This window comes from Bufo gargarizans, chromosome 2 (assembly GCF_014858855.1).
Source record: "Bufo gargarizans isolate SCDJY-AF-19 chromosome 2, ASM1485885v1, whole genome shotgun sequence".
NCBI lineage: Eukaryota > Metazoa > Chordata > Amphibia > Anura > Bufonidae > Bufo > Bufo gargarizans.
Genome location: NC_058081.1, coordinates 365,631,104 through 365,775,282, shown reverse-complemented (window position 1 = coordinate 365,775,282; position 144,179 = coordinate 365,631,104). Strand labels below are relative to the sequence as shown.

At 43.9% G+C, this 144,179-nt stretch overlaps 1 long non-coding RNA gene and 1 other non-coding gene across 2 annotated transcripts; one reads left to right on the top strand and one right to left on the bottom strand.

Moving 5' to 3' along the window:
• Positions 1-31,848: 31,848 nt before the first annotated feature.
• Positions 31,849-143,774, top strand: LOC122926154. Its single transcript, XR_006387652.1, has 3 exons — positions 31,849-32,140; positions 136,075-136,195; positions 143,461-143,774. It is a non-coding gene; the product is annotated as an uncharacterized LOC122926154 (long non-coding RNA).
• Positions 36,617-36,726, bottom strand: LOC122929812. Its single transcript, XR_006388030.1, has one exon. It is a non-coding gene; the product is annotated as a U6 spliceosomal RNA (small nuclear RNA).
• Positions 143,775-144,179: the final 405 nt, after the last annotated feature.

Genomic DNA, 144,179 nt, shown 5'->3' with positions numbered 1-144,179 from the left:
ATCGCCCAAAAACTGGAAAAACTATGGCTCTTAGACTATGGAGACACTAAAACATTTTTTTTTGTTTTCAAAATGAAACCATTGTGTAAAACTTACATAAATAAATAAAAAGTATACATATTAGGTATCACTGCGTCCGTGACAACCTGCTCTATAAAATTACCACATGATCTAACCTGTCAGATGAATGTTGTAAATAACAACAACAAAAAAACGGTGCCAAAAAAGCAATTTCTTATTACCTTGCCTCACAAAAAGTGTAATATAGAGCAACCAAAAATCATATGTACCCTAAACTAGTACCAACAAAATTGCCACCTTATCCCGTAGTTTCTAAAATGGGGTCACTTTTTTGAGTTTCTACTCTAGGGGTGCATCAGGGGGGCTTCAAATAGGCAAAATCTGCCTTCCAAAAACCGTATGGCATTCCTTTCCTTCTGCGCCCTGCCGTGTGCCCGTACAGCAGTTTACGACCACATATGGGGTGTTTCTGTAAACTACAGAATCAGGGCCATAAATAATGAGTTTTGTTTGGCTGTTAACCCTTGCTTTGTAACTGGAAAAAAAATATTAAAATAGAAAATCTACCAAAAAAGTGAAATTTTGAAATTGTATCTCTATTTTCCATTAAATCTTGTGCAACACCTAAAGGGTTAACAAAGTTTGTAAAATCAGTTTTGAATACCTTGAGGGGTGTAGTTTCTTAGATGGGGTCACTTTTATGGAGTTTCTACTCTAGGGGTGCATCAGGGGGGCTTCAAATGGGACATTGTGTAAAAAAAAAACAGTCCAGCAAAATCTGCCTTCCAAAAACCGTATGACATTCCTTTCCTTCTGCACCCTGCCATGTGCCCGTACAGAAGTTTACGACCACATATGGGGTGTTTCTGTAAACTACAGAATCAGGGCCATAAATAATGAGTTTTGTTTGCCTGTTAACTCTTGCTTTGTAACTGGAAAAAAAATATTAAAATGGAAAATCTGCCAAAAAAGTGAAATTATGAAATTGTATCTCTATTTTCCATTAAATCTTGTGCAACACCTAAAGGGTTAACAAAGTTTGTAAAATCAGTTTTGAATACCTTGAGGGGTGTAGGTTCTTAGATGGGGTCACTTTTATGGAGTTTCTACTCTAGGGGTGCATCAGGGGGGCTTCAAATGGGACATGGTTTAAATAAACCGCCCTTGAGGTGTGTAGTTTATAGAATGGGGTCATTTTTGGGTGGTTTCTATTATGTAAGCCTTGCAAAGTGACTTCAGACCTGTAGTGGTCCCTAAAAATTGGAATATGGGGTTAAATACTGCAATTATATACTTGGTTGAAAAAAACACACATTTTTGGCAAAATAATACATTTGCGGCCTTTTCTACATTTCTGACAGTCTGGTTTCATAAATTACCAATTTTGGGCAAGATAATACATTTGTGGCCTTTGTTGCATTTGTGACAGTGAAATACAAGCTTTAAATACTGCAATTATATACTGGGTTCAAAAAAACACAAATTTTTTGCAAGACCCTACATCTGGGGCCTTTGTTGCATTTGTCACGGTGAAATACGAGCTGTAAATACTGCAATTATATAATTGTTTGAATAAATCACCCATTTTGGGCAAAATAATACATTTGCGGCCTTTGCTGCATTTCTGACAGTCCAATACAAGCGTTAGATACTGCTGTTATATTCTGGTTTAAAAAAAACACACCCATTTTGGGCAAGATAATACATTTGAGGCCTTTGTTGCATTTGTGACAGTGAAATACAAGCTTTAAAAACTGCAATTATATACTGGGTTGAAAAAAACACCCATTTTTTGCAAGACCCTACCTATGGGGTCTTTGTTGCATTTGTCACAGTAAAATACAAGCTTTAAATACTTCAATTATATTTTGGTTTAAAAAAACACCCATTTTGGGCAAGTTAATACCTTTGTTGCAAGACACCCATTTTGTGCAAGACACTAGATTTGGGGCCTTTGCTTCATTTGTCACAGTCAAATACAGCAGTTACATTGTTGATTGACAAATTAAAAAAAATTGGACCGTGAAGTAATTGTATAAAATTTGCCTGTCACACTATTGTGTGACCTCAAGAAATTGTTAATCTTTATGACACTGGCACTGCCTTACCCTCAGTGAACTTAATTGTTGACTATTGGCATTTACATTGTCGTCTAACATAAACCATCTGTTAGTTTGGTAGGTGAACGCTAAGAATAAGGAGACGTGGCCCTGGTCGTGGTACTGCTGGTGGAGCTCCTGTTGCAGGGAGAGGATGTGGTCAATCTGTGCCAGCTACACACACAAGTGAAACACTTTCCTTAGGTGCGAGAAGGCGACAGAACCTTCAACGTTATTTGATAGGGCCGAATGCGGCTCTACGAATGGTGAGGCCAGAACAAATTCAGGCGATAGTAGATTGGGTGGCTGACAGTGCCTCCAGTTCCTTCACATTGTCTACCACGCAGTCTCCTGCTGAAAAATCAGAGTTGGCACCTGCAGCACATGTCCATCAGTCCTTCACCTCACACTCTTCTGGTTTTTGATGACTCTGCTAGCAGGGTTTTCCAGGGCCATCTACATAGCCCTGGCCTTAGAAGTGGAAGAGATTGAGTGCACCGATGCCCAACCACTTATGTTTCAGGATTAGTACATGGCAGAACCACTGCAGAACGTCTCGGATGATGATGAAACACAGGTGCCAACTGCTGTGGCTTTCTGCAGTGTGCAGACTGACAAGGAGGGCAGGGGTGAAGACTGGGTGGAAGATGATGTGGAGGACTATAAGGTCCTTGACCCCACATGAAATCAAGGTCATGCGAGTGACTGTGTAGTTCGGAGGAGGAGGCAGTGGTTGCACAGAGCCACCAGAAGAGGGAGTAGGGTGCAAAAGCGGAGCGGTCGTCCCCTAGACAGTACTCCTGCTACTGCCCACCGCAGCAAGGGACCGAGCACACCAAAGCCAGCTCCAAGGAGTTCCCTGACGTGGCAGTTCTTCAGACAATGTGCTGACGACAAGACAAGAGTAGTTTGCACGCTGTGCAATCAGAGCCTGAAGCGAGACATAAACGTTCTCATCTGAGCACAACCTGCATGACCAGGCATCTAAGTGCAAAGCACAAGCTGCAGTGGAGTAGACACCTCAAAAACAAAGAAAGGTCTCTGGCTCCTCCTGCTTCCTCTTCTGCTGCAGTCTCGGCCTCTTCATCCACCTCTGTATTGACAGTGGCACCTGCCACCCTGCAAACAGAGGATCTGCCAGCAATGCCACTACCTGGGTCACCAAGCATCTCCACAATGTCCCATGGAAGCGTTCAACTCTCTATCTCCCAAACACCGGAGGAAGTACCCCCCTACCCACCCACGATCCCTGGCCCTGAATGCCAGCATTTCAAAATTACTGGCCTTCAAAATCCTTATGGCGGTGGCTGTCCCACAGTACGTCGTGCCCAGCTGCCACTACTTTTCCAGGCAAGCCATCCCTTCCCTGCACAACCAAGTGGGGGACAAAATCAGGTGTGCACTTTGCATGGCCATCTGTGGCAAGGTGCACCTAACTACAGATACGTGGACCAGTAAGCACGGTCAGGGACGTTATATCTCCCTAACAGCACACTGGGTAAATGCAGTGGCCTGAGGCGGATAGCAGTTTGACGCATGTCCTTCCACCACCAAGGATTGCAGGGCGCTTCTCTTTGCCTCCTGTTGCTTCCTCCTCCTACTCCACTTTCTCATCCTCTACCGCCTCCTCAGGCAGTTTTAAAACATATCTGTTTAGGGCAGGGTTCCCCAACTCCAGTCCTTAGGGCCCACTTGCCGGTCAGGATTTAGGAGTATCCCACAGAATGAATACCTGTGGTAAATCCTGATAGTGCCCAATACTAAGGAAATCCTGAAAACATGACCACTGGAGTTGAGGACCACTGGTTTAGGGGACAAACCCCACACCGCGCAGGAGCTGTGGATGGGCATGGAACAACAGACCGATGAGTGGTTGGTGCCAGTGAGCCTCGTGCCCGGCCTGGTGGTGTGCGATAATGGGCGAAATCTCATAGCAGCTCTGGGACTAGCCAGTTTGTTGCACATTTCTTGCCTGGTGCATGTGCTGAATTTGATGGTGCAGAAATTCCTTAAAAATTACGCCAATAAGTCAAAGCTGCTGCAGAAAGTGCGGGTCGTATGTGCGTGCTTTCGGCATTCTTACCCTGCTGCTGCTCGCCTTTCAGCACTGCAGCGTAACTTCGGCCTTCCCGCTCACCACCTCATATGCGCCGTGCTCACAAGGTGGAACTTCACCTTGCACATGCTGACCAGATTGTGCGAGCAGCAGCAGGCGATAGTGGAGTTTCAGCTGCAGCACACACGGGCAAGTCGCTCTGCGGAACAGCACCACTTCACCACCAATGACTGGGCCTCTATCCAAGACCTGTGTGCCTTGTTGCGCTGTTTCGAGTACTCCACCAACATGGCCAGTGCCAATGATGCCGTTCTCAGCGTTACTATCCCACTTCTATGCCTCCTTGAAAAAGCGCTTCGGGCGATGATGGAAGAGGATGTGGCACAGGAGGAGGAGGAGGAAGATGGATCATTTACAAGGGTTTCAGGCCAGTCATTCACAAGTGGCTCCGAGGGTGGGTCCCTGCACCCACATACGCCAGGTACACAATTGTCCAGCTAGGGCACAGTTCTGGAGGATGACAAGGTGGAGGAGAAGATGGAGAAGGAGGAACTGTGTTCACAGCAGGGTGGCACCCAAAACCAGCTCATGGCCATCACTGGTGCGTGGCTTGGAGAGATACAGAGGACACAGACGATACACCTCCCACAGAGGACAGCTTGTCGTTGCCTCTGGGCAGCCTGTCACACTGATGAGAAATTACATGCTGCAGTGTCTCTTCAATGACCGCTGAGTTGGCCACATTCTAAATTGTGCTGATTACTGGGTGGCCACACTGCTGGATCCCCATTACAAGGACAACGTACCATCCTTAATTCCGTCACTGGAGCGTGATCGTAAGATGCACGAGTACAAGCGCAGACACGCAGCTGGTGGCATTCCCACCTGGCAGCGGGGGCACAGTCAAAGCACAAGCAAAGGCAGAGGAGGAGGAAGAGGTCACCAACGCAGCTGGGGCACTGCCAGCACCTCAGAAGGCAGGCTTAGCATGGCCGAAATGTGGAAAAGCTTTGTCAGCACGCCACAACAAGCACCACCAGCTGATATGGAACGTCTTAGCAGGAGGCAGCATTTCAGCAACATGGTGGAGCAGTATGTGTGCACACGCCTAAACGTACTAAATGATGGGTCTGCCCCCTTCAACTTCTGGGTCTCCAAATTGGGCACATGGCCTGATCTTGCCATTTACACCTTGGAGGTGCTGGCCTGCCCGTAAGCCAGTGTATTGTCTGAACGTGTGTTTAGCACAGAAGGGGGCGTTATCACAGGCAGGTGCAGCCGCCTGTCCACAGCCAATGGGGACAAGCTCACGTTCATTAAAATTAACCAGTCATGGATCCCACAATTAAAACCTAAAGCCAGTGTTGGCTACTTTCTCATCCTCCACCACCGCTTCCACTTACACCGCTATGTCCACTGCCTCCTCAACCTCCTAATCCAAATGGACGTCCACCTCATAGATCAAGATTATTATTTAGAATTTTTACGTATTTTGTTTTATTTTAAGTAATTTCACTAATTTGTCTGATACATTGTTGGGTTACATATCCCAAATTCTTGGCTGTGATATACCCCTGCTCTTCCTAGTAGACAGGGAAATACATTTCACTAATTTGTCTGTTACATTGTCAGGTGAAATTTACCAATTTTTGGCTGTGATATACCCCTGCTCTACCTAGTGGACAGGGAAATATATTTCACTAATTTGTTACATTGTCGGGTAAAAAATTTCCAAATTTTTGGCTGTGATATACCCCCGCTCTACCTAGTAGACAGGGAAATACATTTCACTAATTTGTCTGGTACATTGTCAGGTGAAATTCACCAATTTTTGGCTGTGATATACCCCTGCTCTACCTAGTAGACAGGGAAATACATTTCACTAATTTGTCTGGTACATTGTTTGGTGAAGTTCACCAATTTTGGGCTGTGATATAGCCCTGCTCTACCTAGTGGACAGGGAAATAAATTTCACTAATTTGTCTGTTACATTGTCGGATGAAATTCCCAAATTTTTGGCTGTGATATACCCTTGCTCTAACTAGTAGATAGGTAAATACATTTCACTAATTTGTCTGTTACATAGTTGGGTGACATTCACCAATTTTTGGCTGTGATATACCCCTGCTCTACCTAGTGGACAAGGAAATATATTTCACTAATTTGTCTGTTACATTGTTGGGTGACAAATGTTCATCTTTTGCGCTAGAAAGTACATTTGCGATCTACACTGCATTTAGGACAGTACGAATGGTGAGGCCAGAACAAGTACAGACTATAGTAGATTAGGGGGCTGACAGTGCCTCCAGTTCCTTCAAATTGTCTCCTACCCAGCCCCCTGCTGAAAGATCAGAGTTGGCACCTACAGCCCATGGCCATCTGTCTTTCAACTCACCCCCTTGCAAATCAGGCAAGCAGTCTGAGCTCCAAGTCATGCAACAGTGTTATGCTTTTTGATGACTCTGACATAGCCCTGTACCACAAGTGGAAGAGATTGAGTGCACTGATGCCCAACCATTTAAGTTTCAGGATGAGGACATTGATGGCATCCAAATGGAAGAAGGCATGATATTAGCAAGCTTGGATGTAGAGGCGCTTTACAGCTCTATACCCCATGAGAAGGGATGTGAGGCAGTGGCTGTCACCTTACAGGAACGCGGTACCCATTGTCGACCCCATAACATATTTGTGCTCCAATTATGGCAAGCACCCGACAGCATAGGGAGGGTGATTAGAGACTGGGGGTCCTCCCCTACCCCTTGTGCCCCCAGATGTGTAAGGGTCAGGGCGAATATGGGAGTATGGACAGGTTGGAGGTTATGGTGTGGAAGGGGTTAAGTCTGAAACCTTTCCTGGGTTTCATCAGAGGAAGGGGCGGTTCTGGGGAGTTATATATATGCCTGTTCTTCCCCCTCTACTTCCTCTTGGCGGTGGATGAGCTGGTTGAGGTACCCTCTTTGCCACCACCATGTCCGTGGGAGATGTTGCCCTGAGGGAATACCTCCTGGCGCATGTTCAAGAGGAAGGAGAGGGATGGCTGCGTGGTTTCCTGGGCAGCTTGCATTCCCCTCTGCCTTCCTCCACTCCTGCCCCTTTGCCTGCTGCCGTTTCTGAGCTCCCGGCTGCTGCTGGGAGCTCTGGGAGTTATGTGGGGGATCGGCGGTCCGCTCGGCGTTCCCGCCCCCCGGCGCGTCTTGGCCATAGCCCCCCGTTGCCTGTTACCTCTGGCCGCGGTCGGTCCCTGGGTCCTTCCCTGGTGCAGCTCCCTGCTCGCTCCGTGCGTGGATCTCGGCCGGGCCGCTCCTGTGGGCGGGTTGAGGGGCGGGCGCAGCGCGGCGCTGTGGCCCCTCCCCTTCCTGTGGCGCCCGGAAGTGATGTTCCGGCCGGCAGTGAGCGGGCTGTGTGCGGGGGTATGGGTGCCAGAGAGAGTGCCCTTGTGGAGGATTCGCCTCCTACACCTCCTCCATCCCAGTCGTCCCCCCCCCCTGTTAATGAGGGGATGGCTGTTGCGTCGGCGGCTCCTGTAGCTGGGGAGCCGGCCGGCGTGCATGTTCATGATGTGATGGGGGCTCCTGGTGGTATGTCCACTACCCACCCCCCCCTCCTCCTCCCTTGTCACCAGTTCCCGCGGCAGTCAGGCAGAGGAGGCGCAGGGAGGTCTCTGTCTCTCCCTCTTCCTCAGTGGAGGGTAGCAGGGGTGAGCGCCATTATCGCAGGCGTCCGTCCCGGCGCCGTTCTAGGGCCCACGGGAGTCATAGGCGCTCCAGATCCTCCAGATGGCGCTCCCCCTCATCATCAGAGTGGTCATCGGGTGCATCTGAGGAGTCTGGCAGAGTTTCTCGGAGTCGGCGAGGGAGGCCGGTGCCTAGTTGTGCTTCCAGGGCTCCGAGCCTGGTTCATCCGGTGGTCCAGGTTCCTGCGGCGCCGGTGGTGACGTCTTCGCCGGCGGTTCCTCCTGCTCCTGTTGGTGAGTTCCAGTTTGCGGGTGCATGGGGGGAGAGTGGGTCTGTAGCGGGGATGGAGTCACTTATGCGGGCATTGTTGGACAAGTTGCAGGATTCCCCTGGCCCAGTCGCCCCTTTGGCTTCCTCCACGGTGTCCGCAGGGGTTCACAAGGAGTCCTTTTTCTGTGGGGTTAGTCCTTTGGGTTCGCATGTTGAGGAGGCGGTTAGGGAGAAAATTTGGGCCAACCTGTATGTGGACATTTGGTCCCTTATCTCGGTGGACCAGCACACGGTGGATAAGGAGCGCCGGGTCCCGGATAGGCTGTATGAGCGTCGGCCGAGGGTGGCTAAGACGATAGGTAATTGTTTGCCATCTTTTGCAGTTTTGGGGTGTATCATGGGTCAGCGGCACCCCGAACGGTGTTCCGAGTTGTTTATTTATGTGGACACGGTTTACAGTGCCTACAAATCCCATGGGGGCAGCGCGTGGTGGCGGTATGATGAGGAGTTCAGGAGGCGCTTGGCGCTTAGGCCGGAAGTGGGTTGGGGAGTCAAGGCTACGGATGTTTGGTTGCGGCTCATGTTGTCTCAGAAACAACACCCCTTTCCGAGCGCGGCCGCCGGTGCTGGAACAGCCCAGGTTCATGCAGCGGTGGCCGTCCGACGCCCTGGAGCCTGCTGGCCGTTTAATGAGGGTAGCTGCAAGTACGCGGGGTTATGCAGATTTAAGCATGAATGCTCAGTGTGTGGAGGCCCCCATGCAGGTATCAGATGCCCGGGACAGGCGGCCAGGTTCCCCAAGTTGCCCGCCCAGAGTGATGGCAAGGACCCCGGTGAGCATGGTCGCGATGGCCCCGTGGCTCGACAGGTACCCCGATAAGCATGCGGCTTCCCAGATTCATTCAGGGTTTTCGGTTGGTTTCTTTATCCCGTTTGTTCTTAGCCGGTCTCCTGTTTTTAGTGATAATTTGAAGTCGGCCCGGGAGCACCCGGAAGTGCTGAGGGAGAAGTTGAGTAAGGAAGTGGAGCTTGGTAGGATTATGGGCCCTTTTCCTTCCATTCCATTTCCTAACCTTAGAGTCTCGCCATGGGGTGTTGTCCCGAAGAAGGAGGCAGGGAAGTTTTGTTTGATTCACCATTTGTCTCACCCTAAGGGCTCCTCTGTGAACGATGCGATTCTTCAGGAAGAGGCATTGGTTTCTTATGTTTCTTTTGATAAGGCGGTCTCGTTGGTGAGGGAGGCAGGTAGAGGGGCTTTGTTAGCTAAATCTGATATTGAATCGGCTTTCCGGCTCCTTCCGGTTCATCCGGATTGTTTTCATCTGTTGGGAGGTTTTTGGGAGGATCGGTTTTATTATGACACCTGTTTGCCTATGGGATGCTCCATTTCGTGTCACTATTTTGAGTTGTTCAGTTCTTTCCTGGAGTGGGTTGTGTGAGTTGAGTCGGGCATGTCATCGGTGATACATTATTTGGATGACTTCCTGTTTGTTTCCCCTTGCGGGGGGTATGGCTGCAGGTATTTGTTGTCTGTGTTTTTGGCGCGGATGGCGCAGTTTGGAGTTCCTATCTCGGCTGAGAAGACTGAGGGCCCGGTCACTTGTTTGTCCTTTTTGGGGATTGAGATTGATACAGTCGCTATGGTTTTTCGGTTGCCGGGGGACAAGTTGGGTAGGTTGTTGGAGCTGATTGCGGGTTTTCTTGCCGTTAAGAAGGTGACGTTGAAACAACTTCAGTCTCTGTTGGGGTTGTTGTGTTTCACGTGCCGGGTTATGCCCATGGGCCGCGTTTTTTCCGCCGGTTGTCGTTGGCGACTAGAGGTGTGACTTCGCCGGGCCATCGTATTCGGTTGACCAAGTCCCTTAAGGCGGATTTGGGTGTTTGGCGATCCTTCCTAGGCAGTTATAATGGTCATACTTGTTATATTTCTAAGGAGATTGTGAGTTCGGAGCTGTCATTGTGGTCGGATGCGGCAGGGTCTTGTGGTTTTGGTACCATATTGGGCAATGAATGGTGCTCTTCTCCTTGGCCGGAGTCGTGGCGGGAGTCCGCTTATTGCAGGAATTTGACGTTACTGGAGCTTTTTCCTATTGTGGTTGCTGTGGAGATTTGGGGGGTCAGGTTGTCCAATAAGCATGTGTGTTTTTGGTCGGATAATCTGGGGGTGGTTCAAGTTATTAATCGTTTGTCCTCCTCTTCTCTTCCAGTGTTGTCTTTGTTGCGTCACTTGGTTTTGCGCTGCCTGGAGCATGACATCTATTTCCGGGCCCGTCATGTTCCGGGGGTGGATAACAGGGTTGCTGATGCTCTCTCGATTTCATTGGCAGGTCTTTCGGGAGCTCCATCCGGGAGCGGACAACTGTGGCAAGGAGTGCCCTCCGTTCCTGCGGCGGCTGGTGGACGATTAATGTCACTTGTTAGCTCCTCTGTTTCTCCGGCTACGTGGCAATCACATGGTAAGGCCTGGGCTGAGTGGTTGGCAATGGTGGGGGCGAGGGATGTGTGTACGCGTGATGATCTCCGACTGGAGGTCACGGTGGAATGGCTGCTTCATTTGCACGGTTTGGGTGTGTCTGCTCCTGTTGCCCTTCGTCGTTTGTCTGGCGTGGCTTTCTTTTTTAAGTTATGTGGTTGGGTGGATGTGACGAAACACTTCGTGGTTCGTCAGGCTATGTGTGGTTGGCGTAGGGAGTATGTGGCGCGGGATACAAGGCATCCGGTGTCGTTTTCTTTGCTGTGCAGGCTTATTGGCAGTTGCGCTTGCGTTTGTAAGTCGGCGTATGAGGGGTCCTTGTTTTCTGCCAGTTTCAGTGTTGCCTTCTTTGCTGCCCTGCGGGTGGGCGAATTGTTTGCTCCATCGCTTGCGAAGGCGGGTGGTTTGTTGGTACAGGACGTAGTCTTGGCGAATGACTCCCTGCGTATCAGGGTTCGTCGGTCGAAGACGGATCAGTATGGGTATGGGGCGTGGATCCCTCTTCTTCCGGTTCCGGGTCCCGCTTGCCCGGTTAGTTTGGTGGCGGGATTCAGGGACAGGAGGCGTGAGGGTTCTAGTTTCTTTTCTCACGAGGACGGTTCTCCGGTTACTAAATTTCAGTTTACGGCGGTTTTTAGGCGGTGCCTTGTGGCTGTTGGGGCCGATCCGACGGAGTTTGGGACTCATTCGTTTCGCACTGGCGCAGCTACGGAGGCAGCGAGAGCGGGTTTGCCGGAGGCTGAAGTTAGGCGGATTGGTCGCTGGCGTTCTGCATGCTTTGCTCGCTATGTTCGTCCGGAATTACTGCTTTGAAGTTTCATGGATGTACATAACTGATGGGCGTGCTGGTACTTGGGTGCTGGCGCAGGGAGTGTGTGTTATTATTCGTGTTACGGGTCATGATTGTTTGTGTGGATGGTATGTCCTAACAGCGTTTGTCTTTTCAGGTGCCGAGCGTCCGACTGTTTGGATAGTTGGACATTCCTACATATTCTGGGCTGCATAGCGGGCTGAAGGACGGCCTGGCGGGCGCAATCTTGGATTCAGGAATATTGATGTCTTGTGGAGGGGTGTCCGGGGTCTGCGGTGGTCGCAGTTGCTTACGGAGGTGGAGGAGATTGGTACTCGTTCGGTAGGCCCGGTAATCTTGGTGATTCACGCCGATGGTAACGACCTGTGCCACTTGAGAGTGGCGGAGTTGTTAACGCTTATGCGTTCGGATGTGGAGCGTTTTCCGTCATTCTTTAGGGAGATGGTGTTAGTGTTAGAGATCGTTCCGAGGGTAGTTTGGCACGGGGCACGGGATGGTGAGGCCTTGGAAAAGGGCAGGCGGACGGTGAATGCTCGGATCTGCCGGTTTGTGCGTTCTAGGGGTTCAATAGTGGTTCGGCACAGGCAGCTTGAGGGTGACAACCGGGCGTTGATGAGGCCGGATGGCGTTCATCTTAATGATATAGGGCTAGATATATTCCTGTCGGGCATCCAGGATGGCATTGAACAGGCCTTGTTTTTGCTAGGTGGTGGTCGGAGCCCCGTGTAGGCACGAGTCTCCTCCGTGGCGGTATATAATTCAGTTGGAAGTGGTTATGGCACATGGCAGACTTGCTCGCTGGGAGGCCAGCGGCCGGCATACTGCGCCATTGACAGTTATGTTGTTATGGTTAAATAAAGAAAGCTGTGGCCGATCATCACCCAGCATTAAAAGGAATACGTTTGTCAGTCTCTTATTTAAAGGTTGATGGTTTTAGGAGGCCTGACTGTGTGCCCTTCCCCCATGGGGGTTAATCCCTAGATACCTACAGTCTTAATGTTTATTTTGGAACACAACCCCTTCCTCTTTTAGAATAAGTATTACCATCAAATTAAAGGCGTGGCCATGGGAAGCCCATTTGCCCCTTACTTTGCCAATATATATCTGGGCAGATGGGAATGGGAAATTGTCACCGGAGAAGCATTAAGAGAGGACGTATCGTCAATTGTATTGTAGATATGATACATTGACGATGTGTTTATCCTCTGGAAGGGGGACTTTGAGTCCTTTGTGTCTTTTGTGGGAAAATTGAATGCAAATGAATGGGGTCTTTTGTTCACATGGGAGATTTACCCATCTATCATTACATTTCTTGATTTACCCATCTATGAAAGAGAGGATGGCATATTGGGTACATGTCTTTTTAGGAAGAAGACCGCCATGAACAGCCTGTTAGGCTGGAAGAGCTATCATCCGCCAGCCCTGAAACGTGGTATCCCTAAGGGCCAATACCTGCGGTTGAGGCGTAACTGCTCGACCATAAGAGATTTTAAGACAGTGGCGGGAGACTTGCAGCAGAGGTTTAAAATGTCGAAGGTACCCTGATAGGGTGTTGAATCAAGCATGCCAGCATGCCCTGAGCTGTGAAAGAGCCTCGCTAAAAATTCCACGTCAAAGAAGTTCCACATTAGAACGAATTCGGATCATCGGTAACTTTTACAAATCACATAAACTGGTGAGGGGAATACTATCTAACTTCTGGGGCATTTCACGTTCTGATCCGGATGTGGGGCATTTGGTTGGGGAGAGTCCAACAATCACTTACAGTCGGGGATGTAACATCAGGGACTGTCTGGTACATAGTTTCCACCAACCATTACCACAAATTTCTCACTGGTTGCAGAACCCTCTAGAAGGTACATTCAGATGTGGTAAATGCATTGCCTGTGATTCAATCGATAAGGGCAGCATTTTCACCAGTACGTCTACGGGGCTCTCCTATCACATTAGGACATTTATCAACTGTAGGAAAACCGGATTGGTATACCTTGGCACTTGCTCGTGTGGCGTTCAATATGTGGGAAAAACTCTGAGATAGTTTAGGCGACGTATTAGTGAGCATCTGGAGGACATACACAGTTAGGCGGATACCCCAATAGTGCGCCATATGATGGCAATGCATAAGGATAATACAGCGAGACGGCAATTTCAGGGCGTAAAGGTGATCAGACCATCTCCGAGAGGTGGGGACATGGACAAACGCCTGTTGCAGAAAAAGACGCAATGGACCTTTCGCCTGAATACAGTGCGACCAAATGGTCTGAATGATCACATATCCTATAGCTGTTTTCTTTGATATGGATGATTCAATAACAAATGGGGGAGTTGAGAGATAAGTGAGTGGTGTGATTAGGCACTCTATGTGTCGGAAACTACTTGAAGAGAGTCTTGCATCATATATCTGAAACCTTTGCTGATCCCCTTCAGTAATTGAGGATGGGACAATATGATAGCAAGGGGATTATGTTGCTGTTCCCTTGTGCTTTATCGATAATAGGCTCGGACCTGATATCTTCTTCTTGTAGTCATTAGTGTCCACTGTGACACTAAGTTACCTTTGTAACATAATTCTGTCACCGACAGCCTCATTCAGGTTATGAATGATGAGATGAGAGAGGTGATCAGTTTGGTTACATGAGCTAATGACTAGTGATATAACTGTGTGGTTTACAACTATGATCTTTCCAGGTTATGACAAATCTGGTCACCTGCTTCTATCAGCCATAATATCCCCCTTATGTAGTAAACCTTATTACTTCTCAGTATATTTTCTGGCATAATTTATATTCTGGGATAATACCACCTTCAATATAGATCCGCCGTTTTGTTTCCTAGAATAGACGAGATCATTCTCGATGCGGCTGTCCAGTGTGAGTGATTGCTGACTTCTGCCCCGGGGAGTGGCTTAGGTTGAGTGCTCCTACCTCCGGAGCTGAGCCAGCAGATTGGCCAAGCCTGCGCTAATGGGCGGAGTGTAGCGATACAAATTAGTGGGTTTTGGTGACCGCCTTATGGCTGCACTAGTGCACTTTAACCCCTACAAAGGGATTTGGACTTTGATGCAGGGAATGTACGAGGCTGCTACATCTTAGAATACTCTCTGTGTCATTGGCTGCTGACCCACAGGGGTTAAAAGACACCAGAGCAGCAAAAGAGCACCAAAGATACAGAATAAACTTGTAGGCAGTAGTTGCGCAAGGTCAGAACAGGTAGAGTACGTGCGAATCTGTGAAACAGTCTGAGGTCAGGGCAGTATCAGTACATTAATCAGGCCTAGTCATGCAGCAGATGGTAAAAATCAAGGAGTCAGGCAGTGATCAGTACATGGGAAGACAGGTAGAAATAGCAAACCTTTGCAGGATCCAGCAAGCTAGTAAACCTAATGCTTGTCTGCCCTATGGAAAGGTGCCTTAAGTACCGCAAAGTGGCCAGCCATAGGCTAGAAAAGATTACAGTGTGCATGCACTGTCTTTTAAGAACTGGTGAGGGCACACCCTACAGACTGAATGGAATGGCCTTGCTGGTATGTGCAGGCTAAGGCTTGCAGCAGAAGATGAGACATGTTATTCCAGGGTGTGGGCCCACTGCTGGAGGGCAGAGGAGGACCAGGGGGTCTAGACTGCCAGAAGGGAAGCAGAGGCAGCAGCAGTGTGAGTAATGTGGCCCCTGTGCCCTCCCTTGATAGAATAGCGGCAGGCACAGAGCACTGCTATAACAGTTGATTTTTATAGCAAGAATCAGGCAGCAAATTTATAGGAGAGTACCTTCAAACAGATGTTTCTGGAGGGCTGCCAGACTTCCCCCCCAATGTAACCTATATATCCGTTTAGCATATCTCTTCATGCATCAGTTTTATCAGGATAGATTAAGTGTTCTTTCAGGTCTAGGGGAAATCTTTGAGGGTAGAATCAGCAGCTGGCACCTCAGAGGGAACAAACTTGAACAGGAAGCAGAATCTGCAGATGTCCGTATACAATGTAAAAAGGAGAATTGCTAGTAAATTCAGCTGTGTGGTTTCAGCTCATAGACAATTCAAATAATTTTATGGGCTGCCCAGCAGAGATGAGTGAGTTGATTGTACACAAATTGAATTTGTTATGAATTCCTCCAAAACTTTGGTTTCTGGGAAATCCAAAGTTTTCTGAATTATTTTCACATGAATCGCTTCAATTGGTCTTAAATTGCATTATCACGTGTCCTCATCCTGGAAAGCTTGCCCATAATGCCTTGCATTCAGTCTCAGTAATTCATGAAGGGCAACAGCTATGATGCCATTCAATGTAGTCATGGCAGTGGATGTGGAACCACTCTGTTAACTAATAAGTTTAACTTTAGGCTAAACATAAGGACGATATCCTGGCAGCTCCCCGGTATTCACCCTTTAACTCATTTACAAGAATATGGATTTCACTGCAGGGAATGATAAGACCATTACCTCCTGGAATAGTCCCAGTGTGGTTAATAGCTGAATCACGGTGGTCAAAGACACCGGTGTAAGGCTCCGAACAGGCAAGACAGATAGTAACAGGCCGAGATCAGGGAAGGTACAGTTCATGCAAATCTGTTATACAGGTCCAAGGTCAGGGCTGGCAGCAGAGGGGCAAAATAGTAAACAGGTAAAGATTGGCACACTGGGAGACAACAAGAAATAGCACACCTTTGCAATGAACTTATAAAGCTGGGAGCCTAATTGCTCACAGAAGGAAATGAAGTCAGCAGCACATAGTTATAGCAGAATCTGAGTAGCTTTTAGAAGCAGCAAGGAGAGGAGTGGTAGTGAAGACAAAATGGGAGTAGTAGTTGTTCAATGAGTAATGTTCCCAAATGAAATAGTGGAGCAGTGACGGACATGGGCTGCCAACGTAACATATGTGTCATATGCATTATATAGGATCTGCATGTGCTTTCTGGGCTTATTCATTGAAGGGATAAATGTCTGTTAGATAAAGGAAAGAGATCTTTAAACATGGAATACATTTAGTTTAGTGTTAGTTTAGTGTCAGAGAGGCTCTTTGCACAGTGAGGACAACGGTTAGATCTATTATTTCACAGAGAGATAGGTTGTGCAATTGTGCAGAAGTTAAAGCTATACTACTCAATTTATTATTAAAATGCCTGTCCAAATTATAAAACATGACTACCTTCTTCCAGAAACAGCACCACACCTGTCCATGGAATGTGCTTGGTATTGCAGCTTATCTCCACTGAAGTAAAAGGGACTGAACTGCAAAACTACACACAACTTGTGGACAGAAGTGACACCAAATCTTCATCACATAATTCACAATTTACCCATCTTTCTGTCTGCCTATCCATCATGTACCATATTGTACTGCTGTTGCTACTGCAGCTGAGGCTACAAATACTACCCCTGCTGCTACTACTACCCCAACAGAGCACCACATCTCCTATCATGTCCATCATGCTCATAATTGTGCTGCTGTTACAACTACTACACAGCTGTTGATCTGTTGCATTGTCCATCATTTTAAATGCGTACTGCTGCTGCTAGGACCCCTACCCTGCGCAGTGTAAGAAACCTCAAATTGTTTCCAAAAAGGAATACATTTTTTGTAATGAAAAAAGCCAATGCTTTCTTTTCCAGGACCATATGTATTATTTTTTTTTCAAGTAACACCAAATCGTTTTCTACTCCCCAAAAATACATCATTTATACTTTTTGGACTTCTAATTAAAAACGATAAGCCATTGCTTCTTCCCTTACCATAGTGTGTATATAAAAACCTGCCACCAGAAAGTGATGATTTTTGGCCCTTTTTTTATTTAAAAAAACCTAAAAGTTCCGACATTGACATGTTTTTTTTAAAATAGATTGTTACCACCTGCAACCATGTGTTTATCAATAGCTAGAGTAACTCACAAAAGTGAGTACACCCCTCACATTTTTGTTAATATTTTGTTATATATTTTCATGTGACAACACTGGAGATATGACACCTTGAGACAATGTAAAGTACTCAGTGTACAGCTTGTTCAGATTGTGCCCAAAGTGTCAATATTTTGTGTGGCCTCCAATAATTTCCAGCACTGCCTTAACTCTTTTGGGCATGGAGTTCACTAGAGCTTCACAGGTTACCACTGAAGTCCTCTTCCACCTCTCCATGATGACATCACGGTCCAGAGCTGGTGGATGTTAGAGACATTGTGCTCCTCCACCTTCCGTTTGAGTATGGCCCACAGATGTCCAATAGGATTTAGGTCTGGAGACATGCTTGGCCAGTCCAGCACCTTTACCCTCAGTTACTTTAGCAAGGCAGTAGTTGTCTTGTAAGTGTGTTTGGGGTCGTTATAATTAGTGAAGAGCGCCATTATTATAATACAATATTTGTTTTTGCAATATTTTGTGAATTTTTCACAAAATATTCGCAATAAATTCGCAATTTCGAATTCGTGATCTCGTCATTATTTTTCGCGATTGTGCAAATTGTCACTAATGATGCGCATATTTTTTGTGCAATACATGCAACTTCACATTTTATCAGGTCTGAGTAGATATTACTGCCAGGGACGGTTTTATACAAAATGTGGCCCTGGTTAAAATTAAAATTGGGGCCCCAAATTCTGTAGTACTGTACCAATGTCATATTCAGTCAATTGAGAAAAATATAAAATGGAACACAGAAATAACTAAATCATACAGTCACTACAAATGTGAAGAGGTAAAAGGACCACTATAGCTTCAGGTTCAACAACAAATATAGGGGTCATTTGTTAAACAGAAATACACCTAAATCAGGTGTATTTCTGGCGTTGATTGCGGCGCTAAGGTCTTTTGTGCTGCAATCTATGACTTTTCCATGCTCACACCAGGTCTTTTTTTTTGTTTTGAGGGAAGGGAGTGAATGGAATTTTTGTATATCTTTTATATTTAAAATTTTTTTTTTTACATTCAGTCTATGGAACAATTTATTCATTTATTAAGACCGGTGTTTTAGACGCCGGTCTTAACCACTATAGCTGGCATTGGATCCGCCAGATGTCCCATTTTCTGTTTTAGACCATTTTCTACGCCTAAAACAGGCATAGAAAATGATAAATGAGAAGTGCCTGATGGCCAGTCCCCTTCCCTGTCTACACCCTCTACAATCTGTGTGATAATATAGGCATATTGCTGGATAGTAAATGACCCCCTATGCCCTTATGGAGCCCTGCCACAGGGCTTGATAGGAACCTCAATTTGACAAGCCTTGTATTCTTCAGAAGCAGTAAGGCTGCCATAGCAACCAAATGGTTCCTGCGATCATGTTGTGAGGGACCCATTTGGTCACCAGGAGTGCAGTGCTCCTGGTAATTAGATGCTTAGATGCTGTGGTCACAATTGGCCAGAGCAACTGGGGTGAAAGTCAGTGAACGGTATATATAATTGAATAACAATTGGCCCCTGTCCCATATTGCTGCACTTTTTACCGATAAGTCCCTCCTGCCCTAAGTTATAAGTGGTCACTGCTGATTGGGTTCTTATTTGTGGTCCTCAACTTGTGACAGTGCCTGACCTGGAGCTGCAGGGCTGGTCGGGTGTGTAGTTTAGCTGGCACTAGCCTCTACCTCTTATACTGTCAGCTCAGTCCTACATACAGGATGTGGAGGCCGAGCCAGTCATGTGGTGCACAAGTCCTGCATGCATCGCCTCTGCTCCACCTCCTTGCTTCTCTGACAGAGCGTTGAGTCTGAGCTGTGATCTGCCAGGACTTGAGCAAGGCACAGGCTCCGTACTCTGCACTCTGCCACCGCCCCACTCGCAGACTGTAACTTTGTCCTGCTCAGCTGCGCCCTGCGTGTTGTCTTCCACATCTGATGGCCGGGCTTCAGTTGACTGGCAAAGTTGTGTGGCGGATGGTGGCTGTGTGGAGTGAACATGGGGCCTTATTTAGGCATAGGGGTCCTGGGCATTTGCCCAGTTTGCCCCCCACCTAACGCCGGCCCTGATCACAGCACTATGTCTGTAACATGTATGTATGGACAGCAGAGAAACAGTAATTCCTATCACACTACCTATCAGCTACACTATATCACTATCTAACCTACACTGACAAGCTCCCACTAACTATCTGTATTATATATATGAGCTAACTATCTATTGTAATTGGATAAGGAATAGGATCCAGATGAAAGCACAGAGCACAACAATGTCACTGATGTCTCTCAGAACTGCAAAAAAACTGCAGAAAATGACTGTTGGGGAGGTTCTTATATAGTAAGGGGTAGACAACTTTCCTATTGGTTGCTAGGGATGTTGCTAAGCTCTGACAAAGACATTGCAGCCTTCTCATTGGCCCACAAGCAAGAAGGGAGGTTACTGATGAAAAGCAAATCTAGAATATTCACGATTACGAATATATAGAACTATATTCTACATCTTTGCGAATTCTCGAAGTGCCGATATTCGCAATAAAAATTTGCAATTAGAATATTCACGATCAACACTAGTTATAATGTTGGGATACTATCCTGCAGCCCAGTTTCAGGAGAGAGGGATCATGCTCTGCTTCAGTATGTCACAGTATATGATGTCATTCATGGTTCCCTCAATGAACTTTAGCTCCCCACAGCCGGCAGCACTCATGCAGCCCCAAACCATAACACTCCCACCACCCTGCTTGACTGTAGGCAAGACACACTTATCTTTGTACTCCTCATCTGGTTGCCACCACACTCGTTTGACACCATCTGAATCAAATAAGTTTATCTTGGTCTCATCAGACCACAGGACATGGTTCCAGTAATCCATTGCCTTAGCCTGCTTGTCTTCAGCAAACTGTTTGCGGGCTTTCTTGTGCATCATCTTTAGAAGAGGCTACCTTCTAGGATGACAGCCATGTAGACCAATTTGATGCGGTGTGCAGAGTATGGTCTGAGCACTGACAGGCTGACCTCCCACCCCTTTAACCTCTGCAACAATGCTGGCAGCAGTCATACGACTATTTTGAAAAGACAACCTCTGGATATGACGCTGAGCACATGCACTCAACTTCTTTGGTCGACCATGGTGTTGCCTGTTCTGAGCGGAACCTGTCTTTTTAAACCACTGTGTGGTTTTGGCCACTGTGCTGCAGCTCAGTTTCAGTGTGTTGGCAATATTCTTATAGCCTAAGGGTACTTTCACACTAGCGGCAGGATGGATCCAACAGGCTGTTCACCCTGTCAGACATGCAGTACTTTTAGTCTGGCGGCCTTTCGCCATGCACTGCCGTGCTGTGCCGGAGCTCTGCCCCTGTCCCTATTATAGTCAATAGGGACGGAGCGGTGGTCCGACGGCGTGGCGAAATAGCGGCAGGATGGATCCGACAGGGTGAACAGCCTGTTGGATCCGTCCTGCCGCTAGTGTGAAAGTAGCTTAAGCCATCTTTATATAGAGCTACAATGATTGTTTTCAGATCCTCAACGAGTTCTTTGCCATGAGGTGCCAAGTTGAACTTCCAGTGACAAGTATGAGAGAGTGTGAGAGATTTAACGCACCTGCTCCCCATTCACACCTGAGAGCTTGCAACACTAACGAGTCACATGACACAGAGGAGAAAAAATTGCTAATTTGGCACAATTTGGCCATTTTCACTTAAGGGTGTACTCACTTTTTTTGCCAGTGGTATAGACATTAATGGCTGTGTGTTGAGTTATTTTGAGGGCAAGCCAAATATACACTGTTATACAAGATGTACACTGACTACTTCTCATTGTATCGAAGTGTTATATCTTCAGTGTTGTCCCATGTAAATATAGAATAAAATATTCACAAAAATGTTAGAGGTGTATTCACTTTTGTGAGATAGTGGGTATATATGTCACTGTCACTTTTGCAATTACTAATGCTGTCTTGGCATTAAGGAGCTTGAAAGGGACTGGATATAGTCTTAGGAGACCTAAAAGTGGCACACAATTCTTTTCAAAACAATCCAAGCACTTTCAATTTGGGTTGAAATTATTTGGAACAAATCTAATCAGGCGGTTGAATAGGAACATAAGTGAATTTCAGTAAATTTGCTTATCTCTACTGCCCAGATATAAATGTCAGCTAGAGATATGTTTTCTGTCTATGAAGAATATGTTGGCTATAAGGTAGGCGATAATGTAGAGGATATCATCCAAAGTGCTTAATACATTTTTCAATATTTTATATATATATATTTGGATGGATTTTTTTTACAATGGGGTCATAGAATGCCAGGGATTACCATTAAAAATGTAGACTCTTTCAAATTTTGAAGCTCCTGAAACTTTAACAGGGGGGCAAGAAGAGTGGCAAAGTCCTTGAATTACTTTCTGCAGTATTAGGTAAAAACACCTAAAAAGGCATATACTCCTGGCACAATGCTAGATACTGTAATTCTTTGAGTTAGTATGATTATAGAGTGTTGTTGTTAACCACTTTTTATTTTTCTTTTAGTTTTTCTCTTTTTGTTACAGGTTTGGCAGTATCCAAGCCCTATAGATAGAGCGATGAAGTGAATTTTGGCACACATGCCTGATGACTTGCAGCAGCTTGGCATACATGTATGTGGAGGAAGATGACAAGTTAGAAGAATTGGTTTCCTTGAGCATGGAACAGTGAAAATGTGTTATATGGTTAATTTATAAATAAAACTATGGCCAACACTTAGAGTACAGAAGTGATTATTTGATAGGGAAAAATTACAGCTCCTTCAAGGGGTTGTCCCATTAAGCTAACGTAACCCCCTATCCACAGACGCAGGCCTCTCCATAACTTTTGCGCATCCAGTGCCAGTTCTAAATGTAAGACAGCTTCCTAGCTGTCTTACATTTAGGCCATTTTTTACACCTAAAACTGGTGTAGAAAAGGATGATTGAGATGGGCCTGCTGGCCAACTCCCTTCCCCGCCCATGCCACGCCCACAATGTTAGACCTGGCGTGAGCGGGAAGAAGTCGCAGATAGCAGTGCAACTAACTGTTGCGCCACCCTCTGCGTCTGAAATACGCTTAATATAGGCGTATTTCAGTATAAGAAATGACACCCTAAGTGTGGACTGAGTATGCCAACCAATCAGTTTGACTTTTGGTAAGTCCTGATGGCATTATCCTGGCAGTCCTCTCTTGAAATAGTTCTGCTGTGGTTCACTGCTGACCCACTTAGCTCAGAGACAATAGTGCCAAGCACTGAGGGATCAAGCAATACACATAGTAAGGAAACAAGCAGAGGTCAGGGCAGGCAGAGTACATGCATATTCATTAAACAGCCCAAAAGTCAGGGAGGCGCATCAGGGTCAGTATGGTGAAAAGGCACGGGTCAGGTGAGGTGGCGCAGAGTCTGGATCCAGGAAACAGGAATCTCTTGCTCAATTCATTGGTGGAACATACAGTGCAGCATATATAGGAGAGCTGAAGAACGAATTAAACAGCTGAACACAGAGCAAAAGGGGAATTAACTCTAATAGTGCTGCATGGAAAGGTTTAATGAATAGACACTAATGCACACATAGAACTAGACCTAGTATCCAAGCTAAATCCCCCAGAATGGGACATGGCAGAAGCTGGTGGATGAGTGATTTTTCACCTGTGCCCACCCTGGATATTGGGATGGGAAACGAGAATGGAGCATCACCATGACAGAGAATAGGTCTCTGATTGGTGGGTGTCTAACTGCTGGAGCCCCCCGCATGCTTGTCCCATCACCATTCAACTCTATAAGACTACTGGAGATAGCTGAGTACAAGCATGTGGATAGGGGATAAGTTGACATAATGGGACAACACCCCATTGAGCCAAGATCACACCCTAGCTTATGTCCCAGCAGTTCTATTGTTTTAAGCAATGTTTGTTAAAATAACAGTGACCATTTAAATGCTAAAAAAAATGCCCGTTGGGAAAGTAGAAACATATGTGTCACGATCAGTGTGGGGGGGACTCCACTCTGAACACAGGAGGGAAGGGGAACTGTAACTGGGCCTGGAAACTAGGGAAGAAACAGGTCACCCCCTAGACAACCCTAATCTGGGCCCTGACTACCTATCAATATGAATAGACCTTGAAGGTAGGAATATTCATAAGCAGGATTCCCTATAAGACCCTGAAATAAGTATAGGACCAGAGACAACCTATTTCTCCCCAGATGTACGAATGGAAGTCTCTATCTCAGGCCCAGATACAACAACAGGGAATATAACAAATACAAACAAATGCAACACTTAACTTCTGTAGAGATGGAAGAACAGAAACACCAGAGAGGATCTCTGGCAGAAGCCACCTTGACGCTGGTAGATGGGCCCGACACAATCGTGATAAAAAATGTGCGCAAAGAGCTTCCTTTTTTTATGTATAGTAGGTATAGTGCCACTTCAATCCAGAATAATATGTAATCTTTATTTCTATTGTTTGCATGTGCAATGGTGTGCTGCCATACATTTTTGTTTGCGGTCTGCATGCTAGCTATATGGATGTGCACCTGTGACTTTGGATGTGCTAGTCTACATTTTCTTGCAGTATGTTGGGAAAGGAGATCATCATATTTCTGCACACTTTTCATACATTGGACTCAATAATAAAACAGTATGCAATAAGCTCCTAAGTGCACCCTAGTGGTGGGAGTTAGAATGTTATTTACCTCTATGAATAGAGGACACAAGGCACTGTAGCCACTACAAAGGACCTAAAAATGGAACCATTTAAAAAGTTGGACATGCACTTTAAGTGCAAATTATCTGTGTACTTAGAGAAGTGTTGAGGAGTTATCATTTAGTCAATGGATAAAGTTAAACATATAAGGATAAAATGATAATCTAACAGCAGAACTGTGAAATTTACATGGCGTAATCTCTTTGGTGACAAGGATACCGGATACATTTCCTTTAAAGTATTTCCTTTTATAGTTTTGCAGTTAATTTGACATTTATTATCCACTTGAGTGCACGGAAGTTTTATTTTCCTGTCTATATGCTTTATGACGGCAGAAATGTCAGCATTTTTTTCACTGTCCAATGCCTTTATAAATGTAAATGGAAGGCCACATATTTCATTCTGCATGGGAAGAATACAGTCAGAACCAGAAATGGATTAGTTCTTGTTGTAGTAGAACTGGTTTTCTTAAAATTATTTGAGATTACAGTAAGCCAAACAACACATTAAAATGTCATTGTAAAAGGTTAAAACATCTCTTAGGAAACAATAGCTGTATAAACGAAAAAAATATTTAAGAGCATTTATATTTAGGTCTCTTGAGCCATGAATTGCCTAAGGAAAACTGAAAGAGGCATCATTGTGTGACAGGTGAGAAAATATATACAGCCGTGATAGCTCAGCAGAGTCAGAAAGTCTGCAAATATATTTCCATTATAAACAGTCAGTGTTTTGTGGCAGCCATGAGAAAGTTTACAAACTTTGGTGCCATAATGATCTATTGTTCTGTAGTGCATGTAGAAGGTTAAAGAGAACATGGTTTATGATCACCCACTTGGAGCATTGTTCTGTATATTCTCGATGAATGCCTTAAGTTTCAGTCTTGCAAAAGTGCAATTATAGCTCTGTTCCTAGATCATATAGTTCTTATCTATTTCTTTAGATATCATCTTCAAAAATGTACTGCACTGCTATGTATCACATGTTATGAGTGATTAGTGAGTCTTTACTAATGGTATTATTAGTAATTGGGTAATATGCTATTATAATATTTCATAGTTATGATTTCAACTTTAATACAAATGCAAACTCAAATTTTTTTTTTGGGTAAAATGTATTTTCGCCTTTTATCATTATGTTGTTTTAAGGTCCAAAAACTAGTGATAAACGAGTTCAAAATATGGAGGTCATTTACTAATTTAAATTTGCCTAAATTAGGCGTATTTCAGGTGCAGATTGTGGCGCAATTAGTAAGGCAAAAAAAAACAACAAATACATATAACAAAAACGCAGGTCAGGACAATACCCAACCTCTGGACACATTTTAGAGGAGACTCCTGATGAAGCCAAGGTAAAAACACGCATAGAGGTGTGTTCTTGGGTCCCTTGCCCCACACTCCCTCAAACATCTCCACAGGTTGGTTATTGTCCTGACCTCGGTTTTTGTTATATTTATTTATTTATTTTCCTTATGTTTCTCCTGGTCCTACAGCGACTTAAGGGTGGTTAATCATTTGAGTGGGTATGTTACCCTCTGTAGCATTAGGTTTGCTATGTAGCTCTGATATCATTATTTTCTGATATTATTTTGATTGGTACATGCTTACCTACCTTTGTGTTATGTACATGTATTTCCATCTTTTGCGGGAGCTATGTGGGTGCTTACTCAGTATGGTGTTGGTGGACATTGTTTCATATTTAGATGTTTTTTTCCCCATTTTACATGATTTATGTCTCCACAGGCCTTTCCCAGCCTGTGGCCTGAGATGCCTGTGTCCTTGTGCCATTTGTACACTGCATCATATAGTAGCATATGAGGGTGAACAGCAGCGAGCTATGGGCTCTAATTCTTTACTGCAGTATTTAATGCTTTGAACAAGGTCTTGAATAAGACCAAAACATTGGCCAGTATACAACTATGAATTAATTTGGATATATATATATATATAAAATATAAGAAAATAAATAAGACATTTATGCAACATTTTTCGAGTGCCGTGGTCTTCCTATTAACATTGGTATTATATTTACCACTGAGCACTGTCCATACTAAATGAGGAATGCCGTTCAACTCTTATCTTTAATCATACAGTAAGTACCTGATGCTTCAAACATCAGATCATTATGTACCTACCCAGCGGTGGGAAGTGCTCAGGTGTTCCCCTGAACATTCGCCCACTGGGAAATTTCCCTATAGGGTTTATGGCCTGTCCACCCCTGCACATAGCAAGCGCCTGCACTATATGGGGACAAGTGATCACTACTGTCATTGCCCATCCTCATACAGATTCATTGTTTCTGGGCAGCAGATTATTGTTCAGACAGCAAACATTGATTTAATGTGCTGAATGAATGATCATTTCACTCGAAGAACCAGTGTTCTGCTTGTTCATAGGATGATCATCAGTTGAGCTGCTTCATACGGAGATGTTGTCCCAATGGATAAATAGTAGACAGTACTCTACAGTCTTGAATCTATCAGTCTAATTTCTCATGCTTTAATGCAGTTTTTATAATTTTTATGTTGGCGGATGCAATTGTATGTGAATCAGCCAACCTTTTAATGCCTAGGTGGTAATGCAACGTAAAAGGTCAAGGTTTATTTTGCAATGCAATATGTGAACTATGGGCCAGTGTCCAAATGTTAGCACTTACATTTGTGAAATACTTGGTATTGGTATTTTGGTATTTTGGATAGGTTATTAAAAAAATTGGAACACCCCATGATTATCAGCTTACTTGATAAACCAAATCCCAACGAGAATATACGCATGGAAAAGTAAGAGCAAAAGCACAAACTGTACAGTACAGACGATAGAACTGCCTCTGGTTTTCTACAAATATACCTTTCCACTAATTTATTATCATCTCCATAACTTTAATTAAAGGAAGCATTTAATATATCCAGCCTAATTGCCTAAACATTCAAAAGATATATTGACTCATCACTTAGACACGTCAAGCTGTCATTAACTTATTAATTATGCAGTCTTTGAAGTGAATAGAACAGGGCAGAGATAGAAAATAATGAAATCAAAGCTACAGCTTGAAATTGAGAGTATTACATGTTCCAATACAAAACAGCAGCTGATATACTGATCCTAGCCCTAAATCTAGTATATTGTCAAATGCTTCATAACCTGAGAGAGGAAGTTAGGTTAGTTTCATTGGCAGCGAATTTTATCATTTCAGATTCAACTTTTCTTCTAAAAATACTTTCTTAATTATTATAAGCAGCACAAAAGGGATTTTCATGATTCCATCTGAAAGAAAGCAGAAGAAATGTCTTCCAAGATGGTTGATCCTCCCTTGTATATTTATGTTACGATCCCTATGGAGAAGGGGATCCTTGGCAATGTTCTCACCCCTCAATAGGAAACCTGAGCTGCCTATAGTCCTATAACATAGCCATGTGCCATGGTGCAAATAGCCCCATACAAAAGCTCAAAGCTGTTAAAATGTACTGTCAACTGGGGGTAGGGCTAAGGTCATAGCTGAATTTGCTGTAATGTCTGTCTGAACCAAACTGTTTGTGAATGAGATGCTGGATATGCAAACAACTTCTTTAGTATAGGCAAATATTATTCACAAAGCACCTGGCCCTCAAGGGACAGTCTGTATCAGGACCCCCAGCTATCATGCATCATCTATAGTACTTACTAACAAGGACCCTATCTGGGAAGGATTTATTTATTACTTAAACACTATTGCCTACTCGGCTATCCAACCACTCTTGTCCCAGACCAATAAAACGTAACCTTTACTTAGTCATGTTTAAAAAACAAAAAAATATATATATTGCGAGCTACCTATAGGGTTAAAAAACACTGTACCCCATGTGGCTTACTGTATATAAAGAGTCACGGGGTGTATGAATTGACGGGAGTGCACTGGCACCGCTCAGTCATACATCATATTCCCAGTTGTATAAACAGGTTCAAAAAATGCCTGATATCTGCTTGGCCCCCATGTCTGGGGAATAACACACCAAGGTTGGATGAACTTAAAAGTATCATATATTGTGGTATCAGGCACACAAAAACACTGTAAGATCACAATGGGGTCAGAAAGTTAAAAAAAACTAACATCCGCCCCCCAACATGTTTCGCCAGCTAATCTGGCTTCATCAGGGGTATCGGGCAGACTCCACCGATACCCCTGATGAAGCCAGATTAGCTGGCGAAACATGTTGGGGGGCGGATGTTAGGTTTTTTTTAACTTTCTGACCCCATTGTGATCTTACAGTGTTTTTGTGTGCCTGATACCACAATATATGATACTTTTAAGTTCATCCAACCTTGGTGTGTTATTCCCCAGACATGGGGGCCAAGCAGATATCAGGCATTTTTTTAACCTGTTTATACAACTGGGAATATGATGTATGACTGAGCGGTGCCAGTGCACTCCCGCCAATTCATACACCCCGTGACTCTTTATATACAGTAAGCCACATGGGGTACAGTGTTTTTTAACCCTATAGGTAGCTCACAATATATATATATTTTTTGTTTTTTAAACATGACTAAGTAAAGGTTACGTTTTATTGGTCTGGGACAAGAGTGGTTGGATAGCTGAGTAGGCAATAGTGTTTAAGTAATCTATAGTACTTATCTCCTCAAATGGGACAGAGACCTTTTGGGCTCCCTCAGGCTCCGGTGCCTGTATATGAGTGCAACCTTACGGCTATGCTTCTGTTCTCTGAATTAGTGGGGCCTGTGGCAGCTCTCAACATCATGTGCCTTGTTCCTTATCCATAATCAAACCTTCATCTAATGTATCAGATAATATCAGTAATTTTGAGCCAAGGGATCCCTGGCGCCATTTTTTCAAAATAGTATTATGACCCTCTTGCCGATAGGGACCCAGTCCAATGGGACCATGGTGAGCCTTAACTGTTAAGACATGGTTTGGAATTTTGTATATTGATTGCCTATCCTCAGGGTAGACCATCAAACTTATTTGTGGGGGTCTAACCCCCCCCCTTTCTCCACCGATCAGCTGATTGAAAAGATAGTGGCGCTTGATGGGTGCCTCGGTCAGTGACACCATCGTACATTGGTCACATGACCTAGACACAGATCAGTCCCATTCAAGTAAATGGGCCTGAGTTGCAATACCAGGCACAGCCGCATAACAATGTACAGTCCTTTGCTTGGTAACCTATGAGGAGGACACTTCGCTTGGATCCCCAACAATCAGATATTGATGACCTATCCTGAGGCTAGGCCATCAAATATACAAATCTCAGAAAACTCATTTAAAATGCTCCCATATTACAAACAGGTGAATGGCCTTATAATACTAGTAATATGTCGAGTAGTAATATAAAGTGATATGATTCACAGTAGACAGTATATTATCTTATATACATGTCCACACTTTCTGTTCTAATTTAGTATTAGTTATGGAGTTAAATGGTTTGTATTTTAAGAATTAAAAATTTAATACCACACGTAATTCACGGAAAAGAGCGGCGTTGTTTCTGGAATGAAGCAACCTTTCTTTTTTTAAAGGCCCTTTAAGCCAATGTAGAGTTACTATACAAAAATATATGACAATAAAGATAATAAATACCGTAATACTAAACCTTTTATTTGTTTTATTGGTGACTACAGCCCCCACCGCCTTCCTATAGTTTGTCCTTCGAGGGCACATCTAGGGTTAATTTCCCTTTACTGCTACAGGGCAGGAGAGATACAGTAGTGTACGCACTGCAGGAATTGGCAGCAGCAGTTAGTTATAGGCTGCACACATATAAATCATGCAGGGCTGTATTTATCCCAGGCTGTGACAGAAACGTCACATGGTCTGCTGCTACTGTGCCCTTTTCTTTTCACAGTCCTTTACGGCTGCCTTTTAAGTTTTAGTAATTGGTGAAGGGCGCGCCTGAAGATCACTGAGAGTGAAGCGCAAGATAAAAGGCAGGTAATGAGAGGTTCTCTTTGATGGGATGGCTGACCTGCTTTTATAATTCCTAATTTTTGCGAAACTCCTGCAACATAAGTGAAACAAATTTGCTGAGCCTCACCCAAATTCCTTGAAATGAGTTGTGTATGTTATATTGGCTCCAAGCTGAAGGAACTTTTTATTTTATTTCATTAACACGTCTATCTACCTATCTATCTATCTATCTATCTATCTATCTGTCTGTCTGTCTATCTGTCTATCTATCTGTCTGTCTGTCTGTCTATCTATCTATCTCATATCTATCTATCTATCTATCTGTCTGTCTGTCTGTCTATCTGTCTATCTATCTATCTATCTATCTATCTCTCTATCTCATATCTATCTATCTATCTCCTATCTACCTAATTATCTATCTACTATCTACCATCGACCTACTATCTATCTATCTATCTATCTATCTATCTATCTATCTATCTCCTATCTATCTATCTATCTATCTATCTATCTCATATCTATCTATCTATCTATCTATCTATCTCCTATCTATCTATCTATCTATCTATCTATCTATCTATCTATCTCATATCTATCTATCTATCTATCTATCTATCTCCTATCTACCTAATTATCTATCTACTATCTACCATCGACCTACTATCTATCTATCTATCTATCTATCTATCTATCTCCTATCTATCTATCTATCTATCTATCTATCTATCTCATATCTATCTATCTATCTATCTATCTATCTCCTATCTATCTATCTATCTATCTATCTATCTATCTATCTATCTATCTATCTCCTATCTATCTATCTATCTATCTATCTCCTATCTATCTATCTATCTATCTCATATCTATCTATCTATCTATCTATCTCCTATCTATCTCCTATCTATCTATCTATCTATCTATCTATCTATCTATCTATCTATCTATCTATCTCATATCTATCTATCTATCTATCTATCTATCTATCTCCTATCTACCTAATTATCTATCTACTATCTACCATCGACCTACTATCTATCTATCTCCTATCTATCTATCTATCTATCTATCTATCTATCTATCTATCTATCTATCTATCCTTCTATCTATCTATCTGTCTGTCTGTCTGTCTATCTATCTATCTGTCTATCTATCTATCTATCTATCTATCTCATATCTATCTATCTGTCTATCTATCTATCTATCTATCTATCTATCTATCTATCTATCTCATATCTATCTATCTGTCTGTCTGTCTATCTATCTATCTATCTATCTCATATCTATCTCCTATCTACCTAATTATCTATCTACTATCTACCATCGACCTACTATCTATCTATCTATCTATCTATCTCCTATCTATCTATCTATCTATCTATCTATCCTTCTATCTATCTATCTATCTATCTATCTATCTACTATCTATCATCGACCTACTATCTATCTATCTATCTATCTATCTATCTATCTATCTACCTAATTATCTACCTAATTATCTATCTACTATCTACCATCGACCTACTATCTATCTATCTATCTATCTATCTATCTATCTCCTATCTATCTATCTATCTATCTATCTATCTATCCTTCTATCTATCTATCTATCTATCTATCTATCTACTATCTATCATCGACCTACTATCTATCTATCTATCTATCTATCTATCTATCTATCTATCTATCTATCTACCTAATTATCTACCTAATTATCTATCTACTATCTACCATCGACCTACTATCTATCTATCTATCTATCCATCTTCTATCTATCTATCTATCTATCTATCTATCTATCTATCTATCTATCTATCTATCTATCCTTCTATCTATTTATCTATCTATCTCACATCTATCTGTATATCTATCTATCTCATATCTATCTATCTATCTCTCATATCTATATCTATCTATCAATCTATCTACCTATCTAATTATCTATCTATCCAGGGGCGGCCTTTGGGGTGTGCAAGCTGTGCGGGCGCACAGGGCACCATGGCAACAAGGACACAGCGGCCGACACAGCTCGCAGGCAGTCTCTTACAGCAAGCCGGCCCGAGATTGTGTGAGGCGAGCATGGCGAGCTGAGCCGCTGCAGCTGTCAGGTCAGGTTCCAGAGCGTGGAGGAGAAGCTTAGGGGCGCAGGCGCAGCGTCCAAGTGCAGAGAGCCACGGAAGGATCCGCTCAATGTGTGAGGGCGGCGGCCGGTGCTCTGGAGACAGGGAGGGAGCAGAAGACTTCAAATAGTGAGTACCTGTTCTTATTGTTTTTTTTTTTTTTTTTTTTTTACCAAATATATTTCATTAAATGGGGGCAGGGTCTAATTAAGGCGGGCAGGGGACTGGATAGGGGTGACAGACATTGGGTATGATTAAGGGGGCAGGGGACTGGATAAAGGTGACAGGGTATGATTAAGGGAGGCAGGGGACTGGCTTTGGGTGACACTGGGTATGATTAAAGGGGGGCAGGGTCTAATTGAGGGGGCAGGGGACTGGATAAGGGTGACACTGGGTATGATAAAGAAGGGCAGGGGACTGGGTAAGGGTCACAGGGTATGATTAAGGGGGCAGGGGACTGGTTATGGGTGACACTGGGTACCATTAAGGGGGGCAGGGCACTGGCTTTGGTTGACACTGGGTATGCTTAAGGGGGCAGGGTCTAATTCAGGGGGCAGGGGACTGGGTAAGGGTGACACTGGGTATGATTAAAAAGGGCAGGGGACTGGGTAAAGGTGACAGGGTATGATTAAGGGAGCAGGGGTCTGATTAAGGGGTGCAAAGGGTTGATGAAGGGGTGCAGCCCGGGGATTAATGAAGGGGTTGATCTATGCCTGCAGTACAGGGTTTTATGTATTATTCAGTTGATCCCTAGGTGGTATCTAGTGCAGCCCTATGTTATTTGGTATTTTGTTTATCTATGCTTTATTTGGCACAAAAGTTGGCGTACTACATTTAGGAAATTCATATTATCTGTACACTGCTGCTGCGAATCTTGCATTTCTTTTGTATCTATACTTAAAAGGGCCTCTCTTTTAAATATAGGGGTGCGCCACAAGATTAGCTCGCACAGGGCGCCTGAACACCTAAGGCCAGCCCTGTATCTATCTATCTATCTATCTAATCTATCTACCTACTATCTATCTATCTATCTATCTATCTACCTACTATCTATCTATCTCTCTATCTTATAGCTATCTAGCTATCAATTCATATCTATCTAATCTATCTACTATCTACCATCGATCTACTATCTACCTATCAAGTATCTATCTATCTATCTCATATCCAGGTGTGGACTGGGAACTTGAAGTGGCCCTGGAAAAAATTACAAAAAGTGGCCCCATTTTGTAGTTGGGCCCAAATTTATGGAAGGCAGGGCCAACACAATTAGGCAGGGCCTGCAATACCATATTACGGCACAGACCACAGTCTATCACATAATAATGCCCACATCAGCACAAAATATATCCCCAAAAGCTTCCATTGGCGGCCGTTAGGAGGGCTCAGATGGCCCCTTGGGCATTAGCGCATCGGGAATTTTCCCGGTAAGGTCTGTGGCCAATCAACTACTGCTTCTATCTATTTATCTATTTCTCATATCTAGCTATCTCATATCTATCTATCTATCTCATATCTATCTAATAGCTATCTATCTATTATCTATCTATCTATCTATCTATCTCATAGCTATCTATCTATTATCTATCTATCTATCTATCTATCTATCTCATATCTATCTATCTATCTACTATCGATTTAGTATCTATCTGCATGTATCAATATTTATAGCAAAAAAAGAATGGATTTTTTTTTTTTTTATTGTAAATGTTGTAATCAATTACTTACCCGTCAAACAATTTTGCATATAAGCTTGAGATACACAGTTACATGACGTCACTTTACCACAAGTTAAATGTTTCTGTATGGAAAAAAAATTCACAAATGAAAAAAAAAAAAGAGAGAGACTGTGGGAAATTCTGAGATAACTGCAAGGCTGCTTGGGATGTTTTTTTTCTCATAGAATTAAAATTAATTTGAATGTGACCACAGTTTTCCTACAGCTTGTGACTTTGTGTTGCTGTTTACCCCAGCCTTAGATTTCCTTCATACATATCGTCATTCTGCATTTCAAAACACACGCAAAAAAAAAAAAAACTCTGAACTGTCCAGACTTTTTAAAAAGCAGATGAAGCAATATGACAGAAAACATACGGTACCAAAGCTGCTGAATATGTTGTTGTTATATAAATATAGATTATTATTATTATTATTATTATTATTATTATTATTATGATTCTTATTCTGTGCTTGGATGCAAACATTCTGACCTAAAATAATGCTACAAAATGCTAAATCCAAAAAATGGACATGGCGCTAAAACATCCATATTGGAAAAGTAATAGAGACACATCTTAAAGTTAAATATTAACATTAAATAACTTTGCTAACTTAAAAGAGTCCAAAATTCTGTGCTGATGAGTTTCATAATATATTTTAATAGTAGCTGAATCTTTGTTTTCTGAAGTAGATCTCCAAATGCCCTGAGGAAGAATTACAACATAACAGATTCTTGTTGACTGTAGCCACCACTAGAGGGAGTTGAGGACTTTACTGCCTGCTATCTATATATACAATCGTCTATGTTCCCCTCAGTACTTTCTGCTGGTAACCGTTACCTTATGTTCTAAACTGAGGTGAATGTAGGGGATTTAAAGTTCTGGGTTAGTAAAAACTAAACCTTCTTTAAGTTTTTGTGTTGGCCATTTCCATGGAAATCTGCATACCTTTTTTAATATTAATCACACAATGGTCCAAAGCACTTCACCATAGGAAGTGCAGCGGTACACTCCTCAGCATACTACCAAAACCTCACAAAAAATGGAGTGCAAAAACACCTAAATCATTAAAAATATAATTTTATTGAAGGCAATATTGAAAAGTATTAATCATGACATTACATAATATAACATGATGGTAGGGAACAACAACTGCGCACCACCTTTGTACCTCCCTCAAAAACAAACGGTAAGAGGAATGTATAGGCCGTACCATAGATGAATAATGAACAGAGCATAACCCCCATCAGCCAGTGCAGTGCACCCAGCATTTACAGGTTGCAGAGATTACAGGTGCAGAGGTGGTGGCGCTCTTCGACGTGCATTTTGCGAGCGCCACCACCTATGCACCTGTAATTTCTCATTAGGCATGTGTACATATTGGGGCATTATTATTTATTGAATTATAGGCACATGTCTGGTCGGATATTAGAGCGGCATTAGGTGAGCACCCAGCTAACTTGTAAATGCTGGGTGCACTGCACTGGCTGATGGGGGTTATGCTCTGTTCATTATTCATCTATGGTACGGCCTATACATTCCTCTTACCGTTTGTTTTTGAGGGAGGTACAGAGGTGGTGCGCAGTTGTTGTTCCCTACCATCACGTTATATTATGTAATGTCACGATTAATACCTTTTAATATTGTCTTCAATAAAATTATATTTTTAATGATTTAGGTGTTTTTGCACTCCCTTTTTGTGAGGTTTTGGTAGTATGTCTTTTTTAATGCAGCTTTACATTTAATATTAAATCCAGTGGGGAAAGTGCCATAAGCTGTGCCTAAGCTGCTTCCAAGGCATGGCACAGAGCCATCCAGAATCTCACTCTGCACTGATGAGGGGAGGGCACTATGAAACAGCTGTCTATGGATGGTTATATCTCTTATTTTATTACATTTAGGGCTCATTCAGACGGCCGTATGCTGTCCGCAAAAATACTGAATGCTATCCGTTTTTTTGCGGATCCGCAAAAAAACTGATCCGCAAAAAAACGGATAGCATTCAGTATTTTTGCTGACCCATAGACTTCAATAGGGCCATATCCTGATTTTCACGGACAAGTATAGGACATGTTTCATTTATTTTGCGGAACCTTGGAATAGAAAAGGGCCCCATAAAAGTGAATAGGTCAGCATCTAATCCGCAAAAAAACGGATCCGCATTTTTGCGGATAGCATACGGCCATCTGAATGAGCCCTTAGGGTCCATTCACACGTCCGTTTTTTCTTTCCTGATCTGTTCCGTTTTTTCAGGAACAGATCAGGACCAGATCTGGACCCATTCATTTTCAATGGGTCCTGGAAAAAATCGGACAGCACAATGTGTGCTGTCCGTTTCCGTTGTTCCGTTCCGCATGTCCGTTTAAATATAAAACATGTCCTATTCTTGTCCTGAAAAATCGGATCCTGGTACAATACAAAGTCAATGGATCCGCAAAAAACGGATGACATTCGGATGTCATTCCGTATGTCATCCGTTTTTTGCGGATTCCGTTCCTGGAAACACATAACAAATTTTTTTTTTTTTTTTTTACATTTTTTTTCAAAGAAATCCAAACAACTTTATTTGATTATTGAAATGTATACATGTTCCCGTTTTTTGCGGATCCGCAAAAAACAGATGACAAACGGAAACATTTTCAGGAACAACGGATCCGCAAAAAACGGACCGTTTTTCAGGATGAAAAAAAACAGGACGTGTGAATGGACCCTTACCAGGGCTGCCTGAGTTTTTGCTGAACTTGGACAACCCCTTGTAAATGTTGTAAATTACAATTTTGTCCAGATATATTAGATGTCTGCCATTGTCTCTCCTGATTCCCCATACACATCCACAATTGAATTTGCAAAATGGGCATATTTATAATAGGGGGTGTGGAATTTATTTTTTAATATGTAACGCTACACAAATTGAATGTCATCCTTGCGCAGTGACGATGCTAACCATCTTTGTATAGTTCCAATTTTTAGCAGTAGTTGTGCTGCCGAAGCGAGCACTAAATCAAGTTTTTTGTTAAACATATTTTTGTCACTATCTATATATATATATATAGCGACACAGTGAGGGGTTTTGTATGGGGAGGCAGGTATTTTCCTCCAAACATGTGCAGCCAGGTGAGCTCAAATACCGGACCGGAGTTTAAGTGCCGTTCCGGGTTTTGGGAGCACATGATTGTTCTTTAACCCCTTAAGGACACAGCCTTTTTACACCTTAGGACCAGGCCATTTTTTGCAAATCTGACCAGAGTCACTTTAAGTGCTGATAACTTTAAAACGCTTTGACTTATCCAGGCCATTCTGAGATTGTTTTTTCATCACATATTGTACTTCATGACACTGGTAAAATGAAGTCAAAAAAATTATTTTTTTTGCACCAAAAAATACCTAATTTAACAAAAATTTGGAAAAATTTGCAAATTTCAAAGTTCCAGTTTCTCTACTTCTGTAATACATAGTAATACCCCCAAAAATTGTGATGAATTTACATTCCCCATATGTCTACTTCATGTTTGAACTATTTTGGGAATGATATTTTATTTTTTGGGGATGTTATAAGGCTTAGAAGTTTAGAAGCAAATCTTGAAATTTTTCAGAAATTTACAAAAACTCAATTTTTAGGGACCAGTTCAGGTCTCAAGTCACTTTGCGAGGCTTACATAATAGAAACCACCCAAAAATGACCCCATCTAAGAAACTACACCCCTCAAGGTATTCAAAACTGATTTTGAATACGTTGTTAACCCTTTAGGTGTTGCACAAGAGTTATTGGCAAATGGGGAGGAAATTTGAGAATTTTATTTTTTTGTCTAATTTTTCATTTTAACCCATTTTTTCCACTAACAAAGCAAGGGTTAACAGCCAAACAAGACTGTATCTTTATTGCCCTGACTCTGCCGTTTACAGAAACACCCAATATGTGGCCGTAAACTACTGTACGGCCACACAGCGGGGCGTAGAGTGAAAGGTGCGCCGTTTGGTTTTTGGAAGGCTGATTTTTATGGACTGGTTTATTTACACCATGTCCCATTTGAAGCCCCCTGATGCACCCCTAGAATAGAAACTCCCTAAAAGTGACCCCATCTAAGATACTACACCCCTCAAGGTATTCAAAACTGATTTTACATACGTCGTTAACCCTTTAGGTGTTGCACAAGAGTTATTGGCAAATGGCGATGAAATTTGAGAATTTCATTTTTTTGCCTAATTTTCCATTTTAACCCATTTTTTACACTAACAAAGCAAGGGTTAACAGCCAAACAAGACTGTATCTTTATTGCCCTGACTCTGCTGTTTACAGAAACACCCCATATGTGGTCGTAAACTACTGTACGGCCACACAGCGGGGCGTAGAGGGAAAGGTGCGCCGTTTGTTTTTTGGAGGGCTGATTTTTATGGACCGTTTTTTGACACCAAGTCCCATTTGAAGCCCCCCTGATGCACCCCCAGATTATAAACTCCATAAAAGTGACCCCATCTAAGAAACTACACCCCTCAAGGTATTCAAAACTGATTTTACAAACTTTGTTAACCCTTTAGGTGTTGCACAAGATTTAATGGAAAATAGAGATACAATTTCAAAATTTCACTTTTTTGGCAGATTTTCCATTTTTTTTTTTTTCCAGTTACAAAGCAAGGGTTAACAGCCAAACAAAACTCATTATTTATGGCCCTGATTCTGTAGTTTACAGAAACACCCCATATGTGGTCGTAAACCGCTGTACGGGCACACGGCAGGGCGCAGAAGGAAAGGAATGCCATACGGTTTTTGGAAAGTTTTGCTGGACTGTTTTTTTTTTACACCATGTCCCATTTGAAGCCCCCCTGATGCACCCCTAGAGTAGAAACTCCAAAAAAGTGACCCCATTTTAGAAACTACGGGATAGGGTGGCAGTTTTGTTTGTACTAGTTTAGGGTACATATGATTTTTGGTTGCTCTATATTACACTTTTTGTGCGGCAAGGTAACAAGAAATAGCTTTTTTGGCAGCGTTTTTTTTTTTGTTATTTACAACATTCATCTGACAGGTTAGATCATGTGGTAATTTTATAGAGCAGGTTGTCACGGACGCGGCGATACCTAATATGTATACAATTTTTTTTATTTATGTAAATTTTACACAATGAATTAATTTTTAAAACAAAAAAAATGTTTTAGTGTCTCCATAGTCTAAGAGCCATCGTTTTTCCAGTTTTTGGGCGATTATCTTAAGTAGGGTCTCATTTTTTGCGGGATGGGATGACTGTTTGATTTGCACTATTTTGGGGTGCATATGACTTTTTGATCGCTTGCTATTACACTTTTTGTGACGTAAGATGACAAAAAATGGCTTTTTTTACACCGTTTTTATTTTTATTTTTTTACGGTGGTCACCTGAGGGGTTAGGTCATGTGATATTTTTATAGAGCCGGTCGATACGGACGCGGCGATACCTAATATGTATACTTTTTTTTATTTATGTAAGTTTTACACAATGATTTCATTTTTGAAACAAAAAAAATGATGTTTTAGTGTTTCCATAGTCTAAGAGCCATAGTTTTTTCAGTTTTTGGGCGATTATCTTAAGTAGAGTATCATTTTGTGCGGGATAAGATGACGGTTTGATTTGCACTATTTTGGGGTGAATATGACTTTTTGATCGCTTGCTATTACACTTTTTGTGACGTAAGATGACAAAAAATGGCTTTTTTTACACCGTTTTTATTTTTATTTTTTTACGGTGGTCACCTGAGGGGTTAGGTCATGTGATATTTTTATAGAGCCGGTCGATACGGACGCGGCAATACCTAATATGTATACTTTTTTTTATTTATGTAAGTTTTACACAATGATTTCATTTTTGAAACAAAAAAAATGATGTTTTAGTGTTTCCATAGTCTAAGAGCCATAGTTTTTTCAGTTTTTGGGCGATTATCTTAAGTAGGGTCTCATTTTTTGCGGGATAAGATGACGGTTTGATTGTTACAATTTTGGCGTACATGCGACTTTTTTCATCACTTTTATTACCTTTTTTTGGGAAGTAAGGTGGACAAAATTTCAATTTCATCATAGTTTTTTATTTTTTATTTTTATGGCGTTCACCGTTCGGGTAAAGTAACATGACCGTTTTATAGATCAGGTCGTTACGGACGCGGCGATACCAAACATGTGTAGGGAATTTTATTTTTTCAATTTTTAATCAGTGATAAATGTGTTTTTTGATTTTTACTTTTTTTTTTGACCCAGACCCACTTGGTTCTTGAAGATCCAGTGGGTCTGATGTCTGTATAATACAGTACTGTACTCTATATAGGGCTCTGTACTGTATTTTACTTACACTGAACAGATCTATGCTTTCAGCACAGATCTGTTCAGCACCATGGACAGCAGGACGCCTGAGCAGGCGTCCTGTTGCCATGGGAACCTTCCCCGTCTGCTCAGTAGTGGTCAGAACTGCGCAGACGGGGAAGGGTAAGGACGGGGCTGCGAGGGGCTGTCTGGGGGCTCTCTCCCTCTCCATCGGGGGGCTGCAAAGGCACTGCAGCCCCCCGATCGGAGAGGGAGGGAGCTCCCTCTTACTGTTAACTTTTTCCATACAGCGGTCCGCTGTATGGAAAGGGTTAAACGGCTGACATCGCATCACCGATGTCAGCCGTTTATACCAGGGTGCCATCAATGTGCTGGCACCCTGGTATACCCACTCTACACCAACGATTATTCAATGGGAGGCGGGCGGGGGATCGCGATCCCGCCTGCCGCACCGCCCGCCTCCCGCACCGCCCCCAACACCCCCCCTGCACCTCCCACCGGGCTAAAATCATTCAGAGGTGCAGGGGGGGGGGGTGATAAATATATATTTTCGCCACACTAAAGTTTCTGATCGCCGCGGTCAGGGACCGCAGCGATCAGAAACTGCAGAAAGCGCAACAAACCGCAGGTCTGAATTGACCTGCGGTTTGTTGCGATCGCGGACATGGGGGGGTCACGGGACCCCCCCCGCGCATTTAGCCGAGGTGCCTGCTCAATGATTTGAGCAGGCACCTTGTTCCGATCACAGCCGGCCGCACGGCAGTGATCGGAACAACACATGACGTACCGGTACGTCATGTGTCCTTAAGGACTCGGGAAACATGCCGTACTGATACGTCATGTGTCCTTAAGGGGTTAATAGGCAGCTGGGCTCAGAGCCAGGGCTGTATCTGTGTATGAGGCTTGTGGCTGGATGCATGCCTGCGACCTGTCTGGGAGGACAAGGGAATGACATCCAGGACTGGGACTCTTTATACGGTACCTGCAGCAAGGTGTGAAGTGAACACCAGGACTTGACCTTCTTATGTGGCACCTGCAGCAAGGTGTGAAGTGAACACCAGGACTTTACCTTCTTATGTGGCACCTGCAGCAAGGTGTGAAGTGATACACCAAGACTTGATCTTCTTATGTGGCACCTGCAGCAAGGTGTGAATGGAACACCAGGACTTGACCTTCTTATGTGGTACCTGCAGCATGGTGAGAAGTGAACAAACACCAGGACTTGACCTTCTTATGCGGTACCTGCAGCAAGGTGTGAATAGAACAACAGGATTTAAACTAAGTGTGAATAAACACTGAACTGTTTAATTTAAAGATTTTGTTGTTGCCTCTATACTGCATCCGCTAACCTGCCTACCAGAGCAAATCCCCACAATATATATATATATATATATATATATATATATATATACAAAAAACACGTAACATCCACATTTGCCACTAAACCTAGGCGCCACTTCTTGGTCTGTACAGATCACTTTACTGCAGTCATCTGCTTATCATTATAGGAAGGATTAGAATGACAGATATTACCCATTAATAGATAACACAGGATCCACTATTCACAATAAGTTATATCATAGCTTATCTACTCCCTCCTGACCTCTGCACAGGTTACAGAGAATGCCTAGAAAACGCTTCCTTAGAAGTCAATGGGTGAGCTCCTGTCCATTGTGTCTATGGCTCATGGTGGCTGATGTACAGCATATCCCTAAATGCGATTAGACACGATGGCTGCTGCCATAATCATGTTCAGGAAAAGGTGTAAACAATCTGCAATCAGAAAAGAAAAACTGATTAGAAAAAAAAGTATATGTCACTATCCAGGGGGATACTGAGGCTGCACCCATATGAGACTGAGACAAAGTAACTGTACATCTAATGTGTATGACCTGCTTTATTGTCAGGTAGATTCTACAGTATAAGGCCTTATTCACATGACCGTATCTGTTTTGCGGTCTGCGAAACGCGGATCCTGGCTGTGTGTATGTCACGATTTTTTTCAAACTCTTCTAATAAATGCCCTATCCTTGTCCGCAAATTGGACTAGAATAAGCTATTTTTTATTTTATTGGAAGGACTGCGAAATGGACATACGGCTGTAGACAGCAAACTATGAGCTGTCCGCACCTTTTGTGGCCCCATTGAAAAAAATCGATGCGGACCGAACATACAGTCATGTGCATGAACCCTAAGGCACATGATGCTGCAAATATACAGATACATTTCAAAGCCTCCATTGGGCATTGAAATGGTTAACAGCGGATAGATTACCTCTGGAATAAAATGAAAAGCTTCAGAGCTTTAAAGAAATGCACACCCCTTTATTTTACAAGAGGATTCCCCACTAATATATGCATAGATACTAGAACAACAATAGAACAAAGATAATTAAATACAAATAAGTGATATATTTTCCCTCCTATATACCTCACCTCAGGCACCCATCCACCTCACCTTGCCAAACCACCAGATATCTTTGTCATGTGAACTAGGCAGAGAGCCAGGAGGTCAGAAACTTACACAATTTGTGGCGCCTGCTTAAAGTGTCTGGGAGTCTCACCAATCAGTCAAAGCCTCGGGGCAAAATGTAATTATCTTTTTCTCTTTTTTTTTTTTCATAAAGGTACTGTAAAAAAAAAGGTATTTACTCAAGACTTTCTTTAAAGCAACAGAAGAAAAGGTGAGGTATCACTGAGACTACAATGTAATCCTCACCATACAAGAGTTGCATTAACTTTTCAGTGTTCTTTAATCTATAAGGACAAAAGAAAATAGTGTTGGGCAGTCTGTGGGAGAGATGTGGAAAGTATTATTTACACAGGGAGATTATGAAGCGTGAAGAGGTTTTCACGTCTAGTTATGAAAATCATATTTTCGTCAAAGGGGAACAATCTTTCTGAATGTCTTCAGCACTGAAGCCACCCAACCATCCATGTAATTTGTAACATCAGGTGAACCTAATGTTTCCTTTTATAACTTTGAAGACTTGTTTATGTAGCAATAAATGGCAGTATGTCTGCATTATTTTCAAGGCTGAAGTATGCCGCTGAATGTCTTTTCATCTATTTCTAGTGAAGCGCTGAGTGACAGTGCTCTAAGATCAAGGTCCAGTTTGGTCAAATATATATCCAGGGTTTTTTATGACACTCAAAGGTAATCTTTTGGTTAGGAATCACTCAAGGTCACTGTTTTAGAGTCACTTCTAATTGGGATCTTCATGATATCTTGAACTGGGGTGCTAGGCAGCAGAAGGGCACTAGAATAAACCCATCAATGACTTCCTCCTTAATAAGTCTTCCTCTACAGGCTACAACAAAGTGCATCATATCACTCTTCTGTGCTGTGGTGTAAATGACTGAAGAATGGGAGAGGGAGTTGAAAGGTTTGTTAGGGGCACAATTGTGTCCATTTATTTAGATTTGATAGGGCATGCACCCAAAGTACAGGGAGTATGTTCAAATGTTCGGTTTATAATGTTATTTAATGTTTTCTCTGTACACCAGAAGGTGAGTTATAGTGTCACTACCAGAGCTTTGAGACGTTCTCACAGCTCTGTGTCTCCACCCCTGTGATGATGTCACTTAGACTTTGGAGGTGTTCTCACTGTTCTGTTTCTCCGCCCCTGTGATGAGGTCTTTACTCCCAGCTGTCTCTCCTGCATTTGATTTCCCTGCCTTTAAATCACCCCTCCTCCTATTGCAGGGCGTGGATTATATTTCTCTTTTCAGTTGTAGCTCTGCCTTGAGTATCTTCACTTCTTAAGCTACTAGTTCTCTGGACCTGTGTTCTACTGCTGCAAGCACTCCGGATATTGCCAGCGGCCCTTGGATCCGTCTTCTCTGCGGCTGCAGCTCCATCAGCTAAGTGTGCAGACTTTGTTGTGTACCTGGTGATTTCCTGACTGGATCTGAGGTGGCCACGGTTCCCTCCATATTCTGAGCAGGGCATCGGTGGCCGTGCCCCTTCCACTATTGTAGGGGTTACAGGGCTCATCAGTCTAAGGTACGCGGGCATGCCTCATTCCACCATTTGGATCCGGGCATGTGCTTTAGCAGCATAGGGAGAGTGTTGAGGGTCTGACAGGGGTCACCCTTTCTCTTCCCTAGTTTGGGTCCGGTCAGTAGCTCTTCTTACTGTGTATGCTCTGGTTACCCTTAAACAGCCGTGACATATAGTTAGCATCAGAAATGGAGCTAATCACCCCTAGTGATGGACGAACATCATCCAGGACGGTTCGTGAACGCGATCAAATGTTCGCAAACTGCAAGTTTGCGGCAGGCCCTATTTGCAGGCGAACCTGAAAAACCTTCAGCTCACATTTGCAGCCACCAAATACTTAGTAGAAGTGTACAAATGGACAGTGACATACTAGAGGGGGATCAATGACAAAAATTCCAACAAAAAAAATATTTATCTCAATCAGGGGACATTTTTATGCATCTTAAAGAGAAATGTGCTCTGTTGGAGCCTAGAACTATTTTATTTTAGGCCATGGGAGTATGGGCTTTAAAAATTTGGCATTTACCTGACATAAAAGAAATTCTGATTATGTGGCTCGAGGTATATTGTGCGGTCAATGGATATTCACCATACAGAAAATAACAAGTAATTATGTGTCCGGAGGTATATTACACGGTCAATGGATATCAATTTAACTGCAGGCCAGTACAAATACAGGTCAAATACATATATTTAAAAGAACTAAAAATATAAAATTGGATTGAAAACATGACTAACGAAATCCCCCCTCTTGAAAAAAACCCTAATGATAATAGTTGAAATTCGATAACACGTGGTCGTCACTTTTGTTGCATTCCTTCGAGGCCGCAACAATTATTCATTCAGCGTACATAAAAGAACAAGTAAGTATGTGGCTGGAGGTAGATTACACAGTCATTGGATATAAATTTTCCAGCAGGCCAGTGTACTACAGGTCCCAAAAATTATGCATTCAGCGTACACAAAAGAACAAGTAAGTTTGTGGCTGGAGATAGATTACACGGTCATTGGATATCAATTTTGCAGCAGGCCAGTGGACTACAGGCCCCAAAAATTATGCATTCAGTGTACAGAAAAGAACAAGCAAGTATGCGGCTGCAGGTAGATTACATGGTCATTGGATATCAGTTTTCCAGCAGGCAAGTGGACTACAGGCCCCAAAAATTATGTATTCAGCGTACATAAAAGAACAAGTAAGTATGTGACTGTAGGTAGATTACACGGTCAATGGATATACATTTTAAAGAAGGCCAATGTACTACAGACCCCAAAAATGATGCATTCAGCATACATAAAAGAACAAGTGAGTATGTGGTCTAAAGGTCTATTAGACAGTCAATGGATATCAATTTTACTGAAGACCAGTACAAATACAGGTCAAATACATGTTTAAAAGAACTAAAAATATAAAATTGGATTAAAAACATGGCTAACGAAATCCCCCCTCTTGAAAAAAAACTAATGATAATAGTTGAAACACGTGGTCGTCATAGGTGTTGAATTCCTCAGAGGCCCAAAACATTAGGCATTCAACGGACAGAAAGACCTTTTATGCCGCTGTATTTACCTAAGACAGGGACCAATATTTGTTCTGTGTGGTGGCGGATATTTGTGGGCTGGCATGAGGAAATTCAATTAAACGTGGTCGTCTCAGGTGTTGATTTCATGTAATATCCATAACTCATTCATTTTTAGAAATGAAGTCGTGAGCGAGGCGAGTCCGCTTATCGGTCATGATTCCCCCTGCTGCGCTGAACGTCCTTTTGGACAGGACACTGGACGAGGGGCAAGCCAAGAGTTCCATGGCAAATTGTGCCAGCTCTGGCCACAGGTCAAGCCTGCACACCCAGTAGTCCAGGGGTTCCTCGCTTGGTACCCGCAACTGTTTGTCTGTGAGTGGAAATTCCTCTGCCAGCGCCCGCAAAAGCAGAATGCAGCATTTCTCAAAGCAAGGCCTGGAAATGCTGCATTCTGACAGCCCTCTGTAAAGCCGATAACATGTCCGCCATTTTGTGTTTGTACCCGGGGTCTAAGTACATTGCCACCCAGTACTGGTCCTTGCCCATTATGCTTTTTATACGAGAGTCCCTTTTCAAACACTGGAGCATAAAGGCCCCCATTTGCACTAAACTGGAAGCGGAAGCGGTGGAGTGGACTGGCTCCTGCTCATCGTCCAGGATAATGTCATCCTCTTTCTCCTCCCTCCAGCCACAGACACCAGGGATCCCAGAAATGTTTAAAGAATGGTCTTCTTGCTCCTCCTCTGCCCCGGCACCATCCTCTTCTGACTCCTCTTCAGACTCCTGTTGAATTGTCTCAGATGGAGTAGCCCCCCTTGGAAATTCATCCAGCATTGTGACTTCCTCATCTTCCTGATTCTGCTCCTCGACGGCGTGATCAATGACATGACGCAATGCATGCTCCAGAAAAAAGGCTGGTGGCGCCCTGGCTGTGACTGACCAGTTTGGTGATTTAATCAAATGGCTGCAGAAGTCTGTATGCATCGCGCAAGAGCAGCCACTGGCACGGTGAAAAAAAAAAAAAAAGTTCCAAAGAACCTGTACTGCCGCAGAGTTTGTACAGGTAGTCGTTAACTGCACGTTTCTGCTGAAGCAACCTATCAAGCATATACAAGGCGGAGTTCCATCACGTCGGGCCTTCACAAATCAGACGTCTGACGGGCAAGTGTTGTTGCCGCTGAATGTCAGCATGGCGAGCCATGGCCGTGTAAGATCTTCTAAAATGGCCAGAGATTTTCCTGGCATACCGCAAGATATCCTGGACCCCAGAGTATTTGGCAACGAATCACTGCATGACTAAGTGCAGGACATGTGCCATGCACGGCACATGTGTCATTTTGACTTGTTTCAGCATGCTCAGCAGATTGGCACCGTTGTCGCACACCACTTTACCAACTGTCAAATTGAGCTGGGTTGGCCACTGATCGGTCTGTGACCGCAAAGCTGAAAGGAGAGCAGGACCAGTGTGGCTCTTGGCTTCCAGGCACAACAGCCGCAGCTTAGCATGACAATGTCTCACCTAGCAAGTCGAATAGGTTCTGGGGAGCTTGGGGGGAACAGCGGAAGAAGTGGTGGAAAAGGAGGAGTCAGCCCAGGAGGAGACGGAGGATGGAGTAGGAGGATGGAGTAGGAGGAGGAGAAGAAGAGGCAGGCCTGCATGCAATCTGTGGCGGTAACACCAAATCCACACGAGTGCCATGGATTGCATGCTTGACTGCCGTCAGAAGGTTCCCCCAGTGGGCAGTAAAATATATGCACCTTCTCTGCTCGTGTTTGCTAGACCACGGGTCTGTGGTCAGATGTATCTTGGCACCGACACTGTGTGCCAGAGAAACATTCATTTGCCGCTGGACGTGGCTATAGAGCTCTGGGATGCCCTTCCAGGAGAAATATTTCCTTCCGGGGACCTTACATTGTGGTGTGCCAATGGCCACAAATTATAATGGCCTCCCAGTTCACCAGTTTATATGGCAGCAGTTGGCAGGCTGGCAGTTCCGACAAGCCAGTGGTCAGCCATTAGGCAAGAGGGTTATCTGGCATCATCATCATCATCTTTTTTCACTAGAACATTTGGGCCACGGAAGCCTGCCTTTTGCCAGATGAACGCAACAACGGCACAGTGGAAGGTGGTGTGGAGGACAAATGGGAGGAGAGAGGAGAAGAAGAAGAGGCAGGACGTTGAGCACCAGGAGTGTGTCTTTGTGGGTTCTGACGGTGTTGCTCCCACTGGGCTCAGTGCCTTCTTAAGGCGGTCTTCCCTAGATGAGTGTTGGGCTTACCGCGACTTATGGATTGACAGCACAGGCTGCAGATAGCAACACGATTGTCCGCAGTGGACAGATAAAAAAAAAAGCCCACACTGCGGAGCCATGTGCCGGTGTCCTGGGAGCACTAAATGTGACCATGCATGGTGTATGGCTCGTTCCATATACATTAACAGTCTGCTTTTTGCCTTCTGTGCAGTGTAAGTTCTGCCTGCTTCTCCTCCTTATCTGCTGCTCCGTCTCTTCCTCTTAACTACCCTCCTCTTCCTCTCTTGTGGGCACGCACGTGACGTCCATAGACATGTCATCATCGTCCCCTTCACTACCACTGACATTAGAGATCTTGGCGTAGGCAGCAACAACGGGACCAGCCTCCTTGGGCTGATCTGTGTACTGTCATCAGACTGCTGGGTGGCGACCATTGATACCTCTTCTTCCTCATCCGATTCCAAGAATGGCAGCTCATCGGTAAGGTCTTGTAATTGATGGGAAAATAATTCCTCAGACTCGAGCGGAGGGGATATGGTGGTGGTGGTGTATTTGGGGGTGCACACAGCAGAGAGTCAAGAGGGTGCAGATAGGAAGGAAGAGGAGGGTGCAGAAGCGTAAGGCTGAGTGAGCCACTCAACCAAGTCTGGTGCATCCTTTGACGTAATCGCATGCACCTTCTGCAACTTCCCACTTAGGCTCCGGCCTGGTGCACATGCCCGACCCCTACCATCCCTGCAGAATGATCTGCCTCTTCTTCTGCTTATCATTTTTTTTTAAGTCCCTATAGAAGATCAGTATTTGTGGAAGCCCCTGCTTCAATTATTTTTTTGGCGGGTGCAACTGGTATATCACACCAGTAGAAATGATTTGTACCAATGGCGTTTGTCACACTGTAGCTGAGGTAACGCGGCAAAACCGCAAACAAATGCTGCACTACCAAAATGCATTATATAGAGAGTATATAATTGGTATATAACACCCCTGCTTCAATCAGTTTTTTGGGGGGGAAACTGGTATATCACACCAGTAGAAATTATTTGTTCCAATGGCGTTTGGCACTCTGTGTAGCTGCGGTAACACAGCAAAACTGCAAACAAATGCTGCACTACCTAACTGCACTATATCGAAAGTATATAATTGGTATATAACACTCCTGCTTTAATCAGTTTTATGGGGAGGAAACTGGTATATCACACCAGTAGAAATTATTTGTTCCAATGGCGTTTGGCACTCTGTGTAGCTGCGGTAACACAGCAAAACTGCAAACAACTGCTGCACTACCCAAATGCACTATATAGAAAGTATATTATTGGTATATAACACCCCTGCTTCAATGAACTTTTTGGGGGAGTGGCAACTGATATATCACACCAGTAGAAATTATTTGTTTCAATGGCGTTTGCCATTCTATGTAGCTGAGGTAACGCAGCAAAGCCGCAAACAAATGATGCACTACCTAAATGCACTATATAGAAAGTATATTATTGGTATATAACACCCCTGCTTCAATTAGTTTTTTTGGGGGACAACTGGTAAATCACACCAGTAGAAATTATTTGTTCCAATAGCATTTGGCACTCTGGGTAGCTGCAGTGTCACAGCAGAACCGCACACAACTGTTGCACAATACAAATGCACTATAATATACTTTCTATGTTAGAAAGCATATTATAAGTATATTACACCCCTCAGTATAGCACACCTATCGATAGCACATCTATACCAGTCCTTAAAAGGACATTTGTGTCCCTCTTAGCTAGCATTTGGTGTCCCTAACAGTCTGTCCCTGCTCCACACAGCAACATCTCCCTACACTGGCAAAAGACTGAATGTAAAATGGCGGCCAGATTGGGTTAATTTATAAAGGGGGTTATGTCCATGTGCTGAAATGTCTCAATTGGCTGTCCTGTACCACCTGATGGATGTGTCATGGGTCAAAGTTCTTCACAATGTAAAAGAATATGGCGCCGGCGGACATCGCCATATTTTCGCCCATTCGGTGAACCGCAAATGAGCAAAGTTTGCTGTGAAACAACCACCGGGCCATCTATAATCACCCCATTCCTCTTCCCTTGGTTGGAGTAGGCTGGGCTGAGGGAATGGTTTTATGAGGAAAAAGGAAGCACATCCTTTTACTCCTGCCTCAAGGGCGTAATGGACCAAAAAACAACGTATCCGTGAGACCAGTACTCCAGAAACACTTCTACAGATATTCTAAAAGGGTACAGCATTACAGTCAGCAGAGCAATCAGCTATCCAGACCTTGCTGCAGGTGAGGGACTACTGCTCAGACAACCATCACTTTAAATCACATCCTGGCCAGGCAAACTCACATCCAGGCCAGGCAAACTCAAAAAAGCAAACTAAAAAAAGCCACAAGTGCTATCTTTCAGATGTTAGCCACAAGTTCATGAGGAAAGCATCTGCTAGAAAGCATACCAGGGGTGCCATCATCTGTCACTTTGCCAGTCACCATATCTCATTATTTGGGAAGAGAAACTGCACTGTGTACAAACTACTTCTGGATGTCCTACAACTTTTATTTTGCACTTAGTAAAGAGAGAATTTTATTCTTCTACTTTTGTCCTGATTCTTTATACCACAGGCAACGGCAGGCATACATATACAATTTATTATTTTTACTTATTAAATATTTCTTTATTGTTATACAAAACACATTAAATATACAGTGTCAGACCATCCAATGGGTCATTACAATAATCATTCACATTAACTTTTTACCCTCGGCGCCCCCCCAACCCCCCCCCCCCCCATCCAAGTGCATCACTATTTATAATGACAATATATGGTAATATTTATAATGACAATGTATGGCAATATTTATTTTTCCTTTCCCTTTCCTCCTCCCTCCCTCTTCTTTTTCCCTTTTATAAGTATCCCTTTATTGCCATCGTCTCAAAAATAATCATCTATAGATTGAATAAAAATTACTCTTTTTTTTTTTGAGCCGTCAGAAAAGGATGAAAAAAAGGGAAAGAAAAACATTCCATTCTTATTTTATACATACCCAAATATTTTTACTCCCCAATTTCCCTCCCTCCCACCTCCCTTGGGGGGGGGGGGGGGGGGGGAGACGTGCAATACAAAAGATAAAAAAAAAAAAAAAACACAAACCCTATCTATCCAGCCCTAAAGTGACCAGCTCTTCCATATTTCATCCGTAGTTTTTCCTTTTCTACTAAGGCCCTCCATCACCCGTTCTTCTTTAATCATGTCCTCTACTGCTTTTTCCCACTGCCGAACTGTTGGAGGGTCAACCCCTACCCATTTCTTAAGTATTAAGAGTCTAGCTTGGAATAAAACCTTACTAAGGACCATACTTATGTCTCTATTTAGACCCAGATGTTCGGTTGCCCCCAGAATACACGTCATCGGATCTTCTGATATTTGAACCTTCAAAATTCGATATATAGTATCTGTTATTTCTGTCCAATATCTAAAAAAATCTGGGGCATCTCCAGAAGCAATGCATTAAGTCAGCTCTCTCTCCCCCACATTTTACACAGTCATCCGAGGATCTAACGCCCATTCTTTTCAATATCCATGGGGATCTATGCAACCTATGAACCACAAAAAATTGTGAAATCTTATGTGAACCCGTTTGAGACTCGAGAATAATTCTTTAGTGCATCGTTCCATTTTTCTTCCGTAAAGAATTCCAGTTCATTCTCCCATTTTTTCCTAGCTAATATTGTAACCCGTTTCTTTTTTCCCCCCATCAATATCTTATATCTTTTTGCCGTTATTCCTCTTCTTTCACCCAGATTAGTAAATTTGTGTAATATCTCAGATCTTTCCATCTTATATTTATCCTCTTGCATAACTGACCTCAATGCATTCCTAAGCTGAAAGTATTTATATATGTCCTTATACGGTATACCGAACTCTCTAACCATTGTATTAAAGTCTTTCAATTTAAAACTCTATTTCCTGTATTTTTTCCCCCCAGTGTGCCCGATTCCAACACCTCTAAAAAGTTCCATTCTTCTTTCCATCCCAGTCTATTTACTACCTGACTACCCACCAACCCATCCAAACTACTCTTTATTTGACCATATTGTGTAATTATATAATAAAAAAACCAATTCGGAAATGTGAGTCCACCTTCTCTCACTGGGAGCTGGAGTATCTCTCTCTTTATTCTGGGAGTCTTACCTTTCCAAAGAAAATCTCCCATTAACCTATCAAGCAATTTAAAGGTATCCTGCGACAACCTGACTGGGGCATTTTGAAGGACATATAATATTTTAGGGAGAAAGACCATTTTTATTAAGTTTACCCGACCCTGTATTGAAATTGGTAATCTACACCAGACATGTATTTTAGCCCTAAGTTCTTTTATTAGGGGAAGTACATTTAGTTTTTCATATTCTCCTATGTTTCCAGAGATTTGTATCCCCAAATATTTAAAGTTTTCTTGTTTTCCCAACACCTGCACCTTTAAGGACCCCTGTGGTTGTGCATCTCCCCACATCAACATATATGATTTCCCCCAATTGATATTTAATCCAGAGAAACAGCCAAACTTATCTATTATATCTATAACTCTATTAAACTGGTCTCCAGTACTGTGCATAAATAATAAAATATAATCCGCGTACATTAACAATTTTTCTTCCCCTCCATCATAGTGAAAGCCTTTAATTTCCCTATCGTTTCTTATTATACTTGCCATAGGTTCGATCGCAATGGCGAATAATAGTGGAGAGAGAGGGCATCCCTGCCTAGTGCCCCGATATAGGGCAAGGGGCAGGGACAAGCTCCCATCCACCATCACTCTGGCCCGCGGATCCTGATATATTAGCTGTATCCATCTTATAAATCCTTCCCCAATACCGACCCTTTTTAATACTGCCCATAAATATTCCCATTCAATACAGTCGAATGCCTTTTGGGCATCCAATGATAACACGGCTTTTTCCCCCGCTTCTGTTCTATTAGCTTCAATATTTAAATACAACCTTCTTATATTTGAGTATATCGTTCTACCCGGTATAAAACCTGTTTGATCTAGGTTTATTATACCCTTAACTACCCTTGAGAGTCTATCGGCCAAAACTTTTGCCAAAATTTTAACATCGGTATTTAAAAGTGATATTGGCCTATATGATCCCGGGTCTAGTTGTTCTTTGCCCTTTTTTGGAATTAGTGTTATAATTGCTTCTTTCATAGAGTCTGGTAAGTCCCCAATTTTTTTAGCCTCGTCCAATGTTGTTTTTAGTTCTGGTACTAACAACTGGGAGAAGGTTTTATAAATTTCAATTTATTATTGAGTGCCTCTATGCAATTAAAAACAGTTTGTTCCAGAATTGTGTTATTGTTTTGCCATGTTACTTGTCAGGGCCAGATTTATCTAAAGGCATGCAAACTGCTACCTATAAAGGGGGAGGATGTCTAATAAAGCTAAATAAATTTTTTAACATTGTACACTTACAAAACTCACAGAAAGTTAGGGATATTTGGATTTCGGATGAAATTTTTTAAAAATGTAAAAAAAAGTTTAAAAATGTAAAATAGTACACTCTACAGTGATATTATATTGTGAAAGTAGGGCAGTTAAGTAGAAGCATGCAATGATGATATCCTCATCTCAAACAATTGTTTGAAACAAAAGCCAACAACAATGCTGGGTATACCCCCACAAAAATGTCAATGTCCCAATAACTTGTCATGTGGCCTTAAGTATCAATTACAGCTTGACAATGATTTCTCTTCTTAAAGGGAGGCCCGCAGGTTATTGACAATGACGACTGTGCCTGGTGGTGTGGTAAGGTACCCTTGCAGGTCGCCCAGCACTCAGACCATGCTGATATTAATGGTATTGAATGTTCTGACATGACACTTGGGTGCCTCTAACCTCTCACATTTATCATCCAGTTCTGCAGGGCATTGTTCACATGCCATCAGTGTGGCATGTGGCCAAAGGACATCCACTTCTATGCCTTTATTTGACTTTTCCAGTCTCTCTGTATTTCTGTTGCAACCTGCTGATGACATCCTATGACACTCTAAGTTCAGTGGCCACTTCCGTCTGAGAACAACCTGCTTGAAGCCTCGCAATGCTGAGGTACTGTTGGTCAGTTGTTAGGTGTCATCTTCGTCTCATGGTGTCAAAATATGAACAGCATGATGAGGAGGACTATTTAAATACCAATTATAATTGAACCAGGAAATGTATTGGGCAATTTATGGATCAAATACCTGTTGTGAATTTTGAGTTAAGCTCCTTGTTAGAGAACAGCAAGTTGTGAAAAAAGTACTTAAACATTGGACATGTGCATTCAAAAGTTTAGAGAAGGTCACCTTAAGTTCACCTGTAAAGGTTAGAGTGCATTTAAGTTTCATCCTGAAATTTCACCCACAAGCCAAATACACCTGTTTGTGGATTGTATACAGTCGTGGCCAAAAGTTTTGAGAATTGCATAAATATTGGAAATTGGAAAAGTTGCTGCTTAAGTTTTTATAATAGCAGTTTGCATATACTCCAGAATGTTATGAAGAGTGATCAGATGAATTGCATAGTCCTTCTTTGCCATGAAAATTAACTTAATCCCAAAAAAACCTCTCCACTGCATTTCATTGCTGTCATTAAAGGACCTGCTGAGATCATTTCAGTAATCGTCTTGTTAACTCAGGTGAGAATGTTGACAAGCACAAGGCTGGAGATCATTATGTCAGGCTGATTGGGTTAAAATGGCAGACTTGACCTGTTAAAAGGAGGGTGATGCTTGAAATAATTGTTCTTCCATTGTTAACCATGGTGACTTGCAAAGAAACGCGTGCAGCCATCATTGCTTTGCATAAAAATGGCTTCACAGGCAAGGATATTGTGGCTACTAAGATTGCACCTCAATCAACAATTTATAGGATCATCAAGAACTTCAAGGAAAGAGGTTCAATTCTTGTTAAGAAGGCTTCAGGGCGTCCAAGAAAGTCCGACAAGCGCCAGGATCGTCTCCTAAAGAGGATTCAGCCGCGGGATCGGAGTGCCACCAGTTCAGAGCTTGCTCAGGAATGGCAGCAGGCAGGTGTGAGCGCATCTGCACGCACAGTGAGGTGAAGACTTTTGGAAGATGGCCTGGTGTCAAGAAGGGCAGCAAAGAAGCCACTTCTCTCCAAAAAAAATCAGGGACAAATTGATCTTCTGCAGAAAATATGGTGAATGAACTGCTGAGGACTGGGGCAAAGTCGTATTCTCTGATGAAGCCTTTTTCCGATTGTTTGGGGCATAAGGAAAAAGGCTTGTCTGGAGAAGAAAAGGTGAGCGCTACCATCAATCCTGTGTACGATCGGTAAAGCATCCTGAGACCATTCATGTGTGGGGTTGCTTCTCATCCAAGGGAGTAGGGTCACTTATAATTTTGCCCAAAAACACAGCCATGAATAAAGAATGGTACCAAAACACCCTCCAACAGCAACTTCTTCCAACAATCCAACAACAGTTTGGTGAAGAACAATGCATTTTCCAGCATGATGGAGCACCGTGCCTTAAGGCAAAAGTGATAACTAAATGGCTCGGGGACCAAAACGTTTACATTTTGGGTCTATGGCCTGGAAACTCCCCAGATCTTAATCCCATTGAGAACTTGTGGTCAATCCTCAAGAGGCGGGTGGACAAACAAAAACCCACTAATTCTGACAAACTCCAAGAAGTGATTATGAAAGAATGTCAGGAATTGGCCCAGAAGTTGATTGACAGCATGCCCAATCGAATTGCAGAGGTCCTGAAAAAGAAGGGCCAACACTGCAAATACTGACTCTTTGCATAAATGTCATGTGATTATCGATAAAAGTCTTTGAAACGTATGAAGTGCGTGTAATTATATTTCACTACATCACAGAAACAACTGAAACAAAGATCTAAAAGCAGTTTAGCAGCAAACTTTGTGAAAACTAATATTTGTGTCATTCTCAAAACTTTTGGCCACAACTGTATATTCAAATGCAAACAACAACAGCATCTCAGTTGTATATTCGGTGGACTTGGCGGACAATTTAATGTGCTTGGGGTGCTCAGATGTTGATGACAATGGAGAGAAGGATTGGGTGAATTTTGCCCGTTCTATTTGTTCTCCTGGGAGATAAGAGGTGTTTGGGCAGAACCTTTGTCCTCCATCATCCCTATTAAAAGTACATACATGCTCAGCTGAACTGAGTGTGTATGGGGGAGCAGGAAAAGATAGCTGTCAGCAAGCAGTTGTTCAACCAGAAGATCTTGAAGGTAGGTGGACACCTTGAGAATTACAGTTTTATCTTTTTAGAGAGCAAGCAAACAATTTAAAGAGGACCTTCCACCTGATTTTATTAAATGAGAAAACTACCTGTACTTGCGGGGTACCCTCCGCTGATGCTGCTACTCTGCCTGTTTTATTAAAATAGCGCTCCTACACCACGCTATACCCCCCGTATTTCCCCCGCTCAGTTTGCTAATACTGATCATCGGAGCAATGGGGAGGAGACCCAGTTTTTCTCTGTGGGCGTCTCCTCCCTGGCTGTGATGCTCTCTGATGCGGGGTACATTGCGTAGGAGTGCTATTTTAACAAAACAGGCAAGTTGGAAGTATCAACGGGGGGTACCCCACAAGTACAGGTGCAGTGTCCTACATTTGTGTGTAAAAGAGACACTTTAAACATCTGCCTATTTGTCTAATGTATTTGCAATGTATGGAATTTCCTATCATCATGCTGGCAATGTCATTACACCCATACGCCCCAAGGGGTGCTGGCACCACTCATTTATATAGCTTGGGGGGGTGTCTAGCTCAGGGCATTCCAGGGAATTCCAGATCATTCCAGTGTAGTGTATTGTAGTGAGAGAGGAACGCAAGTGTATGGAGGAGAGAAACTAGAGAAACAGGCCTTATCCACTATGTAGCTGCAATTTCTTTCCTCTGGGACCGGATCAATCCTGGAGAGGACAAACTAAAAGTAGTTATAGCAGCTTAGCACTGTACAGTAAGTTTACGTCTAAATATAAATCAAGCCTAGTGAAGGTTAATGCTGAGCCTATGGACTTCACAAGCACAAGTGACTAAGAGTAACTTTCCAAGTTCCTGGACACAGCCAGATGACCAAGGCGCCAAGTTGTCCTTATTCTCTTTATAGTGAACCTGAATACTTCAGAAGAGCATCCTGCAAAGAGTTTGCCTGCCACGAAGGAGAAATGACCTTATTGGATAGCTCAAGATAAGTAGAAAACAGTATATTTAGTAACTGAGTGCTATGGAAAGTGGACTTAAAGTAAATATAACTTTTCTTCGCCTATAAAGCTAAAGTACTAGAGAACTCCCTAGCTGACAATTGCCTAAACCTGATAAAAGGAATACTACTGAACCTATTTCTGAGTCATCACTCATGCCATACAAATGAACTGTATCTGTATTGACTACCTGAAGACAATTGGTTCAGTAAATGTTCAACTGTTTGATTACAACCGACTCCTATCATCTCTACTACTACAAACAACATCTGCACCCTACGGTGCTGGCGTCACGAACACAGAGGCACAGCCACCAAAGCACCTTAAACACCTATACTATCAAGGTCACCTCAACTTCCATCTGGCTGGTGTTCTCTGCAATAGATTGTGCCCAGGAGGATTTAGTGCTGTCTTCCCCATCACTGCGCGCTGGCCCAGGGAGGTTCTGCTAAACGTGAATAGAACCAACTACTATCCCCATCAGCCCACCGTCACCTCACGTGTTGCCCCTGTGGGCCCGGTCGCTGCATAGGTACTTATCTCAATTAATAAAATCTGGTGAAAGGTCCTCTTTAAAGCTAAGCATTTATTAACCACTTCAGCCCCGCTAGCTGAAACCCCCTTAATGACCAGGCCACTTTTTACACTTCGGCACTACACTACTTTCACCGTTTATCGCTCGGTCATGCAACTTACCACCCAAATGAATTTTACCTCCTTTTCTTCTCACTAATAGAGCTTTCATTTGGTGTTATTTTATTGCTGCTGACATTTTTACTTTTTTTGTTATTAATCGAAATGTAACGATTTTTTTGCAAAAAAATGACATTTTTCACTTTCAGCTGTAAAATTTTGCAAAAAAAAAACGATATCCATATATAAATTTTTCGATAAATTTATAGTTCTACATGTCTTTGATTAAAAAAAAATGTTTGGGCAAAAAAAAATGGTTTGGGTAAAAGTTATAGCGTTTACAAACTATGGTACAAAAATTTGAATTTCCGCTTTTTGAAGCAGCTCTGACTTTCTGAGCACCTGTCATGATTCCTGAGGTTCCACAATGCCCAAACAGTAGAAAACCCCCACAAATGACCCCATTTCGGAAAGTAGACACCCTAAGGTATTCGCTGATGGGCATAGTGAGTTCATAGAACTTTTTATTTTTTGTCACAAGTTAGCGGAAAATGATGATGATTTTTTATTTTTATTTTTTTCTTACAAAGTCTCATATTCCACTAACTTGCGACAAAAAATAAAAAATTCTAGGAACTCGCCATGCCCCTCCCGGAATACCTTGGGGTGTCTTCTTTCCAAAATGGGGTCACTTGTGGGGTAGTTATACTGCCCTGGCAATTTAGGAGCCCAAATGTGTGAGAAGAACTTTGCAATCGAAATGTGTAAAAAATGACCGGTGAAATACGAAAGGTGCACTTTGGAATATGTGCCCCTTTGCCCACCTTGGCTGCAAAAAAGTGTCACACATCTGGTATTGCCGTACTCAGGAGAAGTTGGGGAATGTGTTTTGGGGTGTCATTTTACATATACCCATGCTGGGTGAGAAAAATATCTTGGTCAAATGCCAACTTTGTATAAAGAAATGGGAAAAGTTGTCTTTTGCCAAGATATTTCTCTCACCCAGCATGGGTATATGTAAAATGACACCCCAAAACACATTCCCCAACTTCTCCTGAGTACGGCGATACCAGATGTGTGACACTTTTTTGATGCCAAGGAGGGCAAAGGGGCACATATTCCAAAGTGCAACCTTTCGGATTTCACCGGTCATTTTTTACAGATTTTGATTGCAAAGTACTTCTCACACATATGGGCCCCTAAATTGCCAGGGCAGTATAACTACGCCACATGTGACCCCATTTTGGAAAGAAGACACCCCAAGGTATTCCGTGAGGGGCATGGCGAGTTCCTAGAATTTTTTATTTTTTGTCGCAAGTTAGTGGAATATGAGACTTTGTAAGGAAAAAAGAAAAAAAAAGAAAAATCATCATTTTCCGCTAACTTGTGACAAAAAATAAAAAATTCTAGGAACTCGCCATGCCCCTCACGGAATACATTGGGGTGTCTTCTTTCCAAAATGGGGTCACTTGTGGCATAGTTATACTGCCCTGGCAATTTAGGGGCCCAAATGTGTAAGAAGTACCTTGCAATCAAAATGTGTAAAAAATGGCCTGCGAAATCCGAAAGGTGCACTTTGGAATATGTGCCCCTTTGCCCACCTTGGCTGCAAAAAAGTGTCACACATGTGGTATCGCCGTACTCAGAAGAAGTTGGGCAATGTGTTTTGGGGTGTCATTTTACATATACCCATGCTGGGTGAGAGAAATATCTTGGCAAAAGACAACTTTTCCCATTTTTTTATACAAAGTTGGCATTTGACCAAGATATTTTTCTCACCCAGCATGGGTATATGTAAAATGACACCCCAAATCACATTCCCCAACTTCTCCTGAGTACGGCGATACCACATGTGTGACACTTTTTTGCAGCCTAGATGCGCAAAGGGGCCCAAATTCCTTTTAGGAGGGCATTTTTAGACATTTGGATCCCAGACTTCTTCTCACACTTTCGGGCCCCTAAAAAGCCAGGGCAGTATAAATACCCCACATGTGACCCCACTTTGGAAAGAAGACACCCCAAGGTATCCAATGAGGGGCATGGCGAGTTCCTATAAATTTTTTTTTTTTTGCATAAGTTAGCGGATATTGATTTTTTTTGTTTTTTTCTCACAAAGTCTCACTTTCCGCTAACTTAGGACAAAAATTTCAATCTTTTATGGACTCAATATGCCCCTCACGGAATACCTTGGGGTGTCTTCTTTCCGAAATGGGGTCACATGTGGGGTATTTATACTGCCCTGGCTTTTTAGGGGCCCTAAAGCGTGAGAAGAAGTCTGGAATATAAATGTCTAAAAATGTTTACGCATTTGGATTCCGTGAGGGGTATGGTGAGTTCATGTGAGATTTTATTTTTTGACACAAGTTAGTGGAATATGAGACTTAGTAAGAAAAAACAAAAACAAACAAAACATTTCCGCTAACTTGTGCCAAAAAAAATGTCTGAATGGAGCCTTACAGGGGGGTGATCAATGACAGGGGGGTGATCAATGACAGGGTGGTGATCAATGACAGGGGGGTGATCACCCATATAGACTCCCTGATCACCCCCCTGTCATTGATCACCCCCCTGTAAGGCTCCATTCAGACGTCCGTATAATTTTTACGGATCCATGGATCGGATCCGCAAAACACATGCGGACGTCTGAATGGAGCCTTACAGGGGGGTTATCAATGACAGGGGGTGATCAGGGTGATCACCCCCCTGTCACTGATCATCCCCCCTGTAAGGCTCCATTCAGACGTCCGCATGATTTTTACGGATCCATGGATACATGGATCGGATCCACAAAACACATGCGGATGTCTGAATGGAGCCTTACAGGGGGGTTATCAATGACAGGGGGTGATCAGGGTGATCACCCCCCTGTCACTGATCACCTCCCCTGTAAGGCTCCATTCAGACGTCCGCATGATTTTTACGGATCCATGGATACATGGATCGGATCCACAAAACACATGCGGACGTCTGAATGGAGCCTTACAGGGGGGTGATCAATGACAGGGGGGTGATCAGGGAGTGTATATGGGTGATCACCCGCCTGTCATTGATCACCCCCTGTAAGGCTCCATTCAGACGTCCGCATGTGTTTTGCGGATCCGATCCATGTATCCATGGATCCGTAAAAATCATGCGGACGTCTGAATGGAGCCTTACAGGGGGGTGATCAATGACAGGGGGGTGATCAATGACAGGGGGTGATCAGGGAGTGTATATGGGTGATCACCCGCCTGTCATTGATCACCCCCCTGTAAGGCTCCATTCAGACGTCCGTATGCTTTTTGCGGATCCGATCCATGTATCCATGGATCCGTAAAAATCATGCGGACGTCTGAATGGAGCCTTACAGGGGGGTGATCAATGACAGGGGGGTGATCAATGACAGGGGGTGATCAGGGAGTGTATATGGGTGATCACCCGCCTGTCATTGATCACCCCCCTGTAAGGCTCCATTCAGACGTCCGTATGCTTTTTGCGGATCCGATCCATGTATCCGTGGATCCGTAAAAATCATACGGACGTCTGAACGGAGCCTGACAGGGGGGTGATCAATGACAGGGCGGTGATCAATGACAGGGGGGTGATCAGGGAGTTTATATGGGGTGATCATGGGTGATCAGGGGTTTATAAGGGGTTAATAAGTGACGGGGGGGGGGGTGTAGTGTAGTGTGGTGTTTGGTGCGACTGTACTGAGCTACCTGAGTCCTCTGGTGGTCGATCCTAACAAAAGGGACCACCAGAGGACCAGGTAGGAGGTATATTAGACGCTGTTATGAAAACAGCGTCTAATATACCTGTTAGGGGTTAAAAAATTCGGATCTCCAGCCTGCCAGCGAGCGATCGCCGCTGGCAGGCTGGAGATCCACTCGCTTACCTTCCGTTCCTGTGAGCGCACGCGTTCACAGGAAATCTCGGCTCTCGCGGGAGGACGCGTATATGCGTCCACCCAGAAGAGCAGGACCGCCGGCAGGACGCAATCCTGTGTACAGCGGTCCTGAGGTGGTTAAAGGGGTTGTCCAAGATAATTAAAAATCTTGGACAACCTCTAGAGTAACTTAAAATAATCAGTGCTCCGGAACAGTAGCACAGTAACGTTGACATAGTATATATATATAATGCCAACATAGTCTGATCACCAATCTCCATTAGATTTCCTGATAGTGAATGAGGATTCATCAGTGCCCAGTGTTGACCGGCCATGCCAGATACGTTAAAGGGGTTGTCCCATAACTAATGTAAAAAATGAAAATCATATAGTACATAACAATCTCTTTCTAATAAGGCTAGAATCAGCCTTGTACCTCACATGGATCCAGAGATCTCCCCATTCATTGATCTGCTAGATTTATATCAAGCTGAAAGCTCAAGGGCAGGGTTTTTCTGCTGCTGCTAAGGGGGCATGTCCATGCTCTCCCTATCACAGCATGTCCATGCTCTCCCTATCACAGCATATCCTTTCTGTCCCTATCACAGCATGTCCATGCTCTCCCTATCACAGCTCAGCAGACAGTTTAAGGATCAAACTGAGCATGTGCGTCCTTCTCAGTGAGCAGGACAAAGAAATAAGAAAAACAAATATCAGGTGATACTATACAAATACATTTTATTGAATAACTCAGTGGCTATGCTACATTTTAAATTACATTCAATTGCAAAAATATTCAGATCCAGGTGCTGGTTTTGAACTATAGAATATTGTTCGTGGGACAATTTATTTAACTCCGGTAGTCTGCTCTTCTGCCGGAACAGACTATCGGAGTTACATGCTTCAGATGTAAACACCTAAAGGAAATGTGTCGCCAAAAATGTTATCTGCTAGTTAAAACGAGATAGTAACACATCCTTTTTTTAAAAATGTGTCATTCCAATTCTGTCTGTAATGATAAGCAAATAACTGCAGTAAAGTAATCTGTACATAAAAAGACGTGGTGCCTATTATTATATTTAGTGGCCAGTGTGAGAACTGGAGGATTTCATGCTTTTTTTAAATATAGATATTGACAAGCAAAATAAAAAATAACAATCAAAAATTCTTTAGAAATATATTTAACATAAAAATGTGATTTAAATAGTCTTGATTAGAGCACCAAACTGCTTGTGTGCTCGAGTAGAACACTTTGCGATGCTTGGTTATTCCACCGAACACAATGGAAGTTAATGGGAGAAACCTAGGCACACCCCCTGCTCTGAAGATGGAGGGTGTCAGGACTCTAGTTCGGCTTAGGAGTCCCTGCTCTGACTCCATATATAGCTATGTCCATATATGGAGTCAGTGCTTGGGGATACCCCAGTGTATTTAAATATAATTTAGCATGTATTTCAGAAAAGTTTCTGCTAGGATTCAAACTCACAGCCTTCCATATTAGAGACAAGGCACTTAACCAGGTACTTAAAAATAAAATAAAAAATATGAGACTTCTACTGTTCTGTACTTCTATTGAGACCTATACAGTAGAAGTCTCTTTTTTTTTTTTTTTTAAGTGACTGGCTATGCAGCTATATAGTGTAGTGGTTAAAGTTCTGGGCTGTGATGCAGAAGCTGTGAGTTTTCCAATGACACATTCCCTGCACTTTACCAATAGATTCACAATTCTTGCTTTTCTACTGAACAGACAGATGCACCGTAAATGACACTTCCAGCTTTGTGAGCAGGTAAGGATTATGAAGGGTTTAAGTGAACAAAAAAAGTGAACAATTCACTGACAGCAAGCATAGATCTTGAAACAAAATGTAGATGAAAAAGTTCTAGCACTTTTTATAATACAATGATAAGCCGTACATACTACTCGACAACCTCTTTAAACTAAAGTAAATCATCCTTTGCACTTACGTGAATGTATACAGGCGTTGTAGTGATTTGTAGTACCCTCCAGCAGTACAACTGAAAAGGATAGTATCGCTGCATGTATAATATTGCAAAAATGCAGAAAATGTGCACATTATGCTTCTGAAGGAGAAAAAAAGGTTAATGTGTTTATATGAAATCTGTGAAGTTTCCCAAATGAGTTTAGCATCCACATAACAAATACAAACTGTAAAACATGTTGTGTCACGGATGGTGTTACAGAAAACTAGAAGACACAAATGAAGATCCGACTGACTTGATCCAAAACTAAGGAACAGGAGGGTAAGCTCTTTAAGAGCCCTAGCTCTCTCCCTTACTGCTCAGCCTATGCAAAAATCTCAATGGTAGAAAATGTAATATCCTCGTTCCTCGACTGTATAACACCTGAATACCCTATAATAGTGAGGGGACACGACCACCGGCTCCCTACACTTAATACGGAGGGAGTCAGGGTCACCTAGGATCAAGCCCACAGGCAAACAGAAATAAAGAAAACAGACTTATCTGGTGGATGCAGTAGTAACAGCTTCTAGCATCAGCAAACTCCAGGAAGTTGTATAAACCGCAAAGTGATGCATTATGGGAAGGGATTTAAAGGGATGCAATCAGAGCAACTACATGACAGCTGAGAGAGACTAACGAGATGAGAAAACGAAAGCAAAACAAAAGGAACCTCAAGCAGGAGGTTCTGTAGAACGTCTGTCAGAGCTTCTCAGATGTCTGGTGGTGACATGTTGTAACAGAGATGAGAGAGTTAATTCCAAATAAATCCAATTCGTTATGAATTTACCCAAAATCAGATTTTTGGGGGGATTTGTCCCGCATAAATTGCACAAAATGGTTGTAGCTATTTTACAGTTCAGAACACCTGCTACCATGCGTTTACCCATAGCCATGTACCATATTTTTGGACTCTAAGACGCACCAGACCTTAAGATGCAATTAAAAACATAAAAATAGAAAAAAATATTTTTGCTGTTTATATCCTATGAGTGATATACAGTTGATACTGTACAAACTCAGTACAAAATCCAATGGCTCATAACATTGCAAGCCACAGTGCCTCATCACATTATCAGCTATAATGCCCCTGACAATGCCAGCCACAATGCCCACTGACTCTGCCAGCCACAGTGCCTCATTGCATTGCCAGCCACAGTGCACCCTGACTATGGTAGTCACTAGTGTTGATCAAGCATGCTCGGCCAAACACCAGTTCAGCTTGAGCATCTCGATGCTCAGCACATGGCGGTATTCGGCCGAATACCACATGTACTCGAGCGCAATGCTCGAGTCTCATATGCAGCCAATAAGCATGCAGGTAAGTACTGCCCTTCACTGTAATGCCATAGCCATGTTGGTTACTGGAATTACAGTGATTGGCTGGCCGTAACGCGTCATCGGGTGCTATATAGCACCGGATGACACGTGTGTGGCTCAGTGTTAGTCAGGGAGAGCTATGCTGAAGAAGGGAAAGATAGAGTAGGGAGGGAAATTTTCTTTTTTGCATTAGAAACTTTTCAGAGACCCAAAAGTCCTTTTGAGGACTATTGTTGTGTGTGGCATCAGCAATATATATTTTTAGCGCAACCTTGTCACGGATGATGTTGCAGAAAGCTGGAACTTATAAATAAACATCCGACTGGCTTGATCCCAAACTAAGGAGCATATGGGTGAGCCCTATAAAACCCCTAGAGCTCTCCCTGACTGCTATGCCAATGCAAGGGTCTCTATGGTAGACGATTGCATGCCCACGTACCTAATACTGTGTGACATCTGAAAACCCTATAATAGTGAGGGGACACGAACACCGGCTCCCTGCACTTAATACAGACAGAGTCAGGGTCACCTAGAATCAAGCCAGCAAGGAAAAACAAATAAAAGGAAAAATACATTTCTGAGGAAACAGCAGCAGCAGCCTCCAGCAGTGAGCACCTCATCCAGGAAGTAGTATAAACCGCAAAGTGAGGCAGTATGGGAGGGAATATAATGGGAGGCAATTAGTCTAAATAGGTGACACCTGGTGCCTGGAGCCCTGATGAGACGAGTGGCCTTAATGTCCACCACTGGGACCCACATCCTCTCCTGAGGACCATAACCCTCCCAATGAACGAGGTACTGGAGAGAACCGCAGATAATGCGAGAATCCACAATCCTAGGGACCTGAAAATCAAGATTACCATCAACAACAATCGGAGGAGGAGGCAAAGAGGAGGGTACAGTGGTTTGGATATAAGGTTTTAATAGGGACGTGTGAAAAACATTATGGATCTTCCAAGTCTGAGGAAGATCAAGACAGAAGGCAACAGGATTGATGACGGACAAGATCTTGTAAGGTCCAATAAACTTAGAACCCAGCTTCCAGGAGGGAACCTTCAGTTTGATATTCTTTGTAGACAACCACACCAGATCACGCACATCCAGGTGTGGACCAGGCACACGTCTCTTATCCGCCACACGCTTATATCTCTCACTCATCATATTCAGATCACCCTGAATTTTTTGCCAAATAAATGACAAAGACGAGGAAAATCTCTCCTCATCAGGTAAACCAGAAGACCCCTCTCCAGAGAATGTCCCAAACTGCGGATGAAAGACATATGCACCAAAAAATGGTGACTTATCAGAGGACTCCTGGCGACGATTATTTAAAGCATACTCAGCAAGGGACAAAAAAGAATACCAATCCTCCTGATTCTCCACCACAATACAGCGCAGATATGTCTCCAGATTCTGATTGAGTTCCGTCTGACCATTCGACTGTGGGTGAAAAGCAGAAGAGAACGACAACCGAATCCTGAAGCGTGAACAGAAGGCCTTCCAGAATCTGGAAGCAAATTGATTGCCCCTATCAGAAACGATGCCTGAGGAATGCAATGCAATTTAAAAATGTGATCAACAAACATTTGCGCCAATGTCTTAGCATTGGGTAACCCAGGAAAGAGAATGACATGTGCCATTTTGCTAAAACGGTCCACTACCACCAAAATCACAGTCTTCCCAGAGGAACGAGGCAGGTCCGTAATGAAGTCCATGGACAGATACATCCAAGGACGGGAAGTAATGGGTAACGGGAGGAGAGGACCCGATGGCAGTGAATGAGGGACCTTGGCACGAGCGCAGGTCTTGCAGGCTGCCACAAAACCCTCAACCGTCTTACGAAGAGCCGGCCACCAGAATCTTTGAGCAATGAGATCCACTGTGGCTCTACTCCCAGCAAGGACCCCGGGTACCCAGCTTATAGTGAAAGAGCAAGGGTTAACAGCCAAAAAAACCTCAATATTTATTGCCCTGATTCTGTAGTTTGCATAAACACCCCATATGTGGTGGTAAACTACTGTACGGGCACACGGCAGGGTGTAGAGGGAAAAGAGCGCAGTGTGGTTTTTGGAAGTCAGATTTTGCTGGACTGGTTTATTTACACCATGTCCCATTTGAAGCCCCCCTGATGCACCCCTAGAGTAGAAACTCCATAAAAGTGAACACATTTTGGAAACTATGGGATAAGGTGGCAGTTTTGTTGGGATTATTTTTAGGGTACATATGATTTTTGGTTGCTCTATATTACATTTTTTGTGAGGCAAGGTTACCAAAAATAGAAATTCTGAAATGTCATCTCCTTTTCCATAAACTGTTGAGGTACACATAAAGGGTTAATAAAGTTTGTGAAATCAGTTTTGAATACATTGAGGGGTGTAGTTTCTTAGATGTGGTCACTTTTATGGAAATTATACTCTAGGGGTGCATCAGGGGTTCTTCAAATGGGACATTGTGCCCAAAAAAAAGGCCATCAAAATCTGCCTTCCATAAACCATATGGCGTTCCTTTCCTTCTGCGTCTTGCCGTTTGGTCATACAGAGGTTTACGACCACATATGTTTTTTTCTCTGAAAACTGCAGAATCAGAGAAATAAATATTAAGTTTTATTTGGCTTTGTTACTGGAAAAAACCTGATAAAAATGGAAAATCTGCCTTTTTTTTATTTTTTTACCATGTTCATCTGAGGGGTTAGGTCATGGGGTATTTTTATAGAGAAGATTCTTATGGATGTGGCGATACCTAATATGTCTAATTTTTTTTAATTTATTTAGGATTTATACTATATTATCCTTTTTTAAACAAAAAATAATAATTTAGTATCTCCATAGTCTAAGAGTCATTTTTTTTTTAGTTTTTAACCGATTATCTTAGTTAGGCGCTCATTTTTTGCGGGATGAGAGGACGGTTTTATTGGCACTATTTTGGGGGGAATATGACTTTTTTGCACCGTTTTTATTTAATTTTTTTGACAGTGTTCATCTGAGGGGTTAGGTCATGGGGTATTTTGATAGAGCAGATTATTACGGACGCAGAGATACCTAATATGTCTATTTATTTTAGTTTTACAAATAATCATTTTTGAAAATAAATATCTTTTTGGGTGTCTCAAGTCTGAGAACCATAGTTTTTTTCCCCAATTGTCAGTGGCTAAATGGAATTAAAATTGGTGAAGGGGATTATAAATTTAGTACTCCATGGAAGTGTAGTACTCCCTAAAGCAACCAATAATGCAGAGGCCCGAATGATCGGGGCACGTGTCACACTGAGTGGTGGTGTCCTTCAGTATCCCCCTCCTGAGACACACTCTGCACCTTTTTTGTGACTGTCCCTTCTTTCCAGTATGGGGGACCACACGTGGAAAGTATTGGCCAAGGAAGATATGGGCGCCTCCTGTTCTCAAGGTACTCCGGCCTGCTCTTTCCCGATCAGAAAAGATCAGGGCCTTGAGGACTGCCTTCTATGTGCATATATGAGTCCATCATATTGCGCATATTGCCAGCGCTCTGAGACAGCACAAAGGAGTTGTACAAGGCAACCTGTACCAAGTAGACCACAACTTTTTTGTACCATGCCCGGGTTTTGCGCATGGCGTTATATGGCTTGAGGACTTGATCAGAGAGATCAACTCCTCCCATATACTGATTGCAGTCGACAATACAATCGGGCTTGAGGACCGTTGCGGCGGTACCTCGCACAGGGACATGGGTGATGGCGTTACCATGAATTGTGGACAGTACAAAAACATCCCTCTTGCCCTTATATCTGACCAGCAACAGGTTTCCACTGGTAAGGGCATGGGTCTCACCCCTGCGGATAGGTACCTGGAGAGGGTTGGTAGGGAGGCCGCATAGATTTTTCCGCACAGTCCCAAGCGGACGTGGATCTGGCAGCTAGGGACTGGAACAAGGTGATACTAGTGTAACAGTTATCCATGTACAGGTGGTAACCCTTATCTAGCAGTTGGTGCATAAGGTCCCACACAAGTTTCCTGCTAACACCCAGAGTGGGGGGACATTATGGGGGTTCAATACGGGAATCTCGATCCTCATACACACAAAACTTGTAAGTGTACCCTGATGTACTCTCACAAAGTTTGTACAGCTTCACGCCATACCTCGCCCGCTTAGAGCGAACACACTGGCGGAAAATGAGTCTCCCCTTGAAAGCAATGAGAGACTCATCAACCGCAACCTCCCTTCCAGGTACATAGGCCTCCAAAAATTTAGCCCCAAAGTGATCGATGACTGGCCTGATTTTGTACAGGCGGTCATAGGCAGGATCACCTTAGGGGGAAATGCTGCATTATCTGCATAATGTAGGCATTTCCAAATGGACTAAAAACAGGAGCATGTCATGGCCGTACTGTAAAGTGGGGTCTGGTAGAGGACGTCCCCACTCCAGTACAGCCTGACACTGGGTTTTTTAACTAGGCCCATGTGCAGCACGAGGCCCCAAAACGTCCTCATCTCGGCTGCACTGACCAGAGTTCAGCCATTGGCCCTAGCCAAAAAGGACCCCGGGTGTTGAGCAATTAACTGTTGGGCATACAAGTTTGTTTGCTCCACCATCAGATTCAAAAAGTGCTCACTGAAAAAAGGACTAAAATAGTCATATTCAGTGAAGCCCACTGTGGGAATCTGGATTCCTGGTTGGCCAACAAAGTCAGGAATCATGGGCTCAAAATGCTCTGAGGTACACCATGCAAGTTCACTGGTAGGGGGCTCAGGTGGACTTATCTGGTGGTCTGGAAAACTAGTACGAGCCCCAGAGCTGCTTGTACTAGTGTGGGCCACAGGGTCCCTGGCATGGCGGCCCCCTTGCTCTGCCTAGAGGCGTCTCCGCCAGCTTGGGGGCTCATCATCATCGCTAGATGATGAGGAGGGCGTGGATGACAAGAAGAAAGTGAGGTCAACCTCGCCCTCACTGGGGCTCTTGGAATCGGAGGCAAGCAGGGCGTACGCCTCCTCAGCCGAGAACGTCTGGCGGGCCATAGGGGAGTGTGTGTGTGCGTGTGTGTGCATGTGTGTTAAACTTTATTTAGTGTGCGTGTGTGTGGGGGCACGGGTGTTTGCAGACTTTGCTCTAAACCTAACTGAAAAAAAAACGAAATAAAAAAAAAGCGTGGGGTGAAGGGTGAAAACCACAAAAAAGGTAAAAATAAATATTTATTCAAACTCGCTGATCAGCCAACTGAAGCTAATCAGCGTTGGGGTGGGCGATGCGCTAACAGTGGCCGGACGCTAAGAGTGTCGGCCACAGTCAGCGTAAGCAAAATAATAAAAAATAATGCTTGCACCCAAAGAAAATGTGGGTGGGGGGGCAAGCTGCAGCACCCCTGGCGGGTCTAGGGTCACACAGCTGTGCTGTGGACCCCAGACACCGGATCAGGGTGATGCAACAGTGAACTTTTTTTTTACCCCTAAACTTTCCCTGAATATCCCTGCCTAAACTAACCATTCCCTAACCTGTCCCTATGTACCTTTTAGGGCTGTATAGGGTCAGATGGCACTGTGGAGGGGCAAAGATGGAGGTGCTGGGCTCACTGATGTACAACACTGCTCTCTCTCCTCGCTCCCGGACACAACTCACTAGTCAGACGGCACATGGTGTACTGTTTACAGTTCTGGGCTCCTGTAAACAAGGCAGACATAGCAGAGCTGGAGAGGGTCTAGAGGAGGGCAACTAAAGTAATAACTGGAATGGGCCAACTACAGTACCCTGAAAGATTATCAAAATTAGGGTTATTCACTTTAGAAAAAAGACAACTGAGGGGAGATCTAATTACTATGTATAAATTTATCAGGGGTCAGTACAGAGATCTATCCCATCATCTATTTATCCCCAGGACTGTAATTGTGACGAGAGGACATCCCCTGCATCTGGAGAAAAGAAGGTTTGTACACAAACATAGAAGAGGATTCTTTACGGTGGTAATGGTGAGAATAAAGGAATTCAAGAGGGGCCTGGATGTATTTCTGGAGCATAATAATATTACAGGCTATAGCTACTAGAGAGGGGTCGTTGATCCATGGAGTTATTCTGATTGCCTGATTGGAGTCGGGAAGGAATTTTTTATTCCCCTAAAGTGGGGGAAATTGGCTTCTACCTCACAGTTTGTTTTTGTTTTGTGCCTTCCTCTGGATCAACTTGCAGGATGACAGGCCGAACTGGATGGACAAATGTCTTTTTTCGGCCCTATGTACTATGTTACTATGTTAGAATGGAGGAGAGGAGAGCTGGGGGGAGTTAACCCCTGCCCGCGCAGCCAATAGCAAGCGATCCTGAGAGGTGATGTCACCATCACCTCTCAGGATCGCAGGATGGTGATTGGTGGTCTATTATCACACCACCGATCACTATCCTATTCTCGGTTATCGGGTCACCAGAGACCCGAATAATCCGTAAACGCAGCAAACCACAGGTCTGAATTGACCTGCAGTTTGCTGCGATCGCCGATAAGAGGGTCACAGGACACGGCGGTGATCGTAAATACACATGGCGTACTGGTACATCATGTGTCCTTAAGTACCAGGACATCATGACGTACCGATACGTCATATGTCCCTAAGAGGTTAAATACTGCAAAAATATTCAGGGTTTAAAAAAACACCCTTTCTGGGCAAAAAACTAAATTTTTAGCCTTTGCTACATCTGTCAGTATTAGAAACACATGTTAGATACTGCTGTTCTATTCTGTTATTAAAAAAACACACATTTTGGGCAAAATACTTAATTTTGCAGCCTTTGCTGCATCTGGCAGTGTGAGATACACGTGTTAGATACGCTGTTCTATTCTGTTATTAAAATAACACCTATTCAGGCAAAATACTTCATTTTGCAGCCTTTGCTGCATCTGTCAGTGTGAGATATGCGCATTAAATACTGGTGTTCTATTCTGTCAGTGTGAGATACAAGTTTGAAATACTGCAATAATATTCTGAGTTTAAAAAAACACCCATTTTTGGCAATACTCTACATCTGGGGCCTATGCTGCATTTGTTAGTGTGACATATAAGCTAGAAATACTGCAATAATATTCTGGGTTTAATAAAACGCCCATTTTTGGCAATACCCTACAGAAAGGGCCTATGCTTCATCTGTCAGTGTGAAATACACACGTTAGATACTGCTGTTCTATTCTGTTATTAAAAAAACACCCATTTGGGCAAAATACTTCATTTTGCAGCCTTTGCTGCATTTGTCAGTGTGAGATACACACGTTAGATAACGATGTTTTATTCTGTTATTATAAAAACACCCATTTTGGGCAAAATACTTAATTTTGCAGTCTTTGTTGCATCTGTCAGTGTGAGATAAAAGCTTGAAATACTGCAATAATATTCAGGGTTTAAAAAAACACCAATTTTTGGCAATACCCTACATCTGGGGCCTATGCTGCATTTGTTAGTGTGACATACAAGCTAGAAATGCTGCAATAATATTCTGGGTTAAAAAAAACACCCTTTTTGGGCAAAAAACTAAATGTGCAGTCTTTGCTGCATCTCTCAGTGTGAGATACACGCGTTAGATACTGGTGTCATATTCTGTTATTAAAAGAAACACCCATTTTGGGCAAAAAACTATATTTGCAGCCTTTGCTGCATCTGTCAGTGTGAGATACACGCGTTAGATACTGGTGTTCTATTCTGTCAGTGTGAGATACAAGTTTGAAATACTGCAATAATATTCTGAGTTTAAAAAAACATCCACTTTTGGCAATACCCTACATCTGGGGCCTATGCTGCATTTGTTAATGTGACATATAAGCTAGAAATACTGCAATAATATTCTGGGTTTAATAAAACACCCATTTTTGGCAATACCCTACAGAAAGGGCCTATGCTTCATCTGTCAGTGTGAAATACACACGTTAGATACTGGTGTTCTATTCTTTTATTTAAAAAAAACACCCATTTTGGGCAAAATACTTAATTTGCAGCCTTTGCTTCATCTGTCAATGTGAGATATACGTGTTAGATACTGATGTTATATTCTATTATAAAAAAAACACCCATTTTGGGCAATTTCCTAAATTTGAGAATTATGAGAGCGTCAAATAAGGGACGTGGCCCCGATTGTAGTGCTGCTGGTGGAGCTCCTGTTGCAGGGAGAGGACGTGGTCAATCTGTGCCAGCTACAAGCACAAGTGAAACACCTTCGAATGGTGAGGCCAGAACAAGTACAGGCGATAGCAGATTGGGTTACTGACAGTGCCTCCAGTTCCTTTACATTGTCTCCCCCCCAGTCTCATGCTGAAAGACCACAGTTGGCACCTGCAGCCCATGTCCATCAGTCTTTCACCTCACCCCCTTGCAAATCAACCAAGCAGTCTGAGCCCCAAGTCATGCAGCAGTCTCTTCTGATTTTTGATGACTCTGCTAACAGGGTTTCCCAGGGCCATCCACCTAGCCCTTCCCCAGAAGTGGAATAGGTTGAGTGCACCGATACCCAACCACTTATGTTTCAAGATGAGTACATGAGAGGACCATCTCAGGCACTTCTCGGATGATGACGAAACACAGGTGCCAACTGCTGTGGCTTTCTGCATTGTGCAGACCAACAAGGAGGGAAGGGGGGAAGACTGGGTGGAAGATGATGTGAAGGACGATGAGGTCCTCGACACTAAATGGAATCAAGGTCATGCGAGTGATCTGTGTAGTTCGGAGGAAGAGGCGGTGGTCGCACAGAGCCACCAGCACAGCAGAAGAAGGAGCAGGATGCAAAAGCGGAGCGTCCGTCCCCTAGACAGTACGTTTGCTACTGCCCACCGCAGCAAGAGACCGAGCACACCAATGCCAGCTCCAAGGAGTTCCCTGGCGTGGCAGTTCTTTAGACAATGTTCTGACGACAAGAACAGAGTGGTTTGCACACTGTGCAATCAGAGCCTGAAGCGAGGCATAAACTATCTAAACCTGAGCACAAGCTACATGACCAGGCATCTAAGTGCAAAGCACAAGCTGCAGTGGAGTAGACACCTCAAAAACCAAGTAGAGATGTCCTGAACTATTCGCCGGCGAACATCGCTTGTTTGAGTTCGCCGCAGCGGGCGAAAATATGCGAAATTCGGCAATCCCTCTATTTGTCATCATTGAGCATACTTTGACCCTGTACATCAGCATTCCAGCCAATCAGCAGCATACCCTCCTTCCCAGACCCTCCCACCTCCTATCAAAAAGCAAGGACAGCATCCATCTTAGATTCATTCTGAAGCTGCAGTGTTAGTGAGAGCAGGGGGAGTGCAGCTGCTGATGATTTAATAGGGAAATCGTTAGCTAGGCCAGTGTTCTGTGTCCACTCCAGTCCTCAAAGACTCATCTGCTGTAATAACAGTGTCCTGACAGCACCCCAAAAAGCCATTTTTAGGGCTAGTACATAAGTCTGCTTTTTTTTTTGCTTTTGTCTCTGTAATATAATTGCAGTTGCCTGCCAGTGTGTGTCAATCCCACAGAGTGTACTGTGCCCACTACTGCCAGTGCCCACCACTCATATCTGGTATCACAGTAGCTTGCATTTAAAACAGTAAAACAATTTTGTCTCTGTAATATAATTGCAGTTGCCTGCTAGTGTGTGTCAAGCCCACAGCTAGGGATGAGCGAACTCGAACTGTATAGTTCGGGTTCGTACCGAATTTTGGGGTGTCCGTGACACGGACCCGAACCCGGACATTTTCGTAAAAGTCCGGGTTCGGGTTCGGTGTTCGTCGCTTTCTTCGCGCTTTTGTGACGCTTTCTTGGCGCTTTTTGAAAGGCTGCAAAGCAGCCAATCAACAAGCGTCATACTACTTGCCCCAAGAGGCCATCACAGCCATGCCTACTATTGGCATGGCTGTGATTGGCCAGAGCACCATGTGACCCAGCCTCTATTTAAGCTGGAGTCACATAGCGCCGCCCGTCACTCTGCTCTGATTAGCGTAGGGAGAGGTTGCGGCTGCGACAGTAGGGCGAGATTAGGCAGATTAACTCCTCCAAAGGACTTGATTAACTGATCGATCTGCAGCTGTGGATCATTGAGCTGCTGATCCTCAATTGCTCACTGTTTTTAGGCTGCCCAGACCGTTTGTCAGTCACATTTTTCTGGGGTGATCGGCGGCCATTTTGTGTCTTGTGGTGCGCCAGCACAAGCTGCGACCAAGTGCATTTAACCCTCAATGGTGTGGTTGTTTTTTGGCTAAAGCCTACATCAGGGTGAAGCTGTCACACCAAGTGCATTTAACCAGCAATAGTCTGTTTATTTTTTGGCCATATACTACATCAGGGGCAAGCTGCGCCTGTCACCAAGTGCATTTAACCCTCAATGGTGCGTTTGTTTTTTGGCTAAAGCCTACATCAGGGTGAAGCTGTCACACCAAGTGCATTTAACCAGCAATAGTCTGTTTATTTTTTGGCCATATACTACATCAGGGGCAAGCTGCGCCCGTCACCAAGTGCATTTAACCCTCAGTAGTGTGGTTGGTCAAGCTATCACACCAAGTGCATTTAACCAGCAATAGTCTGTTCATTTTTTGGCCATATACTAAATCAGGGGCAAGCTGCGCCCGTCACCAAGTGCATTTAACCAGCAATAGTCTGTTCATTTTTTGGCCATATACTACATCAGGGGCAAGCTGCGCCCGTCACCAAGTGCATTTAACCCTCAGTAGTGTGGTTGGTCAAGCTGTGACACCAAGTGCATTTAACCAGCAATAGTCTGTTCATTTTTTGGCCATATACTACATCAGGGGCAAGCTGCGCCCATCACCAAGTGCATTTAACCAGCAATAGTGTGGTTATTTTTTGGCCATATCCCAGTCTAATTCTGTCACTAAATCCATACCGGTCACCCAGCGCCTAAATACTAGGCCTCAAATTTATATCCCGCTAAATCTCTCGTTACCGCTGTCCTGTTGTGGCTGGGAAAGTTATTTAGTGTCCGTCAAAGCACATTTTTTGTTCTGGGTTGAAATACAATTCCCAATTTAGCAATTTAAAAATTTAGTGGTTTCTGCTGTATCAGAGCTATTTGAAATCTATCCCTAAAAGGGTATATAATATTCAAGGTGCACATAGGGTCATTCAGAATAACTTAACACACCCGCTACTGTGCATTTCCAAGTCTAATTCTGTCACTAAACCCATACCTGTCACCCAGCGCCTAAATACTAGGCCTCAAATTCATATCCAGCTAAATCTGTCGTTAGTGCTGTAGCTGGGCGAGTTATTTAGTGTCCGTTCAAGCACATTTCTTGTTCTGGGTTGAAATACAATTCCCAATTTAGCAATTTCATAATTTAGTGGTTTCTGCTATATCAGAGCTATTTGAAATCTATCCCTAAAAGGGTATATAATATTCAAGGTGCACATTGGGTCATTCAGAATAACTTCACACACACCCGCTACTGTGTATTTCCAAGTCTAATTCTGTCACTAAACCCATACCTGTCACCCAGCGCCTAAATACTAGGCCTCAAATTTATATCCTGCTAAATCTCTCGTTAACGCTGTCCTGTTGTGGCTGGGAAAGTTATTTAGTGTCCGTCAAAGCACATTTTTTGTTCTGGGTTGAAATACAATTCCCAATTTAGCAATTTCATAATTTAGTGGTTTCTGCTATATCAGAGCTATTTGAAATCTATCCCTAAAAGGGTATATAATATTCAAGGTGCACATTGGGTCATTCAGAATAACTTCACACACACCCGCTACTGTGTATTTCTAAGTCTAATTCTGTCACTAAACCCATACCTGTCACCCAGCGCCTAAATACTAGGCCTCAAATTTATATCCTGCTAAATCTCTCGTTAACGCTGTCCTGTTGTGGCTGGGAAAGTTATTTAGTGTCCGTCAAAGCACATTTTTTGTTCTGGGTTGAAATACAATTCCCAATTTAGCAATTTCATAATTTAGTGGTTTCTGCTATATCAGAGCTATTTGAAATCTATCCCTAAAAGGGTATATAATATTCAAGGTGCACATTGGGTCATTCAGAATAACTTCACACACACCCGCTACTGTGTATTTCTAAGTCTAATTCTGTCACTAAACCCATACCTGTCACCCAGCGCCTAAATACTAGGCCTCAAATTTATATCCTGCTAAATCTCTCGTTAACGCTGTCCTGTTGTGGCTGGGAAAGTTATTTAGTGTCCGTCAAAGCACATTTTTTGTTCTGGGTTGAAATACAATTCCCAATTTAGCAATTTCATAATTTAGTGGTTTCTGCTATATCAGAGCTATTTGAAATCTATCCCTAAAAGGGTATATAATATTCAAGGTGCACATTGGGTCATTCAGAATAACTTCACACACACACGCTTCTGTGCATTTCCAAGTCTAATTCTGTCACTAAATCCATACCGGTCACCCAGCGCCTAAATACTAGGCCTCAAATTTATATCCTGCTAAATCTCTCGTTAACGCTGTCCTGTTGTGGCTGGGAAAGTTATTTAGTGTCCGTCAAAGCACATTTTTTGTTCTGGGTTGAAATACAATTCCCAATTTAGCAATTTCATAATTTAGTGGTTTCTGCTATATCAGAGCTATTTGAAATCTATCCCTAAAAGGGTATATAATATTCAAGGTGCACATTGGGTCATTCAGAATAACTTCACACACACACGCTTCTGTGCATTTCCAAGTCTAATTCTGTCACTAAATCCATACCGGTCACCCAGCGCCTAAATACTAGGCCTCAAATTTATATCCCGCTGAATTTGAATACAATACATTGGGCCAAATAATATATTTGTTGTTGTGGTGAACCATAACAATGAGAAAAACATCTAGTAAGGGACGCGGACGTGGACATGGTCGTGGTGGTGTTAGTGGACCCTCTGGTGCTGGGAGAGGACGTGGCCGTTCTGCCACATCCACACGTCCTAGTGTACCAACTACCTCAGGTCCCAGTAGCCGCCAGAATTTACAGCGATATATGGTGGGGCCCAATGCCGTTCTAAGGATGGTAAGGCCTGAGCAGGTACAGGCATTAGTCAATTGGGTGGCCGACAGTGGATCCAGCACGTTCACATTATCTCCCACCCAGTCTTCTGCAGAAAGCGCACAGATGGCGCCTGAAAACCAACCCCATCAGTCTGTCACATCACCCCCATGCATACCAGGGAAACTGTCTCAGCCTCAAGTTATGCAGCAGTCTCTTATGCTGTTTGAAGACTCCGCTGGCAGGGTTTCCCAAGGGCATCCACCTAGCCCTTCCCCAGCGGTGAAAGACATAGAATGCACTGACGCACAACCACTTATGTTTCCTGATGATGAGGACATGGGAATACCACCTCAGCATGTCTCTGATGATGACGAAACACAGGTGCCAACTGCTGCGTCTTTCTGCAGTGTGCAGACTGAACAGGAGGTCAGGGATCAAGACTGGGTGGAAGACGATGCAGGGGACGATGAGGTCCTAGACCCCACATGGAATGAAGGTCGTGCCACTGACTTTCACAGTTCGGAGGAAGAGGCAGTGGTGAGACCGAGCCAACAGCGTAGCAAAAGAGGGAGCAGTGGGCAAAAGCAGAACACCCGCCGCCAAGAGACTCCGCCTGCTACTGACCGCCGCCATCTTGGACCGAGCACCCCAAAGGCAGCTTCAAGGAGTTCCCTGGCATGGCACTTCTTCAAACAATGTGCTGACGACAAGACCCGAGTGGTTTGCACGCTGTGCCATCAGAGCCTGAAGCGAGGCATTAACGTTCTGAACCTGAGCACAACCTGCATGACCAGGCACCTGCATGCAAAGCATGAACTGCAGTGGAGTAAACACCTTAAAACCAAGGAAGTCACTCAGGCTCCCCCTGCTACCTCTTCTGCTGCTGCCGCCTCGGCCTATTCTGCTGCTGCCGCCTCGGCCTCTTCCTCCGCCTCTGGAGGAACGTTGGCACCTGCCGCCCAGCAAACAGGGGATGTACCACCAACACCACCACCACCACCTCCGTCACCAAGCGTCTCAACCATGTCACACGCCAGCGTTCAGCTCTCCATCTCACAAACATTTGATAGAAAGCGTAAATTCCCACCTAGCCACCCTCGATCCCTGGCCCTGAATGCCAGCATTTCTAAACTACTGGCCTATGAAATGCTGTCATTTAGGCTGGTGGACACAGACAGCTTCAAACAGCTCATGTCGCTTGCTGTCCCACAGTATGTTGTTCCCAGCCGGCACTACTTCTCCAAGAGAGCCGTGCCTTCCCTGCACAACCAAGTATCCGATAAAATCAAGTGTGCACTGCGCAACGCCATCTGTAGCAAGGTCCACCTAACCACAGATACGTGGACCAGTAAGCACGGCCAGGGACGCTATATCTCCCTAACTGCACACTGGGTAAATGTAGTGGCAGCTGGGCCCCAGGCGGAGAGCTGTTTGGCGCACGTCCTTCCGCCGCCAAGGATCGCAGGGCAACATTCTTTGCCTCCTGTTGCCACCTCCTCCTTCTCGGCTTCCTCCTCCTCTTCTTCCACCTGCTCATCCAGTCAGCCACACACCTTCACCACCAACTTCAGCACAGCCCGGGGTAAACGTCAGCAGGCCATTCTGAAACTCATATGTTTGGGGGACAGGCCCCACACCGCACAGGAGTTGTGGCGGGGTATTGAACAACAGACCGACGAGTGGTTGCTGCCGGTGAGCCTCAAGCCCGGCCTGGTGGTGTGTGATAATGGGCGAAATCTCGTTGCAGCTCTGGGACTAGCCAATTTGACGCACATCCCTTGCTTGGCGCATGTGCTGAATTTGGTGGTGCAGAAGTTCATTCACAACTACCCCGACATGTCAGAGCTGCTGCATAAAGTGCGGGCCGTCTGTTCGCGCTTCCGGCGTTCACATCCTGCTGCTGCTCGCCTGTCTGCGCTACAGCGTAACTTCGGCCTTCCCGCTCACCGCCTCATATGCGACGTGCCCACCAGGTGGAACTCCACCTTGCACATGCTGGACAGACTGTGCGAGCAGCAGCAGGCCATAGTGGAGTTTCAGCTGCAGCACGCACGGGTCAGTCGCACTACAGAACAGCACCACTTCACCACCAATGACTGGGCCTCCATGCGAGACCTGTGTGCCCTGTTGCGCTGTTTCGAGTACTCCACCAACATGGCCAGTGGCGATGACACCGTTATCAGCGTTACAATACCACTTCTATGTCTCCTTGAGAAAACACTTAGGGCGATGATGGAAGAGGAGGTGGCCCAGGAGGAGGAGGAGGAGGAGGAAGAGGGGTCATTTTTAGCACTTTCAGGCCAGTCTCTTCGAAGTGACTCAGAGGGAGGTTTTTGGCAACAGCAGAGGCCAGGTACAAATGTGGCCAGCCAGGGCCCACTACTGGAGGACGAGGAGGACGAGGATGAGGAGGAGGTGGAGGAGGATGAGGATGAAGCATGGTCACAGCGGGGTGGCACCCAACGCAGCTCGGGTCCATCACTGGTGCGTGGCTGGGGGGAAAGGCAGGACGATGACGATACGCCTCCCACAGAGGACAGCTTGTCCTTAACCCTGGGCAGCCTGGCACACATGAGCGACTACATGCTGCAGTGCCTGCGCAACGACAGCAGAGTTGCCCACATTTTAACCTGTGCGGACTACTGGGTTGCCACCCTGCTGGATCCACGCTACAAAGACAATGTGCCCACCTTACTTCCTGCACTGGAGCGTGATAGGAAGATGCGCGAGTACAAGCGCACGTTGGTAGACGCGCTACTGAGAGCATTCCCAAATGTCACAGGGGAACAAGTGGAAGCCCAAGGCCAAGGCAGAGGAGGAGCAAGAGGTCGCCAAGGCAGCTGTGTCACGGCCAGCTCCTCTGAGGGCAGGGTTAGCATGGCAGAGATGTGGAAAACTTTTGTCAACACGCCACAGCTAACTGCACCACCACCTGATACGCAACGTGTTAGCAGGAGGCAACATTTCACTAACATGGTGGAACAGTACGTGTGCACACCCCTCCACGTACTGACTGATGGTTCGGCCCCATTCAACTTCTGGGTCTCTAAATTGTCCACGTGGCCAGAGCTAGCCTTTTATGCCTTGGAGGTGCTGGCCTGCCCGGCAGCCAGCGTTTTGTCTGAACGTGTATTCAGCACGGCAGGGGGCGTCATTACAGACAAACGCAGCCGCCTGTCTACAGCCAATGTGGACAAGCTGACGTTCATAAAAATGAACCAGGCATGGATCCCACAGGACCTGTCCGTCCCTTGTCCAGATTAGACATTAACTACCTCCCCATAACCATATATTATTGGACTCCAGGGCACTTCCTCATTCAATCCTATTTTTATTTTCATTTTACCATTATATTGCGAGGCTACCCAAAGTTGAATGAACCTCTCCTCTGCCTGTGTGCTAGGCCTAAATATATGCCAATGGACTGTTGCAGTGGTGGCTGACATGAAGCCTGATTCTCTGCTATGACATGCAGACTAATTCTCTGCTGACATGAAGCCAGATTGTCTGTTACGGGACCTCTCTCCTCTGCCTGGGTGCTGGGCCTAAATTTATGACAATGGACTGTTGCAGTGGTGGCTGACGTGAAGCCTGATTGTCTGTTACGGGACCTCTCTCCTCTGCCTGTGTGCTAGGCCTAAATATATGCCAATGGACTGTTGCAGTGGTGGCTGACGTGAAGCCTCATTCTCTGCTATGACATGCAGACTAATTCTCTGCTGACATGAAGCCAGATTGTCTGTTACGGGACCTCTCTCCTCTGCCTGGGTGCTGGGCCTAAATTTATGACAATGGACTGTTGCAGTGGTGGCTGACATGAAGCCTGATTCTCTGCTATGACATGCAGACTGATTCTCTGCTGACATGAAGCCAGATCCTCTGTTACGGGACCTCTCTCCTCTGCCTGGGTGCTGGGCCTAAATTTATGACAATGGACTGTTGCAGTGGTGGCTGACGTGAAGCCTCATTCTCTGCTATGACATGCAGACTGATTCTCTGCTGACATGAAGCCAGATTCTCTGTTACGGGACCTCTCTCCTCTGCCTGTGTGTGTGCTGGGCCTAAATATATGCCAATGGACTGTTGCAGTGGTGGCTGACGTGAAGCCTCATTCTCTGCTATGACATGCAGACTAATTCTCTGCTGACATGAAGACAGATTCTCTGTTACGGGACCTCCCTCCTCTGCCTGGGTGCTGGGCCTAAATATATGCCAATGGACTGTTGCAGTGGTGGCTGACGTGAAGCCTCATTCTCTGCTATGACATGCAGACTAATTCTCTGCTGACATGAAGACAGATTCTCTGTTACGGGACCTCTCTCCTCTGCCTGGGTGCCGGGGCCTAAATATCTGAGAATGGACTGTTCCAGTGGTGGGTGACGGGAAGCCAGATTCTCTGCTATGGAACCTCTCTCCAATTGATTTTGGTTAATTTTTATTTATTTAATTTTTATTTTAATTCATTTCCCTATCCACATTTGTTTGCAGGGGATTTACCTACATGTTGCTGCCTTTTGCAGCCCTCTAGCTCTTTCCTGGGCTGTTTTACAGCCTTTTTAGTGCCGAAAAGTTCGGGTCCCCATTGACTTCAATGGGGTTCGGGTTCGGGACGAAGTTCGGATCGGGTTCGGATCCCGAACCCGAACATTTCCGGGATGTTCGGCCGAACTTCTCGAACCCGAACATCCAGGTGTTCGCTCAACTCTACCCACAGCGTGTAATGTGCCCACTACTGCCAGTGCCCACCACTCATATCTGGTGTCACAGTAGCTTGCATTTAAAGCAGTAAAACTATTTTGTCTCTGTAATATAATTGCAGTTGCCTTCTAGCGTTTGTCAGGCCCACAGTGTGTACTGTGCCCACTACTGCTAGTGCTCACCACTCATATCTGGTGTCACAGTAGTTTGCATTTAAAACAGTAAAACAATTTTGTCTCTGTAATATAATTGCAGTTGCCTGTCAGTGTGTGTCATGCCCACAGCGTGTACTGTGCCCACTACTGCCAGTGCCACCACTTATATCTGGTGTCACAGTAGCTTGCATTTAAAACAGTAAAAAAAAAATTATCTGTAATATAATTGAAGTTGCCTGCCAGTGTGTGTCCAGCCCACAGAGTGTACTGTGCCCACTACTGCCAGTGCCCACCACTCATATCTGGTGTCACAGTAGCTTGCATTTAAAACAGTAAAACAATTTTTTCTCTGTAATATAATTGCAGTTGCCTGCTAGCGTGTGTCAGGCCCACAGAGTGTACTGTGCCCACTACTGCCAGTGCCCACCACTCATATCTGGTGTCACAGTAGCTTGTGCAATGAGCAGAACAATGGGTCAGTGGGGTTGCTATGCAGTGGGTCAGTTTTATATGTGTATAAGTTTGTGACGCCAGTTGCAGCTTGCGCTGGTACTGTAGCGGGGCCCTTTAAGATGGTGTAGCTCATATACCAGGTGAGGAATGCCAGAGGGGGAATAATGTCTCTATGCAGTGTCAACGGTGTATCCTACCTTGGTACGGCTGGACTCCTGTATCCTGGCTCACATGCAACAAATTGAGTGTTGTTAATAGGAGTTCTGATGGAATAATTCAGATCCAGACAGGAAATATTGTCCAACTCGTCTTTACTTAATGGAGCTTTAAATCCCTACAAGTTACAGCTTTAGTCTTGGGTCCCAGCAGGTTTTGGCAATATGTGGCAAGAATTTATATCTATTCTGCATCTGGTACATACACCTATAGATCTGGCAGGTATTAGTCTTCTGCTCTGTCTGTATTCTGCCTGGTGTGGGCCTGACTAGCTGAGGAGGTATTTGGCTTCTCCTGGACTAGGGAATTGTACTCACAGGACAGCTCGCAGGGTATGGTGTCGTCTTCCTGGAGATCTATTGTTCTGTGGATGCCGCTTTTCTGGTCGTCCAGCCGAGGTTGGATCCAGGGTTGGATCCCTGTTTCTGGGAGCTCCTACTCACACAACATACCCCAACAGGGGTGGCTGGTACACTCACTAAACTTCTGCTCATACAGGGGAGCCTAGACTGGAATGGACTATTCCGGCCTAGATATACTAAACTGTTCTATAGACTACATATTCTATAGTCTATATATTGCCGCCACCTACAGGTGTACATAAATAATTACAGCAATTTACATAAAACCAGATAAGGCAAATGTAATGTCAGATTACACCAGATGATAACACATTTACACTTTAACATCATGTAGCAGGGTGACAGAGTTTTAGTGACATACTCTGGGATGTTACACTTGCTTTTAAAACAGTAGAACAATTTTGTCTCTGTAATATAATTGCAGTTGCCTGCCAGCGTGTGTCAGGCCCACAGCGTGTACTGTGCCCGCTACTGCAAGTGCCCACCACTCATATCGGGTGGCACAGTAGCTTGCATTTAAAACAGTAAAACAAATGTTGTCTCTGTAATATAATTCCAGTTGCCTGCAAGTGTGTGTCAGGCCCACAGAGTGTACTATGCCCACTACTGCCAGTGCCCACCATTCATATCTGGTGTCACAGTAGCTTGCATTTAAAACAGTAAAACAATTTTTTCTCTGTAATATAATTGCAGTTGCCTGCTAGGGTGTGTCAGGCCCACAGAGTGTACTGTGCCCACTACTGCCATTGCCCACCATTCATATCTGGTGTCACAGTAGCTTGCATTTAAAACTGTAAAACAATTGTGTCTCTGTAATATAATTGCAGTTGCCTGCTAGCGTGTGTCAGGCCCACAGCATATACTGTTCCCACTACTGCCAGTGCCCACCACTTATATCTGGTGGCACAGTAGCTTGCATGTATAGTATCACTACTCTAAAATAAAATGACAGGCAGAGGCAGGCCACCCTGCAGGGGCCGTCGTGGTCGTGGTGCTGTGATTTCCTTTGGTCCTACAATAATGCCCAGTCTTCAGAGGCCACGTACCCTGAACTCGAAATGTTCTGAGGACATAGTTGACTGGCTAACACAGGACACCCAATCTTCTACAGCTTCCTCTCTGAACCTTGACACACCATCCTCCTCCAGCTCAGCTTCGGCGACCTCTCAAGTTACCACTCGCCCGCCTTCCGCCACCACCAACACTAGCACCACAGCTGCTTTTCTTTATCTGTCAGAGGAGTTACTTACACATCAGTTGGAAAAAATGAGTGATGCACAACTATTATTGCCAGAGGATGTAGATAACAGGGATATGTCTCAGTCAGGCAGCATTACACACATGGACGTATGGCGTGATGATGATGATGTTGTACCCGCTGCTGATTTTTTTGCTGAGTTGTCAGATACAAGTGAAGCAGTTGATGATGACGATGTGTCCGTGGATGTCACGTGGGTGCCCGCTCGAAGAGGAGAAGAACAGGGGGAAAGTACAGATGGGGAGACAGAGAGGAAGAGGAAACGAGTTGGAAGCAGGGGGAGGTCGTCGCAAGGAGCTAGTGGCACAGTCAGACCCATGTATCGGCACCCGGGGTCAGCCAGATGGCACGCTAATCAACGCATGCTGTTGCGACCACCAGAATGCCGTCATTGCAAAGCTCAGCAGTGTGACATTTTTTTGTGTGTCTGCCTCTGATAACAGCGATGCCATTTGCAACCTGTGCCAAAAGAAACAGAGTCGTGGGAAGTCCAACACCCACCTAGGTACAACTGTTTTGCGAAGGCATAGGCCCCTTTCACACGGGCGCGTTTTCCGTACGGGTGCGATCCGTGCGGCGAACGTATAGCACCCGCACTAAATCCTGACCCATTCATTTCTATGGGGCTGTGTACATGAGCGTTGTTTTTCACGCATCACTAGTGCGTTCAGTGGAAATCGCAGCATGCTCTATATTGTCCGATTTTGACGTGGTGCAGGCCCCATAGAAGTAAATGGGAAGCGTGAAAATCGCATAGCATTCGCAAGCAAGTACGGATGTGGTGCGATTTTCACGCGCGGTTGCTAGGAGACGATCGGGATGGAGACCCGATCATTATTATTTTCCCTTATAACATGGTTATAAGGGAAAATAATAGCATTCTGAATACAGAATGCATAGTAAAACAGCGCTAGAGGGGTTAAAAAAATAAATAAATAATTTAACTCACCTTAGCCCACTTGATCGCGAAGCCGGCATCTCCTTGTGTCTCCTCTGCGCTGAACATGACCTGGGGTGAGCTGCTCCATTAAATACCGGTTAAGGACCTTCGATGACGTCACTCCGGTCATCACATGGTCTTTTACCATGGTGAATCACCATGGTAAAAGATCATGTGACGTACCATGTGATGACCGGAGTGACGTCATCGAAGGTCCTTAACCGGTATTTAATGGAGCAGCTCACCCCAGGTCCTGTTCAGCGCAGAGGAGCCACAAGGAGATGCCGGCTTCGCGATCAAGTGGACTAAGGTGAGTTAAATTTTTTTATATTTTTTTTTAACCCCTCTAGCGCTGTTTTACTATGCATTCTGTATTCAGAATGCTATTATTTTCCCTTATAACTATGTTATAAGGGAAAATAATACAATCTTCAGAACATCAATCCCAAGCCCGAACTTCTGTGAAGAAGTTCAGGTTTGGGTACCAAACATGCGCTATTTTTCTCACGCGAGTGCAACGCATGACAATGTTTTGCACTCGCGCGGGAAAATCGCGCATTTTCCTGCAACGCACCCGGCTCTTATCCGGGCAAAAAAACTGACGCCCGTGTGAAAGAGGCCATATGGTCTCACATCACAAACGCCTATGGGATCAACACATGATGATGAGTACAAGCAGCACACAAACTGAAAGCCACCATCCTCCTCCTGGTCCAGCATCTTCAGCCACGTCAACCACTGCTGTCCTCCTTGCCCCCTCTCAACAACCCGCCACTCCGCCTCTCACCTTGAGCAGTTCCTGCTCATTTGCCCACAGTCAGGTGTCTGTCAAGGAAATGTTTGAGCGTAAGAAGCCAATGTCACAGAGTCACCCCCCTTGCCCGGCGTCTGACAGCTGGCTTATCGGAACTCTTAGCCTGCCCGCTTTTACCATACAAGCTGGTGGAGTCTGAGGCCTTCAAAAAAAATTTAGCTATTGGGACACCGCAGTGGAAGGTACCCGGCCAATTTTTTTTTCACAAAAGGCAATCCCCAACCTGTACTTTATTGTGGAAAAAGAAGTCATGGCATGTCTGGCACACAGTGTTGGGGCAAGAATCCATCTGACCACTGATACCTGGTCTGCAAAGCACGGTCAGGGCAGGTATATCACGTACACTGTGCATTGGGTAAACCTGCTGACGGCTGCCAAGCATGGAATGTGTGGCTCTGCAGAGGAGTTGGTGACACCGCCACAACTTGCAGGCAGGCCTGCAGCGACCACCTTTACTCCTCCTACTCCATCCTCCATCCTCTACGCTAACCTCCTCGGCTGAGTCCTCTTCTGCTGCTGAGTCTTGCTCCACATCAACTGCACCCCCCAGCTCCCCAGGGGCTATTCCACATCCCGGATACAACAGTTTCACGCCGTCTTGGGGTTTACTTGCCTTAAAGCAGAGAATCACACCGGACCAGAACTCCTGTCTGCCCTGAACGCACAGGTGGATCAGTGGCTGACTCTGCACCAACTGGAGATCGGCAAAGTGGTGTGTGACAACGGAAGCAATTTGTTGGCGGCATTGAATTTGGGAAAGTTGACACATGTGCCGTGCATGGCACATGTGTGAAATCTGATCGTACAACGTCCTCAAGCAGGCCAGGAAGGTGTGTGGCCATTTCAGGCGTTCCTACATGGCCATGAAGCACTTTTCAGATATTCAGCGCCGAAACAACATGCTATATTTGCGACAGCACGACACGGAATTCAACACTCCTAATGTTCGACCGCCTGCTCCAACAAGAAAAAGCCGTCAACGAGTATTTGTATGACCGGGGTGCTAGGACAGCCTCTGCAGAGCTGGGTATTTTTTTGCCACGTTACTGGACACTCATGTGCAATGCCTGTAGGCTTATGCGTCCGTTTGAGGAGGTGACAAACCTAGTCAGTCGCACCGAAGGCACCATCAGTGATATCATCCCATTTGTTTTCTTCCTGGAGCGTGCCCTGCAAAGAGTGCTGGATCAGGCCGTAGATGAGTGTGAAGAGGAAGAGGAAGAGTTGTGGTCACCATCACCACCAGAAACAGCCTTATCAGCATCGCTTGCTGGACCTGCGGCAACGCTGGATGAGGAGTCTGAGGTAGAGGAGTCAGAGGAGGAATGTGGCTTTGAGCAGGAGGAAGGCCAACCACAGCGGGCATCCCAGGGTGCTTGTTGTTACCTATCTGTACCCCTGGTGTTGTACGTGGCTGGGGGGAAGAACAAACCTTCAGTGAGATCAGGGAGGACGAGGAACGGGACATGAGTAGCTCGGCATCCAACCTTGTGCAAATGGGGTCTTTCATGCTGTCATGCCTTTTGAGGGACCCTCGCGTAAAAAGGCTGAAGGAGAACGACCTGTACTGGCTGGCCACGCTACTAGACCCCCGGTATAAGCAGAAAGTGGCTGAAATGTTACCGAATTACCAGAAGTTTGAAAGGATGCAGCAGTTCCAAAACAAGTTAAAAAGTATGCTTTACACAGCGTATAAAGTTGATGTCACAGCACAATCTAACAGGGGAAGAGGTGAAAGTAATACTCCTCCTACCACGACCACGCTGGCAAGGACAGGACGCTTTACAGATGTGTTGTTGATGGAGGACATGCAGAGCTTTTTAAGTCCTATGCATCGCCACAGCCCTTCGGGGTCCACCCTCAGAGAATGACTCGACCGACAGGTAGCAGACTACCTCGCCTTAACTGCAGATATCGACACTCTGAGGAGCGATTAACCCCTTGACTACTGGGTGTACAGGCTTGACCTGTGACCTGAGCTATCCCAATTTGCGATAGAACTTCTGGCCTGCCCCGCTTCAAGTGTCCTGTCAGAAAGGACCTTCAGCGCAGCAGGAGGTATTGTCACTGAGAAGAGAAGTCACCTAGGTCAAAAAAGTCTAGATTACCTCACTTTATTAAGATGAATGAGGCATGGATCCCAAAGGGACTGAGAGTGGGCAATACATTTGACTAAAAAAGGCCTGATGAGATGAGATGCCTTGGGCTAAAAATGGTCCACACGCTGCTGTTTATAATCTCTGCATGCCGGATGACTTGCGTGACTTCTCTGCCACCAACTAGGGTTCAAGCCGCAATGTTTTAGTGCACTTTCTGCCTGGAAAACATTAATTTTTGCAGCGGCTGCAACAATACCTAATTTTTCAGGCATGTGTACATGCCTAATTTTTCTGGCCTCTGGTGCTGCACTGTGGCTGCAAAAACAAAACAAAAAAAAGGCACATAGATGTGTCAATTCCCCTTCGTGATTGTTACCTTGTTGTGGTGAAGGGGCTTGCATATCACAATGAAGCGATTACCTCTATGAGTGTGTTGGCAATGGCAATGTTGGCACACCCCAGATGATAAGGTCGTTGCTTCATTGTGAACAGACCAAAAGCGATCGGCTGGATAATTTTGCATAGAAAAAAACATTTTCTTTGTGATCATCTAAGGTGATCATTAAAGCCTACTAGGCCAACAATGGGCCCACACTGCAGAATCATTGTTTTCTGGGTCACTTAACTGTCACTGAACTACCTCAGCACAACAATAGGCTTTGAAAAACCGCCATCGCCTGCAATCTCCCAAACATGCGCATGAGCACAGTCATCACTACACCAACATTGACGCATAGAGGAATAAAATTTATGTCATGAGTGTGTCAACTATTGACAACTCTTTGCGGTTGTCTAAAATTTATTCAATAGGGGACGTAACAGGGATTAAACTGATAAGAATAGTACTACTTAACACACCACTCATATAGGGTGGCACAGTACATTGCATGGTGCATGCGCAGTGCCCCAAATTGGAAGTAGGAGGACCAACCAAGCATCTTTTTCCATCTCCCGGTTCCTAAAATCTATTCCAAAGACCGGCCCCTGATAGGGGATGTAACAGGGATTAAACTAATAGGAATTGTACTACTTAACATGCCACTCATATAGGGTAGCAGAATACATTGCACGGCACACGCGCAGTGCCCCAAAATTGGAAGTAGGAGGACCAATCAAGCATCTTTTTCCATCTCCCGGTTCTTAAAATCTATTCCATAGACTGGCCCCTGATAGGGGTCGTAACAGGGATTAAACTGATAGGAATAGTACTATTTAACATACCACTCATATACGTTAGCACAGTACATTGCACGGTGCACGTGCAGTGCCCCAAATTGGAAGTAAGAGGACCGACCAAGCATCTTTTTCCATCTCCCGATTCCTAAAATCTATTCCATATACCGGCCCCTGATAGGGGACGTAACAGGGATTAAACTGATAGGAATAGTACTACTTTACATACCACTCAGATCGGGTAGCACACGAAGTGCCCCAAATTGGAAGTAAGAGGACCGACCAAGCATCTTTTTCCATCTCCCGGTGCCTAAAATCTATTCCATACACCGGCCCCTGATAGGGGACAAAACAGAGATTAAACTGGTAAGAACATATTTTTTAATTTAAAAAAAGAGGACAGCCTCTGCGGAGCTGGGTATTTTTTGGCCGCGTTATTGAACGCTCATGCACAATGGTTTTAGGCTCATGTGTCCTTTTGCGGAGGTGACAAACCTGGTCAGTCACACCCAAGGCAACATCATCGACCTCATCCCATATGCGTGTTTTCTGGAGCGTGCCCTGCGAAGAGTGCTGGATCAGGCCGTAGATGAGCATGAAGAGTTGTGGTCACCATCACCACCAGAAGCAGCCTTGTCGTCGTCAATTGCTGAACCTGCGGCAACGCAGAGAGAATAGTCTGAAGAAGAGGAATCAGAGGAAGAAGATGGCTTTGAGGAGGTGGAAGACCAACCACAGCAGGTGTCCCAGGTGGCTTTTTGTCACCTTTCGGGGACCCTTGGTGTTGTACGTGGCTGGGTGGAGGTAGAGACCTTCAATGACGTCAGTGAGGACAAGGCTAGCTTGGTATCCAACCTTGTGCAAATGGGGAGTTTGCGGTTGTGCAAATGGACTGTTTGCGGTTGTTTCCGGTGCGTTAAACGGGGAGTTTGGTCTGTCATAGTTTGGTCTGTCACTGTGAAGCGGGCGTAACCCTTATACTACCTGATCGATACAACATCATACCTGATGTTTTAAAGCACGTTATTCCAAACAATTTAGGAATGTTAGGTAATTTATGCCCTTTATGGATTAAAACCTGACTCTGCGTCAACTACGTAATTTTCCATGGAAGTTTTGCCATGGATCCCCCTCCAGCATGCCACACTCCAGGTGTTAGTCCCCTTGAAGCAAATTTTCCATCACTATTGTGGCCAGAAAGAGTCCCTGTTGGTTTTAAAATTTGCCTGCCTTTTAAAGTCTATGGCGGTTCACCCGGTTAGCCCGTTCGCGAACATTTGCGGAAATTCGCGTTCGCCGTTTGCAAACAGAAAATTTTATGTTCGCGACATCTCTAAAACCAAGAAAGTTCTCTGGCTCCTACTTCTGCTGCAGTCTCGGCCTCTTCATCCACCTCTGGAGTGACAGTGGCACCTGCCACCCTGCAAACAGAGGATCTGCCAGCAACACCACCACCTGGGTCACCAATCATCTCCACAATGTCCCACGGAAGTGTTCCGCTCTCCATCTCCCAAACACTGGAGCGGAAGAGGAAGTACCTCCCTACCCGCCCACGATCCCTGGCCCTGAATGCCAGCATTTTAAAATACCTGGCCTTTGAAATGCTGTAATTGCATCTGGTGGAGACAGTGAGCTTTAAAAGCCTTATGGCGGTGGCTGTCCCATCGTACATCATGCCAAGCCGCCACTACTTTTCCAGGCAGGCCATCCCTTCCCTGCACAACCAAGTGGTGGATAAAATCAGGTGTGCACTGCGCAATGCCATCTGTGGAAAGGTCCACCTAACTAAAGATACATGGACCAGTAAGCACAGTCAGGGACGTTATATTTCCCTAACAGCACACTGGGTAAATGCAGTGGCTCCTGGGCCTGAGGCGGATAGCAGTTTGATGCATGTCCTTCCACCACCAAGGATTGCAGGGCGCTTCAGTTTGTCTCCTGTTGCTTCCTCCTCCTACTCCGCTTCCTCATCCTTTACCGCCTCCTCATCCAATCAGTGTAACACCGTCATCACCAACTTCAGCACAGTCAGGGGTAAGTGACAGGAGGCAGTTTTAAAACTAATCTGTTTGGGGAACAAACCCCACACCGCGCGAAGGCAGAGGAGGAGGAAGAGGTCGCCAACGCAGCTGGGGCACCTCCAGCACCTCAGAAAGCAGGATTAGCATGGCCGAAATGTGGAAAAGCTTTGTCAGCACGCCACAACAACCAGAACCACCAGCTGATATGGAACGTCTTAGCAGGAGGCAGCATTTCACCAACATGGTGGAGCAGTATATGTGCACACGCCTACACAAACTGAATGACGATTCTGCCCCCTTCAACTTCTGGGTCTCTAAATTGGGCACATGGCCTGAGCTTGCCCTTACGCCTTGGAGGTGCTGGCCTGCCCTGCGGCCAGTGTATTTTCTGAACGTGTGTTTAGCACGACCGGAGGGGGTTATCACAAATTATATTTCCCAATGTTTTGGGGTGTACCCTAATTTAAACAAAAAATAAATTTAACTTAAAAACAGTGTAGGCTACCTCATCCTCCACTGCCGCTTCCACCTACAACCCCACACCGATTGCCTCCTCTACCTCCTACTCCACATCGACATCGTCCTCCTAGATCATGATATATATATTTTTTCGTTTTATGTTATTTAACCACTTCAACCCCCCTAGCTGAAACACCCTTAATGACAGGCCACTTTTTACACTTCTGCACTACACTACTTTCACCCTTTATTGCTCGGTCATGCAACTTACCACCCAAATGAATTTTACCTCCTTTTCTTCTCACTAATAGAGCTTTCATTTGGTGGTATTTCATTGCTGCTGTCATTTTTACTTTTTTTCTTATTAATCGAAATTTAACAATTTTTTTGCAAAAAAATTAAATTTTTCACTTTCAGTTGTAAAATTTTGCAAAGAAAATTACATCCATATATTAATTTTTCACTAAATTTATTGTTCCACATGTCTTTGATTAAGAAAAATGTTTGGGCAAAAAAAAAATGGTTTGGGTAAAAGTTTCCAAACTATGGTACAAAAATGTGAATTTCCGCTTTTTGAAGCAGCTCTGACTTTCTGAGCACCTGTCATGTTTCCTGAGGTTCTACAATGCCCAGACAGTAGAAAAACCCCACAATTTCAGAAAGTAGACACCCTAAGGTATTCGCTGATGGGCATAGTGATGTCACAACCAGACAGCTGAGAAGCTCTGACAGAAGCCTTTCAGCACCTCCTCCTTGAGTTTTCTTTGTTGTGGTGTTCAGTTCCTCATCTTGTTAGCCTCTCTCAGCTGTCATGTAGTTGGACTGATTGCATCCCTTTAAATTTCGCCCCATAATGCATTACTGGGCGGCTTATACTACTTTCTGGAGTGTGTGTGCATGCTGATCCTGTTTCCCAGTCTGCTACAAAGTCAAGTGCTGTACATTTATCTGTTATTTTCTGTTTGCTGGATCCCAGGTGACCCTGACTCCCTCCGTGTCTGTGTAGGGAGCCGGTGGTCATGTCCCTTCACTATTGTAGGGTGTTCAGGGGTTATATAGTCGAGGTACGTGGATATGCAAACATCCACCTTTGCGATTTTTGCATAGGCTGAGCAGCCAGGGAAAGTGCCAGGTCTTGTGCAGGGGTCTCCCTTTTGGTTCCTTAGCTTTGGATCCAGTGAGTCATATATGCATGTTGCATTGTCTTGTTTCCTGTACACCGTCCGTGACAAGTGAGTTCATAGAACTTTTTATTTTTTGTCACAAGTTAGTGGAAAATTATGATATTCTCATATTCCACTAACTTGTGACAAAAAATAAAAACTTCCATGAACTCACTATGCCCATCACAAAATACCTTGGGGTGTCTTCTTTCCAAAATGGGGTCACTTGTGGGGTAGTTATACTGCCCTGGCATTTTAGGGGCCCAGATGCGTGAGAAGAAGTTTGAAATCAAAATCTGTAAAAGATGACTGGTGAAATCCGAAAGGTGCTCTTTGGAATGTGTGCCCCTTTGCCCACCTAGGCTGCAAAAAAGTGTCACACATCTGGTATTGCCGTACTCAGGAGAAGTTGGGCAATGTGTTTTGGGGTGTCATTTTACATATACCCATGCTGGGTGAGAGAAAGATCTTGGCCAAAACAATATTTCCCATTTTTTTATACAAAGTTGGCATTTGACTAAGATATTTATCTCACTCAGCCTGGGTATATGTAAAATGACACCCCAAAACACATTCCCCAACTTCTCCTGAGTACAGTGATACCACATGTGTGACACTTTTTTGCAGCCAAGGTGGGCAAAGGGGCCCACATTCCAAAGAGCACCTATCGGAATTCACAGGCCATATTTTTACACATTTTGATTGCAAACTACTTCTCACGCATATGGGCCCCTAAAATGCCAGGGCAGTATAACTACCCCACAAGTGACCCCATTTTGGAAAGAAGACACCCCAACGTATTCTGTGAGGGGCATGGCGAGTTCCTAGAATTTTTTAATTTTTTTGTCACAAGTTAGTGGAATATGAGACTTTGTAAGGAAAAAAAATATAAAAAAATAAATCATCATTTTCCGCTAACTTGTTACAAAAAATAAAAAATTCTAGGAACTCGCCATGCCCCTCACGGAATACCTTGGGGTGTCTTCTTTCCAAAATGGGGTCACTTGTGGGTTAGTTATACTGCCCTGGCATTCTAGGGGCCCCAATGTGTGGTAAGTAGTTTGAAATCAAAATGTGTAAAAAATGACCTGTGAAATCCTAAAGGTGCTCTTTGGAATGTGTGCCCCTTTGCCCACCTAGGCGGCAAAAAAGTGTCACACATGTTGTATCGCCGTACTCAGGAGAAGTTGGGGAATGTGTTTTGTGGTGTCATTTTACATATACCCATGCTGGGTGAGAGAAATATCTTGGCAAAAGACAACTTTTCCCATTTTTTTAATACAAAGTTGGCACTTGACCAAGATATTTCTCTCACCCAGCATGGGTATATGTAAAATGACACCCTAAAACACATTCCCCAGCTTCTCCTGAGTACGGCGATACCACATGTGTGACACTTTTTTTGCAGCCTAGTTGCGCAAAGCGGCCCAAATTCCTTTTAGGAGGGCATTTTTAGACATTTGGATCCCAGACTTCTTCTCACGCTTTAGGGCCCCTAAAAAGCCAGGGCAGTATAAATACCCCACATGTAACCCCATTTTTCAAAGAAGACACCCCAAGGTATTCAATGAGGGGCATGGCGAGTTCATAAAATAAAAAATTTTTACGCATTTGGATTCCGTGAGGGATATGGTGAGTTCATGTAAGATTTTATTTTTTTACACAAGTTAGTGGAATATGAGACTTTGTAAGAAAAAATAAAATAAAAATTCCGCTAACTTGGGCAAAAAAAGTCTGAATGGAGCCTTACAGGGGGGTGATCAATGACAGGGGGGTGATCAGGGAGTCTATATGGGGTGATCACCCCCCTGTCATTGATCACCCCCCTGTAAGGCTCCATTCAGACGTCCGTATGTGTTTTGCGGATCCGATCCATGTATCCGCGGATCCATAAAAATCATACGGACGTCTGAATGGAGCCTTACAGGGGGGTGATCAATTTCAGGGGGGTGATCACCCATATAGACTCCCTGATCACCCCCCTGTCATTGATCACCCCCTTGTAAGGCTCCATTCAGACGTCCGTATGATTTTTATGGATCCGCGGATACATGGATCGATCCGCAAAACACATACGGACGTCTGAATGGAACCTTACAGGGGGGTGATCAATGATTGATCACCACCCTGTAAGGCTCCATTCAGATGTCCGTATGTGTTTTGCGGATCCGATCCATGTATCCGTGGATCCGTAAAAATCATACGAACGTCTGAATGGAGCCTTAAAGGGGGTGATCAATGACAGGGGGGTGATCAATGACAGGGGGGTGATCAAGGAGTCTATATGGGTGATCACCCCCCTGTAAGGCTCCATTCAGACGTCCGTATGTGTTTTGCGGATCCGATCCATGTATCCGTAAAAATCATACGGATGTCTGAATGGAGCCTTACAGGGGGGTGATCAATGACAGGGGGTTGATCAGGGAGTCTATATGGGTGAACACCCCCCTGTCATTGATCACCCCCCTGTAAGGCTCCATTCAGATGTCCGTATGTGTTTTGCAGATCCGATCCATGCATCTGTGGATCCGTAAAAATCATACGGACGTCTGAATGGAGCCTTACAGGGGGGTGATAAATGACAGGGGGGTGATCAGGGAGTCTATATGGGTGATCACCCCCCTGAAATTGATCAACCCCCTGTAAGGCTCCATTCAGACGTCCGTATGTGTTTTGCAGATCCAATCCATGTATCCGTGGATCCGTAAAAATCATACGGACGTCTGAATGGAGCCTTACAGGGGGGTGATCAATGACAGGGGGGTGATCAGGGAGTCTATATGGGTGATCACCCCCGTCATTGATCACCCCCCTGTAAGGCTCCATTCAGACGTCCGTATGTGTTTTGCGGATCAGATCCATGTATCCGTGGATCCGTCAAAATCATACGGACGTCTGAATGGAGCCTTACAGGGTGGTGATCAATGGCAGGGGGGTGATCAGGGAGTCTATATGGGGTGATCATGGGTGATCAGGGGTTCATAAGAGGTTAATAAGTGACGGGGGGGTGTAGTGTAGTGTAGTGGTGCTTGGTAGTACTTTACACAGGTACCTGTGTCCTCTGGTGGTCGATCCAAACAAAAGGGACCACCAGAGGACCAGGTAGCAGGTATATTAGACGCTGTTATCAAAACAGCGTCTAATGTACCTGTTAGGGGTAAAAAAAATCACATCTCCAGCCTGCCAGAGGCTGGAGATCCACTCGCTTACCTTCCGTTCCTGTGAACGCGCGCGCTCACAGGAAGTCTCGCGTCCCGCGAGATTACGCACGGATGCGTCCAGGAGGAATAAATCAACCGCCTCCCGGACGCATGCTTGCGTTAGGCGGTCGGGAGGCGGTTAAAGTCATTTCCCTATCCACATGTGTTTGCAGAGCACTTGCCATGCTCTTAACCACATTTTGCGGCCATTTGCAGGCCTCTAGCCCTTCCCATTACATTTTTAGAGCCATTTTAGTGCTCAAAAGTTCGGATCCCAATTGACTTCAATGGGGTTCGGGTTCGGGGTCAAGTTTAGGTCTCGAAATTTTTTTTTCATTTTGGCTGAACCCGTTAAACTCGAACATCCAGGTGTCCGCTCAACTCTAGTTATATTCTAATATTTTTTTACAAATATTGTAATTCTAATATGCGAATATTACGCGATCTATACAGGCGTAGGTAAAAAAAAAATATATAGCACTTTAGAATATAGTGCTATATATTCGTTTTTTAGAATATTCATAATTTTTTTCCATCTGAAGTCATGATTCCTCCCTGCTTAAGTAACTTAAGCAGGGAGGAATCATGATTTACTTAAGCAGGGAGGAATCATGACTTCAGAAGGAGAAAAAATGACAAATATATCTAAAAAAACAATATATATAGCAATATATCTAATATAGTGCTATATTCGTTTTTCAAAATATTCGTAATATTCTAAAAGAAGAATATTTAGCAATATAGCGAATATTTGAAACAAAAACTAATATAGAGCAATTCAGCTAATATAGTGCTATAATCTTTTTTTTATAGTCTGATTTTTTTCCAATCAGTTGTAAAAAATTACAACAATTAGACAAAGAAGATAATAGCACTATTTAGCCAAATTGCTCAACATTAGTTTTTTCAAAAATTCACTATATTGCTATAAATATTCTTCTATTTGTAATATTCTAAAAGAAGAATATATTCTTAGTTTTTTTTTCCCAATCTGTACACTTTTTCCACTTTGGCATACTCCTCCCCGACAAGCGTCATTGTCACCATGGAAACTCCTGGGGGTTATAATATACCATCAGATCTGAGTTTTTACGATCTCACTGAGAATGTGAAAACTCAGATCCAATGGTATATTCTAACCCCCAGGCAAGCATCCCCGTCACCATGGGAACGCCTGGGGGTTAGTATATACCATTGGATTTGAGTTTTCGCGATCTCAGTGAGATTGTGAAAACTCAGATCTGATGGTATATTGAGATCATGAAAACTCAGATCTGATGGTATATTCTAACTCCTAGTCATTCCCATGGTGACAAGGGATGCTTGCCTGGGGGTTAGAATATACCATTGGATCTGAGTTTTCACGATCTAACGGAGAACGTGAAAACTCAGATCCGATGGTATGTTCTAACTCCCAGACGTTCTAATGGTGATGTCGGACGTTTGTCGGGGAGGAGTATGCCGAAGTGGAACAACTGTACAGATAAAAAAAAAAAAAAAAAAACAATATTCTAAAAAACAAATATATTCGATATAGTGCTATATATTCATTTTTAAGAATATTAGTAATTTTTTCCATCTAAAGTCATGATTCCTCCCTGCTTAATTTGCTTGCGGGCAAAGACTCATTGGCCCACAAACAAGAAGCAGGGAGGAATCATGTGTTCAGATGTGAAAAAATTACGAATGTTCACTATAACAAATATATAGCACTATATTAGAAATATTCATGAATTCTCATAGTTGCGATATTCAAGATAAAAATTTGCTATTCGAATATTTGCGCTCAACACTACTATTTAATTGTTTTCTGGTTAAAGCGTATAGTGGCCTATTTTATTCCAACAAGAAATATATATTCTCAGATCACTTCTGCAGTTATTTCTGTTGAAAGCGTATAGGGGCATATTTCAGTAAAATAAGAAAAATATATACGCACTGCATTGTTGTAGTAATTTCTGGTGAAAGCGTATAGGGGCATATTTAATTTAAAAAAGACAAATATATACGCACTGCACTTTGTAGTTATTTCTTTTGAAAGCGTATAGGGGCGTATTTTATTAAAAACAGACAAATATATACGCACTGCACCATTGCAGTTATTTGTGTTAAAAGCATATAGGGGCATTTTACAGTAAAAAAAGAAAAATGTATACGTACTGTACTGTTGCAGTTATTTCTGTCAAAAGCGTATAGTGGCATATTTCAGCAAAAAAAGAGAACTATATACGCACTGCACTTTTTAAGTTATTTCTGGTGAAAGCGTATAGGGGCGTATTACAGTAAAAAAAGAAAAATATATTCTCAGTGCATTTCTGCAGTCATTTCTGGGGAAAGCGCATAGTGGGAACGTTAAAATGTCAAAATAATCTTATTGATGAAACATCTCTAAAATCTTGGGGTGTACAACCCACTGTAATAAATACAACACAGGCTTTAAAGAGGGGTTACACTTTCTGGTGTGTAAACCATATATAACCACACACTGAAACCTATAGATCTGGACTAAAGTAATGTGCTCGTAATGTACTAATGACACATAGTAGCACCCCCACAGTATTGTTAGCAGTCCGATCACACTACCCCTCCTAACAGAACTATCTGGTGGCCAGCTCATCCAAGCTAATAGTGCACCACCAGAGTTAGGTCCTAGATATGGTGAACGTGTGTGCTATCTAGCACACATTCAAGGCTATCTCTAACCTAAACTAGCCTGGCTGGCATCTGGTATATCCAGCACTATTCTTGTCCCTAATACTAGGAGACATACAATTGAAATGGCTCAACGTGTTTTTGTGCCAACATACACTTGGCACTTCCTCAGGAGCCTACTGCAAGAGACATAAGTAATTGTGAGTCATTGCCTGACTTGCTGCAGTGACGCTCTGATGGGAGCATTGGTGCTAGGGTGGCCGTACGAGCGTAAAAATGTAAAGGGCCAACATCCTGCCCTCCAGGCGTGGCTTCCATGCGATTCACCAATCAGAGGTGAGCCTAAGCTCTGTACTCCGCTGACAGCAAGAGCGCATGGAGAGCTGTGGAATTAAACCTAGAACTCAGCTGCAAAAAGTATAGGAAAATACATGCGAAACCTCATGACGACCCCACTTGGCTCGAAAATTACATTCTACTCCCTTCCCCCCCCACAAAAACCCTCTCCATGCTATACTCCCAACTTATATTAGACTCCTCAAGTGAGAAACCCACCTACTTAAGAGCTTGGGAACGGGAACTGCAGATATCTCTCTCAGACGAGGAAGTCAATGTAATTTTAAAGCACTCCCATGGATTTTCGAGGTGCATTCGCATCCAGGAGAATTCCTTTAAAATTATATCTAGGTGGTACAAAACCCCAGACTTCCTGTACAGAGCCCACTTGTCACCTTCAGATAAGTGTTGGCGCTGTCAAGAAGAATGTGGATCCATTTCACACATCTGGTGGTCCTGTAAAGCTATCTCCAACTTCTGGACTGAAGTGGAACAAATTTTTAACAGAGTCTGTGGTTCCCGTATCTCTTTAGCGCCAGCTCTCATACTACTGTGGCTGCCACATGGAGGTTTCAAACCTTCCCCCAATAACCTGACCATGCATATGATAGGAGCAGCAAAATTTGTTGTTCCCACCAAATGGAAAAACACTGAACCACCCACCATTAAAGAATGGTTAGAGAAAGTACACCAGATTTGCCTCATGGAAGAAATGGTGGGTTGGGAAAGGGGGAGCAGGAAAACCTTTCTGAGCACGTGGCAACCGTGGTTGGATTATTACAAGAACTATAGCTAGCTCAAACACTCCCACTCTTTGATAGAGAACATCAACTTACACCCACTCGCTGATTCAGTGTTTAGACCTACAAGATTTTATATGTAATGGAGCACCTTTTTACCACCTCAAAGTTTTACGTTTAGTGTCACATCCTTGTCCATACATGCTTCAATAAACGCACCCTAATGTGTCCTAGGTTACTTGAGTCTGTCATTTACTTTATGTATATGGTACAAGATTGCTCCCACGCCTTATATCTCTAGACTGAAACTACCCATAGGTTATGTTCACCAGTTTTCTATGTTATGTTCTGGAATTGACTGTGCAGTTATTTACTGTAAGCCAAGCCACGTGGTTTGCCCAATATGATCAAGTTATGGACTGACATTCAGATTCACACCTTGCCTTGCAGGAATTGATCTATGAGAAATTAGTCCATGTATCCTTCTTGCATGTACTATCTACATTGTCACACTGCACCTAGAAATATGTATGTATCAATCGAGTAGTTTGTGGATATCTCTCCGCGATTACGGCATTTCATGTGTCTTATGTGCCTTATTTTACTGTAATGATCTCTCCATGTTTGTTACTTATTGAAAATTCTTCAGAAATAAAGAATTTTACAAAAAAAAAACAGCGATGTCCATCGCAGATACCCACAAAACGTCCTTAAGCAGGCATTCCAACAATTCTTGGAACATTAACAGGGAACAGCTACTCTGTCCGAAAAGCAGGGAACAACAAGAGAGTGCACTCAGGATTATTGGGACCTATGATCAAGCCCATAAGGTAGTGAGAAACATACTGTCAGAACACTGGGGTATTTTATTATCTTATCCTGACAATGGCAGCCTGATTCCAACAAGATCTGCGATTACATATCGCTGCAGTCGGAAACCTATGGGACTGTCTTGTCCACAGCTTTTACCAAAGCCCTGGCCAACAGACCTGGCTGCAAAGCACCTTGACAGGAACTTTCCCACGTGGGTCATGTAAATTTTGCAGATACATACAAAGGGGTAAATCCTTCTCTGGGAGCACTACTGATGACACGTATCTGCAGGAGTGAAATATGTTGGAAAGACCAAGCGTGAGCTAAGGTGGCATATTGAGCACATTTCAGATCTAATGAAATCCAATGATACATCATAGCACTTCACGTGGGTGCCTGCCGTGAAGGCAAGGAGGCATCAATGAGATTTCAGTGCATTAAATTGATTAAGAAATCACCTAGGGGTGGCAACACTGATCTTTTGCTGTTACAGAAGGAGGCCCAGTGGACATTCAGGCTTAAAGAGGACCATTCACCTGGAAAAACATTGTGAACTAAGTATCATGACATATACAGCAGCGCCCAGGGATCTCACTGCACTTACTATTATCCCTGGGCGCCGCTCCGTTCGGCCACGATGTCCTGCGGTATCTTCGCTCACTTGGTTATAGTAGGCAGAGACTTAGGGGACTTGGTTATAGTAGGCGGAGTCTTCCCTTGTTCTGCTGGGCGTCTCCTCCTCCTAGGCTGTAGCGCTGACCAATCGCAGTGCAGAGCTCACAGTCTGGGAGGTTTTTTTCTTGGGAGAAGGATACGCCCAGCAGAACAAGGGCAGTCTCCGCCTACTATAACCAAGTGAGCGAAGATACCGGAGGGCACAGCGGCCGAACGGAGCGGCGCCCAGGGATAATAGTAAGTGCAGTGAGATCCCTGGACGCCGCTGTATATGTCATGATACTTAGTTTACAAATATCAGTGTGGCACTGAACCCATGTTTTATCTCGCACCAGCCCAGGTAAAGGTTGGCAAAAGTGGGGACACATGGGCTCCCCATTGCCACACCCCTGAGCTGGTGGAAGATCTGGGAATCAAAGATGAACACATTGTGCGTCAAAACAAATTCTAGCAGCTCCATCGCAAACAGTGCCGTTTGAGATGCTGACCCCTCTGCTGGAGAAAGGTGAGTACCGCTTTACAGCCCAGATCATGTGGGATGGAGCTGTAAAGGGCCTCCACACCCATGCTGGACAAATAAATGCATAATTTATCTGAGTTCCTCCTCAAGCACCTAGCTATCTCTCCCTCCTTCGAGTTATAGGTGCTACATACAGGCAAACGTAGTATCATTGTGTGCAGAAATTCACTCCATTGTGTTCTATGGTCTTTGGTGACATTGTATATATCTCTTAGTGTTTCCAATAGGGGGATGTGTGGGGCTGATTCAAGCAGCGCAAACCTTACATATGTTTGATACTGTGATACATTATGCATCATATATATCATTTTTATGGACGTTACGCTCACTGTATTGTTTATCGTTCCCATCACATCATACATTTTAATATGCACAGCTGACTACATGGCTACAAATGTCTGTAACAATTGTGAAAATGAGATCTTTAAAACTGGTCCGATGATATGATGTTCCTAAAATTGGATCTATACAGTGGGTCATGATGTGTATTGTCAACGATACAGTAGCAATGTATCAGTCAATTAACCTGTAAACAGTGCCTTACCACTTGATATATATGTCACAAATGGTCACTTTAGGACACCATAGTTATGGTATTTGATAGATTTTCATTTTGGATATTTCTGTTGATGATCCCGCTCCTTTATTCTTTATTCTTCAAGAGCACGTACCTGCTTCTGTGCACTATGAAACATTGCTGCTGTTGCGACTAGGAGATATAGCTCTTATCTGTAACTTTCCTGACATTACCCCGCTACGTCTCTCCACATACATATTTCCTTACTATGGCCGCCATAAACGTTGCTCCTTTGTACAGTAGCGCTCTGTGCGCGCGCCCTCCAGCTGGCACAGCTCTCCATGCGCTCTTGCTGTCAGCGGAGTACGGAGCTTAGGCTCACCTCTGATTGGTGAATCGCATGGAAGCCACGCCTGGAGGACGGGATGTCGGCCCTTTACATTTTTACGCTCGTATGGCCACCCTAGCACCAATGCTCCCATCAGAGCGTCACTGCAGCAAGTCAGGCAATGACTCACAATTACTTATGTCTCTTGCAGTAGGCTCCTGAGGAAGTGCCAAGTGTATGTTGGCACAAAAACACGTTGAGCCATTTCAATTGTATGTCTCCTAGGATTAGGGACAAGGATAGTGCTGGATATACCAGATGCCAGCCAAGTGGGGTCGTCATGAGGTTTCACATGTATTTTCCTATACTTTTTGCAGCTGAGTTCTAGGTCTAATTCCACAGCTCTCCGTGCGCTCTTGCTGTCAGAGGAGTACAGAGCTTAGGCTCACCTCTGATTGGTGAATCGCATGGAAGCCACGCCTGGAGGGCAGGATGTTGGCCCTTTACATTTTTACGCTCGTACGGCCACCCTAGCACCAATGCTCCCATCAGAGCGTCACTGCAGCAAGTCAGGCAATGACTCACAATTACTTATGTCTCTTGCAGTAGGCTCCTGAGGAAGTGCCAAGTGTATGTTGGCACAAAAACACGTTGAGCCATTTCAATTGTATGTCTCCTAGTATTAGGGACAAGAATAGTGCTGGATATACCAGATGCCAGCCAGGCTAGTTTAGGTTAGAGATAGCCTTGAATGTGTGCTAGATAGCACACGCGTTCACCATATCTAGGACCTAACTCTGGTGGTGCACTATTAGCTTGGATGAGCTGGCCACCAGATAGTTCTGTTAGGAGGGGTAGTGTGATCGGACTGCTAACAATACTGTGGGGGTGCTACTATGTGTCATTAGTACATTACGAGCACACCACTTTAGTCCATATCCATAGATTTTACTGTGTGCTTATATATGGTTTACACACCAGACAGTGTAACCCCTCTTTAAAGCATGTGTTGTATTTATTAGAGTGGGTTGTACACCCCAAGATTTTAGAGATGTTTCAACAATAAAATTATTTTGAGATTTTAACGTTTCCATCTGGCTTAGTTATATTTATCACTGGAACAGGGACTTATACCTCTATACCTTTATCTGTTAGTAGTGAAAGCATATAGTGGCCTCTTTCAGTCCAACAAGAAAAATGTATACTCAGTTCACTTCTGCAGTTATTTCTGTTGAAAGCGTATTGGGGCGTATTACAGTTAAAAAAGATAAAAATATAGGCATTTCACTGGTGCACTTATTTGTGTCAAAAGCGTTCAGTGGCCTATTTCAGCACAGAGAGAAACATATAAACGCACTTCACTGGTGCATTTATTTCTGCTGAAAGATTTTACTGGCCTATTTCAGTAACATAGTAACATAGCATATAAGGCCGAAAAAAGACATGTGTCCATCCAGTTTGTCCTGTTATCCTGCAAGTTGATCCAGAGGAAGGCAAAAAAAAAAAACTCTGTGAGGTTGAAGCGAATTTTCCCCACTTAAGGGGAAAATAATTCCTTCCCGACTCCATTCAGGCAATCAGATAACTCCTTGGATCAATGACCCCTCTCAATTAGCTATAGCCTGTAATATTATTACACTCCAGAAATACATCCAGGCCCAGCTTGAACTCTTTTAGTGAACTTACCATCACCACCTCCTCAGGCAGAGAGTTCCATAGTCTCACTGCTCTTACCGTAAAGAATCCTTTTCTATGTTTGTGTACAAACCTTCTTTCCTTCAGGCACAGAGGAAGTCCCCTCATCACAGTCACAGTCCTGGGGATACATAGATGATGGGATAGATCTCTGTACTGACCTCTGATATATTTATACATAGTAATTAAATCTCCCCTCGGTCATCTTTTTTCTAAAGTGAATAACCCTAATGTTGATAATCTTTCGGGGTACTGTAATTCCCTCATTCCTGTAATTACTTTAGTTGCCCTCTGAACCCTCTCCAGCTCTGCTATGTCTGCCTTGTTCACAGGAGCCCAGAACTGTACACAGTACTCCATGTGTGGTCTGACCAATGATTTGTATAGTAGTAGGACTATGTTCCCATCACGGGCATCTATGCCCTTTTTGATGCAACCCAATATCTTATTGGCCTTGGCAGCAGCTGCCTGACACTGGTTTTTACAGCTTAGTTTGCCGTTCACAAAAATTCCTAGGTCCTTTTCCATGTCAGTGTTACCCAGTTTTTCCCATTTAGTATGTACTGGTGACTTGCATTATTCCTTCACATGTGCATAACCTTACATTTGTCAGCGTAAACCTCATCTGCCACTTCTCTGCCCAAGCCTACAATCTATCCAGATCGCTCTGTAGTAGTATACTGTCCTCTTCTGTGTCAATTACTTTACACAGTATGGTGTCATCTGCAAAAATTTATATTTTACTTTGCAAGTCTTCTACAAGATCATTAATTAATATATTGAAGAGGATAGGGCCCAGTACTGACCCCTGGGGTACTCCACTAGTAGTGATGAGTGGCAGGGGCAATATACGAATTCATGATATTTCGCAAATATTTGGGTGAATATTCGCCATATATTCGCGAATTAGAGAATTCATTACCTCCAGTCATTGGCAATTGAAAAATTTGCGATAAAAATTAGCATTATGAAAATTTGTATTACGAAAATTCGCAATCAACACTAATTCTAAAGCCAAAGATATTTCAGTCTTCTCATTGGCCCACAAGCTAGAAGCAGGGAGGGATCATGTGTACTGATTAAAAAAAAATCTTGAATATTCTAAATTAAGAATATATCACTATATATGGTTGATTAAGTGTGTGGTTGTGTAATTGTGTGACTTAAGATTGAGTGACTTTAGATTCAGGGACTTCAGTCGGGGACTGCAGTTAGCCAGTCTGATTTTTCGCTTTTGTGGTGTAATCCCCATCTAGTATGTGTTGCACAATTGACAACGCAGTCCAGTGCACATCTTGCATGATGTATGCAGTCCTGGAACAGCCGTTCAAGGGTGTATATCTTTGTTCAAGATGTGAGCTGAGGATGAGGGGGATGTCAATCCAGGGACGGCACTGCTGCAGCCGGACACTTCCTCTGTCAGTCAGGATTAGTGTTGAGCGGCATGTCCCATATTCGAATTCGCGAAATTTCGCGAATATTCGAAAGAATATTCGTAAAATATTCGCGAATATTCGAATTCGTTATTATTTCGCATATGCGATAATTCGAATTTTCGCATCGCATAATACATATTATGAGATGCAAAATTCACATATGCGCTAATGAAATCGCCTTACGAAGATTCGCAACTCAATTCAATCACTAATGTAAGAATGCAAAGCCCTTTGCCTCTGTTCTGGGACAAGTGCTGATATTCGCCTGTGCGCTAATGAAATCGCCTTAGAAAGATTCGCGCCTCAATCACTTTCTAGGCAATGTGAGTAAGATCTGAGCTTTTGGACTTTTGTGAATCAATCGAGATACAGTGGGGGGTGATGACTGTAGTTGACAGAGTACAGATCAATGTAATCTGTAAGGTGGAAACTAAAATAAAAAATATGAATATTCGTAAATCGAATTTTACGAAGTTCGAAGTATTCGCGAATATGGTGCTATACTATATGAATGCACAGGCCTTTGCCTCTCTGTTCTGGGGACAAGTGTAGATATTCGCCTGTGCGCTAATAAAATCGCCTTACAAAGATTCGCGCCTCAATCACTTTCTAGGCAATGTGAGTAAGATCTGAGCTTTTGGACTTTTGGGAATCAATCGAGAAACAGTGGGGGGTGATGACAGTAGTTGACAGAGTACAAATCAATGTAATCTGTAAGGTGGAAACTAAAATAAAAAATACGAATATTCGTAAATCGAATTTTACGAAGTTCGAAATATTCGCGAATATGGTGCTATACTATATGAATGCACATGCACAGGCCTTTGCCTCTGTTCTGGGGACAAGTGTAGATATTCGCATGTGCGCTAATAAAATCGCCTTACGAAGATTCGCAACTCAATTCACTAATGTATGAATGCAAAGCCCTTTGCCTCTGTTCTGGGACAAGTGCCGATATTCGCATTTGCGCTAATAAAATCGCCTTATGAAGATTCGCACCTCAATCACTTTCTAGGCAATGTGAGTAAGATCTGAGCTTTTGGACCTTTGGGAAACAATCAATTATATGTGTACTGTAATTTTGTGAAGAAAAACAAAACAAAAAACGAATATTCGTTTTTACGAATATATAGCACTATATTCGAAATATTCGCAAAATCGCGAAGTTGCGATATTCGCGAAAAAAAATCGCTTTTCGAATATTCGCGCTCAACACTAGTCAGGATAATGTCAGTTCCAGTAAGCAGGGAACCAGGAGAGCAGGGCAGACCAGACTGGTGCTAGTAGTGGGAGACTCCATTAATAGGGGAACAGATAGGGTGATCTGTCACAAAGACTGTGATCGCCGAACAGTGTGCTGTCTTCCTGGCGCTAGAGTTTGACACATCGCGGATCGGGTTGACAGATTACTGGGAGGGGCTGGAGATAATCCAGTGGTCATGGTCCATATCGGAACCAATGACAAAGTTGGAGGTAGGTGGAGAGTCCTTAAAAATGATTTTAGGGATTTAGGTCAAAAGCTTAGGGCAAGGACCTCAAAGGTAGTATTTTCCTAAATACTGCCTATACCACGGGCCACACAAGAAAGGCAGCGGGCTATTAGGGAGATAAACAAGTGGCTCAAGAACTGGTGTAGGAAGAAGGGGTTTGGGTTCCTGGAGAACTGGGCCCACATCTCTATCGGCAACAGGCTCTATCGCAGGGACGGGCTGCACCTCAATGGGGAAGGGGCAGCTGTGTTGGGGAGAAAGATGGCTAGAAGGTTGGAGGAGTGTTTAAACTAGGGACTGGGGGGGGGGAATTACATTATAGGACCGGAAGATAGTGCATATAGAGACCGGGGGCAAGGTAGTGGGACTGGGGAAGGAATGGAAGGAGGGACTAGGACAGTTCAGAAGGAAAGGTGTAGGGTAAAAAATATGCATAAACCTCTCAAATGTATGTATACTAATGCCAGAAGCCTGACTAATAAAACTGGGGAACTGGAATTAGTGATTTGTGAGGAGGACTATGACATAATGGGAATAACTGAGACAGGGCTGGATGATAACTATGACTGGGCAGTTAATGTGCAAGGTTACAGTCTGTTTAGAAAGGATCGTCAAAACCGGAGAGGGGGGAAGATACAAGTGAGGGACATTAACATGTGGAGTCACTGTGGGTAGAGATACATGGAGCTAAAAACAATAATAAATTACTAATAGGAGTTTACTATAAACCACCTAATATATCAGAGTCTACAAAAAATCTACTACTAAATGAGATAGACAAGGCGGCAAATCAAATGCGGTGCCACATCATAATGAGGTCGTTATGGGGGACATCAACTACCCAGATATAGACTAGGAAACTGAAACTTGTATATCTCATAAAGTAAACAGGTTCTTGGCAATAACCAAAAACAATTACCTCACCCAACTGATTCAGGACCTGACTAGAGGGACGGTCATACTGGACTTAGTATTAACCAATAGGCCTGACAGAACAACAGATGTGCAGGTTGGGGGACATCTGGGAAATAGTGACCATAATTATCATTCAAAAGAGTGTTTCTCCAGGAAGGAACAAAAATACCAAATTTCAAAAAAGCTAAATTTAGCCAACTAAGAGGGGCCATAGGCCTAACTAACTGGGACAAAGCCATCAAAAATAAAAATACAGTCACAAAATTAGATATGTTTAAAAGCACCCTAAAAATTGTGAGAGGTACATACCGTATGGGAATAAAAGGTTAAGGAACAAGAAGAAACCAATGTGGATAAATAGAACTGTAAAGCAAGCAATAAATTACAAAAAGAAAGCATATAAATCACTAAAACAGGAGGGTAGCATGGAAGCACTGAAAAACTATAAAGAAAAAAATAGAATATGTAAAAAACATCTATACACATGACAGCTGCCCAAACACACCTAGCACTGCTATATCTGTATATGACAGCTGTCCCTGCACACTCAGCTCTGCTATATCTCTATATATGACAGCTGCCCCAGGAAACCCAGCTCTACTACATCTATACACATGACAGCTGCCGAAACACAGCCAGCTCTGCTACATCTATACACATGACAGCTGCCCCCAACACACCAGGCACTGCTATATCTCTATATGACAGCTGTCCCAGCACACTCAGCTCTGCTATATCTCTATATATGACAGCTGCCCCCGCAAACCCAGCTCTACTACATCTATACACATGACAGCTGCCGAAACACAGCCAGCCTGCTACATCTATACACATGACAGCTGCCCCCAACACACCAGCACTGCTATATCTCTATATGACAGCTGTCCCAGCACACTCAGCTCTGCTATATCTCTATATATGACAGCTGCCCCAGCAAACCCAGCTCTACTACATCTATACACATGACAGATGCCTAAACACACCCAGCTCTGCTACATCTATACACATGACAGCTGCACCAGCACACTCAGCTCTACTATATCTCTATATATGACAGCTGCCCCAGCAAACCCAGCTCTACTACATCTATACATGACAGATGCCCAAACACACCCAGCTCTGCTACATCTATACACATGGCAGCTGCACCAGCACACTCAGCTCTACTATATCTCTATATATGACAACTGCCCCAGCAAACCCAGCTCTACTACATCTATACACATGACAGCTGCCGAAACACAGCCAGCTCTGCTACATCTATACACATGACAGCTGCCCCAGCACACTCAGCTCTGCTATATCTCTATATATCTATCTACTGTATAGCAATACTTAGAGATATATAGATGTAGCAGGGCTGGTTGTGCTGGAGCAGCTATCATATATAGAGATATAGCAGAGCTGAGTGTGCTGGGGCAGCTGTCATATAGAGATATAGCAGTGCTGGGTGTGTTTGGGCAGCTGTCATGTGTATAGATGTAGCAGAGCTGGGTTTGCTGGGGCAGCTGTCATATATAGAGATATAGCAGAGCTGAGTGTGCTGGGACAGCTGTCATATAGAGATATAGCAGTGCTGGGTGTGTTTGGGCAGCTGTCATATGCATAGATGTAGCAGAGCTGGGTTTGCTGGGGCAGCTATCATATAGAGACATAGCAGAGCTGAGTGTGCTGGAACAGCTGTCATATAGAGATATATCTGAGATACTGCTATATCTGTATATGACAGCTGTCTCAGCACATTCAGCTCTGCTACATCTCTATATATGAGCAGCTGCCATGTGTATAGATGTACACTTAGCCAGCTATAACAGTAGAAGTCTCATATTTTTTCAGGCAGCATCAAGGCAGCTGGTATGGTCTAGTGGTTAGCTGCTCTGCCTCTGAAGCAGAAGGTCATGGGTTCGAATCCCAGCAGACTCTTTTCTGAAATACAAGCACTGAGTCCATATAAGGACATACAGGGTGGGATACAATACAAGGCGGGACACAGGAAGAGGCTGCATCGCATCGCTGACATGGAGGTAAGTAGAAGTGTTTATTATTATTTTTTTAATACCCGACTGTTACTGCCATGGGGGAGCCAGAGGCACCTGATACTGGCACATGGGGGGAGGGGGGTTGGCACCTGATACTGGCACCTGGGGGGGGTTGGCACCTGATACTGGCACATGGGGGGGAAGAGGCACCTGATACTGGCACATGGGGGGGAGTGGGGTTGGCACCTGATACTGGCATGGGGGGGGGGGAGGGAGAGAGGCACCTGATACTGGCATGGGGGGGGGGAGAGAGGCACTTGATACTGGCACTTTTTTTGTGGTGGTGGGGGGGGGAAGATGGCACTATGATACTGGGACATAGGGGGGGGGGGGAGGCACCTGATACTGGCACCTGGAGGGGAGAGGGGGGGTTGGCACTTGATACTGGCACATGGGGGGGGAGGCACCTGATACTGGCACATGGGGAGGGGGGAGGGAGAGAGGCACTTGATATTGGCACTTTTTAGTGTGGGGGGGGGAGATGGCACTATGATACTGGGACATGGGGGGGAGGAGAGAGGCACATGATACTGGCATGTGGGGGGGTTGGCACTATGATACTGGCACATGGGGGGGAGAGGCACTTAATACTGGCACTTTTTTGCGGGGGAGATGTCACTATGATACTGGCACATGGGGGGAAGAGAGAGGCACTTGATACTGGCACATGGGGGGTGGGAAGGAGAGAGGCACTTGATACTGGCACATGGGGGGAGATGGCACTATGATACTGGGACATGTGGGGGGGGAGAGGCACTTGATACTGGCACATGATGGGGGGCACTTACTGGCACATTATTGGGGGGCATTATGGGGGACACTAGGCCGGCAGCCTATCAGAGGCCGGACACTGAGGGGCATCTACTGGGGCACTATATATGGGGCATTTTATACTGGTACATTTTGGGGGGCACTAGCAGGAAGGGGGGAGAGGAGCACTATGGGGGAATTTACTGGGGGCACTATATAGGGGTATTTTATACTGGCACATTATGGAGGCACTATGGGGACATTAGCTCAACTGGGGGCATTACAAGGGGGTATTTTTGCACTGTCACATTATAAGGAGAATTATTACTACTGGGGGGGGGGGGGTGGGCATTATGGTGGGTTTTATTACTGCCCCATGGTATGACCCCCTAGTAGCAGCACCTGCCTCTCCCTGCTCTGCTATCCCTCTGCCCCTTCTCCAAATCCTTATTATAAAATCTTTCTCATTAGGATAAAACACAACATCAGCTCCACTGAGACCCCAGCCAAAGTGTGGAAGTGGCGTCCGAGATCCCCAAGGGCCAAGCCAAGTAACTGTAAGTGTTCATGTGGAGTATGTTTATGTTATGCACATATAGCCTACACTGTGTACCTCTATACTGTGCCCCACAATGTACAGTATACCTCTATACTGTGCCCCACAATGTACAGTATACTGCTACACTGTGCCCCACAATATACAGTATACCTCTACACTGTGCCCCACAATATACAGTATACCTCTACACTGTGCCCCACAATATACAGTATACCGCTACACTGTGCCACACAATATACAGTATACCTCTACACTGTGCCTCACAATATACCGCTACACTGTGCCACACAATATACAGTACACCGCTACACTGTGCCTCACAATATACCTCTACACTGTGCCACACAATATACAGTATACCGCTACACTGTGCCTCACAATATACCTCTACACTGTGCCACACAATATACAGTATACCGCTACACTGTGCCACACAATATACAGTATACCTCTATACTGTGCCACACAATATACAGTATACCGCTACACTGTGCCAAAGGAGTGGGGTTTACACAGGAGGAGGGAGGTGCGAAGCTCGCTGAGGGGGGCCCTTACAAATATTTGCTGTGGGGCCCAGCCACTTCTAGTTACGCCCCTGGTATCAAAGCAAATGTTTCCGAAAAATTTAGCAAACCGGCCGAATCAATTTTTTTAAAAATTTGCTCATCTCTAATACTGGCCAAGTGCACCCCACATTTTTCCCTTCCGCAGTCCCTGCACTATGTAACAAATACTTATTCTTGTCTGCAAAACAGGAAAGAATATGACATGTTCCATGTCAATGGACATATGGAAACGAACAGCACATGATGCTGTCTGCATCTTTTGTGGCCCAATTAAAATAAAATGGTCCACATCTGATTTGCAAAAAAATGTGAATCGGATGCAGACTGAAAATACAGTAATGTGAATGCCTTCTAATTGTCCCAAAAATATATTATGTTGTCACTTCGTCATTACTAATACTGTCTTGGTGTTAGACAGCTTGAAAGTGGTTGGGTACAGTACAAGGAGACCTCCTGCACAACATTTCAGGGCAATTGAGACACATTCAATATTGATCAAATTGAATTTGATGGCAATTTGACCACAATGGACCTAAAATATGCTTACTTTTTTTTTGTGTAATCTCTTTTTATTATAAGAAAATTGCACATATTGATAATAAACAAAAGTGTACAACAAATCATATAATAACTGTCAGTTTATTGATACCGTATAACACCAAAACAGCACAAACCAATATATTGTATAGATATGAATGTGTCCGGTCTCACATATGGTCAATACAGTTCTACTATGTTGACTAAAATCTATTGTCATTATTGGGGTAATTAACCTACTTCACATGCTGAAGGAGAACTGTGTACTCTCAGAGCAGACAGATTCATATAACAACAATGGATAGGGAAAGGAAAGGTATGAACCCAGTTGAAGGAGGAATATGACAAGTATAAGCAAATTAGACTACTATCTATAAAGGAGAGATAGAGTTTACCTAGAAACGTTAGGCACTAGAGTCAGGCGTTTGTATCATCTGTCAGAGTGGGCAAGGAGGCCAAACTTGTCAAAAATCACTAATAAATTTACCTAAAGCAAATGTTGTATCAACTATAACTCTCCCCTACTGAACACAGACCAAAGAAGTGTCTACCAAATTAGGGGGTGAGGCTACCATATAACAAATGTATATGCTTCTCTTTAATATGTTTCAGTCAGGGACTCTAGATTTTAAGAAAAGACTCTTTATTTTTATTTTTCCATTCCGCTAATTCTTCCATGCGGCATTATGCATTTTATCATAACACATTGTGATGGTTGGAGGATTTGTGTTTTGCCATTTCAAGGGTATGAGGAGTTTGGCTGCAGTAATCATATGAGTGGTTAGGTTAGTTTTACTTGGTCTGAAATATGGCTCAGGCTTCCAAAGGAGAACTAAAGGGGCAGATAATTTTAATTTGGTGGAGCAAATTTTGTTTATGGTGTCCTCTACATCCCTCCAAAAGTGATGTAGTGCTGGGCACGACCACCATATGTGTGAGATAGAACCAGTGCTTATATTACAGCGCCAACATTGATCTGTGGGCAACAGGTGAATCTTATGCAGGAATTACGGCGTTCGGTACCACCTGGAAAGAATCTTGTAAGAGATCTTCTGGACTCTCACGCATCTGGAGAAGCTGTGAGAATGAGACAATATAAATTTAACCATTTAAATTGAGGCTTAAGATAGTGGGGGAAGGCTTGGTTTTCTTAAATGTACTACATGTTATTTTGAAGTCTCATTTCTGCAAGATATTTTCTCTCTTCCATGGTTCCCCCATGAGTAATTAGTGGAGGTTTGAGATTTTGCTAAATCGCCTAATCTGAGAGCCGAGACAGATCTCCATATGGGAGTAACTTCAATCAACTTCCCAGTTAAGAGTTGTGGTAAAATATTAAGAGGAGTCAAAGGGGACCATTGGTTTCTACTCATTGTCAACGCATCAGATTTGGAACATGCAGTTATAGTACTTCTGGTTAGTTCACTAGGGAGGACCTGCCTATTAGGTAGAGATGCCTTAGTCCAAAGTAGATATTCTTTATCTAACCCTAACATTTCCTTTTCCATATCTGCAGAAATGGTCCTAGAAATAGGATGAACAAGTGTAAGCTATCTTTCTAATTGAATGGCCTGCATATAAGTGGTGAGATCTGGGAGTGGGATCCCTACCATTTTCTTCTTCCTCATAAATAGTGAGAATGGTAACCTGGCTTTTTTGTTAGCCCATAGAAATCTACCGAAGATCTTTTTCAGAGTATTTAGATAAGTGTTAGGTAAAGTAAGAGGGAGGAAACGTAATAAATATAAAAATTGTGGTAGGACATATGTGGAGAGGATATTTTTCTTTCTCAACCATGACACCATGGGGAGTGAGGGGTTGGATAGAAAGGATTGTATCTTATTCAGTAAAGGAGTATAATTCAAGTGGAACAGAAACCGTAGGTTCGCTGGGACCATTATGCCCAGATATTTGATGGACTGGTTGTCAGTTGATGGACTCTTTGTCAGTTGGACATGATTTATTTTAAAGTTTGATATTTCACCAAGCCTCTTAAAGATATCCATTACTTTAGGCCAGTGTTTCCCAACCAGTGTGCCTCCAGCTGTTGCAAAACTACAACTCCCAGCATGCCCGGACAGCCTTTGGCTGTGCGGGCATGCTGGGAGGTATAGTTTTGCAACAGCTGGAGGCACACTGGTTGGGAAACACTGCTTTAGGCAATGCATCTTGCGGGTTGGAGATTAATAAGAGCAAATCTTCCACGAAGGCAGCCATTTTGTGTGTGCGGTTTCCTATCTGTAGACCTCTAATATCTGGAGATTGTCTGAATTTAAATAATAATGTCTCTAAGGTCAATACAAAAAGTGTAGGAGAGAGAGGGCAACCCTGCCTAGTCCAATTGGTAATGGAGAAGGCATCAGACATAGTACCATTAACAAGTATTTTAGCCGAGGGTGAGGAGTAAAGTGAGAGTATAGCTGCTATAAATTGATTCGGTATACCAAAGGATTCCAGTGTTCTCTTCGTGAAATTCCAGTTCAGCCTATCAAACGCCTTTTCGGCGTCGGTTCCAAGGAAAACTGAGGCGTATTTTTTTTTAGCATAATATATAGCGTGTAGGACCCTGCTAATATTATGTCTGCCCTCTCTACCCGGTACAAATCCAACTTGTTCCTCCCCCACAAGACCAGGCAACATGGACGCTATACATTGGCTCAACAGTTTGGCCCACCATTTCAGGTCCGTGTTAAGGAGAGATATAGGCCTGTAGCTACTGCATTGTTCAGGGTCCTTTCCTTCCTTATGAATGATTGTTACATGGGCCACCTGCATCTGTGGGGGTAGAACTCCTCCCTATAATAGAGAGTTGCAGAGTCTAACAAAGAGGGGCGATAAGATATCCCTAAATGTCTTATAGCATGTTATTGGAAAACCATTGAGTCCGGGGCTTTTACCAGAAGGAATTGTATTCAATACCTTATTCACCTCCTCATTGGTGAAGTGTTGCAAAAGTTTTATTTTGTTCTCCTCCGATAATTGGGGAATTTGGATGGATTGTAGGAAGTTATCTATTTGAGTTCCCAAACAGGTAGGGTCTACATCCTGTGTTTGGTTACCCTATCCCAAATCATATAAGGAGGTATAGTAATTACAGAACTCCTAAGCTATGGATGGGGTTGTTATGAGTCTATGACCTCCTTGGGTCTTGATGGCCTGGATGAATGTTTTATTCCTCTGTGAACGGAGGAGGTTAGACATAATTTTGGATCCCTTATTTCCATGGGCGTAGTATTTGAAGTGTAAGGAGTGCATAATTTTAGCTGTTTTGATGTTTAACAAGTCTCAAAGTTGGGAGCGAAGGGACTTAGGAGTTTAATTGAAGTTGAATATGAATTTTCACATATAATCACTCGCATAAATCATGGAAGTCATATTTTAGTGATCTGGATTAATTAATACTTAGCTTTTATTATAGCATTATAAAATAAATGAGATTTGTCCCTCAAATAAGAAAAGGTAGGTAACCAAGAATTGCTCACAGTGTCCCACACTCAGGCGGGACTTTAACTGAAGGCAATAATATAGTGTCCACAATGATGCAAATGATGTCGGACAAAAAGGTAACAGGTGTGCTTATACACTAGTACCCTAAGGCCTGAAGATAACTAACACAGTGTGTATTTGCATCCAAGCCACAGGATGGTTTGGGATGGTGGCATATAAATGCGCCAGCATCTCATGCATCAATAGCGGACGTATGATACAACGACAGATAATTCACAACACAAAACATATGCACAGCGACAAACAAAACACAAATAATGACATGGGTGCAGGGAAATCCATGTAAAACAGTGTACACAGATGCACCCACAGCATAAGGTGCACGGCGGCACCGCTTGAAAAAAACAGGTGTCCTACCGTACAGGATTGAGATACTCGGGACACCTCTTTGCTTCGGTCTTTCCAGACAGGGTGGTCCGTTGAGGCAGTTGGAGGATACTGTGAAGGGGATCACATGAAGATATTCCTTAATGTCCCTAATTGGCCCTCGAATGTTACCAGGTAACATTCATGCCTGCGGCACCAACCTGTGCACCATAAGAAGAGAGGGGGCGCTTCCATCTGTCCTCCTTTCCCTCTTTACCGCTATTTGTTGTGCACCTACCTGTGCGCTTCACCCTATTCTAAAAGGGAGGGGGTCTTTTTCATCTGTCCTCTTTCCCATATTCCCGTTGTCTGTTGTGCACCTACCTGTGCGCTTCACTCTATTTGAGAGCTACCATTTTTGGTGGCTCTCTTTCCTTCTTTTTTCTGTATTTGCCCTTGATTATCCTTGGCAAATAAAGCTATATCTTTTGGCCCATAGAAATTACATTCCCCTGATGAGAGGAGGGGTTCATTCCTCTACCTCAGAAACGTGCATGTAGGGATCCTTTTAGGGCCATATAGGGACCACAATTCCAGGGTTAGGTTCCGGACGGGGGCCCAACTAGTGGGACACCCCGTGGCTAGATCTAGAGGCTTATTGTAGGGCTGCGAGGGCCAATTAGGGACATTAAGGAATATCTTCATGTGATCCCCTTCACAGTATCCTCCAACTGCCTCAACGGACCACCCTGTCTGGAAAGACCGAAGCAAAGAGGTGTCCCGAGTATCTCAATCCTGTACGGTAGGACACCTGGTTTTTTCAAGCGGTGCCGTCGTGCACCTTATGCTGTGGGTGCATCTGTGTACACTGTTTTACATGGATTTCCCTGCACCCATGTCATTATTTGTGTTTTGTTTGTCGCTGTGCATATGTTTTGTGTTGTGAATTATCTGTCGTTGTATCATACGTCCGCTATTGATGCATGAGATGCTGGCGCATTTATATGCCACCATCCCAAACCATCCTGTGGCTTGGATGCAAATACACACTGTGTTAGTTATCTTCAGGCCTTAGGGTACTAGTGTATAAGCACACCTGTTACCTTTTTGTCCGACATCATTTGCATCATTGTGGACACTATATTATTGCCTTCAGTTAAAGTCCCGCCTGAGTGTGGGACACTGTGAGCAATTCTTGGTTACCTACCTTTTCTTATTTGAGGGACAAATCTCATTTATTTTATAATGCTATAATAAAAGGACTTAGGAGTTTCTAGTCTCTCTGCTGAGATTTGTTGCAAAAGCGAGTCCATTTGTTTATTTCTTAGTTTTTTCACCCTAGTACCAAGAGCTATGAGCTCTCCTCTTATGACAGACTTATAAGTCTCCCAGAGAATAGGTGTTGGGGTGTGAGAGGAATCATTAAATGAGATATACTCTGAGAGTTTCTGTTCTATAAATGACCTATTAGACACGTCTTCAATGAGAGTGTCATTTAAACGCCATGACCACGGTTTGGAAGGGAGATCTCTCAGGATTGGGTCTAGTGAAACTGGTGTGTGGTCAGATACCGAGGTGAAACCTATAGATATTCCTCGAACTGCAGGTAGCAAATTATTGGAGAGGAAATTATAATCTAGGCATTAGGGATGAGCGAACTCGAACTGTATAGTTCGGGTTCGTACCGAATTTTGGGGTGTCCGTGACACGGACCCGAACCCGGACATTTTCGTAAAAGTCCGGGTTCGGGTTCGGTGTTCGTCGCTTTCTTCGCGCTTTTGTGATGCTTTCTTGGCGCTTTTTGAAAGGCTGCAAAGCAGCCAATCAACAAGCGTCATACTACTTGCCCCAAGAGGCCATCACAGCCATGCCTACTATTGGCATGGCTGTGATTGGCCAGAGCACCATGTGACCCAGCCTCTATTTAAGCTGGAGTCACATAGCGCCGCCCGTCACTCTGCTCTGATTAGCGTAGGGAGAGGTTGCGGCTGCGACAGTAGGGCGAGATTAGGCAGATTAACTCCTCCAAAGGACTTGATTAACTGATCGATCTGCAGCTGTGGATCATTGAGCTGCTGATCCTCAATTGCTCACTGTTTTTAGGCTGCCCAGACCGTTTGTCAGTCACATTTTTCTGGGGTGATCGGCGGCCATTTTGTGTCTTGTGGTGCGCCAGCACAAGCTGCGACCAAGTGCATTTAACCCTCAATGGTGTGGTTGTTTTTTGGCTAAAGCCTACATCAGGGTGAAGCTGTCACACCAAGTGCATTTAACCAGCAATAGTCTGTTTATTTTTTGGCCATATACTACATCAGGGGCAAGCTGCGCCTGTCACCAAGTGCATTTAACCCTCAATGGTGCGTTTGTTTTTTGGCTAAAGCCTACATCAGGGTGAAGCTGTCACACCAAGTGCATTTAACCAGCAATAGTCTGTTTATTTTTTGGCCATATACTACATCAGGGGCAAGCTGCGCCCGTCACCAAGTGCATTTAACCCTCAGTAGTGTGGTTGGTCAAGCTATCACACCAAGTGCATTTAACCAGCAATAGTCTGTTCATTTTTTGGCCATATACTAAATCAGGGGCAAGCTGCGCCCGTCACCAAGTGCATTTAACCAGCAATAGTCTGTTCATTTTTTGGCCATATACTACATCAGGGGCAAGCTGCGCCCGTCACCAAGTGCATTTAACCCTCAGTAGTGTGGTTGGTCAAGCTGTGACACCAAGTGCATTTAACCAGCAATAGTCTGTTCATTTTTTGGCCATATACTACATCAGGGGCAAGCTGCGCCCATCACCAAGTGCATTTAACCAGCAATAGTGTGGTTATTTTTTGGCCATATCCCAGTCTAATTCTGTCACTAAATCCATACCGGTCACCCAGCGCCTAAATACTAGGCCTCAAATTTATATCCCGCTAAATCTCTCGTTACCGCTGTCCTGTTGTGGCTGGGAAAGTTATTTAGTGTCCGTCAAAGCACATTTTTTGTTCTGGGTTGAAATACAATTCCCAATTTAGCAATTTAAAAATTTAGTGGTTTCTGCTGTATCAGAGCTATTTGAAATCTATCCCTAAAAGGGTATATAATATTCAAGGTGCACATAGGGTCATTCAGAATAACTTCACACACCCGCTACTGTGCATTTCCAAGTCTAATTCTGTCACTAAACCCATACCTGTCACCCAGTGCCTAAATACTAGGCCTCAAATTCATATCCAGCTAAATCTGTCGTTAGTGCTGTAGCTGGGCGAGTTATTTAGTGTCCGTTCAAGCACATTTCTTGTTCTGGGTTGAAATACAATTCCCAATTTAGCAATTTCATAATTTAGTGGTTTCTGCTATATCAGAGCTATTTGAAATCTATCCCTAAAAGGGTAGATCATATTGAAGGTGCACATAGGGACATTCAGAATAACTTCACACACCCGCTACTGTGCATTTCCAAGTCTAATTCTGTCACTAAACCCATACCTGTCACCCAGCGCCTAAATACTAGGCCTCAAATTTATATCCAGCTAAATCTGTCCTTAGTGCTGTAGCTGGGCGAGTTATTTAGTGTCCGTTCAAGCACATTTCTTGTTCTGGGTTGAAATACAATTCCCAATTTAGCAATTTCATAATTTAGTGGTTTCTGCTATATCAGAGCTATTTGAAATCTATCCCTAAAAGGGTAGATCATATTGAAGGTGCACATAGGGACATTCAGAATAACTTCACACACCCGCTACTGTGCATTTCCAAGTCTAATTCTGTCACTAAACCCATACCTGTCACCCAGCGCCTAAATACTAGGCCTCAAATTTATATCCAGCTAAATCTGTCCTTAGTGCTGTAGCTGGGCGAGTTATTTAGTGTCCGTTCAAGCACATTTCTTGTTCTGGGTTGAAATACAATTCCCAATTTAGCAATTTCATAATTTAGTGGTTTCTGCTATATCAGAGCTATTTGAAATCTATCCCTAAAAGGGTATATAATATTCAAGGTGCACATTGGGTCATTCAGAATAACTTCACACACACCCGCTACTGTGTATTTCCAAGTCTAATTCTGTCACTAAACCCATACCTGTCACCCAGCGCCTAAATACTAGGCCTCAAATTTATATCCTGCTAAATCTCTCGTTAACGCTGTCCTGTTGTGGCTGGGAAAGTTATTTAGTGTCCGTCAAAGCACATTTTTTGTTCTGGGTTGAAATACAATTCCCAATTTAGCAATTTCATAATTTAGTGGTTTCTGCTATATCAGAGCTATTTGAAATCTATCCCTAAAAGGGTATATAATATTCAAGGTGCACATTGGGTCATTCAGAATAACTTCACACACACACGCTTCTGTGCATTTCCAAGTCTAATTCTGTCACTAAATCCATACCGGTCACCCAGCGCCTAAATACTAGGCCTCAAATTTATATCCTGCTAAATCTCTCGTTAACGCTGTCCTGTTGTGGCTGGGAAAGTTATTTAGTGTCCGTCAAAGCACATTTTTTGTTCTGGGTTGAAATACAATTCCCAATTTAGCAATTTCATAATTTAGTGGTTTCTGCTATATCAGAGCTATTTGAAATCTGTCCCTAAAAGGGTATATAATATTCAAGGTGCACATTGGGTCATTCAGAATAACTTCACACACACACGCTTCTGTGCATTTCCAAGTCTAATTCTGTCACTAAATCCATACCGGTCACCCAGCGCCTAAATACTAGGCCTCAAATTTATATCCTGCTGAATTTGAATACAATACATTGGGCCAAATAATATATTTGTTGTTGTGGTGAACCATAACAATGAGAAAAACATCTAGTAAGGGACGCGGACGTGGACATGGTCGTGGTGGTGTTAGTGGACCCTCTGGTGCTGGGAGAGGACGTGGCCGTTCTGCCACATCCACACGTCCTAGTGTACCAACTACCTCAGGTCCCAGTAGCCGCCAGAATTTACAGCGATATATGGTGGGGCCCAATGCCGTTCTAAGGATGGTAAGGCCTGAGCAGGTACAGGCATTAGTCAATTGGGTGGCCGACAGTGGATCCAGCACGTTCACATTATCTCCCACCCAGTCTTCTGCAGAAAGCGCACAGATGGCGCCTGAAAACCAACCCCATCAGTCTGTCACATCACCCCCATGCATACCAGGGAAACTGTCTCAGCCTCAAGTTATGCAGCAGTCTCTTATGCTGTTTGAAGACTCCGCTGGCAGGGTTTCCCAAGGGCATCCACCTAGCCCTTCCCCAGCGGTGAAAGACATAGAATGCACTGACGCACAACCACTTATGTTTCCTGATGATGAGGACATGGGAATACCACCTCAGCATGTCTCTGATGATGACGAAACACAGGTGCCAACTGCTGCGTCTTTCTGCAGTGTGCAGACTGAACAGGAGGTCAGGGATCAAGACTGGGTGGAAGACGATGCAGGGGACGATGAGGTCCTAGACCCCACATGGAATGAAGGTCGTGCCACTGACTTTCACAGTTCGGAGGAAGAGGCAGTGGTGAGACCGAGCCAACAGCGTAGCAAAAGAGGGAGCAGTGGGCAAAAGCAGAACACCCGCCGCCAAGAGACTCCGCCTGCTACTGACCGCCGCCATCTGGGACCGAGCACCCCAAAGGCAGCTTCAAGGAGTTCCCTGGCATGGCACTTCTTCAAACAATGTGCTGACGACAAGACCCGAGTGGTTTGCACGCTGTGCCATCAGAGCCTGAAGCGAGGCATTAACGTTCTGAACCTGAGCACAACCTGCATGACCAGGCACCTGCATGCAAAGCATGAACTGCAGTGGAGTAAACACCTTAAAACTAAGGAAGTCACTCAGGCTCCCCCTGCTACCTCTTCTGCTGCTGCCGCCTCGGCCTATTCTGCTGCTGCCGCCTCGGCCTCTTCCTCCGCCTCTGGAGGAACGTTGGCACCTGCCGCCCAGCAAACAGGGGATGTACCACCAACACCACCACCACCACCTCCGTCACCAAGCGTCTCAACCATGTCACACGCCAGCGTTCAGCTCTCCATCTCACAAACATTTGATAGAAAGCGTAAATTCCCACCTAGCCACCCTCGATCCCTGGCCCTGAATGCCAGCATTTCTAAACTACTGGCCTATGAAATGCTGTCATTTAGGCTGGTGGACACAGACAGCTTCAAACAGCTCATGTCGCTTGCTGTCCCACAGTATGTTGTTCCCAGCCGGCACTACTTCTCCAAGACAGCCGTGCCTTCCCTGCACAACCAAGTATCCGATAAAATCAAGTGTGCACTGCGCAACGCCATCTGTAGCAAGGTCCACCTAACCACAGATACGTGGACCAGTAAGCACGGCCAGGGACGCTATATCTCCCTAACTGCACACTGGGTAAATGTAGTGGCAGCTGGGCCCCAGGCGGAGAGCTGTTTGGCGCACGTCCTTCCGCCGCCAAGGATCGCAGGGCAACATTCTTTGCCTCCTGTTGCCACCTCCTCCTTCTCGGCTTCCTCCTCCTCTTCTTCCACCTGCTCATCCAGTCAGCCACACACCTTCACCACCAACTTCAGCACAGCCCGGGGTAAACGTCAGCAGGCCATTCTGAAACTCATATGTTTGGGGGACAGGCCCCACACCGCACAGGAGTTGTGGCGGGGTATTGAACAACAGACCGACGAGTGGTTGCTGCCGGTGAGCCTCAAGCCCGGCCTGGTGGTGTGTGATAATGGGCGAAATCTCGTTGCAGCTCTGGGACTAGCCAATTTGACGCACATCCCTTGCTTGGCGCATGTGCTGAATTTGGTGGTGCAGAAGTTCATTCACAACTACCCCGACATGTCAGAGCTGCTGCATAAAGTGCGGGCCGTCTGTTCGCGCTTCCGGCGTTCACATCCTGCTGCTGCTCGCCTGTCTGCGCTACAGCGTAACTTCGGCCTTCCCGCTCACCGCCTCATATGCGACGTGCCCACCAGGTGGAACTCCACCTTGCACATGCTGGACAGACTGTGCGAGCAGCAGCAGGCCATAGTGGAGTTTCAGCTGCAGCACGCACGGGTCAGTCGCACTACAGAACAGCACCACTTCACCACCAATGACTGGGCCTCCATGCGAGACCTGTGTGCCCTGTTGCGCTGTTTCGAGTACTCCACCAACATGGCCAGTGGCGATGACACCGTTATCAGCGTTACAATACCACTTCTATGTCTCCTTGAGAAAACACTTAGGGCGATGATGGAAGAGGAGGTGGCCCAGGAGGAGGAGGAGGAGGAGGAAGAGGGGTCATTTTTAGCACTTTCAGGCCAGTCTCTTCGAAGTGACTCAGAGGGAGGTTTTTGGCAACAGCAGAGGCCAGGTACAAATGTGGCCAGCCAGGGCCCACTACTGGAGGACGAGGAGGACGAGGATGAGGAGGAGGTGGAGGAGGATGAGGATGAAGCATGGTCACAGCGGGGTGGCACCCAACGCAGCTCGGGTCCATCACTGGTGCGTGGCTGGGGGGAAAGGCAGGACGATGACGATACGCCTCCCACAGAGGACAGCTTGTCCTTAACCCTGGGCAGCCTGGCACACATGAGCGACTACATGCTGCAGTGCCTGCGCAACGACAGCAGAGTTGCCCACATTTTAACCTGTGCGGACTACTGGGTTGCCACCCTGCTGGATCCACGCTACAAAGACAATGTGCCCACCTTACTTCCTGCACTGGAGCGTGATAGGAAGATGCGCGAGTACAAGCGCACGTTGGTAGACGCGCTACTGAGAGCATTCCCAAATGTCACAGGGGAACAAGTGGAAGCCCAAGGCCAAGGCAGAGGAGGAGCAAGAGGTCGCCAAGGCAGCTGTGTCACGGCCAGCTCCTCTGAGGGCAGGGTTAGCATGGCAGAGATGTGGAAAACTTTTGTCAACACGCCACAGCTAACTGCACCACCACCTGATACGCAACGTGTTAGCAGGAGGCAACATTTCACTAACATGGTGGAACAGTACGTGTGCACACCCCTCCACGTACTGACTGATGGTTCGGCCCCATTCAACTTCTGGGTCTCTAAATTGTCCACGTGGCCAGAGCTAGCCTTTTATGCCTTGGAGGTGCTGGCCTGCCCGGCAGCCAGCGTTTTGTCTGAACGTGTATTCAGCACGGCAGGGGGCGTCATTACAGACAAACGCAGCCGCCTGTCTACAGCCAATGTGGACAAGCTGACGTTCATAAAAATGAACCAGGCATGGATCCCACAGGACCTGTCCGTCCCTTGTCCAGATTAGACATTAACTACCTCCCCATAACCATATATTATTGGACTCCAGGGCACTTCCTCATTCAATCCTATTTTTATTTTCATTTTACCATTATATTGCGAGGCTACCCAAAGTTGAATGAACCTCTCCTCTGCCTGTGTGCTAGGCCTAAATATATGCCAATGGACTGTTGCAGTGGTGGCTGACATGAAGCCTGATTCTCTGCTATGACATGCAGACTAATTCTCTGCTGACATGAAGCCAGATTGTCTGTTACGGGACCTCTCTCCTCTGCCTGGGTGCTGGGCCTAAATTTATGACAATGGACTGTTGCAGTGGTGGCTGACGTGAAGCCTGATTCTCTGCTATGACATGCAGACTGATTCTCTGCTGACATGAAGCCAGATTGTCTGTTACGGGACCTCTCTGCTCTGCCTGTGTGCTAGGCCTAAATATATGCCAATGGACTGTTGCAGTGGTGGGTGACGTGAAGCCTCATTCTCTGCTATGACATGCAGACTGATTCTCTGCTGACATGAAGCCAGATTGTCTGTTACGGGACCTCTCTCCTCTGCCTGTGTGCTAGGCCTAAATATATGCCAATGGACTGTTGCAGTGGTGGCTGACGTGAAGCCTCATTCTCTGCTATGACATGCAGACTGATTCTCTGCTGACATGAAGCCAGATCGTCTGTTACGGGACCTCTCTGCTCTGCCTGTGTGCTAGGCCTAAATATATGCCAATGGACTGTTGCAGTGGTGGGTGACGTGAAGCCTCATTCTCTGCTATGACATGCAGACTGATTCTCTGCTGTCATGAAGCCAGATTGTCTGTTACGGGACCTCTCTGCTCTGCCTGTGTACTAGGCCTAAATATATGCCAATGGACTGTTGCAGTGGTGGGTGACGTGAAGCCTCATTCTCTGCTATGACATGCAGACTGATTCTCTGCTGACATGAAGCCAGATTGTCTGTTACGGGACCTCTCTCCTCTGCCTGTGTGCTAGGCCTAAATATATGCCAATGGACTGTTGCAGTGGTGGCTGACGTGAAGCCTCATTCTCTGCTATGACATGCAGACTGATTCTCTGCTGACATGAAGCCAGATCGTCTGTTACGGGACCTCTCTGCTCTGCCTGTGTGCTAGGCCTAAATATATGCCAATGGACTGTTGCAGTGGTGGGTGACGTGAAGCCTCATTCTCTGCTATGACATGCAGACTGATTCTCTGCTGTCATGAAGCCAGATTGTCTGTTACGGGACCTCTCTGCTCTGCCTGTGTGCTAGGCCTAAATATATGCCAATGGACTGTTGCAGTGGTGGGTGACGTGAAGCCTCATTCTCTGCTATGACATGCAGACTGATTCTCTGCTGACATGAAGCCAGATTGTCTGTTACGGGACCTCTCTCCTCTGCCTGTGTGCTAGGCCTAAATATATGCCAATGGACTGTTGCAGTGGTGGCTGACGTGAAGCCTCATTCTCTGCTATGACATGCAGACTAATTCTCTGCTGACATGAAGCCAGATTGTCTGTTACGGGACCTCTCTCCTCTGCCTGGGTGCTGGGCCTAAATTTATGACAATGGACTGTTGCAGTGGTGGCTGACGTGAAGCCTGATTCTCTGCTATGACATGCAGACTGATTCTCTGCTGACATGAAGCCAGATCCTCTGTTACGGGACCTCTCTCCTCTGCCTGGGTGCTGGGCCTAAATTTATGACAATGGACTGTTGCAGTGGAGGCTGACGTGAAGCCTGATTCTCTGCTATGACATGCAGACTGATTCTCTGCTGTCATGAAGCCAGATTGTCTGTTACGGGACCTCTCTGCTCTGCCTGTGTGCTAGGCCTAAATATATGCCAATGGACTGTTGCAGTGGTGGGTGACGTGAAGCCTCATTCTCTGCTATGACATGCAGACTGATTCTCTGCTGACATGAAGCCAGATTGTCTGTTACGGGACCTCTCTCCTCTGCCTGTGTGCTAGGCCTAAATATATGCCAATGGACTGTTGCAGTGGTGGCTGACGTGAAGCCTCATTCTCTGCTATGACATGCAGACTAATTCTCTGCTGACATGAAGCCAGATTGTCTGTTACGGGACCTCTCTCCTCTGCCTGGGTGCTGGGCCTAAATTTATGACAATGGACTGTTGCAGTGGTGGCTGACGTGAAGCCTGATTCTCTGCTATGACATGCAGACTGATTCTCTGCTGACATGAAGCCAGATCCTCTGTTACGGGACCTCTCTCCTCTGCCTGGGTGCTGGGCCTAAATTTATGACAATGGACTGTTGCAGTGGTGGCTGACGTGAAGCCTCATTCTCTGCTATGACATGCAGACTGATTCTCTGCTGACATTAAGCCAGATTGTCTGTTACGGGACCTCTCTCCTCTGCCTGTGTGTGTGCTGGGCCTAAATATATGCCAATGGACTGTTGCAGTGGTGGCTGACGTGAAGCCTCATTCTCTGCTATGACATGCAGACTAATTCTCTGCTGACATGAAGACAGATTCTCTGTTACGGGACCTCCCTCCTCTGCCTGGGTGCTGGGCCTAAATATATGCCAATGGACTGTTGCAGTGGTGGCTGACGTGAAGCCTCATTCTCTGCTATGACATGCAGACTAATTCTCTGCTGACATGAAGACAGATTCTCTGTTACGGGACCTCTCTCCTCTGCCTGGGTGCCGGGGCCTAAATATCTGAGAATGGACTGTTCCAGTGGTGGGTGACGGGAAGCCAGATTCTCTGCTATGGAACCTCTCTCCAATTGATTTTGGTTAATTTTTATTTATTTAATTTTTATTTTAATTCATTTCCCTATCCACATTTGTTTGCAGGGGATTTACCTACATGTTGCTGCCTTTTGCAGCCCTCTAGCTCTTTCCTGGGCTGTTTTACAGCCTTTTTAGTGCCGAAAAGTTCGGGTCCCCATTGACTTCAATGGGGTTCGGGTTCGGGACGAAGTTCGGATCGGGTTCGGATCCCGAACCCGAACATTTCCGGGATGTTCGGCCGAACTTCTCGAACCCGAACATCCAGGTGTTCGCTCAACTCTACTAGGCATCTTTAGAAGTTATGAACAGAGGAAAATTAAGTTAAATCCCTACCCTCGGGATTGAATATTCTCCAAACATCTGAGATATTTAGTTCTGACAGTACAATTTGTAACTTACGGATCTGCGCTTGGGGTATCAACGAAGTAGTAGAGGTTGAATCCATTATATGGTCTATTGTCAGGTTAAGGTGACCTCCCAGAATTAAGAAACCTTCTGCAAAGGTCTTCAGTAATTCTAACGTCTTGAGAAGCCACTGGACCTGTTTAACATTAGGAACATATACATTAGCAAATACATTAGCAAAGGTTACTGAGGTATTCAAAATTTTCCCCTTAAGGACTGTGTATCTTCCTTCTGGATCAACCAATTGAGATCCTAAGATGAAAGGGACATTTTTACCTATACCAATAGACACTCCTCTGGCAGCGGAAGAATACGTGGCATGTTGCCAAGTTGGGAAACATTTACTCAACATATTAGGTGTATGTCTATGTCTGAAAAGGGTTTCTTGGAGTTCAAGGAAGGTCCTACATTGATGCAGAAGGGAGCCAGGATGGAATTTCCAGCAGGGACATCTCTAGGGCCTCCCAGATCTTGGACAGGTCATTCGGGTTTTAAATCACTAACTGTCTACAATTGATGATAGTGCTGAGACCGAAAGGAAATAGCCACCACATGGGCAGTTTTTTAGTTCTTAACACTTCAGTTAATGGCCGTAGCGCTCTGCGCTTAGCAAGCGTGCTAGATGCTAGGTCCTGGTATATCAAAATTTTGTGAGAGTCGAGCAATATTTCATCTTTTTCTCTGGCTGCTTTAAGGATCGCTGCGGTATCCAGATAGTTAAGCCGGGCACAGACAGTATCTCTAGGACGGTCACTTGCAGGGGGTTTCGGTCTGAGTGCCCTATGTGCCCGTTCAATGGTAACATTGGCTGCACGTTCTGGCCCAATCAAGATGGAAAAATTTGTCTTACTGTATCCGACAAGACTTCAGGTGGCACCGTTTCTGGGATTCCCCTTAATCGCACATTCTTACTCCTGCCTTGATTCTCCTGGTCTTCTAGGTACAGGTAGGTATTATTAATCTGATTCCTCAGTGTTTGCATACCTTTACTATGCTGAACCACGGAGGACTGTACCTCCTCGAGCACCTCCACTCTGTGCCCCATGTGCTTCACCTCCGTTTTGATATCAGCTAATTCTCTCATCACTGGAGACAAGGCTTGAGCTAGCGATTTTTTTCAGGAAGGATCTGGTTATTGGCATCGGGTCTTGTTCACCCTGTGTGTCAGAAAAGGCACAGGAGCTGCCGCCATCTGAATCCTCCTCATGTACGGCTACACGAGACTCAGCTGCCGCCATCTTCCCTCTGTCAGCCAGCAAGAGATTCTTCTTATTAAAGTATTTATTCATATCCCCTTGGGATTTTTTCATTCTGGGAGTCAGCTCCAGCTCTCTTCCTCTTTCTTTAGATAATTTGCCCATAATTAGCTGTAGAAAGTCACTTATTATGCTATTAACCGAGCAGTGTGGTGAGGAGCTACAGCTTCACACATCGTGCACCATGCTCTGCAAGCTCCGCCCCCATATGTTTACTTTTTATACTGACTGTTAGTTAACCTTTTTGATTTTAAATAAACTTTTAGAGCAAGGGCAAAATTTGGGCTTTTAAACGGGTTGTTTGGAGTTGGGAAGAAACTAATGTCACTAACCTGGTTCTATACATAGGACAACTGAATAAATTTTACATAAAAGGGTTGTTCAAATTTTTCTGTGCTTTTTTCAGGTCCCTCGCATGGCCAGACCCCCAGTGCTGAGGATACTTAACTGATCCCCGCCACTTGGCTCCAGCTCCATCCTTCCCCCTTGTGAGCCTCTGGTTCTGTAGTTACCAACATTATTATCTTTGTTTGATGAGGGTCACTTGACCGCTGCAGCCAATGACATGGGTAGCTATGTAGCACTGAAGATAGGCTGGTCTGTGGTTGCCAAGCTTGCTAAGTTGCACTTTTCTTACTAAGGGATAACGTGTCTTCTATCAGCTTCGGTAGCTGTACTGTAAGTCAGGTAACATGACAAGCACTATGAACAGAGTGCGAGCTTTGAGTGGAGGCGTGCTTCTGGCCAGGGCACGCTTCGGATATTAGCTAAAATTGATCCCCAGGACTTTAGAGTTTGAGTATAGATAAGAAGTCATACCACTTATGGACTTTACACCACAACAGCCCCAGTAGGCACAATCAGTATTTTTCAGGTCACAAGTATTAACTCAGGGCAGTGACATACAGTATTTGTGGTAGCACTTAACCTGCAGTCTAATGTTGGTGGCAGTTTCATGACAGGTGTTTTGCGCAGAGACAATATTTTTTATTTTATTTCTCAGATTGACATACAGTTTTATAGGAAAAGATTCAATATAACTTAGATTTTATTCAATTACATTCCTACTCATTCTAGGCTTTGACGTCAAGGAGGCGGTCCTATCAGTGATTGACAGCCTTTACTCAATAACTGTGTATACATAGATAGTTGCTAATCACTAATAGGCCCACCTCATTGACTTTAAAACTCAGAATGAGCAGAAATTTAAATTAATAAGTTACAAGTTACATTTGATCTTTTCCCATAAAACTACGGTATATCTCAATCTGCTCAGCTCCTCCTGGTCTGTAATATGCTGCCTTCAGCTCAAAAACCATGTATAATTTGACAGTTTCCTGTTAACATTGAAAATTTGGGAAAAACTTTGTTAGTAAAGCCTTCCATATTATCCTCCTTTATTTTGATTCTATCTTGTTTCATATTGCAATTAAGACAGAGAGTAATAAAAATGCATATAGAAATCTTCTATATATCTCCTAGGAGATCAGTCATCCCATCTACTAACAATCCTGCAACTGGATGCAACAGGAGCTTTTCCCATCTGCTCTGTCTCTAGTAGGACACAAATACTACTAATCCCCATCACCTTTATTAACCCCACCCTTAGCCATGCATGAGTCAAAAACTGAAATTGAAATCATGTTCTCTGCAAGATTTACACAGAAAAACACCCGGTTCAGAGTCCATGATCGGAGACTTTTAAGCCCTCGGATGCTTGGTTAATTGTGACCATGGCTTCTGAATGGTTATTCCCATATAGAATAGCAACTCCTTCCCTGTGATGAGATTTTGGGAACCGTTTGGCCTGCCATAATAATGTTACTATCAAGCCCTTCTTGTTCTATGACTTAAATGGAACATGGTGATTTTTCTGTGGTTAACCATTGAAGTCCCCTAGAACGATGAAAAATAAAGGCAAAAAAGTAAAAATAAAAATAAAAAATTGAAAGTAAAAACAAATATAATAAAAAATTCAAGTCACCCCCTTTCTCTATTTTAAAATAAAAGTAAAAAAAAATCTATAAAATAAAGATCATTAGTATTTTCTGTATAGTAAACTGGATGGAAAAAAGTAAAAATTGCAGAATTTACCTTTTTTGGTTACTTTACCTACCAAATAAATTGAGTAAAAAATATAAAAACTTTTACATAACCCCAATATTATATCAATAAAAACTATAGACTATAAAATATAGAAAAGACCTTAAATAGTTACAGTAGTGTATTGTAAGGGCATTTTTTAAGTACTGATCAGTTCTGTCTATTTAATTCTGCTCCCTTTTATTATTACCATTAGTGATGGGCGGCGGGCGGCGGGCGGCGGGCGGCAGCCGGCAGGGGATATATTTTAATTCACAATATTTCATGAATATTTGGGCGAATATTCGTCATATATTTGCGAATTCGCAAATATAAGCACAGAGCACAGCAATGACACTGCTGTCTCTCTCAGAACTTAAAAAAACTATAGAAAATGGCGGCTGGGGAGGTTCTTATATACTAAGGGGTAGGAAACTTTTCTATTGGTTGCTAGGGATGTTGCTAAGCTCAGACAAAGACATTGCAGGCTTTTTATTGGCCCACAAGGAAGATGTGAGGTTACTGATGAAAAAAAAAAAAAAAAACGAGAATATTCGAAATTACGAATATATATCACTATATTTTTAATATTTGCGAATTCTCAAAGTGCCGTTATTCGGGATTAATATTTGTGATTCGAATATTCATGCCCAACACTAATTACCATTCTATGTAATGATGTGCCTTGTAATGTAGTACCCACCCCCTATTATGCTCATAAGACCACATTCCTGAATGATCTCAAAGACATACTGTATGTGCTGCACACTGGAGCAGGGGCTAAAAGGTTTAAACTCTGTGACACATACATTACAGAGACTCCACTTAGAACTTCATCCTAGGTAGAATGTAAGTGTGGATTTGCCCGATCTCTTGTACACTCTGGGGTGTCGGTCATGTGTTATAACGTGGTACCCCCATGTTATAGCATGATTTACATAGTCTCACCCCATATTGCATGTTACATATTTAGGCTAGTGATGTATTTACTTTTTATTATTCAGTATGTGATTTGTCTATGTTATCTTATATTTTATCACCCTTAGTAAATATATTTATTCACTTAGCCTACGAAAGCTTATTAATTCTCAAATCTTTTGAATTCACGCTTTTAAATAATTATGTTGGCGTAAATAAATATAAAAATGTTAAGGATGTCAGAATAGGAAAATAATTTTTTTTTTTGGTTACTTCACCATCAAAATAGATTTAATAAAAACTTATCAAAAACTCATACATACCCCAAAATTAAATAAATAAAAACTACAGATTATCCCACAAAAATAAGCCCTTATATAGCTAAGTACATGTTAATATAAGAATGTAAAGGATGCCAGAAGATGATGATGCAATGACATTTTGTTTCAAAAGCATTTTATTTTTTTAACTAAAATCCCAAAAATTTTGCATTTTGTATCACTGTAATCGTACTGATCCACAGAATGAAGTTAGCCTTTTTATTTTTGCCATATAGGGAACACCATAGAAACAAAACCCATAAAACTGTGGGAAAATTTCACCCCATTTGGAATTTTTTTCCAGCTGACCACTATGTTGTATGCAGCAGTAAATGGTGCCATTAGAAAGTATAACTTTCCCACAAAAAACAAGCTTTGGTTTTGTTATGTGAATTGAAAAATAAATGGCCATGGTTCCTGGAAGGCAGGGAGTAAAAAAACAATATCGAAAAGGTGGAAAATGGCTGCGTAAGGAACGGCCTAACCCATTGAGCAGTCCATTTTTTTTTAAATGGCACCCATTTCAGAGTGCAGTGGCCACCATAGGTATCAGGTTTCTGCTGTTTTAAAGAGCAGACACAAGGGCTAATGTCTGTGATCGGTGAGTATCTATCCATCTATGTAACTATCTTCTATCTGTTTATGCAGCTGCCATCAGCTGGGAGAAAGCAAGCTCCCCATTGTGAAATAAACAGAGTGTGAATCCAGCAAATTAATGAAGTTACTAAACACCATAGAGCACGTTTATATTTTAGATTACAAACTTTAAAGTGAGAGGAGACGTTTGCCCATGACCAGTTTTTTGGAAACTTTAAATGTTAGCTTTGTTCGCTTTGAAAATTACTGTAGGTACGGTTTAATTTTCTACCCATTCATTTTTAAATGAACCAATACTGGTGAAGCATTCTCTGTATACTCACAGCACCTGTTAGGACCTGTTATTCAAATAATGTCTGCTCATTAAATTTAAGAAATGTATTTAATTTTTTACAATTTAAGGAGCATTTAACAGGATTAATCCAAGGAGATTGGATAGAACCATTTATTCATACTTGACATTTTAAGCAGTTTTAATCTGTAAGCGGGATGATTTGTGGTGAATAAACAAAGTCCCATTATGCTTAATACTTCTTGTTTATCTTTCATAGACTCCTCACATTAGTGATGGAATCTCATTAAATATAATCCTTCTTGTTTGACTTTATTAAACCTCTTACTGTATAAAGTTAGTAAATGTTGGCATCAGAAAGACTTGGTTAGTAAATTATTTTTCCAAGAATACAGTGCGAACGGCCAGGCTAATGTGAGGTGTCTACTTTTTTAATTATTCTAAATACCAAGGTATTCTGGAAAACACCATTACACTCAGTCAACAGCATAATGCTAATTGGTATCAAATAAGGAACACCTACTTAAAGAAAAAGTAATAGAAAATAAAATGCATCAGTCATTCCGTTTTTTGTTTTAAGGCTACTTTCACACTAGCGTTCAGAGCGGATCCGTCTGAGACGGATCCGCTCATATAATGCAGACGGTGGATCCGTTTAGAACGGATCCGTCTGCATTATATTGTAAAAAAGTTTCTAAGTGTGAAAGTAGCCTCAGACGGATCCGTCCAAACTTTACATTGAAAGTCAATGGGGGACGGATCCGTTTGAAAATTTAGCCATAGTGTGTCATATTCAAATGGATCCGTCCCCATTGACTTACATTGTAAGTCTGGACGGATCCGTTTGCCTCCGCACGGCCAGGCGGACACCCGAAAGCTGCAAGCAGCGTTCAGGTGTCCGCCTGCTGAGCGGAGCGGAGGTCAAACTCTGCCAGACTGATGCATTCTGAGCGGATCCGCATCCACTCAGAATGCATTAGGGCTGGACGGAAGCGTTCGGGGCCGCTTGTGAGAGCCTTTGAACGGAACTCACAAACGGCGCCCCGAACGCTAGTGTGAAAGTAGCCTTATGTGGAGAGGCATACGAATATTGTGTCACTTATCATTGTCACATGCTTTGACTGTCATATGTACCGTTGGCTTATTAGCCTCAGTTCTCTAATATACTCTCGTTACTAAAATAAATACTAGAAAGAGCAAATACTATAAAAAGCCAGGAACAGATTCTTTCTTTTAGAGATTGTGCATTACACTCACAGTAGTGGGCTAAAGTGCAACTGTAGTTTTTTTTATTTATTTGTGTAATGTGATACTAACCATTTTTGTAATATACTTTAATTACTAAAATCACACATTTCTATTAGAAAATTTACTCTAAAGTGCCCATGTTGAGCCTTAGCAAGACTCCCCTGTCTTCTGTTTACATGTGGAGACTTGCTAACACAGACTGTGTTATGTAAACAAAAGACAGATGAGCGTTGCTAAGGATACAAAAAATGGGCCACTTTAGAGCCATTTTTCTAATAGAAATGTATGATTTTAGTAATTAAAGTATATTACAAAAATGGTTAGTATCACTGCCCCTACACATTAGAAAAATAGTAAAAAAGAATAACAGTTACACTTTAACTTCCTTTAATTGAACATGAATACGTTAAAACTTGCAGTGCAGTCAATACCATAAAATCTAGTAAGAAAGAAAACTGCTAAATTAAACACAGTACTTTCAGATTTTAACACCCAATGGTCTGTAATCCTAAAAATCCAATTTTACTCTCATGTTTTAGACTTATTATTATGATACACCCATTTTAGTTATTTAAAAAAAAAATATTATTTAAACATTCTTTATTGAAACATTGAAAAGTTTAAATTTAAAAAAGTTTGGCTAAAAGTTTTAAAAAAGCATATAAAACTGTGGGTCATTGTAATCAAGGTCATGCCCTGGGAAAAGTCGATATGTAGAAAGTCAAGTTCAAGTACAAAGCAGAATTTGGCATCTGTAAATTTATGTAATCTGTGATATTCTTGGATGTTCCATAGAAAAGTTCTGTGTTTGATGAAGTTTTGTCATTGTGGTTACACACAATTGGAGTCTGCTGTTTCTTTTCTATTATAGAGGGATCAGAGAGCTAGAAAGCAGAAGATGGTGTATATTTTAATGGAAGAATACCAAATTGCTCTCTGGGTATTAGATTTTCAGGATTATGTACCACTGGATGTCAGCTTCTGAAAGTACTGTATGTAACTAAGCAACTATTTTCTAACTGGACTGTATTGTATGGGAAGAAGCATATATTTTTACCTCTAGTTGATCCAAGTACTGCATGCCACAGACTGATTTACTGTTAAACTGTAAATATCAACAGGTTTCCAGAAACAACAGGAATACAGCATACTTCTGCAACATAAAAGCAATGCAGACAAACAGGTGTTTTATATAATAGTATATGCAGAATCTAAATTGAAGTTTCATTTTAGCCACAAATGTCAACAGATTTCACTGTTATATTACTTTTGCTAAATATCATCATTTATCAAAACTGCCTTTTTCAATAGTTATTAGTCTACCTGTGGCAAATCAGTTTTGATTTTCAGTTGCTTTTGGTTACATGCTTCATTGATGTAAGACTTATGAAGTCTGATTGGTAAGAATAAGGGGTACGGTTAGTGTCAGATGATCTGCTGACATCTCACTCCCCTAAGGCATGATGGGACACCGTCACATAATGAACCAGGAAGTAGGATTCAAACATGAGAGAGAAGAGAAAACTGCAAATGAGGTAAATTTGAAAATAAATAAATAAATAATCCAGTGAGGAACGGGAGCTAGAGTAATTGATGAAAATACACTTTAGATTGAAAATTTGTTTATGGCACAAATTTTTAGGACACATCCAATCTTGAACTTTAGGATAAAACAACTTGTTGCTTTTTTCATCTCTGCACTGCAAGAATCCTAACTGTTTTACTTTTAAGTTGACATAGACATATGAGAGCTTGTTTATTTCTTTCTTTTGTGCAGGTACAGTTTTTTAGGGATGCATGTAATCAAAATTGATATTAATTTTATGAGGAGATTTTTAAAAGGTATATAGTTATACATTTTTTCAATTTTTGTACAATAAAAACAATACATTTCCATTAAACCCCATGACAGCACCTGTGAGAAATCCTCCCCCTTCCGGACAGGAAACAGGAACTTCCCAGATCTTTAAATTGGTCCACTGCTTTCCACCACTCAGTTCTTTCCTATTTCCTGTCCAGAGACAGGAGGATTTCTTCTCAGGTCTATTTTTGGGGCTGCAGGACCTCTAGGGTTAAAAGGATGAAAACCTAGTGGAGGTACCTGTCTGCGTAAGTCTCCACTAGGAGTAACTGAGAAGCCCGACGTTTTCTCTCCCTTCTTCAGCGCCATGGGGGGATGCCTGTAGCTGCCTCGTTGTCCCTGCCAAGCTGGCGAAGTTTGGCGTGAGGGGGGAGGTGGATCTTCTCCTCTCATTGCGGCAGGCCGAGTCTGGACGCGCACATCACACCGGAAGTGACACGTACGTTTCACCAGCCAGAAGGGGAGGAGCCTAAACATGGCGGGCGTTGTGTGGCCCATTTGAAAAAGGGAACAACAGCCAGCATGGAGGGAGCAGCGGCAAGCAGATACCTGTCCGGACGGCCAGATCTTCCCTCCATTTCCCCCCTTGAAGCAGCATCATGCAGGAAGAAGGGGAAGTTCCACTGCACACTGACAGGCAGGAGCAGCTTTCTGAATCCAGCATGGTACTCCTGGGGGTAAGAGGGGTTATTATTGTGGTCAGAATTAGACTGATTGGGCTGTTTTATTAAATGCAGGTTAAAGAAGCCCCAAGAAAAGCTACCCACAAAACAAGAGCTAAGGAGTGTGGAATTTGAAAGCGTAAATTGGGCCCGTCCTACCCCAAAACATGCTGCCATGTCTGGATAAGTTAGTAGCACATGAGTCGCCATCTTTATTGCAAAGCATCCAGGAGTTAGTTAAAAAGGAAGTTCATTCTTCTGTGGAACATCTTAAAAAATCCCTGCCTAGCTCATCCAGACATAAGAAGGCTCAGACACTAGTGGAGGATACTACGAATTCTGAGTCTGAGGAAGGCGCCATTGCAAGCTCAGATTCCTCCTCTGAGGATTTGACAGGGAAGCCGTTATTCAGAGTGGAGGATGCAACTCTACTATTAAAAGCGGTTAGATCCACGATGGAGCTGGAGGAAGAAAAGGAGTCCAGGTCTAGGCCAGAACTCATGTTTAAAAGCCTAAAGCCAAAAAAGTCTAGGGTGTTCCCCATTCAGAGCTGTATCAAAGATCTGATTAAACGTGAATGGGAGAAGCCCAACAAAAAATTATTTATCCCTAGAGCGGTTAAGAGAAAGTACCCCTTTGATGATCAAGAAGTATCAGCTTGGCAGGAGGTACTGAGGGTAGACACCCCCATAGCTAAGATAAATAAAAAATCAGCTCTCCCGTTTGAGGATTTAGGGTCCCTTAAAGATCCCATGGACAAAAGGGCAGATGCCTACTTAAGAAAGAATTGGGAGGCATCCACTTCTGCCTTTAAACCGAATATAGCGACTACTTCAGTGGCAGGGTCATTAAAGGTCTGATTGTAGAAACTAGAGTCTCATATAGAGAACAAGACTCCTAGGGATCAGCTTCTGGAAGCTATACCAATCATGTCCAGAGCAGTGGACTTTATTTCTGATGCCTCCCCTGATGCATTGAGACTTTCCGCTAGAGTGGCTGTACTGTCAAATTCAGCCAGAAGGTCCCTATGGTTGAAGGGGTGGAAGGGCGATGTGGCATCAAAGTCTAAGCTATGTGCCCTTCCTTGTCAAGGAAATTTTTTGTTTGGGTCTGCCTTGGACGATATTTTAGATAAGGCATCTTATAAGAAAAAAGGATTTCCAACGCCGTCCTTTCCTAGACAGGGGAAGTCATTTCGGAGTAATAAGAGAAGGAAAGGTTTTGGGGATCAGAAGAAAAGAAGGGAATGGAGATCGGATAAATCAAAAAGCGTGCTGGTTAAATCCAGACCTCTGACTTCGAGTTCCTCTCAACAATGATGCCAGGCCCCAGGTAGGCAGTCGTCTTTCTTCGTTTACTCCTGCCTGGTGAAATATTACCGCAAGCGCCTGGGTAAGGAGTAATATAGAGGAAGGCTACCGCCTAGACTTAAAAAAAAATACCACCCAGGACATTAAAAATTACTTCCATAAACCAACATTCTCCAAAACAGGCGGCACTTACGGAGGAAATAAACAACCTCCTGGGCAAGGCAGTCCTTGTTCCAGTCCCAAAAAAGGAACAAGGAGACGGTTTTTATTCAACCCTATTTTTGGTTCCCAAACCCAACGGGACGCTCCGACTGATAATAAATTTGAAGAGTCTCAACCAATATCTGACTTATCAGAAATTCAGGATGGAATCAATCTCCTCCACGGTCCTCCATCTGTTCCCCAACTATGTGATGGCCTCAATAGATATAAAAGATGCCTACTATCACATGCCCATTCATCCATCATCTCAGAAATACCTCAGGGTAGCGGTAAAGATGGGGGAATCAATTGTCCATTTGCAGTTCAGAGCACTTCCATTTGGGATATCACATGCGCCGAGGCTCTTCACGAAGCTAATGGCGGAGGTAATGGCAGAAATAAAGATCAGACATTATTATAATCTTATACCTGGACGACCTTCTCTTGGTAGGGCAGTCCCCAGAGGTGTTGGGATCTCAAATACAGGAGGTCCTGGGGACCCTGATGAGCCTTGGCTGGTTAATAAATTGGGACAAATCGTCCCTGATTCCAACCTCCAAATGTGTTTTCCTAGGCATCTTATTAGATTCCCAGACGCAAAAATCTTATCTTCCGGTAGACAAGAAGAAAGCTATTCAGCAGAAAATCAGGTCTTTCAGCAAAACCAAGGAAGTGTCCCTAAGAAAAGCAATGTCTATTCTGGGTCTGATGACGGCTTGCATTCCTGCTGTGAGATGGGCCCAATTCTGGTCCAGAATACTTCAATGGCACATTTTGTCCAAATGGGACGGGGGGTTGCTATCCCTGGATCACAAGTTTGTGATCCCGGGGTCAGCAACCCGGTCCCTAACTTGGTGGCCAAAAACTCTGAAGTCAGGGAGTAGAGTGGTTGAAACAGGACCCCTAAATATTTACCACCAACGCAAGCCCTTGGGGGTGGGGGGCCCATTCAGTTTTGGGTTTTTTCCAAGGCCCTTGGTCAAATTCCCAGAGTGCTCAATCCCAAAATGCCAGTGAGTTAAGAGCAGTCCTGTGCGCATTAAAGGAAAGTCTCCCATCTTTGCCTCAAAAACATATCAGGATCCTATCCGCCAATGCCTTGGTGGTAGCTTATATCAACAAACAAGGGGGGACAAGATCTTCTCAACTAATGCAGCTAGCATCCAGGATCTTCTTGCTAATACAGGGGAAAGCTCTTTCTCTCTCAGCGGTTCATCTGAAAGGCTCAGAGAATCACCAGGCAGACTTTGTCAGCAGGCACACATTCAGCCAGGCGAATTGGTGTCTGAATCACGAGGTATTTCACCAAATAGAGGCCCTATGGGGATCTCCCACAATAGATCTATTCGCCTCGGTAGAGAACAAAAAGTGCAAAAGTTTATTTTCTCTGAGCATGGAGGATCAGTCGATAGGCACAGATGCGCTCTCACAGCCATGGAGGAAGGGCCTAGTCTATGCGTTTCGTCCCATCAGCCTATTGCCCAGAGTGATCCAGAAGATCAGGGAGGACACGGCAACAGTGATACTAATAGCACCGTTTTGGCCGAGAAGAGTCTGGTTTGCCTGGTTGAGGAGACTATCAATAACCGATCCCTGGATACTTCCAGAAAGACAGGACCTATTATATCAGGGCCCTCTACATCATCCGGAAGTGAAGAACCTCCACCTGACAGCCTGGATTTTGAGAGGAGATTCTTTAGGTCTAGAGGCCAGAACAAGTCATTGGGACTCTTCTAGCCAGTAGGAAAAAGGTCACCTCCGAAATCTATCTGAGGGTATGGAAGACCTTCCTTCAGTTTGCAGGGCCAAGCCTAGACTTGAGCTTGCCCAACATCCCTTTAATTTTAAATTTTTTACAGAAAGACCTTAACAAAAAGATTAAACCCAGCACTCTCAAGGTCCAGGTCTCAGCACTGAGTTCTCTCTTTGACTTTAGATTAGCTACTCATCCTTGGGTCAAAAGGTTTATGAAGGGTTCCTCTAGACTATGTCCTACAGTTAAATCTAAATCAGCCCCGTGGGACCTTAACCTGGTGCTATCTGCTCTAACCAAGGCCCCATTTGAGCCCCTTGGGGACATCCCCTTAAAGATGCTATCCTATAAAACTGTATTTTTAGTGGCCATTACATCCGCCAGACGAGTAGGAGAACTATGCGCTTTATCATCTTCCCCTCCATATACTCAGATTCTGGAGGATAGAATTGTATTCAAACCGGATCCTACATTCCTGCCCAAAGTAGTTTCAGTATTCCATAAATCTCAGGAAATAGTTCTCCCCTCTTTTTGTCAGGACCCAAAGAACGAGGGGGAAAAGTCCTTTCATACTTTAAAAGTCAGAAGGTGTGTCTGTGCATATTTAGAGTCTACGAAGGGCTTTGGGAAAGCCCCACAACTCTTTGTTCAGTTTCAGGGTCAGAACAGAGGCTCGAAAGTCACAAGTCATACATTAGCCAGGTGGATCAAGATAGCGATAGGTCTGGCATATTCACAATCAGGTTTCAGCTCATTCCACTAGGGCAGTAGCCTCTTCCTGAGAAGAAAAAGAGTGTGCTACCATTGAGAAAATCTGTAGGGCAGCAACGTGGAGTTCCCCCTCTACGTTTTACAAGCACTACAGGTTGGACCTTTCATCTGTGCAGGACATGTCTTTTGGGAGAAAGGTGCTGCAGGTTGTAGTCCCTCCCTAGTATCATCTAGTCATCTAGTATGTATAATATATATATATATATATATATATATATATATATATATATATAGCGATAAATCAATATTTTAGTGTTGTGCCAAAGAGGAGATATGCCTGGCATATATTTGGCACAGTTTTTCTTGTGTTTGTTTTTTGCTTGTGTTCTAAGTTTCACTGTATATAGATGTATTGCTGGTTCTATGAATCTTGTCAAATACTGAGTGGTGTAAGGTAGTGGACCAATTTAAAGATCTAGGAAGTTCCTGTTTCCTGTCCAGAAGGGGGAGGATCTCTCACAGGTGCTGTCATGGGCTCATGGAAAACATATTACCGGCAAGAGTATTTTTGGAAATAATTTGTTTTTGCCTTTGCATTAAGAGACCCATCACACATTCAATTTTTCATCTAATGAGTTGCATGATGGCTTTCTTTTTACAAGATAAGTTTTTGTTTTATATGTGGCAGTTTTTCTACAGAACTTGTTCGATTAAACGCTTATATAAGTAGAGCCCCCCCTGACAGAGTGGTGAGGGTGTTAGCAGTAAGGTTTTGTTGACGTCGCTGATTAATTTGCCCTTCCTCTGATCCATCAAAACAATAACCCACAAAAAATGGATCCTGTCTGTGGAGCATCTGCCTTTACTTGGTCAGCATTTGCTAAATAATCCATCAGTATTGCTAATGCCCCCCCCCAAAAAACAGGAGTGGATCTAATACAGAGATGACACATGAATGGAATATTTGCATGTCTTCTGTGTTTTGTACCCACTCCTGCTTTTGGCTACCAAATCATAAGCTAATTCTGAGGGAACCATACAGGCCTTACAGCTGCTACACATAAAGGTTCCATTGTGCGTCTCATTTTTCCTTCCTTCTGACAGATCAAATAAATGATGATGTCAGCCAGGCGGAAAGCCAAAATAGTGGACCAGTCATGAAGTAGGGAGTGTGGGAACAGCATTAGAAGTCCACAGAGTTGACCTATGACATAGTGGTGAGGTGGAAGCAGCATGAGGAGACCACAGAGTGTCCCAATGACAGAGTATGGAGGTGGCGCCAGCATCAGGAGGCCACAGACTAGCATGACTACAAGAGATTGTGGAGGTGGCAGCAGCATGAGGAGGCCACAGAGTAGCACAACGATGAGAGATTGTGGAGGTAGTAGCAGCATGAGTAGGCCACAGAGTAGCACAATGACGAGAGATTGTGGAGGTGGCAACAGCATGAGGAGGCCACAGAGTAGCACAAAGACAAGAGATTGTGGAGGTGACAGCAGCATGAGGAGGCCACAGAGTGGCATGACGACAAAGTGTGGAGGTGGCAGCAGCATGAGGAGGCCACTTCAGCTCTGCACATTTTAATAATACACATTCTCTGGCACTAAAGGCTTGGCAAATTGATTGTTCAGGAATTTCCATCGTAAATTGGAATAATATATTGGCAAATTTGAGTTTAGTTTCTTATCATTTTAATCAAGCTTTGGTTCCATTTAATATTAAATATTTAATAAATATAATAAATTATGTGTTTCCTAAGACAGGAGAAAATAGGCCAGTCTTCTGGTTGTTCGAGAACTTGATTGCGATGGAGAAAGCATTCAAAAAACTATTTCTCTCCAACTGGAGACGAATCCTGTCAAGATCGATGCAAGTGCGGTATCGGATGCTCATTGAGCCAGATACTTCTGGGGGAACCTGCCTGGCATGAGAAGAACCTTCCTGGAATGAGAAGACAAAACTTCAAGATTGCTTGGAACCTGGAAGAGTCGAGACGTTCATCAAGATTCCCCCCGCACCCCTAAAAGTGACAAATATATTTTTATTTTTGTACTGAAATAAGACATTAAATGCTTTAACCACAAATAACTACAACAGTGAAGTGAGTATATATTTTTCTTTGTGTATTGAAATAGGCCAGTAAACACTTTCACCACAAATAACTGCAACAGCGAAGTGCGTATATACAGTACAGACCAAAAGTTTGGACACACCTTCTCATTCAAAGAGTTTTCTTTATTTTCATGACTATGAAAATTGTAGATTCACACTGAAGGCATCAAAACTATGAATTAACACATGTGGAATTATATACATAACAAAAAAGTGTGAAACAACTGAAAATATGTCATATTCTATGTTCTTCAAAGTAGCCACCTTTTGCTTTGATTACTGCTTTGCACACTCTTGGCATTCTCTTGATGAGCTTCAACAGGAATTCACCTGAAATGGTTTTCACTTCAAAGGTGTGCCCTGTCA